General features: G+C 40.2%; 3 protein-coding genes, 1 long non-coding RNA gene and 1 pseudogene across 5 annotated transcripts in view; 1 reads left to right on the plus strand and 4 right to left on the minus strand.

Annotated features, from left to right (window-relative positions):
• Positions 1–4904, plus strand: part of LOC135462994 (uncharacterized) — an 11787-nt gene extending 6883 nt beyond the window's left edge. The window contains exons 6-8 of the mRNA XM_064740317.1: positions 1–7; positions 261–448; positions 4348–4904. The exon at positions 1–7 is cut by the window's left edge and continues 16 nt beyond it. Coding sequence (XP_064596387.1) covers positions 1–7; positions 261–448; positions 4348–4904 — 752 coding nt within the window. The remainder of the gene's footprint in view (positions 8–260; positions 449–4347) is intronic.
• Positions 4905–18413: 13509 nt separating this feature from the next.
• On the minus strand, positions 18414–50737 carry LOC135462995 (inter-alpha-trypsin inhibitor heavy chain H4-like; annotated as a pseudogene).
• Positions 40334–94756, minus strand: LOC135462997 (gamma-aminobutyric acid type B receptor subunit 1-like). The gene is made up of 17 exons (XM_064740319.1): positions 94621–94756; positions 83595–84258; positions 76424–76561; positions 70648–70818; positions 68307–68408; positions 62134–62199; positions 60222–60407; positions 59101–59337; positions 58511–58574; positions 56720–56815; positions 55330–55474; positions 50648–50794; positions 49749–49856; positions 48728–48850; positions 47611–47939; positions 42096–42230; positions 40334–40699 (listed from the first exon to the last, which is right to left on the minus strand). Exons 2-12 carry the CDS (start codon positions 83868–83870, stop codon positions 50767–50769), a joined length of 1509 nt encoding a protein of 502 aa, XP_064596389.1. The 5' UTR covers positions 83871–84258; positions 94621–94756; the 3' UTR covers positions 40334–40699; positions 42096–42230; positions 47611–47939; positions 48728–48850; positions 49749–49856; positions 50648–50766.
• A 15555-nt stretch (positions 94757–110311) lies between these two features.
• LOC135462865 (uncharacterized) lies at positions 110312–122988 on the minus strand. 2 transcript variants are annotated; one of them, XM_064740154.1, is made up of 4 exons: positions 122812–122988; positions 120709–120868; positions 118496–118824; positions 110312–113350 (listed from the first exon to the last, which is right to left on the minus strand). In XM_064740154.1, exons 3-4 carry the CDS (start codon positions 118817–118819, stop codon positions 112832–112834), a joined length of 843 nt encoding a protein of 280 aa, XP_064596224.1. In that variant the 5' UTR covers positions 118820–118824; positions 120709–120868; positions 122812–122988; the 3' UTR covers positions 110312–112831. The 2 variants fall into 2 exon arrangements, with proteins under 2 accessions (XP_064596224.1, XP_064596225.1); XM_064740155.1 differs by lacking the exon at positions 120709–120868.
• Positions 122989–132589: 9601 nt separating this feature from the next.
• Positions 132590–139161, minus strand: LOC135462430 (uncharacterized). The gene is made up of 3 exons (XR_010443454.1): positions 139016–139161; positions 134488–134572; positions 132590–132766 (listed from the first exon to the last, which is right to left on the minus strand). It is a non-coding gene; the product is annotated as an uncharacterized LOC135462430 (long non-coding RNA).
• Positions 139162–144179: the final 5018 nt, after the last annotated feature.

Raw genomic sequence — 144179 nt, forward strand, 5'->3', positions numbered from 1 at the left:
CCAAAACGTATGTATAAATGTGTTATGCCTCTCTATGCACATGACTATTGTCAGCAAAGGTGCTTCTGTAACACTAAGTACCAGCCCTGTAGTTGTCCAAAACATGACCCAAGTGGAAAATATATGTACTGTACATCTGTTTGTCCAGACAAATCAGATCTAACCTGCTAAGAATAGTACATCATGGCATTCTCATAACTGTGTGGTACGCAAGATTACTACACGACTGTGTCTCTTTGTTTTCTCTCCTCTTCTCACAGAATTGATGACCAACTGAATGAGATAAGAGCAGATCTGGAGAAACATGAGGTCAGCAAACAGAAGCTTCTAGATTTTATACAACGTGACCTTGTTGTCCCCAGACACCTGACAGTCAAAGAGACAGCGCAAGAAAGTCAGGACTTAGAAGCAACAGTCAGTGGACACATGTCACGCCCAGGTGTTACAAGTAGGTTCCTGTATGTATAAATGATATACAACCGGGTGTGTTCATAAACGACTGTAGGGTTTCATTAGTATGTTCATCAAAAACACAAACATAAAATGGAGCAGGCGCATTGACATGTGTGTGCAAAACACACGATAGACTGTGTTAAGGAAACAAACCGAAATCTCCTGGGTGCACCAAGAAAATGAACAGTATTCCAAGAGAAAAGAAAGTGAAAAGAGTTTACAAAAAGCACAAATAGTATGAGGTGTACGCTAGAGTGTAAACAAAACACAAACTGATGCCAGGTTGACAGTAGGTGTGGCCAAAAGACACAAAGTAATGCAAGGTGTACACAAAGATACAAACTAATTTTGAGGCATGCACTAAGGTGAGCAAAACAGATACAAGCCAATGTAAGGCATGCAATAGGGTGCTAAAAGAAGATACAAACTGATGTGAGGCATACAGTAGGGTGGGCAAAATGGTACAGCCTAATGTGAGGTATACAGTAGGGTGGGCACAGAAGGCACAGACTAATTTGATGTATACAGTAAGGAGTGCACAAAAGACACAAACTAAATTCATGCATACAGCAGGGTGTGCCCAGTGGACACAGTAGGATGTGCACAGAAGAGACAAAATAATGTGAGGTATACAGCAGTGTGTGCACAAAAGACACAGACTGAAGTGAGGTATACCGTAGGGTGTTCCCAGCAGAGGCAGACTACTGTGAGGTATACAGTAGAGAGTGCCCAGAAGACACAAACTAATGTGAGGTGTACACTAGTGTGTGCACAAAAGACACAGGCTAATGTGAGGTATGCAATTGTGTGTGTACAGAGGAGAAAAAACTAATGTCAGGTACACAGTAAGGTGTGCCCTAAAGACACAGACTATAGTTGGGTGTGATCAGAGGATACAATCTAATGTGTAACGTAAAACAGTGTATGGTTCTTGTAAAGGGTACATTGGGCTCTGAAGTCAAGAAGCATTCATTAAGCCATCCTAGTAAATTTAATACCAATGTAAGCTGTATACTGCATTGTTTCCTAAAAAATAAATAAAAATGTCGTGTATACAGGAGTATGGTTTTAAACTAAAAATAGCAAAGGGAAGTTCATTGCAGAGTTATATATCAGCAGTTGTACAGTTGAAGCACGGCAAATGGTAATGTCTACCTGGTATTTACAGTATGTGTACAAATCAGCAGGTGTAATGTTAGATCAAGACTGGTGTGTATGTATTCTTTAGTGTCTCGGTGATCTTTTTTGATGTATAGGACTGATAGTAGTGTACCTCTCGGTGTCCCTCGATGTTTACCGTATGTGTACAAATCAGCAGGTGTAATGCTAGATCACGACTGGTGTGTATGTAGGTGTAGTGTTAGAACAGAACAGATAGCATATTTTACCCTGGGTGTCTGAATGATATTTGCCTGATGTGTACAAAGCAGCAGGTGTACTGTTAGGACAGACAGATAACATGTTTTACCCTTGTGTGTCAGAGAGATAGTTACCTGATGTGTAAAAATCAGCAGGTGTACTGTTGGGACAAAACATATGACATATTTTACCCCTGGGTGCCAGAGTGATATTTACCTGATGTGTACAAATCAGCAGGTGTACTGTTAGGACAGAACAGATAACATATTTTACCCCTGAGTGTCAGTGAAATTTACCTGATGTGTACAAATCAGCAGGTGTACTGTTAGGACAGAACAGATAACATATTTTACCCCTGAGTGTTAGTGAAATTTACCTGATGTGTACAAATCAGCAGGTGTACTGTTAGGACAGAACAGATAACATATTTTACCCCTGAGTGTTAGTGAAATTTACCTGATGTGTACAAATCAGCAGGTGTACTGTTATGACAGAACAGATAACATATTTTACCCCTGAGTGTTAGTGAAATTTACCTGATGTGTACAAAGCAGCAGTTGTACTGTTATGACAGAACAGATAACATATTTTACCCCTGAGTGTTAGGGAAATTTACCTGATGTGTACAAAGCAGCATGTGTACTGTGAGAACAGAACAGATAACATACTTTACCCCTGAGTGTTAGTGAAATTTACCTGATGTGTACAAATCAGCAGTTGTACAGTTAGGACAGAACAGATAACATATTTTACCCCTGAGTGTTAGTGAAATTTACCTGATGTGTACAAATCAGCAGTTGTACAGTAAGGACAGAACAGATAACATATTTTACCCCTGAGTGTTAGTGAAATTTACCTGATGTGTACAAATCAGCAGTTGTACAGTTAGGACAGAACAGATAACATATTTTACCCCTGACTGTCAGTGAAATTTACCTGATGTGTACAAAGCAGCAGAGGTACTGTTAGGACAGAACATATTTTACTTTTGAATGTCTGAGTGATATTTATCGCAGCAGGTGTACTGTTAGGACAGAACAGAGAAAGTATTTTACCCCTGAGTGCCTGAGTGAGAGAGTGATATTTACCTGATGTGTACAAGTCAGCAGGTTGTACTGTGAGGACAGAACAGATAATATGTTCCACCCTGAGTGATATTTACCTCATGTACAAATCAGCAGGTGTACTGTGAGGACAGAACAGATAATATGTTCCACCCTGAGTGATATTTACCTGATGTGTACAAGTCAGCAGGTTTACTGTGAGGACAGAGCAGATAATATGTTCCACCCTGAGTGATATTTACCTGATGTGTACAAGTCAGCAGGTGTACTGTGAGGACAGAACAGATAATATGTTCCACCCTGAGTGATATTTACCTCATGTACAAGTCAGCAGGTGTACTGTGAGGACAGAACAGATAATATGTTCCACCCTGAGTGATATTTACCTCATGTACAAATCAGCAGGTGTACTGTGAGGACAGAACAGATAATATGTTCCACCCTGAGTGATATTTACCTCATGTACAAGTCAGCAAGTGTACTGTGAGGACAGAACAGATAATGTGTTCCACCCTGAGTGATAATTACCCCATGTGTACAAATCAGCAGGTATACTGTGAGGACAGAACAGATAACACATTGTGGCTTATTCCTCAGTGTTTGACCTGTGATGTTTAATCTATAACTGATAACAAAATATAGCCTATGTCAACTCTCATAATTAATAATGAAACAGGTATCTAAGTAAAATCTCGCCATAATTTGCTAGATTTAAATGTATTTAAACACATATTTCAAATGGAAAATAAAATAACTCTGATGTCTGTTTTATTATTAATATTAAAGGGTAGAGATTCGCGGTATTGTCGCCTATGTATTAGTAATTGTTTATCTACATGTATTTCCTCACTTTATAGAAGTTTGTTTTTAATATTTAAACATTTAACTCTCTTTTTAAAAAATCTACTGACGAAATTTGAATCTAGGACTTCTTTACTACTAATAATTCTGATGGATTTCTGGACTTTGGGGTATTGTGGCAAACAAAGTCACTTGGCAAGATATGTGCGGCGAGTTATCTCCCTTACTGGGCAAACAGCTCCGGTAGCATGATACTCCACGAATGACAACAGGCCCACTGCAGCTTCGCAGTGAATTGTGTCTTCAAATGTGCCATAACTGTCAACTAAAATCAAGTGTCGGATAGAGGAAGGTATTGTTCTTGTTGTAGGTGATACGTTTCAAATAAATTAGAGTGCTAAAAGTCTGTATTTTAACCCAGTACTTTGTCTTTGTTGTACCCGTCATTTAGTGATGGATCCAAGTCGAAGCTCAACTTTTTTACACTGGCTAAAAAGGACAAAGATCTGTGTATAAATTACATTCGTGTCAGAAATATATGTCATTTTATTTCAAGAGATTGTGTTGAGCAAGTAAAACCACGGTATGTGTACAGGTATTTACACCTCAGTCTTACAGCGTGTGTTTATGGTTTGCTGTTGTTTATGCTGCTTCTGTTGTGTTTTTGCAGAGCCGACGCTGAGATTCACAGAGACAGACGACAGTGAGCTGAGAATCACTGACTGCGGCTGTGTGGTAAAGGGTGAGGGCTTGTCCTGGGGGATGTGGAGGAGAGCTGTGACAGACGGGCGTTACCAGACGGGCAGGTACTACTGGGAGATACACATCACCTGTTCACATGGCTGTAACTGTCGTGTAGGAGTGATACAGGAGAGCTGTGGCGTGAGTGAGGAGACAGACCCTGGCCGTAACTCCTGGTACATTGGGATGGTGTACAGTGGTGATAAGGTCGAGTATTATAGTCCCAGTGGTGGTGAGATCAAACCAGACTATCTACAGTACAGACGTTACACACGACCTCATCACCTGGGTGTGTACCTGGACTGTGATAAACACACACTGACAGTCCTGGACTGTGACAACAACCAGGTAATGTACACTGACAGTGGTGTTGTCGTCACAGAGCCTCTCGTGCCATCGGTTGGGTTTTATGTCAGGTTTGGATCTGTGTCTGCTCGTCTGGTAACTTTGCCTCCAGTTCTCTGTGATATGATAAGCACTTCCTGACCATCGGGTAATTATTCATTACATCTTTTCCATCATATTGTAATTTGTTGAAATTGACTTTAATTAGGTTATTTTTTTTAAACAAACTGACCAGTTTGTGTATTGATGTTTTAGTTAATGTGAGCAGTGTGGCTAATTTAGTATGTATAGCTTGTTCTGCAAAGTGGTCAGTGATCTGTCACAAGCTTACATCTTGGTGTAGTTATACACAGTCTGTTTCACTTGTCCTGAACATCAGTGTCAGTTTTCTTCCAGACAAAATACATGTAGATAATGGCTGGGTAGTTTTATTTTTAGTAATGGAGACTTGTAAATCAGCATAATCAGGAGTGTCACTGAGCAAAACGGGCCACAGTTTATACATGACAATACATATTGTCAACATGATAGGTGTAGTAATTCTTGTTGTGTTATGTAACTTTAGTTCCGAAGAAAAAACTAAATGAGAGAAATATCCCTTACCCTTTTAGGTTAGGCGAGAGCATTGGTTTTCCTTAATAATTATGTGGTAAATCTTCAACGTGAAAAATATCTATACCCTAACTTTCACCTGGTAGCATTCTGTACTTCCACATCCAGCTTGCACTTTTTTCTACAACATTCTCAAATTTTTTTTATCTGCAGTGGTGAAAATGAGGTCATAACATTTTCTTACCTTGGTAACATCTAGAGAGGTGGGTAATAACACCGGGAGAAAAATTTTCAGTTCTATCCAAAACAAATAAAATTCAGATGTATTTTATTTAGACATGTCAGATTCAAAGTAGCACGGCAGAAATTTGTAGTGTATGCACAATTTAAGTGCCTCTGTGTCAGTTTTATCCTATCAGTCCTCCAACTTCAGTTCGGAGGCAAATCTTGGACCCAATTTCCCGAATTGCACATGTGTAACCTATAACTAGGTCGAAGATTTCAAATGTTTTGTTAGTAATATCTTTATATGAATTTGGCACTAAAATCAAAATTTTACATGGCTAATGACAAAATTCAAATTTCAGGGCTGTCTATAGTAGCCCAACTGGGTTTAAACTCTACATGTGAGTGTCTGAGATAGAATGTTTTGTGGAGAGTGGGGTTTAAATTTCTTTTCTGTCAAAAAATGATAGAAATGAACATTTACCCTGTATTTGCTAAAAATGCAACACTCGTTGTCCTTAGATGCTAAAATTTGACCACCTCTTCCCAGCTGCGGAAGTTGTGTACACCAGAAGTTGTGTAAGAATTGCTAACCCTATCCCCACTTGTACATGTAGAAATGAATTAAAAACACAGAACAAATTTTTATTTTTATTGCTGCACAGACAGCACATTTAATCAAATTTCATCAAAGATAAGAAGCAGATCAACTTTCAGTAGAGGGAGCTGGGGTTTTAATGGTTGGGGATAACCCATGGTAATTACACAAAAAGTAGTCCAGTTAAGTTAAGACACTCACAACTTGACCAAATCACAATAAAGTTGATCAGGGTAAAATTGTTTGTTTTGTTTTTTTTTTAATTTTTCCTTACTATTTATGTAATAAATTTGTCAAATTCAACTTCAGAAATATATGTCCCCTACTAGACTTTCATGTCTTACCATAACATATCTGTATGCTTACCTGCAGTTTTCACTTTTCTCTACAACATATCGAAAATCAACCTAGCAATACCGCCATTTGCTTGAGCTGTGGTTATTGGAAGTGAAGTGAACATTTTCTTACCTTGTTAACTTTCATGGGGTGGGTAATAATACTGGGCAGAAAGATTTTAGTTTTATCTGAAACAAAAAAAAATTCCGATATAATTTAACTAAATGCAAAACAGCAGTACAGACATTTATAGTGTGTCTTTGTGTCAATTTTATCCAGTTTTATCAGCGCTTGTTCACACTTCAGTTCGGAGGCATATACCTTGGACCCAGTTGCCCGAATGGCACATGTGTAACCTATAAGGTGTTCTAGAGGTATACTTGAGGCACATCTGAGGTGTACCCTTGAAGTGTAACATATCCGATGGTGTGTCTGAGATATACATGTACTTGGGGGTGTATGCCAGGTGTATTGAGGGTGTATCTGAGGTACTGCCAATTATGCAAATGAATACCTCAAGTACACCTTCATGTATAACACACCTCAGGTATACTGTAGAAAGATTACAGAAAAATGTGATGCCTGACGTGTATCTGAAGTATAGCTGGAGGTATAGCTCAGGTATATGCTATTGGCAGGGTGGATGTACCTGAGTGTAACCTGAGTGTACCATTTAGCACACTGTTTTCACTTTTATTTTGACAGAAAACAATCCCAAAACACTTAGCTAATAATTGTATAAATTATAGATCAATTTAAGTTGTAAGTTTGTAAGTAATTGCAGTTCTTTGTTTAATCTGTGAATTGCAGATGATTTACAACAACAACAGTGATATATATTTATATGGGGCTTTCTAGCTTTTTGATCAAAATTTATTGCTCTGTATCCGTGCTCTGGGATTGGTCAGTATTTGCACACTGGATGTGGATAGTATGAGACAAAGCTTATAAATATTTAGTAAAGATTATTTTTGGACAAAAAACATTTGTAATTTTGTAGTCACCATCTTGTTTAAAGTAAAATGTCTGAATCTGATCTATTATTTTTAAACTTTCAAAAAGTGGCTGAGGTTTACCTCATGTAGGTGATCACTTAATTATATAACAAAACTTTCAAATTTCTAAGGTGTTCCTGAAGGACATCATTCATTTTTTTTTAAGCTTTCAAAGTTTCAAAGGTGTACCTTAGGCACATCTTGTAACGTGTCTAAGTGTTGATTTGTTTCAAAGTTGCTAAGGTGTATTTGAGATATATTGTCTCATATTTAAATGCTGCTCTGTGTTCTTTAGGTATATCTGAGGTATAGGAATATGGTTGATTTGTACCTGAGGTGCAGTCCACCTCAAATAATATAGATGGGGTGCACACCTCATCCATACCTCGACCTTCCCGATAGCACAGTTGGTAGAGCGTTTGTATCAAGAGGGGTACATCCAGGGTCAATCCTGGGTCGGGTCACACCTAAGAACTTGTTGTGACTTCCTCGCCTGGCGTCCAGTATTATGGGGAAGTGCAGCGACTGGTTGACCCGTATCAGTATAATGGCTCGGGTGGGCGGCTTACTTACCTTTGGTTAGTCGTCTCAGTGAGGCAGCATTAAATAAAAGAGCAGTGGAAATCCGTCCAGCAACAAAAAGGCACATTACATGCATTCTAAGGACTTTATTTTCAGTGAAAATTGTTAAGTACGACGTTAAACCCCAATCACTCATTCACTCATCCATACCTCGGACTAAGGTGTAGAAGAGGGATACACCCCAAACACCTCATTTATACTTAAGGGATATAACCTGTGCGCTTTCATTAAAGTTACCTTTTTTTAGCCTAACCCAACAGACCCTCCGATAAAGAGCCGTGCTTCAATTTTTTATTTTTTTTTCTATTTGAATAGATGTTTGTTTGAGAGAATCCAAAAAAAAAATCTCCATCGACCAATCATATTTTGTTCTGATAAGGTAGGGTTAATTCCATGTCCCAACAAAGCATTTTTGGTTAGCGTGCCAGCATGGCGCAATGATCCAGGAATCTCTCACCAATGCTGTCGCTGTGAGTTCAAGACCAGCTCATGCTGGCTTCCTCTCCGGCAGTACGTTGTCATGTGCTTCTCTCAGGCTCTACCCGGTTTCCTCCAACCATAATGCTTGCAGCTCTCGTATATGTGAGTACGGCGTAAAACAAATAACTCAAATCTCGATATCATTGTTTCCTGTATGTTTGGTTTTTGTTTTTACTTTGTTTGTTAAAACCTTGCCTTTATTAACGTATTGTCATTACATAGTTTGAGTAAATACATGAATATTGTTATGCATCAATGTATAAACATGCCATTTTAACATGTTTAACAGCTTTCTACACTCAATATAAACACGTTTACTTTACCATGTGTTGTCCCTAATATATCCATACCATGACTGCGTAAATATCTGATATGCTTAATATAATGACACCTCTTTCATAGTAGACATATTTACTTCGCGATAAAAAAGAACAAAACGAGTTTTAAATGTATAACAGAAATGTGTTTAAAAACGAAACACTTATCTTAGTTTATAAGCAGTGTGAAGAAGGATGTTAAACATGTATATTATAAATATAGACTTTTTTCTTAAATGAGATTTCCATGGAAGTGCTGTGATGTTAGATAATATGCATTACTGCACATTGTACTCACTGCCCAGGTAGATCCCTATCCTGTAAGTATTACATCGTGTCTGGTGATTATATATGATGACATTGTGATAACTTCGCCCTGTGCAAATGAGATGTTTTAACTGTTATGTGCTTGTCTAAACACATGTACATTGATTACATGCATGCTGTATATCAGTTGTGTAAGGATTTTGTTCAGAATGTAGTTTGTGTTTGGCTTGGGTGTGCTTAATCCGGTGAACTGATATATGTATAGTTGTTAAACCGTTTGGGTTTCCGTTTTCAAATTATGATGTAAACAATCCTGAGAAAAATTTTTCTTTCATCAATTTTTGTTGTGCATGTATTGAGCATTAATTAATGTATGTATTGCTGTTAAGCCGTGTATATTTGGGTTTTGTTTTTCAAATTATGATATAAACCATGCTGGGCACAATTTTTCTTCTAACATCCTGATCAGTTTTGTTGTATAATTACCGAGCGTTGATTCTCTTTTATTGCATTCGTGTGTGAATAACTACACCATGGGCTTTCTCCTTCTTATGTTTTATTAACCTCATCCACATCTGTAGACCTACACGTCCTTAAAGTAAGTTGACATGTATAACATACACCCTGATATTATTTGCCTGTAAAACAGTCACAGCCAGCTTGCAATGGCACGTATCACTATGTGTGCTCTACAGAATGGGTAGACCGTTCCATTTTAAGGTTAACCTCAAAGACGACCGGGGGCCTCCGTGGCTCGGTCGGTTAGCGCGCTAGCGTAATGACCCAGGAGTCTCTCACCAGTACGGTCGCTGTGAGTTCAAGTCCAGCTCATGCTGGCTTCCTCTCCGGCCGTACGTGGGAAGGTTTGTCAGCAACCTGCGGATGGTCTTGGTTTTCCCCCGGGCTCTGCCCGGTTTCTTCCCACCGTAATACTGACCGCCGTCGTATAAGTGAAATATTCTTGAGCACGGCGGAAAACACCAATCAAATAAATAAATAAACAAATCAAAGACGACCATTCGTCTCCTAGTTGATGTGTAGCTCATGTATCTGTGCGCTTAATATGATGTCGTGTGTGATTTTGCCAGGGTGTTTTTGGTTCAAAGTCCCCATACATTTATGTTAAAACACACAATAATGTGTCCATCTAAAACTAGCTGGAAAATCATTTTTTGATAACTTCGCAAATGTGAAAGTCTGACTTTGAGTAAATCTAGACCAGTGAGTATAATAAAATGCAATTAACGTCACTGCATTTTTTTTTTACACCTATTTCAGCTTTAGCCATAATGCAAGGGGGCGTGTAAATTGCTAGAAACAATTTAGAGTAAAACCCTGACTGAGGTAAACTGACAAGAGGTCGTATTTCGCCGGTTACGTGTGACCATTTGCCAGCTGTCGAACTGTTGTCACTGCTCTGGTTTTACTCTCTATGCTGTCCGTCTTTAATTATATTGTACCTGATTTACTTTACGGAGCGGCGTCATCACAAGCACTGTAGATTTGACGGGTTGTAGTCAAGATTATGAGGTCATCTATTAGCGTATTACGCCATTTCATCTGCTTGCAGTTATTTTGATGTCAGTTGTATTTGTGTTCATCAACAGGTATGATTCAGTGAAATCTTGCCATTGTCTGTCCTTTGTGTTCCAACATACGATAAATAAAACTGAATGGTTGTGAATTTTGTACTTGTTGTTTTAACGGTTGAGTTAGTGTCAGTGAAATGTAGTAAAAAACTTAAAATCATGAACCGTATTTGGTATTGTTACACACTGTTTTACGTATATACCATTTTCATATTTAACATATTCAAGTCACCTGATGGGTATCTTATCAGTAGTGCAGGGTTTCCGTCTCTTTCTAATACCGAGTCCTAACATTACCTCGTGTGTATCTTCTCTGGGGAGCTGGTTTTCCCCTGTCTAATATCGTGTCCTCACATTATCGGATGGGTGTCTTCTCAGGTGTCATGAGTTTCGTCTCTCTCTGATACCTTGTCCGTATATTACCTGATGTGTATCTTCTCGGAAGGGCTGTTTACCCCTCCCTCTCTCTCTCTCTCTCTCTCTTTCTCTTTCTCTTTCTCTCTCTCTCTCTGTAATACCGGGTCTACACATTACCTGATGTGTAACTTCTCAGGAGGGCTGGTTTTCCTCTCTCTGTTAAATACCGGGTCCACACATTACCTAATGTGTATCTTCACATTACCTGATGTATGTCTTCTCGGGTGTCGTGGACTTCGTCTCTGTCTGATAACTTTTCCATATATTACATGATGTGTGACTTCTCAGGAGGGCTGGTTTTCCTCTTTCTCTAGTAGCGGGTTCACACATTATCTGATGTGTATCTTCTCAGGAGAGGTGGTTTTCCCCTCTCTCTAATGCCGGATCGACACATTACCTGATGTGTAACTTCTCGGGAGAGCTGGATTTTCTCTCTTTCTACATGTAATACCGCGTCCTTACATGTCTATAGTTCAACACGTACTGGGTTTCTTCCCTGGCTGACACCTTATTCACACATTACATGGTAAATGTACCCATCTTCTCTGCTGTGGTGCGTTTCCTCTCTCTCTGACGCCTGATCCAGACGTGAGACTGCCTAACTTGTATTTCTTGCTGTGCGAACAGTTCTGTTTTTTCTGATTCCGGACCCACATGTTACATGAGTTGTATGTTCGCAGGTGTTCACGACATATGCATATATGTTCACGATATATGTTCACGGCAAGAACATATCAAGAGACGGTGGCGTCCAGTTTAGACCTCACCAAAGATCGATATAAAGTTAGTAAAACAAATCAGATCCCTTAATATCGAAAGCCTCTAATACTGTCATTGCGTATTTAACGTGATGACCATGTTCCAGACCTTTTAACGTCATGTCTGAAACAACGTTCTGTCAGTAAGAGATTTTACCTTTAATAATACGGACATGTTTTAAACTGTCATTAGTAGGACAACGATTAAAACTGTATATATATATATATATATATATATATATATATATATATATATATATATATATATATACGACACGAGCGTCTCCGTTTCGACTGCTAACAGAAAACTTTCCTCAGTGTTTTGGTCACATCACTTAACCCACATTTACTTTCTTGCCTTAAGAATCTGTGTGTATCTTTGTCCTCTGGCGGAGACGAACAGCGACTGTTCCTGAATCAGACTATCGATATCCTTTACACTCCAGACAGAAAAATGCCACGTGACTTGTCGTCTTGTAGCGCTCGTGCCCGGTGAGAATTATCCGAAAGATGTAGTCACGTGACAAGTGCATTGCTTACTTCAATTTGAGTTCATTTACAAACTGGCTACTACGAGCTCTTTTGTGAAAATAACATGGGTTGTTGAACTTGCACTATTGTTTGTCCTGTCGTTACAGAAGAGCCATTGGGGACAGTATTGATCGGTTGTTACTCAGGGTGATCAGCTGCCATTTTAAAATTACACCATTTGAACGATGAACACAAATTATGAACCGGCATTCTATTCGGACTACTTCACTTATTGATTTCACCTTTCCCAAGACTTTGGATCTGTCTGGCTGTTTAGGATTGTTTACTCTCTCTTTTTCCAAACCGAAACTTTCAACAATACAACTTTCGCTTGAAAGCCGTTATAGGTTACAAGTGTGTAGGCTAATTCATGACACCCGGTTCAAGATTTGCCTGTGAATTGAACAGTGTTTGGACACTGATTGGATATTACTCTCAATCGTACACTACAAGTTGTTGATAGGGCCTACACTATATATTCCTGCAGTGTTATTTTAGGCAGAACTTAAATCTCGGCGGTCAGGAGATTAAGACCCCGGTCAAGTGACTTTGAGGATGCCAGGCGTCAAGGGATATAGACAGCCAGTCCATTGCTTCCACTCGAACACTTTGTTTTAGTCTGCTAGTAATGACAGCAGCGGTCTTGGGATTTTCAGTAAGTCAGTACGATCGAGAGGGGAGGAGAAGACCGTTGTCTAATTATTGCTCATGGGGAGCGACAGTAAAGTCTGGCAACCCATGAAACACCTTTACACCAAATAAGACTGGCAGTCTTGTTCCCAGGACTTTTTATGTGTACAGTTGCAAACTGTAAGTAGTTCTGTTTCTTCAGAGCTACAAATTGCCCTATGTTTACAACAACAACGCTCTATAATGCATCTTAGATTATATTATTTACTCCTGTCTGTAGAGAAAGCTGTAAGTGTGCCTAAACAATAACACTATATAAATGTGTCCCGTTTTTGTAATAACATAGCTGTTCATGTTAAACTATATCATTTATTTCTGTGTGAAGTGACGTCTGTACCTATATACATACCATGCACAGCTGTAAATTTGCATTATTTTTTTTATATAATTCTGCTAATTTTGTTCATTTATTTATCTGATTGATACTTTACGCACAGCAATTGCTCCAACCTCTCAGTTCGAACCGGGTTTGTTATGACCCAACCTAAGAATGCTCCCAAGTCTCGCGAAACAGATGCTCTATAGTCATTTTTACGCTGTGTATGTTTGTTTTGCATTCGTACACAAACTATCTTCTCTAAACACGGCGAGAATGACAACTAAATCATCGGGGATGGGAGAGGGGGCGTGGTCGGGGTGTTTCGAGGTGGTCGATCACGTGACAGCGGGGCACATTGACCCAGAAGCGTTCACCAATGCGGTCGTTGTGAGTTCAAGTGACAAAAAGTGAATGAATTTTCTATTCATAGCCATTTTGTGACGGTATATCCGCCCAAGACTGACTGCTTTTGAAACTGCTAACGGGCGAGGGAGGAATCCTTCAAACGCTAAAATAGATTATTATTGTATAAGAAAAACAACATCGCGCAATAGCCCGTATGTCCTAGCTCTGAAGTTACGAAATGAGACTCGGTTTGTTATGCACATAGAAATTGGATAACCACGAGGTAACCCGAAGGTGTAGCACTTAACAGTTAGCCTCAAGTAAGATAGTAGGCCTATTTAATAGCACATATTTGGACCTAAAATAAAGATCTCACAGATCAAAATTCCTTGTGACACTGAAGTCAGCCTTTCGAGGATGTTTTGGGGGATGCAGGGTACATAAAATCATTATAATGAAATGAGGATGCATTGATATGGAAAGGGGAAAGGCAGGCAGTTTACAGTGAGAATTCCATTTACAGAGCTATCAACCCAACAAGAGACGGAACAGGCGAGAGATGACAACGATTGGTTACTTCCCCTGTTTAATGTACAAGTAGACTGGCACTGACAAGCTGATGTCAAACGTCATGATTTTGTACTGACGGTGAACGAGGCTAAAGTACGATTTGACAAACTCTAAATGTATGCAACGTCTTTAGGTGAAACTGTGACTTCAGGAATTTAAACAGACATTTGTCAAAAAATGGATGTTGAAGGTCGATTACTGCAAGATCAATTCCCAAAACAGCGTTTAACAGAAACCTAGAAAGAAGTAACATCAAGAATGACGTTGAGACTGTTGCCAATAAATAGAAGTGAACAGTTTTCAGTGATGTTGGAACGGTTCTAGTGGAATGAATGAAATCAGTGTCCAAATCATGAACACTTTCAACGAGCTGGTAAACAAGGTTGCATGTCATAAGTATATAGTGCTATATACAAAATAAAGCGCAGGTGATTTTATTGTCAGGCAAAAACTCGTTCACAGACAACAACCGTCAAGCTCTTTGGTGATATCTGGAACAGTTCGTGGGTCTGGCACGCTTTTCAGTGGGTTATCTTTTCGCTGGAGCAGCTGCATAATTCGCCATCGCGCTTGCGCATAAATCTTGCTAATCAATGCCAGGTTTCAGCAACAGCCGTATAATTTCGCGACTGACTGAATTTCTTGGTGTAAAGTGGTTTTTTAATGTTAAAGGAAGATAAAACATCAAAATGGTCTCACAATCAGATGAAAGACCATCAAAACTTACCTACATACATCATCTTTAATATATTTAGGGTTTTTTGGGACGGGTGAAAATGGTACTTGAAAATGCTTCTTGATGGTGAGTATTTGGGGCCACCTTTTGGTATTTATCATGAAACATTTATCATGATTAGATCTGCCAACAATCGATGGATTGTCGTGAGTTTCTTCCGGGCTTTGGCAACATACCTTCCACTTTTACACTAACCGTCGTATAGCTGAAATATTTTTGACTACGACGTAAACCAAACCGTCGCATGGCTGAAATATTCTTGACTACGGCGTAAAACAAACGGTCGAACGTATGACTGAAATATTCTTGACTACGGCGTAAAACAAACCGTCTTATAGCTGAAATGCTCTTGACTTCGACGTATAACAAACCGTCCTATGGCTGAAATATTCTTGACTACGGGGGAATACACAAAGGAAATTATGAAATATGTACATAGTACCTTTGTCATTCAGCAAGGATGACAATTTCTTAACCATTGGACATAGACTCATAGGAAAGCGCATGTTCAACACAATAAACTGGATTGACCTAATAACCATTATAGATTGACACTTCTTGACAAGGATCAAACGCGTTAAACGCAATAAACTTATAAACATATTTTCACTCGTCATGATCCACTCTTTCCAGTATCATCAAGGCCTTCATGTATCTAACTGACAATCTATCCAATTGGCTATCCAAGATCGTCTTATGGAGCAGTTGCCAGGGTCATATTTATTTCTCTTTTCACAGTCAATTGCTGGAGGCTAGGAAAAACAAACAGGATTTCTTGAAGCGTGGAGGTCGGATGTCATTGGGAATTAGTGCTGATGGTAGCCACGGCTTGAGAATTAGTGCTGATGGTAACCACGACATGCAATGTAACCAAAGACGTATCACAGAGAATGTAACCCGAGCAGCGACGACAGCGTGTGCGAACGATCACACGCGTAACGCCTCTTGTCAAATTACCTCCTTTAAGGTTTTATTCTAACCGTTCATGTACAGTTGTAAATGCCTAGATAGTAGCAAAGTACACACCACTAACACCATGCCTTAAGCAAAATTAGGCTATAAAAGTGATGTTAATTTCAGTTTATTAGGAGTCACAGGTCGAGAAAAACATGCAGTCGCTCGAACCAATCCGCCATTACTGGCCGAGTGAAGCAGAGAGCGTCTTAGTTCTTTGAAAACTGATCTCGATTATTCGGTTGCAGCCCAGTGTTAGGCATCTAATGAAACTGTAGTGATTTCTCCCTGGTTTGTGAGAACTACATTCACAAATCTACTAGACTTCATTCCGAATCTTAAATTGTATACACATACAGCGAAAAACGTCATTTTCAATACAAATATTCTCCAAACAAAGGTTTTCTTTTGTTCGCAGATGGGATAGGAAATAAGTTACTAAAAATACCAACTTTGTCTGTAACTAGGATCTTTTATTTCATTCAGAATGCAAAAGTAACAGATATTGTTAGATGAATCAATCGACACGGTTGGTACGGTGAAACATCTTAGCTGAATCAGAGGATGTAAAACATATGGTTTGTTTTTCTGTAAGGGGGGAATATATGGGTGACTGGGAGGCAGGCAATCAATTTGTTAAGTCAAGCATAGCGAGGCATAACTAAATACAGCATTAGAGGCTGGTAAGTTCAAAATTATCTCAGACAAAAACAAAATATCGATCACAGATCAGACAAGATTCTAAGTGAACTGGTGTTTAACGTGCAGATAATATCGCATGAGACCGCGTAAGCTGTATGGAAAGAGTTCACGCGCGATAAATAGCACGAGTTAATGAACTCAGAACCGTGGTAGTAGAATTAACGTGCTTATGTTCTGTGGTCAGCTACAGAAGCGTATCCGTAGTAACCAGTGACGTGGAATGTGTGTTGTTAACAAGCGTTACGATCTTAGTGGGTTAATGAAGTGCTTCACTGTTCGTTATATCTTTCGTTCATTACCGGTATGGCTTTAACTTATTCTCCAAGTAACTTTATTTATTTTATTTCTTCGTTCTATTCGAGTTGAATGTCGTACTCATGAATCGTTCACCTATACACCCTGAAGAGTAAGTATGACGCCCCACCCAATCAATACACACATATACTGGTGTAAACAGTATATACCTGACTGAACCCCTTGTAGTGGACGTCATGACAAAGACACCTGCCATGACTCCTCTGTCCAGTCACAGTATACTGAGGACGGGGCGTCCGGTACTAAACCTGTCCCATTATACTGAGTGCTAAGTTGACGATACTGTAGACGGCACCGCCTGATCACCAGAGATAACTTAATCGGAGACAGCTAGCCTACATGTATACTTGACCTCTGGCAAATCAAACACCTGGCATGAGCTCACACCCTGTTACCGTATACTGACAACGGGAAGAGCCATACTTGACCTCTGACACACCAGACACCAGGCATGAGCTCACCCTGTCTCCGTATACTGACAACAATCAGGGTGATACTTGGCCCTTTTAGTGTAAAACATTTCCCGGCACAATGGCAACTTCGGTCCAAGTGGATTGTCCATTTCGTAAAAAGCGAATACAACGTGGTCAGCCGATTTGCTAGATGTTCTTAGACCACAGGAGCATATACATCGCAATATGCTCTCAAAAAGACTCGCTCTGGCTCGTTAGCCGCAACTCGCTTCGCGTGAGACCCACATCACATTTGGAAGTTGTTTACATGACGTTTCATTTGTCTAGCTATTTGCGAAAAAGGGCTCTTACAGCGGGTCTCTCACGCAAGAGAGTTTCGGCTATCGAGCCAGGGCGATACCCAAAACGTTCTGGTCATAGCCAGAACATTTGCCACCGCTGGAGAGTGGAAACGACCGACTGCGACCAACTCCGAGCTCCGTTCTTACACCGTATCAGTATATACGTCGCAATATGCTCGCAAAAGATTCGCTCTGGCTCGCTAGACGAAACTTATTTCACCCGCGACCATGTTCAGTCGCTAGGTCTGACCGTCGGTCAGTTGATCCGTGGAAAAGCTTGCCAAACAGGGGCCATTTCTCATTTGGCAAAGGTTCTATAGGTGCACAACGACATGCATTTTTTGCGGCGTGCAACAGTTCTTGTATAAGCCAGATAGCTGTTTCAAGTGGTGCATCAGTACGCATGCGCGTAACGTGTCATAGGCGGGATTGACAAGAGCACATGATCATGCGGATGGTTCAACATTAGTCTTCGGTGGCAGCCTGGAATTCAATTCCAATCCAATTTCTTAAGAAAATGTTTTTGTCTAGATTTTCGACTTGAAACTGCGCTCGAATCCATGTAAAGTTCCTTACGTTACAACGAGTGAAATAAAAATGCATGGATGCATGGCCCAATGACATAATGCTATAACAGTGTCACGTGAAGTTGTTTGTCCTGTACACTGAAAGCTTCTGTCTGTCTTATTGCTCTTTTGCTTAGTGTGTTTTTGTTTTTTGGATGGTCGCTGTGTGTTTGCCAAACGGGATATCATGACGCAAACTCCAAACACGACTTCCAAAACTTGATTCCGATTCCTGACTGCAATGCACTATGTCCTGAATATAGCTTCTGAGGCAGACTGCTTTTTCTCCTATGGCTTCTCTAATATTCCCCAATATTTTGAGATAAGCAACTGTTCAACCTTACTAAAGCTTGCAAAATTATTTTATTGCATAAATCACCGTAAATGTGCAGTGTAGTAAGAAGTGAGAATATGAAGTAATGTAATGTAAGACTGCGTTAAGCTGTTATAAGGCTTGTTCTTAAGGGGTGTTATTAGGCTTGTTCTTAAGGGGTGTTATAAAGTGTTGTAAGGCTCGTTCTTAAAGGGTGTTATAAGGTGTTGTAAGGCTTGTTCTTAAGGGGTGTTATAAGGCTTGTTCTTAAGGGGGTGAAGATGTACATTCAGCAAATGGCAATAATTTTGATCTAATGCTATGAATCGAATGAACTAAGATGGTGTTATATACTAAAAATAAAAACACACGATTTTATATTGACTTATCTGCAGTATTAAATAACGTGTTAGCTCAACAGTTAAGGTAAGCATTCATTTACAACCGTGGCTTCAATTTCAATCACATTTTTACATTTTAGGTAAATAAACCGGATGAGTATGCCAGGGTGAAAACAGAGTGGTCGGTAATCACAGTTCACAGCACTTAGTACCGAGTTTGTCCACTGTTAGCATCACGAAGAACATGAACTGTGAACACCGACCACTCTGTTTTCACGCTGTCAGAGCCTCTGGATTACTGCCCGAAAACGTGAAAATCTGATGGAAATTGAAATGACAGTTGATAATGAATACTTAACCTAATTGTCCAGTAAACACTTTATTTAATCCTGGGAGGGTAAAAATATGAAAAATTGCTTCGTGCGTTTGTATTTTTGTTGAGTGCACTTGGAAAGTTCATCGGAAGTTTCGTCAAATCGTGCCGTGTGAAAGAATATTTAAACGCTATATATGTGCTAAAAGCGCATTGTCTCCAGAGTTACCGCCCTTGAACCGGGACATTCTCTTGCGCTGTAATGACGTTCTCCAGGGACCTGAAAAATACTTATGTATGTAAAGGTTTTGTCAGCCATATTTAATGGAATTTACCTCGACATCGAACAGCATGGAGGTTAATTTAAGACAAGATTTGACTATAAGCTTAGCAGAAAGAGATATTAGTTTGTTTTAAAGTAAGAGAAAATGTCTTAGTTTAAAAGCTATAAATTATAGATATTGCAGTGGGTAGCAAAAGTTGTAACAAAACATAAATAGAGGGTGTGTATTATCAGAAATGCAGTATGTTTCTGAGGTGCATCACTGTACTTCCGTCAGTGGCCCAGTCAGCACTCCGAGTTCCTGGGGATCCGTTATACGGTTACAGTCTGTTCCGTCCGTAAAAACGCCCGGGATTGTTCTGAACGTCGCGTACTGCTGACTATCTCTATTCAGTAAGGAACCTGTAAAAACAAGAGAGTGAGTTGAGATTGTAAGTAGAATAGAACCAAGACCTCTTGTGCAGAAGTGAAAACAAGAGAGTGATTTGAGATTGTAATTAAAACAGGACCAAGTCCTCTTGTGCAGAAGTGAAAACAAGAGAGTGCCTTGAGATTGCAATTAGAACAGGACCAACTCCTCTTGTGCAGAAGTGAAAACAAGAGAGTGCCTTGAGATTGTAATTAGAACAGGACCAAGTCCTCTTGTGCAGAAGTGAAAACAAGAGAGTGACTTAAGATTGTAATTAGAACAGGACCAAGTCCTCTTGTGCACAAGTGAAAACAAGAGAGTGACTTAAGATTGTAATTAGAACAGGACCAAGTCCTCATGTGCAGAAATGAAAACAAGAGAGTGACTTGAGATTGTAATTAGAACAGGACCAAGTCCTCTTGTGCACAAGTGCTTGTCAGCGTACAAGTACCTAAATGTGTAAAGAATTTACGTACACGTTCAACGTTATTTAAACGCGGTCAGACTTGGTGTATTTTTTATACATTTACCATGGAACCTGGTTTCCGGGCCAAGCAATTTCTTCCTAGCATAAAGCTGGCCGTGGTCATATAGCGTTTGAAATAGAGATGATTTTACAGGAAACTTCACATGAAATTTTGTCTTAATGTGCTGAATATTTAGCACAAGGCAGTTTACTTACCAATCAACCCTGTTGAATCAGGGGACAGATTAGCAGCGTTCTTTACGGCCACTGAGATAAAGGGGCTGGATAGCGATCGCCTCGTTTCAATTCCATACTTTTGTAACGCCAGACTCACATTCCCTGGGGTTGTCAATTCAATGGTGTCACCACCATACACCGTAAAGCCTTCAGAGCTTAAAGAACTCAGTTGCCACCAACGATAAGTTCTATCACGTGTACGGATCGATGTCAAGTCCACAGCCAGTAGGTCATTTCCGTTCATGCGCACGGACACTGACTGCAGCTTCCTGTGGCGGTCATATGCGTCAGGCTGGAGATGTCCTGTTACTGACAGGTCTGTGTTAACATGAGGGAAGTTTACATATGAACTGCATGTAACACGACAACAAATCACCTAGACTGGATACAGCCGGTATTTGTCAAAGACTATTTAAAAACGACCGCCGTTGAATAAGTGAAATCGTTTTGAATGTGACGTTAAAAAGGCAAAGTCAATAAGCAACATTAAAACAACAAGATGACACAAAAGACTTTAATCATGTACAGAAAAGCAGAAAACATGACTAAAATGTGTTATCTTTGACTGCATCAAGATAACAAAACTGAAGTGTTAAATTGGTGAGATAACACAGTCTGTCCTATTGAATGGGTGTCAAAAGTGGACCGGAATGTAAACCAACACAGCCTTTCCTATTGATTGGGTGTCAAAAGTGGACCAGAATGTAAACTAACACAACGGCGTTACACTGACATATCTATTAGACATTTATACCCAGATTAAACATCCCATTAAATTTTCGTAGTTTCCATAACTTGTGCTGAGAACCTTCCTATGTTTTACCTTAAACGTCAACAACAAGTAACGAGTTATTTAATTTAATTATTTTATTTAATATCTCCTTCGTAGCAGACTCAATCATTCAATATTTGCAAAAAATATTTTGAAATATACATTGGTTTCAGGTTTTGAGACTGAATGGTGTGAAACTTACGGTTTGTAGTATCATTGAGAAGTACAACTGCTGACGGTTCCAAGGGACCGGATGTCACGAGATCCAAGCAGACAGACGTGTTTGGAGATTCACTGTTTTTTTGGACAAAAACCCCGGCTGGGAAAACTGAAACATTACATGTAAACAGTTACATGTACATCTCATCTTTTTGCAAACTAAATCCTCTAGAAACAGGGCGATGCCAATCTGGACAAATTTACAGTACTGCCCCGGTTTAGGGCCAGGACTTCCAACCCCCCAGAAAAACATTCCAGACCAAACCTCCGGTATATAACCTCCCAACAAAACCTTCCCACCAAACCTCCCAGACCAAACCTCTCAGAAAAAAACCTCTCGACCAAACCTTCCAGACCAAACATCTCAGATAAAACCTCCCTACCAAACCTTCCAGACCAAACCTCCAGACCAATCTTCTCAGAAAAAAACCTCTCTACCAGACCTCCCGACCAAACCTCTCAGAAAAAAAAACTCTCGACAAATACCCTGAAGCAGACGGACAAAATATATGAAATTCCGAAATGTTTCTACTGCACTTCCCAAGACCCAGCCTTTGACATAACACTGGACAATTCTCCTGCTTCCATGCACTGTTCCTGTGTGATGATCATTTGTTTAAAACCACTTGTCTTCCACCAATAGCATATAGAGTATATGTATCTACACCAGAACAACAACGACACAGTATTGGTGGGCAAAAGGTCTCATGTAAGAGGTGAATCACATGAATACATGTATATATATATATATATATATATATATATATATATATATATATATATATATATATATATATATATATTTGACCAGTGTTTTGTCGTCGTGCTCAAGAGTATTTCACTTATGGTAGGAGGAAACCTTGACACCCACAACCATCAGCAGTTTGCTAAAAGACCTTCCCACGTACGTCCAGGGGGATATCACAGGGAGCATAGATACCCACTGACACGTAATCTGCAGGTAACCCAACATAAATTACTCACCATACGTCTCTGGTGTAGTCGTCTGGGCCAACGTCGTCGTCGTCGTTGTCGTCGGTGGACGAGGGGTCGTTGTTCGGGCTATTGTTGGAGACGTGGTCCCTCTGCTCCCAAGAAAAGTAGGATGAGGTGGTGTTGTTGTCGCCCTTGATGTTCCGTATATAACAGTGGTGAACGGAATCGTTGTTCGGTATAGTGATGTCCCCCAAGTTAATAATGTGGTAAATCCTCTGTACACCCTGGTTGTGGTTGTGGTGACCACAGCGTGGTACGATGCAGACGTTGTCAGGGTTCCTGTAGACGGGAAGCAGATTGAAATTGAGATGGCGTTTGTGTAAAACAAATGTGTGTGATGGGACGGTGTGTGTGTGTGTGTGTGTGTGTGTGGGAGGGGGTGGGGGTGGGGTAGTGGCTGTTTCCTGTAACTTTTCACCCCTCAGCTGTAAAACCATGTGCATTTTAATTCACTTCTGGGGCAGTCTCAAACTTACAGTTCGCATTATCATGGCTAGAATTGTACAACATATAGAGTACAGCGCATGTGTTGCTCTCTACCTTTCGCTTTACATCATCTTATGCACGAAACAATTTCGTAGAGCAAGATTTAAAACGTCTTGAATACACCAAAGATTCTCGGCAGTTCATAGCCAGATGTCAGGGAGTTTTGATTGGTTATATTCGAGAACTTGTCTACATACTGCAAAATGTGATGTGCATCGGCAACCGGCCTGAGCCAACCATCGCCCCATTCATTCAAGTAGTATCGCCTGTATGCGATTTACGAGGCTATATTCATACAGGGTATAGAATAAGTGGGCCATTATATTAACTGTATTAAACGAGGGGTTTAATTTTAATTTTTAAACAGATACAAATGGCATCACGAGTATTATAAATTTGATATAATGGGTCACGAATTGTACATCCTATTTATCTCATAATTTGTTTTGAATGGATTTAGGTGGTTGATAGAGAAGACAACGACTGTTTGTTTTGACAAGTATGTAAATGAGATGCCTACTGATATCGATATATGTGAAACGGATGGAGCCAAACTACACATTTAGCTACATATAGTTGTAGACAACATTTAGGAAATCTGTGATTTCCGTGAACAGAAAACATAACACAGTGCATTAGTGTGCTATAAGACGACGAGTTTTGCTTTTTTTTGAAAATATAACCGTCATAGCTGTTCATTTATCAATATATTTGGTGTGGACGTTCATACAAAAGTGTGACCTAAAACTAGGTCATGTCTTTGACGTCACCCGATGACCTGCAGGGTGCGACAAGCGGTGATTTCGAGAACCATACTGAACAAAATATTCAAATGTAAGCTTTCAAAACGTATGTGCTTGTCTTACTAATATCGTATTCGATGTGGCAAATAGAATGTACTAGACCTTACAGAAATGATGAGGTACATCAGTTGCAGACCAGTTCATACACACGAGACAACTTTTTGGTGCTCTACAAAGTAGTAAGTAAACTTTTTAGGTTGTTAACTTCGTGGCAATTTTATACTGAGGCATGATGCTGTCGTTGATGACGGAGCTTGAGTTCACCGTCTGTGAGCACTGGTACCTTGGTGAGGCTTACAGTGCCAAACGCTTCATTCCCTTTCTCCAACCTTTGCTATTTTTTCATATTTCATGATAATAAATGTTATGCCTATCCTCTGTCCAAAAACCCGTCTGGCTCCAAGGAACTGTTGTCCGATATAGTGGCTCCAAGGAACTGTTGTCCGATACAGTGGCCCCAAGGAACTGTTGTCCGATACAGTGGCTCCAAGGAACTGTTGTCCGATACAGTGGCTCCAAGGAACTGTTGTCCGATAGGCCTACAGCGGCTCCAAGGAACTGTTGTCCGATACAGTGGCTCCAAGGAACTGTTGTCCGATACAGTGGCTCCAAGGAACTGTTGTCCGATACAGTGGCTCCAAGGAACTGTTGTCCGATACAGTGAGTGATCGCTATCCTGACTTTTTTCCCACGGCCATAAACAATAGGAGTAGTTTGGTATGCAGTTGTACTTTTTCATTGCATACGCTTGTCAATGAAAGTTCAGGTGACCAATCAAGATTTTGCTTTATTTACATAACTCATGGAGTGCTGAAAATTTACATCACTAATGTTATATCACTGACACGTTCAAATTATGGGATAGCTTTAATTATTCCACAGCTGTTATCTTCCCTTGTCTGCTCTATGCATTCCAGTATACTAAAGCATACGACACTCATCGATGTCAGAAATTGTCAACCGTGGAGTCGTTGAGAGTCACCTGGCTGGCCTGACAATTATCCTTTCCCACTTACAACATGCAACATATGTATAGTGATCACTCAGATATGACTGCAGTATTGTGGGAGTGGTGCTAATCTATCACGCACCTTACAGCGCATGTGCCACTCTTGCTCATTTTAGATCATTGCCACCACTAGACAAGCTTGACATTTGGAGCCCGAGCGACGCACACTTTCGCTCACACCACTGATGTCCTCGAGTGCAACTGTTTTATCAGTTTTCAGCAAGAAATTGTTTCAGATCTTGGCCAGACTCATCTTGAGAATGAAGATAATGTATGTTATCTAAGAATCTAAGTTTGGGACGATGCTTCCTGGTATTATCTCCTGCCTCATTAATTTGACCACACTTATCTCCGCGTTTTTCAAGATTTCTGGACAAAACTTTGTTTGTGGTGGCAGTGATGGAAAACGAGAATGCAGGAGTATGAGCTGAACAGATTCCTTGACCTTGGATGATACACAAATTAGGACCGTGTTACGGGTAACCCATGTCTTCGAGCGGGTCTCATACAGTGCTAACGCTGCTAAACAAACATACAGAGTCTCCTTAAAAGACAAACCGGCTGAATCTCTTTCATGTTATTGACCCGACATACCATAAATGTCCTAATATCCTCTCCTTTAAAAAATTGCAATTTCTGAACTATCTCGATTGTTTATATAAAAAGCTGTTTTGGAATTTGTGTGAAAAGTAGGACGATGCAAAGGAAATGTAAATTTCAAAAAGAAAATTACTATTTTATTATATACATTTGACTTGAAAAATACACTTTTTGGAGATGAAATGGAAGGTAATTTACTGTGACTCACCTAAAATGGCTGGCTGAATGGTTGTATGAGCCCCTTCTCTGGTCTGTGGCTTTGTCACAATCATTGATGTGTAAGGGGTAACAAACTGGTACTGTCAAGTGAAGACAAATAGAAGAACAATTACAATACATTTAACTGATGTAAGAAAGCATATTTCAGACAGTTAAACCACCCACGCACTGAAGTTTATAGGTAATTCGGGCGGATAATCCCTAATAAAATTTAAGTAGAAGCTGTAAATAAATTAAACAAATTTTGAAGAATAAAAAACTTCCATTTAAAATTCAGTAGTATACGATACTTTATTCTGCTAGTCAAATATGGAGTGAGGCACGGAACACAACAATACCTTTATCTCCACATTTGAACAAAGAACTTTACTGATCCAGCAAGAGGCCATGTACTATTAGAAGTTTGTGTATGATTTAGAAAGACTTTCAAATAAAAAACATTTTCATGAGCGCGTTGCATTTTTAAGAAAAAAACAACAGATTAATTAGTTTCCATTGACTTTTTTCGTATCACTTATTATTCTTTTTGAAACACGAATATGTTAAGTTTCCAATGACCACAAAATTAAAATTTCAGTATAAGTATAAATGTCTGTAACATTTGTTGTCCTCTTACTGTGTACGTCCTTTGTACCCACAGGCGATGCTTATAGCTACCGTATCGGAGAAACAGTCATATTTGATTCGGGATTAATTTTAAATAAAGCCTTTTGTTTAAGTCAATCCACGTTAAAACTTACTGCTGCAAAAACTAGTGTATCCAGGTTATTCCATCAAACGCCTTCGCAAAGTTTTACATTTTTTTTAAAATGCGTACAATTTTCTAGTAGGTCAGTTTGAAGAGAGCGTCTACAATTTCTGGCATTCTTCTTCGCGATTGTGTCTAAATTCGCGTAATGTGGGACTAATGGCGTTCATCGTGTTGAATTATATCACCATGTTGGTTATAAAAACGGTTGCAATTAATTGTGCAAACTGAGATAGATATTTTATAGTAGACAACATGTATAATATAATGGTACTCGATTTGAATAACGATTTTACTTATACGCCTACAACATGTTTTGCACATTTCCAACTTCATTAAAAAGCCGGCTGATGTTTGTATGAGTCGGTCCTAATTTCGTGCTTTATATACCTTTTTAGTTCTTCGGAGGTTTGTATTTTTTGAGTTGGCCTAGCCATTATTGACCTGGAACGACCATTTTGGTTGACGGATAGTATACGATTGTCTATTTCGATGTATAGATTTTTTTTTCATGATAGTTGCCTATAAAAACGTAGGTTTTGGAAATGTTGTTTTCAAGAAATAAAGAAATACATGTCGCCTTGAACGAAGGTAAAACAGCGCATACAGACCTACAAGCATCGTGAACCCTCGTGTGTATTCGAAGCAAAGCCTCGTGAGCACTGATATTAGCGAACTACGCAAAATCAACCGACATATGGATCATTCGATCTCATGTAACAGAGCTTGTCTGTCTGTTTGTTCAACAAGTTCCTGTGCATGCTAAACATTGCCAATAAAACAGAGTATGTGTGTACCTTCAGAGACAGCCTGAGTGCTTCCGCTTTTGCTTGTTGGAATTCTGTCGAGGATGGATCGTCAATTTCCCAGTGTTTTCTCGATCAGCTGTTTCACGGTTAGATAAACCCACAGGCGTTCTAGGGAGGTGGGCTCCTGGTTTGTAGAGGGGACTGCTGTGGTCGACACGGTGGGTGTAGGTTTTGGGTACTGAGGCAGAGTCACGGTTATTCTTTGAAATGTCGCCGTGGATGACTGACCGCTGTCTATGACAATGGTAAGCATACGAGAAGCCGTGTCTGGAGACACATCGTACCGTCCGGCTACCATGATTTCGGAACCACTGAACACGGTTGGGAAATCCGATTTCGTCAAAGTTGATTGTCGACTAAATCACTGATATACTTAAACTTCACCTCAGATAACAACGGCGAAGAGATCTCGTTGTAAAACCCGGCAAGCTGCAGAGCAGCGTCAGCATCTTCGACAATCTTGCGCGCGAAACCTTTGTTCCTGATTGACAATTTCCGGAGGAGTTCGAAGTCCGCAAACGCCCCGAATGCTAACGAGTAGATGGACTGGCGACTGTGACGCGCTTGACGAACGTTCTCTAAAATTGTGTTGGAATTTGTCACCCCCGAAGTGGCCTGTCCGTCAGTCAGGAACAACAGCATGGGCGGTTTTGTGTCGTGGTAGGATAGAGTATGTAATCCTCTCAATAGAGCGTCGTTGATGTTCGTACCTGCAGCAAAATGATAAATAATGAAGTGGAAATTAGGACCGAATAAATCAATAAACAGACAAACATTTTAAGAATTGCAGTTAAAAGCTGGGAAAAGATAAAGCAAATAACAACAACAACAAATAAAATAAAAGTAAGAACAAAAAAAAATGTATCATGATTGCGACTTAGTGGAAAACAAGTGTTTTTTATAAAGTATTTGGCTACAACGTGTACATATGAGCCAAAATGCAAACGTCACCGATAACTAACTTCTATTTCGAACGAGTGTGGACACCTTGTGGCAATCGTGAAAACATATGCACAGGGAATGTATCACTTGATATTCAAGATATTTTGCTTATGATTTGCTTGAGTCAGCACATTTAAACTCACCTCCTGACGCCCCGATGGTGTTAGCGAACTGTTTAGCTCTAGCGATGTTTTCAACAGTAGCTGGTATCAATCCCTCCAAATTCCATGCTGTGACCACATTACTGAAGAGCAGGATGGCGAATTCGTCGACAGGCCGCAGTTCTCCGAGGATGAAAAGAAGAGCTTCGCGGAGCTGACGGTTTTTCCGGCCAGCCATAGAACCACTGGTATCCAACACAAATACTATACGTTTCCCAATCGGTGAAAGATTCTCCGGCGCGAAGAAATGTACGAAATAACCATCAGATACCTGGAAACAAAAAACAATTTCTTCTCAGATGTAGCGTTGGGTCGGAAAACCTTATGTGCGCGCGAAGTAACGATGCCAATTACTGATGCCACAATTACACTCCGATCGCTACGTGTATGCCGGATGAATCGTAAGTCTTTGACACATCGGCGATTGAGTTCAACTGTCAATGGCTAGATGAGATGAGTTGAGCCGCGTCTTCACATCTCGTGTTACGCCAAGCTTAATGGAATAGAATGGTTAAAACAGCCAAAGGCTGTGATGGTGAAGCGCTAAGGAGACGAGGGATTTAGTTGAAATCCAGCTCGCGTTGCTTCAGCTGCGTAATTATGTAGTGGGTTTTCAGGAGAAAGATGGTGCTTTATTTTTCCTCTCCGAAAGAAGATCAGTAAAAGTGCGCCGTCACATAAGTAGATATGTAATAAATAATAATAAAAATCAGTGCAAAAAAGAGCCTGCGTTCAGTTGGTCCCTGTACGTACCAGTATTTCTCCCTCCAGATTCACGGTATGATCCACGTCATAGTTGACGATAAACTGCCCGGCTACCCCCTCGTGATGAGTAGTCCACCTGCTGCTCGGGGGTTGGGGAGAACGTCACTTCTGCCGAGTTTGCTGTCAGGCTCCTTATTCGGGCAAAGCGGTTAGTCGCTAGATGAAAAAGCAACATCGAGGAAACCACAAGAAAAAATGGAGTTTTGCAAGAGCAAACTGAATAGTGTTTTGGTGAGAAAGATACATCAAGGAAATGACAGAAAAAATACCAAATTGTGCTCAAGAACAAACCGAGTAGTGACTAAGTCAGAAAGAAGTATCGATGAAATAACTATTAACACAATGAGTTGTGCAAGAGCATACTGGATAGTGCCTAGGTGAGAACACAAAAAACATCAAGGAAATGATAGGAAGCACACTGAGTTTTGCAAGAGCAAACCGAATGGAGCCTACATGTGTGTGAGACATAAATATAAAGGAAACGACAGGAAACACATTGTGTTGTGCATAAGCAAACTGAATAGTGTCTACATGTGGGTGAGACAGAAACATCGAAGAAACGACTGGAAACTCAGTGAGTTGTGGAAGTGCATATTGGATAGTGTCTAGGTGAGAACACAAAAAAACATCTAGGAAATGGCAGAAAGCACGCTGAGTTTTGCAAGAGCAAACTGAATAGAGCCTACATATGTGTGAGATATAAACATCAAGAAAACGACAGGAAACACATTGGGTTGTGAAAGAGCAAACGGGACAGTGCCAATGGGAGACGGGAACATCGAGGGAGTGACAGGAATGGCACTGAATTGTGGAAGAACAAACCGAATAGTAAGACAGAAGCATCAAGGAAATGATGAGACATGCGAAACACAAACAACTACGCCATCAGGTGAAATAAGATATAATGTTGCCAACGCAAAAATAAGTTAACATTTATCACAGCATCACTTTCGACGCCTTAACGCAACATTTTTGATTCATAAACATCCAATAGTGTTACCCAAGTGGGACCTTTAACTGCTCTTTTAACTGTGCAAATAACAGCTACATTACGTTTTGTGCCCATATCACTTGTTAGACATGTTAAAGTTCTTGATGTCTTAGCAATAAAAATAAAATCTCTTGGAGCTTTGTATGGTTTTAACGGATTGTCTGGATTGGAATGGGAAGGAAAGAAACCAGAAACAGGGTTTCATTTGACAAAATGGTTTCTAGCATGACCATACAAATCCATTCCAACGTAATATCCTAAATATAAGCGTCAAATCGACCGCTAAACACGAGCTCTACATTTACTAGTTAACCGTTCTTCTAAGTATGAACACCCAGCTGCAAATTCCATCCTGTCAAAATTAGGCTTTGTTTTAGGCCTTGTGTCAAAATGACTTTGTGAACAAGTCCATTCTGACGTCTTACGTCGCCACCATTAGAGTCATTCGCAAGGACACATATACGTACCTGTGATTACATTAGCTGTGAGCCTGTCCCCAGTCAATTCCGGCACGGTCAGTTCAGTTATCTCCCTTGTCTCGTTAATAAACACGTGGACTTGGAGATCCGGCACGACTTGTCCGGGATTGATGTGGATCACGTGCTCGTACAGGCCCAGTCGACGCTGGAGCAGCTCCTGGTACGTCAAATTAAACATGACGTCACTGCGCGCGGCCACGTTGACGCTCACCACAAAGTCGTTGGTTTCTCTTGCGCTGTGACAAGTGAGGGAGAAATGGCTCAGAAACAATCAGGAAACTCATAAAGTACAAGATATTCTGTAACCCTTCCCCCCTCCCCGTTCTCTTTCCAACGTATTTATGCGAACTCAGGTTGTGGATAGGAGAAAAGAGTGTTAATATGGTGAATGAGTTTAATATGAAATGATAGGTAAAAAAGGTGAAGTAAGGCTCATCGGACTGAAAACTAGGTGAAAAGAAGTAATTTAATGAGAAATAATCCGACAAAAACCACTTTACACAGCATGATTCTGTATTGCAAGCTTCTGGAGAGTACTATAGAAACTTACAGTTTACAAAAATCAAGTGTAACTTATATGAATGTGTCGCTAATTTGTTTTTATGACTTTCTTACAATTATTTTCGTGAAACGGAGCCAAAGGAAAACTTAGTGTGGTTTATTTGTAACGATTACATCTAACGTTGTACGTATACCTAAAAATCTTGATGAAAATGAAGAAATAATTTCACAACTGACAGTATTTGCCATATTAAAACAACTGTATATAAATAATGTATGTGTCGAAGCAAATTAATACTTTAATAAATAACAATAATGACCCAAGGTTAAATTATAATATACCACTTTACAAAAGCTATGTTTTTTTTTCTTGAAAGGGCCGAAAGCTTATCGAGCCCTAAAAAAACAATAAGGTATATAGTATGCCTCCACTTTCGCAGATTTTGTCTAACGAAATCTATACCTTGACGTGGCAACTTTGCCCGCAGACTGCCCGGATTGCACCGCGGACTCGAACTTTTGGTCCGCAGCTTCTTTTTCTTCCACGTGACCCGGATATACAGCGCCATCTATCAGCCTGAAAGTTACACACGAAAGTGCATGGTGTATTTATGTGTATACAGCTCAGGGTTTTTTATATTTATAAAGAAAACCTTGATGAGTCTGATATCTCATGAAGTTGGAGGCACACGTCTTGATATCAGTTCTGAGGCCTAATGTACGGCTCTAAGTACTTCGAAAAATTAATAAAAACATCCAAAGATTTATATGTGGTACATTTATTTTTTTTATTTTTTTGAAGACGTGCGACACGTCTTCAAGTAATGCGCACACTTATGTGTGTTCATATATTTGACCAGTGCTGTTATAGTCTACTTCTTTTAGAGAGTCGCTTATTTTAAGCTGTCTGTAAAATCAGTCATCACTCGCCACCAAAATTGTCTTTATTCAGTGCAACGTAACAAAACAAGCTCTACACACTAATATGTTTGAAGTTTACCATATTGCAATTAACATGAAGTTAAAGCACTTTTTCTTATTCATAATGCTAAAGTCCGTAAGCTCGGTTTCGACGGCAAAAATACGTTGCCTTGGGATACGTAATAATTATTAAAAAAACCAGTGGCATGCTGGCTGGATATTGGGCAGAGTTCAGTATATTTTGACGGAAGTAAACACTAGTCACCTAAACTGCTATCGATTTTACTGTACCCCTGTTTCTGACACTGCCAAATGTGAAATTGTTTACACGTTTTAATATAGTGTTAATAAATGAGTTTCATTTTATATTTTGAAGTATATGACCTTTAAAGCTGGTTGATAGGAAATTTTCTTGTGAGAGAGAAGTGTAGTTTATTGGCCGAGGGTGTAGTGTAGACTGTGTTACTACGTGGAGTTTGCTCTAACCGCACGTTGGCGCACCAATATTGTAAAACAAATTACTCTTCACGCCCAATATCCAGCATGCCACTGGCTTTAGAATAATTATGACGCCACCCAAGGCAATAAATTCTTGGCGTCAAAACTAAGCTTATGCGGTTTAACATTATGAAGTAGAAAAAGTGTTCCAATTTGATATTCGTTGAAAGAATATGGACATGCAACATACCCATGTGTAGAGCTTGTGTTGTTAGGTGTCATTGGCTAAAGGCAATTTTGGTAGCGAGATTTTACAGACAACAAAATTCAGGCGACTCGCTAAAATAAATGCACTGTAGTGAAGAAAGGTATAGGTAGAGCTATTAATAAGCATGTAACTATGATTACTTTGATCTTGTACATTCTTTGCCTTAAATGAAAGGATTCCATTATATGTATCAGTCTGGAGGACACTTACATTGAGAAGGCGGAAATGAAGGCTTCATTCGGCAACCGGACGTCAAGGGTGACCTCCTGCGCAATATCCGCTGTGTTTGATATCCGGCTGCTCACGCGCGTCTCTGAAAACCGATGTCTGACATCAGACCGAATATGAAGACTGTCAACTGTAATCCCGCCATTGATCTGAAAAAGAATTCACTGAATAATAATTTGAAACTTATTCGCTTTTTATCATTTTTATTTGCAGAAGAGGGTGGGGTCTTGATGGAGTGGGTACCGACCCATTGGGAATATGTCAATAATTCTTTTTATGTCTAGTATTAAAACGAGTAATATAACTTATATCCAACGTGCCATTTGTTAAATAATCAGAGGTTTTCATTGGTCATGTAAACTATTAACAAAAACCTTATTTAATGAACAATTACAAATGCTTGTAGGATTGCTTTTACCATTAGAGTATTTTGCCCTGAAAAAAAAAAAATCCGAGATCATTTACCGCTGCGTGACGGTGTTTCTTGACAAACGTGACGTTTTTGACTACAGGATCGGCATAAACTAAATTCAGAGTATATTAGCAAATATGGTTCGACAAAAAACGAAGCGATTGGCACCACATCACAAGCTAATAGCGTTTGTAAGTACATGTAATCTCACAAAGGCAGGAAAGTTCCTCCGTATTCTGCCTACTGTCGGAAGTTTACACCGCAGCATCGGTACTGCAAGCGTCAGTTGTTTACCCTGGGCACTCCAAAATCCTCCACCCTTAAAACTGACGACTATCGTATGAGTGAACAATTCTTAAGTGCCCAAACGTTAAAAAAATGAATAAAGATATATTTATTTATTTATGTTATTGGTGTTTTATGCCATACTCAAGAATATTTCACTTATTCAACGGCGGGCAGCATTATGGTGGGTGGAAACCGGGCAGGGCCCGGGAGAAACCCAGGACCATCTACAGGTTACTGGAAGACCTTCCCACGTGCGGCCGGAGAGGAAGCCAGCATAAGCTGGACTTAAACTCAAAGCGACCGCATTGGTGAGAGACTCCTGGGTCATTTCGCTGCGCTGCGGCGCTAACTGACTGAGCCACAGAGGCCCCTCTAAAGATATAAAGAAAGAACAAAATGTATAGGTCTACTTACAGGATTGTTGTCCACCAAGCCAACAGACAGCAAGCTTAACAACAGAACGTACATCATGGCTGACACAAGTAGAATGGTCGGTCAAACAGCAGACAGTTGACGGATTTGTTTATATCAGTGTAATCTAAATAGAAATAAAACAAACACATTTTATGAAAAGAGGGTTTTTGTCAAACAAAATATCTTAAAAGCACAATAAATTACATATTACAAAAAGAAGCTAACATTTTTTTACGATTGTTTTTAATGGATCCGGTTTCATCATTCAGTTCTGTACTACTGAGGCGGTTTGAGCGCAAGCCTTCAGGCAAAAATGAATGAATGTTGTCAAGCATCCGGGAGAGCAATCAGAGGAACAATTATAAAGGGCCTGGGCAACTGGATAAACCTGTAGTTTAATTACTGACCTTGTTGTCAGATTACATCTAGTTCTACGCAGTAGATCTCTGCCGTAAGCTGCAGCAGTAGAATTTATTTATTTATTTATTTGTTGATGCATTTAACTATTTAATGGTATATTTATATGATTATTGCGCTATACTCTATACGCTAGAATTCTTCACTTTCATCACCGGAATGCTCAGCACAAACAATCGACACTTGACACGTTAATGACGAGCTTTGCGACATGTCACGTGCATATATAAACATCATACTGGTGGAAGATAAGCGCTGTTTATCTAACGCTAAATTGCGCTCGCGCCCACACGAGCGTCGTCGATCGCTTATTGTCACTCACGCCTTACAAAAAGTGAGAGTGCAGTGCACATGCGATTTCTACCCAGCAAATCTCTGCTGTGAGCTGCATTAGAACTCTGAACACAATTGGCATTTATACGATGTATACTATTATGTGGCATGTAATGCACAGAAGAAAAAAAAAAAGAAAAAAAGTTTTTTTATGGACGAAAGCATAGATAGGAATAAAATGAGTTTATTTTATAAGTTATTTTCCATTTCTTTCTTTCTCACCACATAAACATTTAGTTTGCAACTGTTAATAATATTAATGCAGAATATATAAACATTATTTCGATTTAGAAGTAAACTTTGTACTGCCTAAAATTTTATACAATTTTAATGGAATAATGCGGACGTTATCGAGTGCTCTTTACATGTAGGAATAACTCCCAAAAACTGATAATCTTAGCAAAACTTGTCTAAAGTAATACAAATCTCAGTAAATACAAGACCATAGTAAAAGAATCCAATCTCACGAACATGCATACATCAGTGAATCGGAATATTTGATTTTATTTTATAGGTATCTTACAGAAATACGCTCTCGTATATACTGAGATTTTTATGTCAGGTGTAGACCGTCATGATGTAACAGGTTAAAGGAGAATTTTGTGCTGAGCCAGTTTGATAGGCCTCGAAGTTACGTGGGTGCTGGGTAAGAAATCCTAGAACCTCAGCCATCTTGAGTCAACTTTATACATCTTCTTATTTCATAACAGGATATTACATAGACCTAAAATGGTTCAATGTTTAAACAAAAAGTCCTGCGGACAACGCAGCCTGTATTGTATTTGAAGCATTAGATATTACCCACGTATGTCTCTCCTACATCACTGAAACTTGTTGGCTGCTTCTACTACCAAGTTAATTTTTATCTGTTAAAATTTGTATATTTTACGATGTGGTAATGCTAGTTTTCATTAACGATACCGGTCTTTAAGAATTTGTCGTCCGGTTTTGTTTTACTGGTTAACAGTCTGAGCCCAGGCTTGGAGAGTCCGCTTACTGTCATTCATTACGTGTCTGTCCCACGGAGTTTAGAATACAGTTATTTATTTATTTTTATTTATTTATTTGATTGGTGTTTTACACCGTACTCAAGACTATTTATACGACGGAGGTAACATTATGGTGGGAGGAAACCGGGTCGAACCCGGGAAAAACCACGACATCCTCAGGTTGCTGGCAGACAGAATACAGGTAGGATCAAACAGTTTCACAGTTAGTTAGCATTATTCAACAGGCTAAGAATTGAATATCACGCCATATGTTGAAGAATATACAGATTTCCCGTACCTCAATAAAAGTTGGAAGAACCAAAATGTTTATAATGAGACGGTATGGTCAACAGATGTAGACGGGCGCAGCCATAGTTATGGATATTGGATGAGTACAGCTTGACGCTACGTCGGCAATATTTCAGCCACGTGGTGACGATACATAATGCATCATTTGAATGTTATATTATATTTACACTGTTACCGGATTATTTCCATAAATTGGGAGAAATGATGTAAGGACATAGGCTTACATGTGTTGCACTCAGTCGATAGTCAGGGCTAACATGGCTTGTGGGCAAATCATGCAGTAAAAAAAAAACCCTATCTCAATTCTCTGCCTAAACCACTTCTCTACACAAGACGTAAATAGAGAAAGAATGGTCCGTACATTGTACGTAAAAATCTTACGTACACCACTGTATGAATCACTTTTGTATTACTGCAGTTTACAGTTCATCTGAGTGTGGACTAAGTTACTGTAGTTACTAAGTTACTAAGTAATAAGTTACATCACTTCGTACACTGCAAAGTAGCGTATGTCTATCGTTTATTCTACATTTAGCGTGAACTTTAAACTAGACGTATTGTAGATGTGTAGATCCCTTAAAACTTAGAACGCGCAGTTTCACATTTTAACCCTGTATTCAGCGAAATAGGGAAAAATTAAAAGGCATTACTTACCATTGCCCTGCACCATGGCGGCGTAGTAACCGAAACTTTTCACGTTTTTGTTTTCAAGATGTTCAGTTGCAACTCATTGCTGTTAAACTCATCAGCAGATGCATCGCAGCAGCAGATGCATCGTGTGCATTTAGTGTTTATAGAGGGCGTTCTTTATCCTGGCGATGTGACTGGCGTGTGGTCAGTCAATCAGTGGTTCAGTTGACAAAGTGAGGCGGAGCCTGTCGTAGTGAGGGAAGATCGTCTGCTGGAGGACTTAAGATGTCAGTGTGAAGAGCATGGCGACCTCTGATATTTGCGTGTTTCTCGGAGGTTGGTGCTGCATTGAAATGTAGGACGTATACATCTCGCGTGGAACATGTGTACTGTCACAGTAAATGTTTTAAAAAACATCCTCATACAAATTACAACGTGTTGTTGTGAGCTTAAATAGAAGGCTATATGTCACAGAAAAAGCTGACAATTTGGAATGAAAACTTAGATTATGTACTTGTATCAAAATGAGTAAAATATATTTCATTTTTCAGGATAATAAATTTAATTGAATGGTAGTGTGCTAAAGTAATAGTAATGGCGTGTGGTGTCTGGCGATAGACTCCTTCTGTTCAGACAGCTAGTTAGCGAATGGCGAGGTCGCGATAGACTCCTTCTGTTCAGACAGCTAGTTAGCGAATGGCGAGGTCGCGTGAATCCAGTCATCATGAATTTTTTCTCGCTATCAGTAGTTTCATGTGAGTTCCATTGCTATTTCTTTCTTAAACTGGTAAACCTGACCGACGTCATTACTGGTTTTTCCAGTTTTAGTAAAACCACAATCAAATTAGTCAAGCAATATCTGTAAACAAACGAAAAAATATAGTGGATGAACTGAAGGCACTGATGAAAATTTTGACTACAAAGTCCTACATACATAATGGTTTAAGACGTGACTCAAGTAAACTAAGCCAACCGTACGGATTGGGTCACAGGTGCCGATGATAAGGGTACTGTTTTATGACAGAAATGCATACGGGTAAAGTGCTCATTTGAGTCGCTCGCACACACACACACACACGTCTATGACCCGATGCCACGATCGGTTTCAGCTAAGTTAATACCTTAGCAGTGTTATATACCGAATGTGGCACAAAGTAGTATGTTATAGATCTAACACGAAACAAGGGTTGACGGTCTTTGAACATTATATGTGAATGAATAATTTCACAATATTATAAACAAGACAAATGCTTTTGTAATGTCAAGATCATGGACTTCCGCCGGAGATTTCCTCTATTAAACTTCACATTGGTGCAATGTTAATTACGGTTTTCAAATGAGACGCAACGAAAGGAATCTTTTAAGCGAAATTATCATAATTGGAGGCAAAAATACATGAAACATTGCATTTTGTTTTTTACATCAAGATTGTATTACAAATGATGAGAGTACCAGTGCGCATTACTCATTGCTCCTTTTTCGGCAACGCTGCTTTATTGGGTTTATCTATGCGGATGTACGCCGTTTATTGAAGACTTAAAGACATGCGCACCTCCTGAAGAAATGTCAATAGCATACTTGTACAAAGCACATCCTTTTAGTATCCCTGCACGTGTTTTACACCCCTTACGTAATGTTTTCCACGAAAGTTCACTCAGCTTCGTCAAAGTTTGTTGACACGTGTCTCTAACTTGGCGACAAACAATAAGTAGAAGCATCGCAAATTGTACCTAGTGAGTAGCAGTTTATCGCGACATTGGTTTCACGCCAGAGGCGACCGGCCCCGTTAGCACAGGTGGTAGAGCACCCGCCTCATGAGGCGGAAGATCCAGAGTCAACCCTGGGTTGAGTCACGCCTAACACCTTAAAAGAGGAACTTTACGCTTGGCGTTCAGCATGAAGGTGATAGTGCAACGACTGGTTTAACAGTATCGGTATAATGGCTCGGGCGGGGCGTCTTACTTGTCTTCGGTGAGCCATCTCAGTGAAGCAGCACTAGATAAAATTGCGGTGGAAATCCGTCCTGCAACAAGGAGGCACATTACATGCACACTGAGAACTCCTTCGTCGTTATATGAGTGAAAAAATGTTAAGTACGCTGTTAAAGGTCAAGCACTCACTCACTAACTCAAGAGAAAATTTCTCATGTGAGCATTGATGGGCATTGACAAGCTTGTCAATATATATATATATATATATATATATATATATATATATATATATATATATATATATATATATATATATATATGTATATATACATATATATATATATATATATATATATATATATATATATATATATATATATATATATATATATATAGATATATATAGATATGTATATATATATACTGTCAGTCAATCGCCTTGCAAGTTATACATATTTCACTGCGCATACATGCTCTTTGATACATGTACTATCGCATATCCCGCGATCACTGGGCGGATTGTCGATTCTATCCGTTGAATTGGACCAGTCGCAAGAAAATAAGACATCCACTGTTTCATGAGATTGTAGCATGTCAAATTTGTCAAATTTGAAACCATGATGGCCTAATCCGGCTTCCATAAAGAATACAAATCGCATCACGTTCATTCGCTTTTAAGATACATCTTTCATTCTTTCGCCTGGTTCGTTTTAGCATTGTTCTCACTGCAATAGATCCGCAAACTAAACCTTCACATTATACCCTTACAGATGTCTCAAGTGTTGCTCTCGAGTGGTGTGTACAAATTTCCAACAGCGATTACAGGGCTGTTTACTTAGTGTTACATGATTTATTAATTTATTTCATTAGTGTTTGTACGCCGTACTCATAAATATTTCACTTATACGACGGCGGCTAGTATCATGGTGGTAGGAAATGGGGCAGAGCCCAGTGTAAACCCACGACCATCTGCAGGTTGCTGACAGACCTTCCCACGTACTGGTGTTACATGAAGGTTACTTATATCCTTTCTTTCCTGTTGTGCAATCAATGATCTCGCTCTGCGCTGAGAAGCCGCACGTCTAGTATTTCACTGAGTTCGTCAGTTACTTGACAATGGTCAGTGGTTTAGTATGGGCAATCCGGTTAGAAACAAGCCCCTGGTGTGCAAATTGAAAATGCATTGAGACAACATGCATTGATCAGTCTATTCATTCAGTGATTCACTCATACAGCCAGCGTACGATCTTTGTCTTCAGCGAAAATTTGATATCAGTTTCATACATTAAAATGTATTTCACGAGTTTGCCAAAAAAAGGAAATTTAAGACATACAAAGAACGTAATTTACTTGTGTTACTTGTGTCTTCGACATAAACTTCAGTTGTGGCAGCACATTAGCAGCATGGACTCGCCTTGTCATAGGAAGACACAAATAAAGTCTTATCTTCGTCATATGACTGAAAAATGTGTTGAGTACAGAGTGAAACCCCAAGCATAAATACTTTTATTGCACATAATATTCTGGCCTATACATTACGAGTAACAAAAGTTTACACTAACGTGCAAAAGATATGTCAATAACAAAACACACACAATTAAAAACAAAACCACAAAGAAAAAATAAAAACAAAAGCGATGAAATATGCAAAGTACGCTTTTTCATCACGTGGTGCTGTCAGGTTTTTCTGATTGGCTACTCGAGCCTTGCCCGTTTACTTCCGCAGGCGACATAACTGTGTTTTCATCTACTGCTGACTCAATCGCAAGTTGTGTCCCTTTGTTGTTGCTGTATTTAACCAATGAACATCCGTTGTCGTTTTTAAATCGACGCTCAGTGTTTGCCTTCGGACTGTATATTTTTCCACTTTGTTTTAACCTGATATTTTCCGTCTCGAGCTGAAAGGTGAAAATACACACCATAAGAATAAGACAGGTGTAGGGGTCAAAATGCTTTTCTTCACTTTGAAAATAAAAGCTATATCTTATGATGCAGAAACTTGATCATTTGTACTAAATATTTTACGTATATACACATTTTCGGAGCGAACAAGTCTTAATAAATTTAGTCCGGCTTTTACTCATCGCTCTGCCTTGAAAATGAGCATTTGTTTCAAATTGATGATGAATAAAATTGGGTCAAAGAATGAATTAATCAGTCGATGTTTTAATTATTGAAATACCCAAACGGAAGTCTCTCTTCCTATGATATATACGTATCTGCTTATCACTGCAACTTTATTCACATTACAAATTACACGTATATGACGGTGATCAAGTAATGTAATAAGGAAATGATAGATTCCATGGTAAACAATCACTATTTGCCGCGGGACTGGATTTGAACACACAACCGCATGTTTTCAATGGTCTGATAGTTGCATGGGACAGCTCCTTAACTACCTGAGCCCACCTGACCTTTACAAAAGCTTTGTGTTATTTACAAAGTAGAAATCGTCATGGAATGCCCGGAATACTGACAAAGGCGTTAAAAAAACCATCGTTATTCAAAACGGTGCACAGTGGTCGAGTATTCTAGTCATGGGCATGTGCGATGGACCTTGGCTGCAGGGTACTGAGGAGTTGTAGTGTTGACAATGAATGAACAGTTATGGCTTAACGCCACATTGCCAGTACTTTAGCACTATTGTAGCGGGAATATATTAAGACCAAAAAGCTGTTATGGCTTTCGACGAGGTGGACAACGTCGAAAATTGGAACAAAAAGAAAACGAAACGCAAAAAAAAAAAAATTTCAAGTCGGGTAAAAGTTGAAAACCATACTAAATATAGTTTAAATATAGGATTGTAATATGTTTAAAACATCTTTTCAGTATTCAATTACAGCTATCAAATAACTAAAATATATAGTTCGTGGCTGTGAAGAATCTTAGTCGGATATCGGCTTAAACAGTCGACTAGAATATGTTTTATATCGTACTTATAACAACATGTTGTACACCGGGAAACTGTGCCCCTGTTCAGGACAAAATAACTAGAAGGGCGAGCACTGCACAGCTTTCAGTTTGTAGCCCTCAAAACACCACTTGTCCTTGAGAGAAGTTAAAACTGCTTCATGTATTTAGAGCCACCTAATTATTCATTCCCATCAGCAGCCGTACATCTATATTTAGTAATCATTTACCTATGATTATTGGTGCCTAACGCCGCCATATTCATTTACACAGCGACAGTTAAACTTACGGATGGACAAAACTGGAATTCAATACTTTGACGTTGCAGCCGATCTCGCGTGGTCTGATTCGACGCAATACAAGTATATTTTGTTAACCCACCTCTTTTATCTTTTGCTTTAGCTCTGATATCAGCCTGTCTTCTGTATTCATCTCCCCCTGTCGCTGTGACATCGTCATCATGTTAGCCACGATGATATTTTCTGTTGATACTGAGTTCGTGAAAATAATGTGAACCTGGCAAGAAACGGAATCGTGAAAATGTAAATAATGTAAAGGTCGCAAAAATGGGAAGCCATAAGAGTGTAAATGATGTGAAAGTGGCAAAAACAGTAACCCATTAGAGTGTAAAAAATGTGAAAGTCGCAAAAATAGGAAGCCATAAAAGTGTAAACAATGTGAAAGTATCAAAAATAGTAACCCATTAGAGTGTAAAATTTGTAAAAGTCGCAAAAATAGGAAGCCATAAAAATGCAAACAATGTGAAAGTCGCAAAAATAGTAACCCATTAGAGTGCAAAAAATGCAAAAGTCGCAAAAATAGGAAGCCATAAGAGTGTAAATGATGTGAAAGTCGCAAAATAGTAACCATTAGAGTGTAAATGATGTGAAAGTGGCAAAAACAGTAACCCATTAGAGTGTAAAAAATGTGAAAGTCGCAAAAATAGGAAGCCATAATAGTGTAAACAATGTGAAAGTCGCAAAAATAGTAACCCATTAGAGTGTAAAATATGTGAAAGTCGCAAAAATAGGAAGCCATAAAAATGCAAACAATGTGAAAGTCGCAAAAATAGTAACCCATTAGAGTGCAAAAAATGCAAAAGTCGCAAAAATAGGAAGCCATAAGAGTGTAAATGATGTGAAAGTCGCAAAATAGTAACCCATTAGAGTGTAAATAATGTGAAAGTCGTAAAAATAGGAAGCCATAAGTGTAAATGATGTGAAAGTCGCAAAAACAGGAACCCATTAGAGTGTAAAAAATGTGAAAGTCGCAAAAATAGGAAGCCATAAGAGTGTAAACAATGTGAAAGTCACAAAAATGGTAACCCATTAGAGTGTAAAATATGTGAAAGTCGCAAAAATAGGAAGCCATAATAGTGTAAACAATGTGAAACTCGCAAAAATAGTAACCCTTTAGAGTGTAAAATATGTGAAAGTTGCAAAAATAGGAAGCCATAATAGTGTAAACAATGTAAAAGTCGCAAAAATAGTAACCCATTAGAGTGTAAAATATGTGAAAGTCGCAAAAATAGGAAGCCATAATAGTGTAAACAATGTGAAAGTCGCAAAAATAGTAACCCATTAGAGTGTAAAATATGTGAAAGTCGCAAAAATAGGAAGCCATAATAGTGTAAACAATGTGAAAGTCGCAAAAATAGTAACCCATTGGAGTGTAAATGTGGAAGCCATATGAGTGTAAACAATGTGATACTCGCAGAAATGGGAAACCACCAGAGTGTTAATAATGAGAACTAGCAAAAATATGAAAACATAAACGTACCTAAGAGAAGAAATTATTCATGGAGTTAAAACAAAGTGAACTTAAAACAAATATAAAGCTCATTAAGTGAAACCATTGTAAAACTGACGAAAAGGAAACCATTGAGGTGAACTTATCACGGACCTAGCAAGTAGAGGAAACAATTAGCGAGAGAGTAAGGTGAAACTGTGGAAGATAGTCAAGCATTTGTGTGAAAATAATGTGAAACTAGCAAACAAATAAATTTTTACAGGTCAAAATGACATGAACCTAGTGTCTGGTGACATACATATAAACCTGGCAGTACAGGAATCCATGCAGCTCGCTAATGATTAACTGCTGCACACCTCACTCAGCTCATTGACAACTGACTGCTGCACACCTCATGCAGCTCACTGACGATTGGCTGCTGCACACCTCATGCAGCTCACTGACGATTTACTACTGAACACCACATGCAGCTCGCTGACCATTGACTGCTGCACACCTCATGCAGCTCGCTGATGATTAACCGCTACCCACCTCATGCAGCTGCCTGACGATTAACTGCTGCAAACCTCATGCAGCTCGCTGACCACTGACTGCTGTCAACCTCATGCTGCTGGCTGAACAATGACTGCTGCCCACCTCATGCTGCTGGCTGACCACTGACTGCTTCACACCTCATGCAGCTCGATGACCATTGACTGCTGCACACCTCATGCAGCTCGCTAACTATTGACTGCTGCCCACCTCATGAAGCTCGCTGACCATTGACTGCTGCACACCTCATGCAGCTCCCTAATGATATACTGCTGCACACCTCATTCAGCTCGCTAACGATTGAGTGCTGCACCGCTCATTGAGCTCACTGACCATTGACTGCTGCCCACCCCCTTCCGCTCGCTGACAATTAACTGCTGCCCAACTCATGCAGCTCGCTGACCATTGCCTGCTGCCCACCTCATGCAGCTCGCTGACCATTGCCTGCTGCCCACCTCATGCAGCTGTCTGACCATTGACTGCTGCCCAACTCATGCAGCTGGCTGACGATTGACTGCTGCCCACCTCATGCCGCTGGCTAACAATTAACTGTTGCCCACCTCTTGCAGCTCGCTGATCATTGACCGCTGCCCACCTCATGCAGCTGTCTGACCATTGACTGCTGCCCAACTCATGCAGCTGGCTGACGATTGACTGCTGCCCACCTCATGCCGCTGGCTAACAATTAACTGTTGCCCACCTCTTGCAGCTCGCTGATCATTGACTGCTGCACACCTCATGCAGCTCGCTGACCATTGACTGCTGCACACCTCATGCTGCTGGCTGACTTTTAACAGCTGCACACCTCATTCAGCTGGCTGACTATTGACAGCTGTACACCTCGTGCAGCTCGCCGACAATTCACTGCTGCACACCTCATTCAGCTGACTGACTTTTAACAGCTGCACACCTCATTCAGCTGGCTGACTATTGACAGCTGTACACCTCGTGCAGCTCGCCGACAATTCACTGCTGCACACCTTGTTCAGCTGGCTGACTATTGGCAGCTGCAAACCTCATGCAGCTCACTGACGATTGAATGCTGCCCACCTCAAGCAACTTCCTGACCTTTGGCTGCTGCCCTCCTCATGTAGCTCGTTAAAGTTTGACTGCAGCCCATCTCATGGAGCTCACTGCCCATTGCCTGCTGCCCACCTCATGCAGCTCGCTAAAGATAGACTCCTGCACACCTCATGCAGCTTATTGACCCTTGACTGCTGCCCACCTCTTGCAGCTCGCTGACGATTGACGGCTGCCCACCTCATGCAGCTCGCTGACCATTGACTGCTGCCCACCTCATGCATATCGCTGACCATTGCCTACTGCCCACCTCATGTAGCTTGTTAACGATTGACTGCTGCCCACCTCATGCCGCTCGCTGATCATTGCCTGCTGCCCACCTCATGCAGCTCGCTGACGATTTACTGTTGCCAACCGCATGCATTTGGCTGACGGTTGACTGCTGCCCACCTCATGCAACTTGCTGACCTTTGGCTGCTGCCCACCTCATGCAGCTCACTGACAATTGATCGCTGCACACCTCATGCAACTGGCTGACCATTGACTGCTGCACACCTTATGCTGCTGGCTAATCATTAACTGTTGCCCACCTCTTGCAGCTTGCTGACGATTGCCTGCTGCCCACCTCATGCTGCTGACTGACGATTGACTGCTGCACACCGTATGCAGCTCTCTGACGATTGACTGCTGCCTACCTCATGCTGCTGGCTGACGATTGACTGCTGCCCACCTGATGCAGCTCATTGACGATTGACTGCTGCACACCGTATGCAGCTCGCTGACGATTGACTGCTGCCTACCTAATGCTGCTGGCTGACCACTGATTGCTGCCAACCTCATGCATCTGGCTGACCATTGACTGCTGCACACCTCCTGCAGCTTGCTGACCAGTGACTGCTGCACACCTCATGCAGCTCGCTGACCCTTGAATGCTGCCCAGCTCATGCAGCTCACTAACCATTGGCTGCTGCCCACCTCATGCAGCTCGTTGACGATTGACTGCTGCGCACCTTATGCAACTTGCTGACCATTAACCGTTGCCCACCTGATGCAACTTGCTGACTATTGACTGCTGCCCACCTCATGCAGCTCATTAATGATTGACTGCTGCACACCTCTTGCAACTCGCTGACCATTGACTGCTGCCCACCTCATGCAGCTCGCTGACCACTGACTGCTGCCCACCTCATGCAGTTCGCTAACTATTGACTGCTGCCAACCTCATGCAGCTGGCTGACAGTTGACTGCTGCCAACCTCATGCAGCTGGCTGACCATTGACTGCTGCCAACCTCATGCAACTGGCTGACGATTGACTGCTGCCCACCTTATGCAACTTGCTGCCGATTGACTGCTGCGCACCTTATGCACCTTGCTGACCATTAACCGTTGCCCACCTGATGCAACTTGCTGACTATTGACTGCTGCCCACCTCATGCAGCTCATTAATGATTGACTGCTGCACACCTCTTGCAACTCGCTGACCATTAACTGCTGCCCACCTCATGCAGCTCGCTGACCATTGACTGCTGCACACCTCATGCAGTTCGCTAACTATTGACTGCTGCCAACCTCATGCAGCTGGCTGACAGTTGACTGCTGCACACCTCATGCAGCTGGCTGACCATTGACTGCTGCCAACCTCATGCAACTGCCTGACGATTGACTGCTGCGCACCTCATTCAGCTCGCTGACGATTGACTGCTGCCAACCTCATGCATTAGGCTGACGGTTGACTGCTGCACACCTCATGCAGCTGGTTGATCATTGACTGTTGCCAACCCCATTCATCTGGCTGACCATTGACTGCTGCCCACCTCATGCAGCTGGCTGACGATTGACTGCTGCCCACCTTATGAAGCTCACTGACCACTGACAACTTCCCAAATGCAGCTCGCCCAGATTCAGTGGGGGCTTTAAGTCAGGACGTTTTTCAGATTCCTGCTTAAGGGATGTTGTTTTCTTTAAAAAATAGGAATTCCCCCAAACATAAACCTCGTAGCAGTCACATAACATCTCTTGCAACTAGATGGGAAATCGTCCCTCTGTGGCTCAGGTCAATTGTCAAACTGCCCACAGATCTGCAAAATTACGCAAGGACTTCCTCGGTATGCGGTGGAAATTGTTATGTAATAGGGGTAGCCTATGAAATAGGCGAAGCTAAAATATTTGTTTCTAACCATTAGACTACTGTAGGTCGTTAAATGCAGAGGACAATATTCTTTCTGTCCAGTGGTAGTACTTAAAACAAATTTTGTCTGACGAGATGTACCGTGAATATATGCCACTGTTTTTAGCAGACATTTATTTCGAAGCTAAACTGATACACAGTTGCCCCCTTTTTTGGGGTAATTGTACGATATGCTGTTCGCTGAAGTAAATAGCGCTGAGCTTTCATTGGTAGAATGCTGTATAACATCTGTATAGATTTGCATTAATACCGTTAAACTTATCCAATAAATATATTTTTTAAAAAAGCTATATGTAAAATAATGTATCTATATGCACAATATAAAAAAGAATTTCTTGTGTAGTTCAAATTCACCGTGTACAACACAAATCGACTGGCAGAAGTAAAATATAATCACCGGGATTTACCTTTGGTATAAAACACAATGCTAACATCACAGTGGTAGCAAAGTTAATACTGCCGGCCAAACTGGCGTAAGCAAAGTCTAACTCCTCGTTGAACACGACGGCGACTGGAGCCACAACACAGCATAGTACTACAGTGCTGTAGATGGTGATGCCAATATTTCGGGCATCGCTTAGCACGTCTATCTTTACCACACGATTCTCCCACGCCAAGAAAGCTCCGTACAGCAGTAGTAAACCCTTGTAGCCGAAAACACCCCGATCCAGATGTTTTCTTGCCGACAATAACAGTGTTCTATGTGGGGAAGGATGACGACGTCACGGTCTTTGGACTACGAAGAGAAATTATATTCCTCAGTAAAGCATACCACCTTTATAAATGTTATTTTAGCTGCGAAAAATATCACTGGTTTATGAGTAAAACTTTTGGCATCCTAAATTTTTACAAGGGCTTTTCGTTTAATTTATTTGATTGTTGTTTTACGCCTTACTCAAGGATATTTCACGGCCAGCATAATACTGGGAGGAGACCGGGGGAAACCAGCAAAAGGTTGCTTGTACCTTCCCACTTACAGTCGGAAAGGAAGCCAACATGAGCTTGACTTGAACTCACGGCCACAGCATTGGTGAGAGGCTTCTAGATAATTACGCAGCACTAGCACGCTAACCAACTGAGCCATTTTCGTTTTATATTGACCGCAGTGGAAGAGAACATGGAGTTTGAGGGAATGCAACAATTGTTGCGAATGTGAGGTTGTTGGGCTATGGCGAGGCGGTCGCATTCAAGTCGTTGCTTCGTGTAATTGTCAGATTTGTTACAGGCTAAAAAGGAAAGTTTTGAGATCGAAACTCTTTTGTCTATGGAGGTGAAAATAGTCCTTCTGTATTGCAAAGAAGTTTCCTGTATTAGGTGCCCTAACAAGCAACATGTCATATACATACTTATTTGAGGTTTTGCATAGATGTATTTTAAATTAGACCTGTAACTGTCTTCTGTGGTTGGGCCTGTTCACATAAGACGCACGTGTGCTGATAACTTAGCCAACAAAATAAAGACATTAGTCTTCTTGCAAAAAAGCATAGAAACATTGTACCCTGCTTTCTGATTGCTTAAGCTCACCTCCTGTGGTAGACTGATGTTGGAGCCAATTGGCCTGTCTATTACGTCCCACGTGACCAATAAAATGGCGTCGATAAAGAGTAGCACCATGACTATAATCATAAGCTGGGAGTCTCGGATTGTCTGTGATAAAAAAGATAAATGATGATTTTAAAAAATAAGAATGTTGGCGAGCGAACATTACATTTTGATCATTCTCAATACTCATCCTATCAGAAGTTTGTTTGTTTGTGTGAGGTTTAACGACGCTTTCTGCATTATTTCGTCGATACCACCAAGGTGCCTGCTTGCAGCAAACCGGAATTCATGTTGACATATTTACTGTAATGCCTCACTGGAACGCGTTCCAAGACACCAGACACGTCGCCGCACTAAGTCACATTACATTGATCATTTCGCCTTACATGAGGGGCGATAATCTTACCATGTTTGATTTCTTTCTTTTCACAGTATGATAAAACAACATTACTTTTTAAACAAAACTGTACCACTGACAAAGAACAGAAACATACATTTGTAAGTTTTGGGGGGTTTTGATCAGTTTCCTTACTAATAACGATTCCAGTTTCACAAACTTTGAAAGGCGTAAGTCGTTTTTTTTTTCTGCTGTGCTCCTGGAAAAAGACATGCAACGGTAGGCCTATCAATTAAAAAAGAATATGCAAATATACACGTTGTTATGAGGCGCACCTTAATGCGTACACTTGAACTTTTACATGCAGTGCTCGCTACAAGCAAACACTGAGGTACTTTTGTAGGTGTAACGAGAGTGACCTTCCTTTTCGAATGTCCTAAAAAAAAATCACTATTCGCCACAATTATGTATACGTTTACTTATAAATGATTTTTTTATCAATAGAAATACATTGTTACTTTATACACACTTTAATTTTTTTTTACATTTCTTTTGCCTTAAATGTATGCATTCTCTCAAACTCTCACAACGTTCAAACGAGCGTTCTTTATTCAGACTTAATCACCCAAAATCATTTCACTTTGAAAGACTTAAACATGTACTTACTCGTTTCTTCATCTTTGAATTGGAAAATATTCTGTGTATTCTCCAGGCTTTGGCAAATGTAGCCCCAAAGGTGAGGGAAAATGATATGGGTAGCAGCCACTGTTTTACCTGTACAGAAAAAAAACACCTGGATACAATACCTAGATATTCTCTTAGGTTAACCAGATACAGTTTGTATAACTCAGCTTTAAACGTTAGTCTTTTTCTGCCATTTTACACTGGTGTGAGTTTATTTAAAGCGGCTACGAAAGCTCAAATACCCGTCGTGCTGCCTCACTGCATCATAATGATGGAGGACAAACGAAAATACACCCAAACCCTTAAAAACATTTTAGTGTTTTAATATTAAACGCTAAACTAATCGTCTAGATTACTAAATTAAGCGTTTCAGAGTCGCTAAGGTGTAAAGTTAAACATGCTTTCTTTCATTTTTTCCCTAGGGACGTGGGTGGTGTGTGTTTTAATGTCCAGGAAACCTATTCGGCACAATGACGTTGTTTAATGTCCTTTTGAAGCATGTGAATACACGGGTTAAACTGTTATGTCTTTAATTTCCTCACTACGTCACTGTTCGTGTATGGTTGTGCGCGTAAAGCAAAGATGTACTTCCAAGCACCCTACTTTCACAGTTGAAAATGATGTGTTTGTTTTAAAGCGTGAAAATGGCTTTGTTAAACAGCAAGGAAAATGCGATCGAGCCCATTGCTTTCTGTTTGCTATCGCCACAGAATGTCGGTCCCTGACCAGTTAGGTCGCAGATTCAAACCCAGCTCTCATCATTTCGACTACTTATTTCAACAAAGAGTGTATCAGGCCAAAGGTGCTGTTCCGCTCTCTCCATTCCAGTTGATCTTCCCCTTCCTGGTCCTTAACCCCCAAATATACCTTTCCAAACTCACCAAACAGGTCACAGAAAAGAACGCTGATGGCTTCTCATCCAGTTTGAGCAGCGTGGAATCCAGACCCAGGAAAATGACGTAGTCGTACATGAAGAAACAGCCGACGCATATAAGGTAGTTCAGGTTTGGGCTGATAACTTCATGATACTGAAAGTAAACAGATTGCAGTCTTTGTCAAATCTTAGACTTCATAGCTACGTCATACATTGTAATCAACACACAGTTTGGGATATTTTATCAACCCATGGCCTTACTGATACGGAAGTACTAGCACTTATGTTTTTGCTAACCACAGATATTAGTGATACTGAAGGTACAGACTTGCATATTTTATCACATACTTTTCATCTTAGACCCAATAAATCATTATTTTGAAAGTACAGACATTCATTTTTATTCAAGCGTGGGTATGAATATAAAAAAAAATGAGTGAAAATATTTCTCATTACGGCGTAAAACACCAATCAAATAAATTGAATTTTTAATGACTATCGCCATCCAGGGTTTATTGATAACAATGCCACTGTGTTACTGGCCTTAGGATGTAACGTCATGCTCTATTCACAAAGGTAAAGCGGTCCACTTCGGAGAAAAGGCCCGATTTAGTAAAGTACTGGCTTGATTCTGGCTTTGATTTTCATCCTCGATGCTTCAACTAACACGATGAAAATAATTGTTTTTAAATCTGAGTACATGTATGACATTATTTGAACACGGAAAACACACAGAGAAGTATCAAAACACAAATTCTTACCACGTAGTCGAAGGGCTCATCATTTCGTTTTAGAGAATAACATCAGGTGTACAATGCAGCTCAAGTAGTTTTATTGGGGATTTGTATCAAGAGCATTTGGTGTTCATTATCAATCTGTAACTTAATTATGGCATTTGGACTTCAAGCACATTGGTATTGAAAATCAAAATAAATCTGCAATACCGCCAAAAAAACAAACAAACTTTCGGTACTTGGAATGACATAACAGTCGGTACGTTGCATGCTCCATGAACAGTGAATGTTGTAATCGTTGTTAATTGTGACCTACTTTTATTCATATTTATTAGTCATTTTAATGGCACAAAAAGTCTACAGAAGTAAATTATAACATGTATATGTTGAACTTTTTTTTCATTTTCACTCATATGGCGATATTTTTCAGTAACAAATGTCGCATATACCTGATGTAGTCTAGCACGTGGGAATACCGACAAACGGAAAATGTGACCCATAGAGGTGAATCGGCACCAGTTTTAACAGAGGAGACAACAAATAATATAACCCTAGAAGAAGGATGTAGACTGGCTAAAAAGGCCAAGGACATTTGATTCTGACAAGCTTTGGAACGCCATAAATGAACGTATGATCTGGAATTCTTAAGCGGTCACGATATACATCGGTTATAGGACAAGACAGCACCTGGCTAAAACACATTTCAGTCGAAAGAAGGATTCTCAAGCTTTCTAAAAAGTATTATACTTTATTATTTTCATGAGGTTTCGCCGAACAAAACCCAACAAAATGTCAATACTGCACAAATGGCTAGTGCGGATCGAGGCAGACATATTGAAGATTTTATCCAATCAAACACCTTGCGATCAGATTGCGCGTCCTAAGCTGTGACGTAGCCTTTACCCATTCATGCCATGAAGTGACATATGATAACACAGAACTCTTGCATAAGACATCATTTTGAGATCGTTAACAACGACTTACTTACAAATAGCCGAGGGGCCATTTCACACAGTGATGTGGGACAGGTCTGTATCATTTACGAACCACCACAGATGTAAAATCAGTTGATTTACAAGCCGTGTAATATTCAACGACGGTTTCACAAATTATGTCACATACCAGAATACTGTATCGGCCCAAACCGCATTCATCTCTCCAGTAGAGCTGGCTTAGACATGTCGTTCAAATTATACATATACAATTTTGGCGTTCATTTTACCGTTTTGTCATCAATTTCCAAATACCAAATACCTGTCAGTTAAAACTTCATTCAGAGATAACGAAGGTTGATGGGAATCAAAAGATGGCATCTCGGCGGACAATGCTTAAAATTAATTAAATCCTACGATATAATTTTTTTTTCTCAAAGTTTATCGGAGTTGAGGAATTTAAATTTTGCTCGTTTGTCCTTCTTGCATACAAGGGATGATTTTTTTCCGGTTTATTTTACAATATACAGCAAAATTATTGAAACGTCGTGTTTAAGCCAAAGTGCTTTCGGCAGCGATAACCAGGTCAGCACAGCTCTCGTCTTACTACCTCAAAACGGAAGCATAAAATTCAGCCAAAGTCGAATGTCTACATCAGCCGCAGTGGTGCTTTAGCTTTATTGCCACTTGGATCAGTGTTGAGCATGAATCTAGTTGTACAACAATCCTATTGTAATTCTGTAAATATTTAATAGGTCAAAATCACCAGCATTAACCCTCCCCTTTCCCCCCTCCCCCGGAAGCTACGACTTGATCCAGGAATATACCGGCCGTGCGCCTGCGGGCTAAGTAAACCGTAAATGATATGAGACGGTTACTGTATCAACAGTTCAATTAATGAAAGAAATATCCTTCCAGTTTGTCCAATTTCCGAGAAAGCTGTTTATCACTTGGACCTTCATCGCCGAAGTGCACAATTTTTATTTGCCTTCGGCTACTTCTTTGACATAATATGAAAAGTAACTTCGGTGTTAGAGAGCTAGAGTAAAGGTGATGTCACCTTGCTGTTGATAATGGAGAGGCCCCAAAACTGTTTCAAGACGAAGTTGCACTAAACTTTTACTGGGTTGAAAACAATATTAAAAAAAAAATATTTAACGCCTGTTTTCAGATACACTGAATGGTAGTCTTTCAGTGGGCATAAACATTAGTCAGGTGCTGTCATTCACTTTAAAGTAACCTAAAACACTCTGTCTCGTCACTCGTCTCTTGTGAACATCGTTAAGATGCATGGCTGCACGTCTGGGTTTATCAGTGCGCGCTTTTTATCTTAAGTTGATCAGTGATCTCTACTGTGCAACATCACAAGACTAAACTGTGCGCTTTTTGACCTTTATATGGGATAGTCGTTTGCCCTTTCCTTTTAAGCAAAAGATCAACCCAACCAGAGTATACTTTACAGTTATAAGGGGGAGATAACTCTGTTCCTTTTTTCTTGTTGTTTTACCTTGTACAGTTATATTCCTTAGACCGTGTGTTCCCTGTGAACCTCGTTCGTTGCGGAGATAATTAGTTTTAATCAAAGTTTGTTAAAGTTCGGTAACAGCATAAAATGTTGTTTTACATTTGGATTGTGTTTCCTAAACCAGTAGCAATGTAAATTTAACATATGATAGGGATAGAAACTGTATGTCCGGAGAATGACGAGTCGTTGTGATAAGAAATTGCTTCAATCCGATCTCCAGACTCTTCTAGACCATAAGGTACCCGTGCTTTTCACACTGTCATATTTTGTAGGAATTCAAACATGTTTAAATGTAAATGTTGCTACATGTAAAACCAATTGAATTTGTAATCACATACGTTAAATGTCGTTATAGAGAATGTGTAATGTGGTGTGCTAAGTTATGTTGTAAGTGTGATAAAATAACTTATTAGTTTATAGCTGGGAACTGGGTAACTTGAAGTACATTGTTTGTGTGGATTCTCGTCAATTCATAACTTGCACAGTGTATGAAGATGTCAGTAATAATACAGTCTGCTGGATTTCCTTAGTTTTTTTATCAATAGAGAGAACACCAGTAATTTGTATGTAAAGTACATGTACTCTATTCAAGTTTTTACATTAGTTTACTTCTGTAATTGAAATAATCTGTCCGTGATTGCATACTTTCATGGACTTTTATACTAAAACGGGTTTACTAGTATTTGTTCCCTCACAGCTAGGTTGCAGTCCACTTGGTTGTTTCAATTTGTGCTCAAAACTATCGAGTAATAAATGAAATACATTCTACGGACACTGTTGCCTCTCCACTCTGGCTACACAGTTTTACATAGAGGTAATGTGTGAGTCTGAGTACAAGTCTTAAAAACAAAATATACATTCGCATGCGCTTTTCCCATTTAATCCAAAATACAATTTTCGGCAACTGGTATAGAAAAGAGACTCGGTAAACTTACTATCGCTAACTTTGCATTTTATAATCATGGCACTACGTTCTGATCCAAACTTTGTCTATTTGATTTTAAACTAGATGGCACACAAAGAGCCAAGCTTCCCCCAAATGTAAATGTACAAACAAAGGCACAATATTCCTGTAGGTATTATTACAACGTAAGAGAAATTCATGAATTTTATGTCCGATCTAGAAATGGCAAAGGATTTTTATATAAAACCCTGATCCAGAACACCGTAAAAAGGTGTTGGATCGGCCCAAGGTCAGCATACTGAATTATCATTCTAAATATCTTTATAATTTCTTTTTTCGTAAAACAGCTGATAGACAGACGTAAAAGCAAAGCTCCCTGGGGAAGGTAATAAATAAAGAATTATGTAAATACATAAAGAAATCAACAAACGTACCGGTCTGGCAGCAATCTGAGGATGGTCCTGGTTTTCCCCCGAGATTTGTCCGGTTTCCTCCCACCATAATGCTGGCTGCCGTCGTATAAGTGAAATATTCTTGAATACGGCGTAAAACACAAAGCAAACAAAAAAATAAATAAACAAACTATAAACGTACCGTCTGTCTCTGTACATGATGTTTATTACGAGCAGGAAGATGACGAATAGTACCCCAGCCACAGCTAACACCGTCATGGTGATCACGAGCGGAAGTGAGACGGTCCGCCATTCCTCTACCATCAGAGGGCCATCTGGCGGCGGTTCTAGTAACGGAAAAACCGAGAACAATATGGAGATTAACTCCATACTGAGTAATTTATGAGGATTTGTCGATTGTGCGATTAGATAAACGAAGAGCACTACGAAATTTAGCACATTAATGATTGTTTGTTGTTTTTGCCAGTAGTTTAACGTACCTTATTATTTCTGCCATATCTATGACAATACCGATATACCGGTAATTATTTTGATCTGCCTCACTAGAACCCTATGCTGAAGACACCAGACACGATGCCCCACTTATTCACATCACACTGACACCACAACGACCTGCTCTGAATTCACTTCTCGCATGCTGAGCACCAAACCCTGATCATCCATGATAAAGTCAAAAGCTCTGTATGCACGAGAGCTTAAGACGTGATATCTCAACACTCATAAGGAATCGCCCCCGTTGCTGATAGTCAAACAAATCTGGACTGAGCCGGCACAAACGACTAGAGTATAACGGCAGTCTAGTCCCGTCGTAGTTTCGAATACACATAGGACATAGGAGTGCATAGGGCGGGGCCATCGGACAGGTTCAGCGTAGAAGAGGTAAGTTCTCCTGTATACCGAGGTTTGAATCTCACACACACACGAACGCGATGGACCAGGTGCACTTTTCCACAAATCGTCAAGTGACGATGAACAATTACTTCTTAAAACATAAAAATCATGCCAAAATCAGATGAAAGAAAGTGAAATCGCATTTGTAAAAATGTTTTTAATATTTTTTTTAGATTTTTTTCTTTCAAAGGCAAAGTTTATTTGTAAAACATTTTGTATGGTGATATATTGGAAACCACAATTTGGCATATATTCGCTTTGCTTAATAATGCTTCAAGTAAGCATATAATGCGTGTCTAATCAATGTACTTGAATGTGAATTGGTTGTTCTGAACTATGATAATATTTGTGAATACATTAAGATATAAAAATGATCAAAATTCAGGCCGAACACTGTGGCATTTGTTCGCTGAAAAGAGCAAATTCTTGAGCAAATAAATTTATTAAACATGTTTTACATCCTCATTGATAAGATTATTACACAAAAACAATATGTACCAAGAGGGGGTCACAGTACACACTATACAAATATTTTTTTTCATATATCTTTTTCTCTTTAAAGAAAAATCAAAAAAGAAATATAGAAAACCACATCGACAACTAGCATTTCGCAATCTTTCATCTGAGCTTCGAGTAATTTTTAAGATTTCTCCATCTGACGAAGATTCCTCATATTTTACCTCCATTCTCAGTCGACCAGATAAAAGCGGACTCGTTCAGCTTCACAAAACTCAGAAGAGAATCGTCGAACGTAGCTATGGGGACTTCCACGCCATCTGCAATGTGAGAAAAGCAAGACATTTATGCGTTCATTCATTCAGAGTTGTACCGAAATACATGTACTCCAGTATATTTGTTCACTCTGACAACCAAATAAACGGTTGAGTGATTGAAATTCGAAAAATCCCAAGTCATCTTAACGTGTAACTAAACCACCTCAGGCGTAAAGTTAAATAAGGCTATAGTCTTTCTACTTTAAGGAGTCGTCTATATTTAGCTGTGCAAAATCAGCCATAGCCGGTGCAACACGCAGTGACAGACACGTAACAACCCAAGTTCTACACATCGATATGTTGAAAGTCCATATCCTTGCAAACAAAATGAAGTTAGAACACCTTTTTCTAGTTCATAATGGTAAACTGGATAAGCACAGTTTCGACGGCAAGAGCCCACTGTCTCGGGTGACGTCATATTTATTCCAAAACAAATGGCATGCTGATCTAGACATACATGTACCATTCAGCCTTTGCCATTACCACTGATGGTAACATTAAAAGAATGCGCTTCCACAAGAGAAAGCCTAATTAACGAGGGCGTATAAACCTGTGAACCGGCATACAAAGCTCAGTGCAATTAGTTCATAATTTCCAAAAACCTCTGTTTAAAGAACTGTAGCATACAAAGTAAACCATAAGCAGTGGCGACAATGTGACAGTTGGCAAATGGTCATACGTAGCCGGTGAAGTACAGCCTCCTGTCAGTTTACCTAAGAGTTTTATTGTGACCCCCCATTTACAGGTAAATGCTTCAAATGCGCCAATTCCACGCTGTTTTCTCGGCGCGGTTTTACATAAAATTAACAACATGCTTTGTACCTGCACTACTACTGGGCAATGTGTAGAGTGAATTGTCATTAGATTCATCACACACCCATATTCAAAACGCAGTGAAACTTAAAAGTGAATATTTTAATTTTAAAATGTTAATAGTTTTTAATGTAAATCAAGAAAAAGTTGCATAGGTTTTATGTAACGCTTTTCAGACCAGGCAACTTCATTAATACACAATGGTCGCATCAAGAATTTTGGAACGTGAACATACGCCTACGGCTCTCAAAATAAGTAGCAGACAATGTTGTCAAGCTTAGTGTTGACGGTCGTATTATGTCAAGAGTGGCCCCAATTCAAGCACCGAAGTGAAGAGATTTGTCAAATACGGAGTTGACACGAAACACCAATACATAACAGAATCTTTGTGCTCTACTTCATGATCGTGTCTGATTCCGATTAGCCCGTGTTTAAGGGCTGTACATTCATCGTATACGTATTGAATTAGATCTTTACGTTGGACATGTGAACAATTGCAATCAAAGTGCAACTGAGATACATTTTTTGTTACCGACGACTGATACTCTGGCATGGTATACGATTTGAATACTAATTTCACTCAGTCACCTAGAACACACCTTGCGTCTTTCCAACATCGTTGAAAACTGTTCACTGCTTCTATTTACATTATTTCGTCCTATTTTTGTACTTTATATAATTTCCTTATTCCTTGGTGCTTTGTGTTATGCGTCGTTCTTGGAATTGACCTTTCGATTATTGTCCTTATTGGTTGACGGCTGGTATACGAATGTCTGTTTTGACCCACATGTTCTACTCTGGAGCTAGAAATAAAATATCGAAAATTGATCCACTATTTCTGACGGGTCTTTAAAAGCAATAGCTTTGGTTAATCTACGCACATACCTTGCAGCTGCTCGATTTTGGTGTATCCGAGTCTTTTTCCGTTGATGTCAAACCGAATTGGTCCCTGAAACAGGTACAAACAATTGCAAAAATCCAGCTACCTTATAGTTTCGGTTAATCATCGAGTATTATTGTCTAGGTATAACGTGCTACCAAGATTACATTCCTATATATTTAGACACCAATTCTATTTTCCAGGCAGCAATGGAATTATCCAAGCACCACCGGATCTACCCAGACACGAAATTTAAATTTATTTGATTTGTGTTTTACGCTGTACTCAAGAATATTTCACTTATATGGCGCCCACCACCATTGTGGTGGGAGACAGAGCCTGGGCGAAATCCACGACCATCTGCAGGTTGTGCCGGTCGAGAAACCCCCGACCTTACTGCAAAGATCTCACAGGTTTGAAATCTGTTAGATTGGTAAAAGGCAAGTGGTCTCCGGCCAGTTTTTATACATACGACACTACCGCCGACTTGTTGGCACCAGTGCCCCGAGAGGTGTAATCTGTCAAATTTAACCATTTGCAAATGCCATTGGTTAACGCGCTCTCTATCAGTGTCCAGGAAAAAAGGCATCATTACCGTAATTCCTGCGAAGTTGGAGTTGTTGACAGCGGTGAAGAAGACGTGAGCAATATCGGACCTGGTGTATTCAAAATCCTCCAGTCGTGCCCCGATCTGTCCTAAAGGGTTTATAGAGGCGTTGAGAGCCAGGGCGATCGTGTACACGGAGTCGTAGGCAAACGGAGCCAAGTCGTGTGCAGTGTAGCTCGTGCTAGCCACCGCCGTTTGGTAGTCGGCAAGAAACCCAGCGGGCGTCTGCGGTAAAAGAACGAGTCAAACCTGCTGATATGAAATAGGACGTAGCAAGAAAATTCAATTTTATGAAAAATGCAAATGATTCTGGTCAAGACGGTGCCGCCAAAAGTCCGTAAAAAGCTGTGAAACTGTAAATTATGACCGCTGAGAATCATTACGGGAATAGAATTTTAAAATTCTGCGCAATGTAAATTATGTTATTAATCAAGAAAAATGGTAAAATATACAAAAATCTGTCATAAATTAGGACTGCTCAAATTTAAATTCCCAAACATACAGCAGCCATCTTTGTTTAGGTTTTTTTTTTGAAAATGTGGAATGAAGCTACATAATTTCATTCTGTTACATTTCGGTTTCTGTGACTCGGTACGATTTGATTTAGACCCTAATACCATTTAATTTGTCAAGCATTATCCAGAGTCACATACGCAACAATGTTCCTCCTATCTGATGGTGGACAGTTTTATGGGTGGAAGAAAACCAAACGGAATTGATGATTATATTGTTGTTTATTTTAAAGTTTACGTTACCACCACAGTTAGGCCAAATTAACAAAGGTATACCTACGGTTCTGTTCATTTTTGAAAAAAAACAAAAAAAAAACAACAAAAAAACAAACGTTTTGAATCAAAGAAACAAAACTAAAAAAAATGATTCAAAGCTACAAGATAGTCTCTAAAGTTGTTTTCAGAATTGAAGTACTCTCCTTTCCGACTAAGACGAGTGGGAATAATTTCAGTGTACTTTAATTTCATGCCCGTCTTATCTGTAATTTTGGAGAAGGGCTTATTTATTTAAGAGGACATTTTGCGAATGATGTAATGCGACTTTTATTGGTTATTTATTTACAGTGTGACAAAGGGAACAATTTGATCAAAGCATACCCGTCCGCTGTTTGTAACTTTAGCACTTGCGTCTACAGCTTGCGTCTCCATGGAGATATAACCGGAGACAGCTTCGGTCATTTCCGTCGGAGAGCACGTGGTATCGTCCTCGAGATACCATTCGTCGCTGAACCATCCAGGAATTATCCAGATATACCCAGGGCCTGTCATACCTAAACCCCGTGCCTACGTCAAAAAAAAAGAGAGAAAAAAATGAAATACAGAAAATAGATAATTTTCAAATTACAAACAAAATAATACAGTATTTACTACACATACAACATGATGGAACATTATTTACCACTGATTTCAGATCTCTAACCCGTAATAGCTTGTCCGTATTAGCTTAGCGGTGTTAGCTTACAGGGTTTTAGCTACCCGTATTAGCCTGAATTTAATCGTTTGGTTGTTGATTAACGCCAAACTAAAGAATACTTCACTTTTACAATTACGAGTTTTATCGCCCTGGGCCTTTCCCAGTTCTGACATAGGACATCTTGTTGGAAGGCGATGTGGCGTTAAGCCATAATGTGTTCGTATAAGCCAAGTGGTATCCTTCGAGCATCGTAACTTAATGGCTTAGAATTGCCTGGCTCAGATAGTTAGCGCGGTGGCGCAACGTAATGACTCAGGAGCATTTCACCAATGCGGTCGCTGGGAGTTCAAGCCAAACTCATTCTGGCTTCCTCTCCAGCCGCAGGTGGGAAAGTCGTGGGTTTCCCCAGGGCTCTGCCCGGTTTTCTTCCTCTGTAATGATGGCCGCCGTCGTATAAGTGAAATATTCTTGAGTACTGCATAAAATACCAATCAAACAAATTAATCGAAAAGCCCTTGTAAAAATTTAGGATGCCAAAAGCTTTACTAAATCACAAATAAATGAAACAGAATTGCATGCTTAACAGTCTGAGTGTGGCACTAGCTTATTTAGTCGGGGATGTTGGGCGATCACGTCCACGGAAAGCAGGCATTCTTAACCATGTGCCCTGAACAGCTTCCAATCGCAGCCTAAAAGACTAGTGTTTTTTATTGTGCTTATATACACATGTATAATGTTATGACAACACAGCATTTTTAACAATTCCAGACCAGTGACTTCTATTATATTGTAATTAAGATCATTTCGCATAATTTACCTAATTACTCTTAAGTTATGGTGGTTGGGGTGTTGTTACTACTGATACAACTCAGTGGTGTAGCAGCACAGAGGGAAACAATAGAGCACCGACGACAATGTGACAGCTGGCAAATGGTCAAGCGTAACAGAGCAGCGACGACAATGTGACAGCTGGCAAATGGTCACACGTAACAGAGCAGCGACGACAGTGTGACAGCTGGCAAATGGTCACACGTAACAGGGCAAATGCCGCCACTTGTCAGTTTCCCTTAGTTTGGGTTTTAGCAAAATGCATGCCCTCAAGCAACATGGCTTAAGCAGAATTAGGTAAAGCAGGCATTTACATGAACAGCTAGAATAAAACTCTAACTGTTCATGTGAATGCAGGAAATAACTGTGACCATTTGCAATTCATTTGAAGACATTGTCTTCAGTACCCTGGCTTTACTCCGTGTCCGGTGCTTTTGAATATGTTCGTTTTATGATACATGTTTGATTAACAAACTTGCACACATAAGACTGACAATCAGAATATGTTAAATGGATGTGGATCAATACTACCCTATTAGTGGATAACAAACGTAAAACATTTCAGTAAATACATGCCTTGTGTACACGCATTTAACAAAAACTTCTTTCCGTGCACTAAATAAAAGGGTCACGGCGCAAGGCTTGTTTCTGCAACAATGAGGCTCATTTCGATATGCAAACACACACATATAGAACAGGTGTCTGGAAATAACCGACAGACTAATGAAAGTTTCTTCCTCATTACTGTTTCTTCTGAGACAGACGTACCTTACAGAAAACCCCACGTGCTGTAGACTCGAACATATTGGCGATGATGATCCTGGCCTCTTTTACCTTCAAATAGAGATATAAATAAAGATTAAAGAGTAAGAATGCAAGACTGAATAATACTTTTGCGCGTAAACATGTAAAGGTACAGCGTAATGAACGCAAATTCATGGTTTATCACCTCACTGTCTCTAGGTTATCCATATCGTTGCAAAACAGCGCAATGATTTCGGTTGTTGGTTTTCAAGTTACACTGTTATATGTTTTCCCACATAGCAATCTTACCACCATTTAGCAAGCTACAGTTTTGTCCTGTAGAACATGTAGTACATTTACCAAGACTATACGTCTGAAAAATTGTTTTCCGCCATATATTTTGTCTCTTATTTATATCAACGGTCAGTATGACGTCAAGGACCATTTACATCTACAGTGTTCATGACTTATATATGATACTTATACGACGGCGGCCAGCAATATGGTAGAAGGAAACCGGACAGTGCTCGGGCGAAACCCACGACAGTCCACAGGCTGCTGCTGACCTTCGCACGTACGGTGGGAGAGGACGCAGTCAGCATGAGCTCACAGCGACGGCTTCTAGGTCATTGCGTCGTGCTGGCGTTCTAAACGCCTGAGCATAGAGGCTCTTCGTCTTTTCGGCTTTTATTTCTTTCAGTTTTTTCCCAGTACAATATCGTACTGGAATCAGGTCATGTACATGACAGAACAACTAGAATTTCTTTATTAAAAGGCCTAATTCCTACAGCGTGTCATGGTTAAGGAACAAGGGTGGAAAGAGGATATCTCGGCTTAACGTACATATTATATGAGTGTGATAATGCGTCAAGCTCCTTTGGAATTCCACGTTTATTTATACATGTCTGATGTATGTACCAAATATATCCGTGATTATTTATCTGTAAGAAGCTTTGGCAAACTCATCGGAAATGCCAGAAAGTCACAAATGGCGTTTGGATTAGTATTGTAAAAAAGGCATTCCCTTCCCCAAGGCGTTGCTAGGCTGTTTTAGAAATAGCCGCAAAATACTATACAGATCTTTTATAACATCATAAAGCTCAACGACGTCCAAGAAACGTGCCATAGTCAAAGTTCAGGGGCTTGTGGATACCGTTGTTACAATCAGAGATCGAAGAAAATGGTTTATCAGTAAGAAGTGGCGAATAGATGCGGTGAAGTTTTCTCGTAGTATCAGCAGAGATTTCCGGTTCTGTCGCTCGCCCGAGAAAAGCGTTATCCGGAAAGACCTTGTGGGCCGGGTGGCACATACATAACATTTTCAGCGAACGAAGTGGCTTCCTTAGTAACAAATGTAGAGACAACGCCATCGTTTGCTTCCTTGAGCTGCCTTACCCCACTGTGCGTTGCTAAACAAAAACTAGCACGACTTGGAAGGCATTATAGCATTTTCTCGGATTCTTGTATCTATTTTATCCCCATAACCTAAAGAAAACATCAACACACACACACACACACACACACACACACACACACACACACACACACACACACACACACACACACACACACACACACACACACACGCGCGCGCACACACACACACAGGCACACACAGGCACACAGGCACACACACACACACACACACACACAGAGGCGCACACACACACACACACAGGCACACACACACACACAGGCACACATACACACACACACACACACATACGCACACACACAGGCGCACACACACACACAGGCGCACACACACGCACACAGGCACACACACGCACACAGGCACACACACACACACACACACACACACACACACACACACACACACATACGCACACACACATGCACACACAAAATAACACTTTGCTTAAGTCTACTTCACTTACACGAAACCGTTAAACTTAATGAGTTTACACTGAAAAAAATCCACCCATGACCTGCCACATTTCATAATCCCGACAGTAAATCGACGCCCGGGTTAGTAAGGCAGTTTTGCTTCAGTCTCACTTATATTGTCCTAATTTTGTCTTTTTTTAAATGTCTGTACCATTCAATATATATTTGCATCATGCGGCCAGTTGAAAGGAGTGTACGACAGGCGAGAACGGTCATCAGCTCTCATTAATTATATCAATGTATGTATTCATTTATCATTATGGGCATTTGCACCGTACACGGAAATGTTACATGGTCAAAAGAAGGAAGATAAACCCAGGAAAAGATGCAAGAAAACTACCGGTCGTCGCTAAGTACAGATAAGTGTATATTTACCCAGCGAACCTCTTGAAGTAAACCCTTACCCAAACCTACTGCAACTGGTTGTTGGTGTACGTTCATGCATGTACTTCTCTGCCTAAGCCCTGGTAACAAGGAGTAGAGGGGTTGTTACGCATTAGATATTTACGTGAAGAGCTAGAGTAAACCCTTAGAGCCATAACAGAGGTCAATTGACAAAAGGCCGTGTTTCACCCGATATGTGTCACCATTTTCTATCTATCACACTGTCGTCGCTGCTCTAGATTTACTGTAACAGGAGACAAATTATTTACACCTTAAGGACTCCTTTGTCTTCGCGTGACAAAAAAATTGTAAATACGGCGTTAGACCCCAAGCACTCAAGCACGCTCTCCAGTTTTACTCTCCAGAAAAATCCGTAGTCTTTTGTATTTTACATCTTGTATTTTTCTCTTCGACTGTATTAAGTACATGTATCCATAATTCACCCAGCATATCCAGCATGTTTTAATTGATACGATTTATTCTATTGCTGTTTAAGTGATGGATGTTTCACAACTCCTGTGTTTAATGGGTGACAAAAACTGGGTTATACCCCGAGTAAACCACCGACCGTTGGCGAGATAATGGCTTCCTCTCCCACATGGAACATATACATACGTCGTATTGGTGGAAGCCAAGTTCATGCAATACCACACAATCGAACTCTTACAACCGAGAACAATTGAAACAGAGAATTATAAGCTACACATGCGCAATTCGGACAATTGTGTCCCTGATTTGCCCTCGAATTGAAGAGGGAAGGAACACTAGCATGTAAATTTTATTTCCGGGATAGGAACAACACACGTATAATGTCACACATGTATAAGATTTGTGCTGTTAGACTGGGAAAAACAGTCTAACACAAGTTGCAACACAGCAGTTGTGTACCTTACTTGTAGACCGCTTTAGTTTTTAGATAAGCCTGGAATGTAGGTCGAGCGTTCTTTATACTGCTGAGAGACATATATCTCTTTCCGTTGTCTTAAAAAAAGTTAGAATACACGGGGATTGAACGAGTAAAAAGGGGTTTTGTGGATTGCAAACATGTATTGAAATCGGAAACGTCACTTCAAGTCTTTCAAGTTTTCTCAAACAAGCAAACAGCTTATGTAACTTATCATGTACACTTAATACTAATCGAGGGTACCCCGGGGGTTTTGTCCGGCGGAAGTTTTGTCCGGCGGGCTTTTGCATGCGGGGTTTTTGTCCGTCAGGGCTTTTGTCCGTACCCCGTACAGAAAAGTGCAGGCTTTTGCATTTGATGATATGGCGTGATAACGTGTGAAAGTTAGGGGACATATATTCTTGAGGATGTAGTTGACAAATACACTGCATAAATAGTAAGGAAAATCAATGCGCTCGTGTAACCTCTATATTTCCCTGTCCGAGAGAGGGTCTGCACCCACGCTTCGTTTGACCCGTTTAGCCATCGTAGAGAGATCACCTCACAAGCCCGGCTGCTTCCCGCGGCCTATTTTTTTCATCAAAGACATAATACGGTGATAAAACGAGTGTCATCATAGGGCTTCCATACGAATGATATGCTGACGCATTTGAGGAGGTTTTTCTCGCCCACAACTCAAACAACACTGGGAAGCGTCTGTCTTGTCGGTAGCAGCCATATCGATCAGCTATTGTCGCTATCAGTTACTGGTATTTGCCCCCGAGACTGAAGATGGCTGATCTCTTCTACATCAGAATGAAGAACCATACTTTCCACAAGACAAACGTGCCATAAGCTGCCCGAATACATTCTGGTGGGAATATTAATCATCTCATTCAAATCTCAATGTTTGCATACGTGTAAGATATGAAGAGCTGAGCCCAATATTGCTTCTAACAACACCAGAGATTTTATTTGTTGTGGAGAAATGATATTTGATCTATCTGTCTGCTGGTGGCGGCTTCATTCATTTTGCTTCCCCTAACGTAAAGACTCTAACCTCTTCATTGCCCATTTGTTACGATTGTCGATTCTACATTCCCAGCGCTCTATCAGAACAAATGCATGTACGATTGATCCCGCCCACAGTGCATTCTCTACTACACCAGTGATAACAGTTTGCCCAGGTAAAATTATACCCCTAATCATTTCGTTATGGAAACATGTACCTGCCATATGCAAACACGTGATTTCACTGGCATCAGTAATCAAGAGACCATGAAGATCAGTTATGCGTTCTGCAAACAAAAAATCTGCCCTTTGGTAATGGTCAGGTGTTAGTGAGGGGAGAAATGTTGGCAAAGCTCTCTCTTGCTCTGCATACAGTGGGTATGTTGCTTTCTGTTTTTCCATTTTTTCTTTTCTTTCAAATTTTAAAAACATTTTCTCCGCTTTCACAGTAAATCTCAAATAGCCGAATACAGATACTCTAATTCAGCCGGAATATTTAGAGGAGAACGCTAACTGTTTACTTCATGTTTTCGCACAAAAGAAAGGCGACATATGTTTATTTCGTGGAATTGGTGTGATTCATCAAAATGAGCAGTATTTCAGTTATACAGTAACCTGATTAGGTGTGATTAAACGCACTGATCTCACTGATATTAGCTCACAATCTTTATTTTTTTACTGTTTCATGTCAACCAATTCATGTTTGTAAACAAAGGCAAGACGGTTATTGCATGCAATGTGGACATCTCGATTGAAACAGTAGCTTGAAGCAAATATTTAATAATTACCGAACGTCATACTCAAAAATGTTATCAGTTACACATGGAAGCCAATAGAGGGCCATGCGTGTTTTCCTCCTTTCTACGGATTATTTAGATCAGAAATTAATGCGAGAGTACGAAACAACGAAACGACGAGGCAAAATTACAAAGTGCGAAGCAAACCAACGAGGTTTTGCCACCTCGCACCTTTGTACTTTCATCTTTGCCCTTACGTGCTTTGCTTTCGTCCTTCAGTTCTGTCCGGTTTTCATTCATAGAAAACATATTAAATAATAAAAAATACGAAAGAGCGAAACAACGAAACAACGTCTTTTTTAAGACTAAATAATTAGTAGAAAGGACGAAAGTACGCATAACCGCTATCGGCTTTCGTGCTTACACGATGACAATCAGTTTTATGAACGACGGAAATCGGAGATACCAGAATAAACCATCGCTCTTTGGCGAGTCACCGTCAATCTTTACCACACGTGACGTACAGGTTCGGCTCGAGATAGTAGCTACAGTCGATTGTAAACCATACGATTGACTTTACGACTGATTGTACAAATAAGTGGACTCTAAGTTGATAATAACTTTATGGAGGTCTAACCTGTCTCGTAGATTTAGGTGGTCTATAGAAGTTGGCAATGTACCAGTGAATAACTTTTTCTTGCTTTCCTTTTCAAAAGAGTTCTACATCGGAATAATTCAGCAGATCACAACACTAGAATGCGGAAAAAACCCTCGCAGCATGTCTTTCAAATAACTAAATTGTTCATTTTTGTAAACCGAGTCGTATATTATTAATTACCAAAATATCCAAGTATTTGTACTTAACGTCATTGTTCGGGGGATTGTAGATATTTACAGCAGGGTCGAGCCGATTGTAGTTTCTGTTTGTAAGTTGCGACTCTCGTAAATGTACCTTACAGTCCCTTCCTTCAAGAGGAGTTCGACTCTGATTTAAAGGGTGCAATCGTAGTTTTTAGAGATTTATAGTCAACTTAAAAATGCGCTCCATTTGCGCAAGCGGGCCCTGATATGCACACCGCAGGGTGGTAAAAAGCCACAGGAACTCGTTGTCACCTACACCCCACAAACAGTGTATACAGGGAACACGAATATTACACGATACCGGTATTTGTAATTGTGATATTGCAATCCAGTTGTTTGATATCGAGGTTCTCAAACGGGTCTAATATGAATAAAGTGTCATCAATTGCTCTCCCGCACATTTCAAGCCGTACCTTAATGTTCTCAAGCGCTGAGGTCGGGTCGCCGGTGAAACTCTCCGACAACATTGGTACCATGGAATTCTGTATGAGAAGGTCTCGCATGTGCTGAATTACCTGTGAAAATAAAACACACATATTCAAGAGGATTTTGAGTGAATAATTTTCTTTTCATCATATCACGCCTATCATTTCGTACCTTTCCGTTGTGTGTGTTGTTTTTTTTAATTTAATAACACTTCCCTTTGAAATTCTTTAATCAAGGATGTTATTATGCGATATGAAACAAACACAAATGACCTCTACCTACTGGTCTAAAGAGAAACTCTTATAATTTGTGCTACTGTAAGCACTTGAAATGTACTCCCGATATTACGCGTTGTAACGTGGTATAAATCCACTTGTGGAAATCGTGCAGAAAAAAAAAAAGAATTCAGAACTAACTAAAACTGAACAAACGCCGTTCTGATCACGACACTGGTCACGGGACCGGCTCATTAACCCCGGGTTAATGGACTGGGTGACATTTAACACCAAGGCAAGTGATAGCATTTTCTCTGTTTTTTCATTACAGTACTGTTTTAAGAACTGTTTTATACATTTTCTTTTGAAAGAGGATCACATTGATACGGATAGAAATAATGAGAATGGTTTTTATGAGTTATTACCAATTTTCTGGGTATTCGTATTGTTTTTTGTACGTTTTAAGGGAATAAATAAATTCTTGTCATATTTAATTTGCTTAATGTTGCAAAGAGCAGATCCGGTTGCGTTTCAAAGGGTAAGTCTAGTTGCCAGGTGCTGAAGCATATCTATACATACGCTATCATCTAATTGAACGTCATGCCAAAAAAATGGCCAAGTATTTTACATCATATCTGTCTCATTAAACCTCACATCACATCAGTCAACCAACTGGCAGGCTAAGGCGGATAAGTCTTTTATTATTGATGACGCTTTAATTCCATCGATTGTATGATCTTAAAAGTAAGCTATATCCTCGTTCATACTCGCATAAATCTGCTCTATTTCAGACCATGTTATGAGTTCAGTATGGTTCCTCTGGGGAGTGGAGAAGCTTCCCATGCCATCTTCCTAACATGAGCTTCGTTACACTTTTCACACTTCCGCGCGTGAAAGCAACGTGTCTTCTTGAACAGCAGAGGTAAATCAATGAAACACGCCTGTTTAAAAGAATGGCTTCATGTTATATTGGCAGGTTTCACTTTTGGCGTCACGTTTGTCCCAATTGAATGTCAAGCTTCACGACTCAGTTCCACAAGCTAATGATATAGCTGGAAACCGGTTCATGACATGATAATGATAGGCTTGTATTGAACGACCGCGTGCAATTTCTCGACTACATCCACATTCACTCAGGCCTTTGTATACGCCAGTTATAACGTACTATTTTGTTCGTAAGCGCAAATAAATAATAAATACAGGATTCAGCAAACCATGAACTGTTCTTAGCAGCGTTCATTCGCTCTGCTCCATCAGTTGGTTTATAGTTTTTCTTTCAAAAATCCCTTTGAAAAATGAATTTTGTTTTCATCACGCCTGCCTTAGCTCCCGTCCTAAGCAGGTCAGGTGTGGATATTTGTCAATGTCGAACTCCTAAAACCCCTTCCCGCTTGTACCAAGATGGCCCAGTGATGTGAACTCATCAGTTCTTCCCTTTATTACGTCACAATCACCGGTGTATGTGTAATCGTAAAACATATATGAAGTACAACGTCACAGAAGAAAACTGTGCGTTCTACTGTCATTTGGACTTTCTGTGTAGCTTGTCATGGGGTCTCCTATTACATGGGGAGGCGTGCAGCTTTACTATAGGAACTCTGGTGGCCTCTGGACATAAACTGACCGCTGTATTAACAGTACAGAACCCTCAAAACACGGCGTCAAACACGACCCAAATAAACAGATAATTACAGGATACTTGGCTTTCATTTCGTAATGTTGAGTTCACTGTGTGGAATAACATGTAAACGTGCAACAGGATCTGAGTTTTCGATTCGGACGTGAAAATGCCTATAAACTAGACTTTTGGTCAGGCCCTTGAGGTCAGGCCGTAAACTAAGTACTGCTGTAAAGGAGATTCTAACAAATTTGAGACATCCCGGCATTTTCAATGATGACGTCATTTGCGAATGTTCATAACCATTGAATAAATAGTTATATTTAAAAATAAATTGTTTGAAACATAATGGAAATAAATTGTTTCCTTTATCAAATTTTCTTGGGGGAGGTCAAGAGCATAAGCTTCTTAAATTTCCTTAAACGACCGTCTCCGTTTCATAGTATCTTTTCATGTTGTCTTTGAATTAAACCTATGTCCAAGAAGCAAACTCACCATAGAGAACCCTCCCTCGGAGGAGTGCAGCAAAGCGGCCTTCTTCCACCCGAACTGTTTCATCAGAGCCAGCCTCGGGTAGTTCATCGACTCCTCGGAAGGGTACAGGCGGAAGAGCAGGGGGTATTTACCCCGGTTGTTGAGACTAGGTGAGGATGAGGAATGGGAGACCTGTTCAGAAACCATGCATAAAACGTAACTGTAATTAGAAAGTTATCGATCTGGTTCGTTTTTAGTTTCATCGTCTTTCATGTATTCATGCATTCAGGCTCATTGATCCGGAGTCGATGAAAAACAGTCGCCATTGGACGTTGCCTAACGAAGTTTTACACATAAGTTCGCTGTTAGAGCTGGAACAGAACATTAGATACTATGGTGCCCCGTGTTTGTCGATATCAGCCAAGCCGTTCTCACCTGAGCGGGTGGTAGAGCTAGAATGACGTCAGAGTCACATGCTGAGCACTTGGGAAATCCTGTACGTATGGCAAACCTTGCCACATTACGGCGCTGTGAACAGGCGGTTCAATTGCAGAAAAAGGGATATTTGGTTAACTGGAAACTTGGATACCGTATCCTCTATTGTCAGCTTTTCACCATTTGTTATCTACCTCCACCACAAAGGAGTTCCCTGACAATGGTAATGTCACTGTAACGTTTTAAAACCATATGGCCTGAGTAAGCACGTTTCCACGGGAGTGGGAATCATGCTATAGACACTCACTGCTAGAACATAAGAGGTAGTTTTGTTTAAAACCCAGAGACAACTATCCACCTGTTTACCAATGCCTTACAGGACAAAGAACCCTATTGCACAAACGTCTTTCTTACACCGGCGTGCTTAATGGTGTGCCTTCAATCAATCATATGTTCTTTTCACATATGGAGTACATCTCACTTACTCTGACACATTACTGGCAAGTCTTGTTTTTGTTTTGTTTTGTTTTTTGGTCTACTGAATATGTTCGTGATTCAAAGATGTCTCCTGTTGTGTGTTGAGATTAAATATTCAGAAATGTCACATAAATATCAAATGTAATGGACTCACTTCCGAGCACACATCAACAACGCTGCCAGAAAACCGGGCAATGCAGTTATATCTTCCATCTCGGACATGACAAAGGAACTGATGTTTAATGGAAAAGGCAGAACTTAATGCTTGTAATATACTAGATATGGAATGCTAAATTGTTGGAGGCACTGGCATGCAGAAAACCACAGCAAATCCTCCGAGGTACAATGTCTACCATATGTTTAGTGTCCACCGTAGATATCCTCCTCGTCCGCAATAACGGGCTAAGTCGATGTATTGAAGGAAACATTGTTCTTTGGTTACCGTTTAGTCTCGAGACGACGTAGCTGAATTATTGTCCGTGTGACTATTCTGTCCGTGTGATCTAATTTTGCTTAACCCACGGAGCAATCAATTTGCTAAGTATTTAGAATAGAACCCTAGCCTTCGTAAATGACAAGAGGACGTATTCACCGGCGACCATTTGCCAGCTATTACAGCTAATATCGTCGATGCTCTGGTTTTACTCTCCAGGGTGTATTTTTTTTATAACAAGCCATAATTATCCATTAAATTTGCCCATGTTAAATTCATATAAAGCGAACGAGTTGCCTTATCACGGAAATATAGCTCTGTGACATCGTGATAAGTGTACGTACTGTTGAAGTCCTACATAATCAGCATATACACATATACGCCTATGGTGTGGTGTATGTACTGCTATAGTCCTACACTATCAGTACACACACACACACACATATAGGCCGATATGGTTAGTGTATACACTGAAGTAGTCTTAAACCATCAGTATAAAAACATACAGGCCGATGTGGTGAATGTATACAATGATGTAATCGTACACCATCGCTACACACACATATAGGCCGATGTGGTGAGTGTATGTACTGCTGTAGTCTTACACCATCGGTACACACACATACAGGTCGATGTGGTGAGTGTATGTACTGTTGTAGTCCTACACCATCGGCATACACACATATAGGCCGATTTGGTGTGTTTATTTACTGCTGTGGTCCTACCCCATCGGTACACATGATGCTGTGGTGTATGTACTGTAGTCTTACTCCACCAGTACACACATATACAGGCCAATGTGAGTGCATACAAACATATAAACACACTTATCTTTTTATTTATTTGATTGCTTACCTGACCATTGAATGTGTAACAGCGCTCTAAAGTCCAGTGTATGTGTAAAAACGCTTACCTGACTACATGCATGTGTAAAAACTCTTACCTGATCAGAGTATGTGTAAAAACGCTTATCTGAACAGTGTATGTGTAAAAACTCTTACCTGACCAGAGTATGTGTTAAAGGGCTTACCTGATTAGAGCATGTGTAAGAACGCATACCTGACCAGTGTATGTGTAAAAACTCTTACCTGACCAGAAAACGCTTACATGACCAGAGCATGTGTAAAAACGCTTACCTGACCAGTGTATGTGTGAAAACTTTTACCTGACCAGAGTATGTGCAAACGGGCTTACGTGACCAGGGTATGTATAAAATGGGTCTGCACCATGAGTGGACATACAAACGGGTCTGCACCATAAGTGGGTGTACAAATGGGTCTACACCATGAGTGGATGCAGAAATAGACCTTCCTCGTGAATGGATATACAATCGGGTCTGTACCATGAGTGAATATACAAATAGGTCTTCCTCGTGAATGGGCGTACAAACGGGTCTGCACCATGAGTGGATGTAAAAATGGGTCTGCACCATGAGTGGATGTAAAAATGGGTCTGCACCATGAGTGGATGCACAAATAGGCCTTCAGCGTGAGTGGATGCACAAATAGGCCTTCCCCGTGAGTGGATGTACAAACAGGCCTTCCTCGTGAGTGGATGTACAAACCGGCCTTCCTCATGAGTGGATATGCAAATAAGTTTGATGACACCCACATCAGTATCTCACAAAACGTGCACGATAGATGAATTCTAGCTTCTATGTGAAGAGATTATTTTGTCGTTTTGTCCACTCGAATATCGGACAGCTTGTGATGAATTGCTTGAGAGAGTATTTTTCTGTTATGTTTGGCAAACGATTGTTTGATCTAACTTTTTCCTGTGTTTTCTAAAGCCTTTAGATATATTCAGATATATGGCGTTTTATACGCTAGAATGTGGGAGAGAAGTTGATCAAAGTGCATGAGAGATGACCCGTCCAATACGAATGACAAACTATAGCCTCATTTAAGTTGCTAATTTTTTCTCTCTCACATTTTGTCTTAGTCTTTCTGTCGTAACATCAAAGATTACAGCAATCATTACTAATTCAGATACACGACTATAGATCACTGCTCGACAGACAATGTCGTACGCAAGTTTTACCTCTGTTGCTGATACAGAAAACAATACCTATAAAGAAATGCATTTTCCCGAATACGAAAAAGGGAGTGTTTAACACATCCCTTTATCTGATAACCCTGACGAACACAGATGGATATATCTGCCTAATCAAGTGGGTATCATGTTACGCTGTGTATACAAGCCTGCTTCATAGACAAATGAAGGAGGCGGCCTTCGTTGGCCCGGGAGGTTAAAAAGACTGCCCAGATGAAATAGTGGGAAAGTCTTAGCTGTAAAGTGGCGTCTTCAATACGATTTTTAGATTATTCTTTAAACAGAAAAATAAAGGAAAATAATGTTTGTATGGTGGGTATTCGCGGTCACCTCTTGGTATATATTGTATTTGTGTAACGATGTTATAAATGAGGATAGAAGGCATGTTTAATAAATATATTTGCACTAGAATTTGGTCTTTTCCGCTAACAAATGTGTTCAACCAGGCTTTTGAACATATTTATATTTTTAATATATTCATTTATTATATCATAATTCATATTAAATGCATGTGTATGGATATACATAATTTATTTACATTCAAATCAATTTATGACATACATTACATCCTTATTCAGGACTTGCTATGCAAAGACGATATATACTAAGAGGTGGCCCCAAACAACCATCATGCAAAATATTTTCAAATACTCTTTCCTCGTGAAAGAAAAAAATGGGAAAAAAACATTAACGACCATCTTTGTAAACATGTGTTCACTCTCGTTCTTCTAATTTTGGCATTGCTTATATGTTTTCTTCTTTTTTAAAGTTCTAGCTCGTTGTGACTTTCAGCTTTTTTTAAAGGGTCGCAAGTTCGAACCCAGCTATTTAAGCTACATCTTTCTGGGAAAAAAGCGTGACATCAAGTTCATGGTGTCATCATTTAGGGAAAAAAACACCCGAAACACAGACTGAATTTACACTGATGAATCTATAAGCAGAATTGTCATGTAAACCAACATATAACTATGCTAAATATCATCAAAATATAATAATATAATGCAAATAACAAGGGAGTCCAGGTTGAAAAAAGCGTCAGCGCCAAATGAGCAGCAAGTATACGCATCTCGTCACCAAAGCGTTTGTTTCCATGGTCGAATTCTGTTCCGGGTGACTCGCCATGGTTTCAGCTTTTTTACCTGGCGAAAATTTGTTGGACACGACTACACCATTCATCTTTAGTTTCACTGATCAAAAAGGCCGACTAGTGTCTAATGTCTATATGCAGCTAAACTGTTAACGTGCAAATGAGATACACATTTTGATTGTTGACGTCTTATAAACTAGCGTCTTCTGATAGACACCGGCCTGTTGCTACTGCATCTGTTGTTTCGAAAATTATCGAGCTCTTCATTATGCGTCATTATGCAATAATATTTCCCTGTGGCTTCTGATATAGCTGGAGCGATAGCATTATGTTTAAGAAAAAAAGAAAAAAAAAAAGGAAGTGTCCATTGGTTTTCGACCAGGTTATCTCTGTTCTAACACATCACCCGTTCTTATGTGTTTTACACTAATTTTCAGTTTCTGTTCCCTTCGAACTGTTTCGAACTGATACCTAATCTGCCTTTTATTTTGATTACACGTTTCTTGCGCCGATCGCTCCGTGGAAGAGTCCACTTTAAAGAGCCACAGGGTCCACACATCGAGAACTAATGAAAATGCCGCATTTCGCACGTGGTATGTCCACGCTGATTGTTGGATGAGTTTCAGACATTCCTTAGAGTGTGTCTGCGTATATCTCAGATTTCCGTCGGAAGTGTTGCGATGTGGAAATAAAACTAAGAAGAGATCGGCAAACTTCAATCATGAGCGGGAACGGTACTTGCCCCGCTATCAGATATTCGCGCGCCATTGTCCTACACAAACATTGGAGAAGTAGGGTTTCTATGTTGGGGCGCTGAAAAGATGGGTAGGGTTTCTATGTGGGGGCGCTGGAAAGAAGTTTTTATATGCCAGATAAAGTAATGAACACTGCACGATTTAGACTGGACATGGTCGTGAAAATTTTGATGGAAATTTGGAAGTCAGTAAATTAACATGTGTACATAGAATTGCTGTTGCTTTTCGTTGATTACATCTCGTAGTTGCTAAATGTACATAGATATGTCAGCGAGTAAATAATCCGCCCTCATGCCAAACATGTTGACCCACATATAGATTGCACGGCTTCATGTTGAAGACGTCATGTGGTTTGTTTTCAGACGTTTAAACTGTGTGTACCTTAGCAATATATCCGCTGCAATATACGGTCCGTTATGTATTATCGACGGCTCCATTCTCTGCGTGGTACGCATTTGGCAGATATGTGAGAATTGCGATTAGTGGCTGTTAAAGGACACTTTGTAACTGACATTTCAATTTCTCAACATTTAATACATGATTGCAAGCGTCACTGACCTGTACGAGATTCCAGTACTGTGCCGTCTCCGCCATGGGGCCCGTTACCAGAGTGCAGCCCGCGCCCAGCAACATCACCTTCCTCGTACTGGCTGTAATTTGATCGAAGAGGCTGGCCATGCCTACTCCAGCGTCACACTGAAAATGTGACAGACCAGACGTCCACAGTTTAGTACATGGGGCCTTAATATATACTTAATTGTTTATTAATTTGACATTTAGCCCCATTGTTCATTTGTATAACGAGAGTTCTGCTATAGAGACGCAAGTAATGCGATGAAGACGCAAGTAATGCTAAGTAATGCTATGAAGACGCGGTAAGGCTATGAAGGTGCAAGGAATGCAATTAAGGCGCGAGTAATGCCATAAAGGCGCGAGTAATAGCATTAAAGCTTCAAGTAATGCAATAAATGCGCCAAAAATGCTATGTAGGCACGAGTAATACTATGAATGCGCCAGTAATGCTACGGAGGCGTGACTAATGAACGCATGAGTAATGCTATAAATACGCGAATAATAGTATGAAAGGGCTATGAACGTGCAAGTAATGCTATACAGACGCAAGTAATGTTATGAAAGCGCGTCTAGTGCTCTGAAGGCGAGAGTATTTCTTTAAAGGCGCGAGTAATGCTATGAAGGTGTAAGTAAAATATCTAATCGTCTGATGATCGCTTTCTTAAATACGGTTCACATGCAATGTAAAACTTAATAATGTAATTAAGAGGTACAGCACAGACAGAGAAAGCAGAGCAGTGACGACAATGAGAGTATTAGCAAACGGCCACATGTAACTGGTGAAATACGGCATTTTGTCATGCATAAGTCTAACTGTTTACGTAAGTGCCAAAACAGTAACAAATTACACGCCCCCTGACATCATGGCTTAAGCAGAATTAAATTTTAAGAAATGCAGTGACGCCAAGTGCAATTTGTTGGGCGTCACTGGCATAAAATTGCTAAAAGTGTTGTAATGTCATCAAATTCACTGTTAAGTCTGAATGCTACCAGGACATAAAACTCCCCAAAACACTCAGTCCTTATATGGATGATTGCTGCTATTACCAGGACATAAAATTCGCTAAAACACTCAGTCTTTATATGAATGATTGCTGCTGTTACCAGGACATAAAATTCGCTAAAACACTCAGTCTTTATATGAATGATTGCTGCTGTTACCAGGACATAAAAACACCTTGGAACACTCTCCGTTTACTGGAATGATTGCAACGGTTACAATCACATAAAACCCCTTAACACACTCACTGTTTACTGGAAGGATTGCACCAAATAGCAGCACATAAAACCCCTTAACACACTCACTGTTTACTGGAATGATTGCGCCTGTTACCATGACATCAAATCCCTTAACACACTCACTGTTTACTAGAATGATTGCGCCGGTTATCATGACATCAAATCCCTTAACACAATCACTGTTTACTGGAATGATTGCGCCTGTTACCATCACATAAAACCGTATAACACACGCACTATTTACTTGAATAATTGCGCCGGTTACCATCACATATAACCCGTTTAAACACTCACTGTTCACTGGAATGATTGCGCCTGTTATCATGACATCAAACCCCTTAACACACTCATCGTGGACTGGAATGATTGCGCCTGTTACCGTAATATAAAAACCTGTAACACATACGCTTTCTGTATGCTTTGGTTGTGCCTGCTAGCTTGATCTAAAACCTCATAACTATGCTATTTTTTTCTACTGCACCCATTGCACCTGTTACCATTATTACAAAAAACCAATTTATTAACTGATTAATTGCATTCTATGTGGCCACCACCTTGCAAGTATGTTCACTTTCCATTATTTTGATTCTACCGATTGTCACTCGCGGCTCGGTGTGTTTTCTATACAGATTTATATTAATAATGTAAAACTAATTTCTTTGTATATGATATACTGTTAACATGGGTTGCTTTGGTTGCAAGTAATGAATGTAGTAATCTGATGTAGCTGTCTTCCGGGCGTGAATGAATAATACATGTGCACTAAATACAGGCACAGACCTAAGGCATAACTGCTCCACCTGACTTTTGTGCTAGCCAACGCCCACCGTCACAAATACTGTTTTTTTTAGGAATAAAATGTCTAGTTCATTTATTTGTCATTTTAATTAGGATTTTGGGTTTCAAGAGATTTCCCTTAAGACCATTGCAAACGGAGGACATTAGTTTCTGATGAGAAAGAGGTTCAGACCCCGGATGATCCGGAATATCCGCTAACTATCGCGGACAACATAACGTGTCCCTTTTCAAAAATTTCACTGTCGAAACAGTCACGTAATTCGGTCAAGGTCGTATAGCGGCACCAAAGAGCGCAAAGTAGACAACAACAAAACTACACGATCTAGATCTTTTACACGGCTTACATACTTCTGGCTAATGTGTTGCCGAAAATTAAACAAGCTAAATCTTTAGATTCAATTTTCCAGGGTAAACTGTTCTTCTCAACCGTACACAAAAAAATTTCGATGGATTTTGGCTACCGAGATCAGGAAATCCTACTTTCAACCACAACTGCTATGCATTTGTCCTTTTGCACTGTGTTCATGCATAGGTTTAGTTTATGTGATTACATCGCACTATTTTCAATTCTAGACGACTGACATCCACTTCATAGCATTGGGCATCATGGCGTGGTATTAATATAAGCGAGAGTAAATTGCTACTTTCGGAGTGAGTGAGTGAGTGCTTGGGGTTTAACGTCGTACTTTACGCTACTTTCGGAGTGAGTGAGTGAGTGCTTGGGGTTTAACGTCTTTCTTTTACGCTACTTTCGGAGTGAGTGCTTGGGGTTTAACGTCGTACTTTACGCTACTTTCGGAGTGAGTGAGTGAGTGAGTGCTTGGGGTTTAACGTCGTACTTTACGCTACTTTCTGAGTGAGTGCTTGGGGTTTAACGTCGTACTTTACGCTACTTTCTGAGTGAGTGCTTGGGGTTTAACGTCGTACTTTACGCTACCTTCTGAGCATTCCATGGTTATCATGTTATCATGCTGGCTTCCTCTCCCGTCGTACGTGGGAAACGCCTCCAGCAACCTGCGGATACTTCTGGGTTTCCCCGTTTTATGCCCACAATAATGCTGGCCGCTTTTGTATTTCGTATTTATTATTGTGACTCCAAATTTATCAGACATCACTTGTTTAGAATTACTCAAAATGCTGTCTTGTCGTCACATTTAATATACAATCGCATTAAGACAATGCAGATGGATCAGAATTGCAACAAGACTAAATAAAAGCGTGTTAAAGAATCAGCCCTGTTTGGTTTCTTGTAGCCCATTTATACGACTCCTTGGAAAACCCTACGGTAACTGATCAAACTATCGCATGAGCCTGACACTTCGTAGCCCATGAATAATCAATTCCAGATGACAAAGCCGTTAGCTCCTGTAGCAGTATATATCAGGTAAATTATTCAAATCACTTCACATCTCATAATGTCTCAGAAAGAATCGATCTTTGTCTAATGTTCCGTGTTGTTATATCCCTCTATATGCAAAGCTTGCAAAGTATCCCCCAGTCGTCTAAAGGCACTTATTTTTTCATACGATTTTACGCCACTCGATATGTACTAAAGCGGACTTTCAGAGTAAGGACTGATTTTGTGGCAAGAGCCGTTCACAGCATACATTTAGGAGAAAATAACTGGGGAAGTGCAATCCAGTGATTTTATAACGAGAGAATGTGTCGCAAGAACTGTTTACCGCACACATTTGCGACGGAATAACCACGGAGATGCATTTCCGTGACTTTAATACGACATGATCGATGGTAAGGAATGGAAACCACACACATTTGCAACAAAGAAACCGGGAAAGGGCATTTATGTGGGTTTTTTATGAGCATTGACAAGAGATGTAAACATTAGCGACATAGGAACAGGGGATGTACAATCCAGTGATTTTAATACGATATATTTTGTCGTAAAAATGTTGAGCGTAAATGTTTACTACAAGCCAACAGGCAACGTGCTATAAAGCGAATTAAATACGACATAGTCTGTCACAAGAATAGTTAAGGGATATATTTTTGACAAAACAAAACGCACACGTACAATAAAATGTTACGTGCTGGGATCAAATGCCATTTGTTTCAGCAGCTACATGTAGTCAAATGGTCAACAGTCAACTTTAGATATTCTATTTACTGCTACAGCTACGCGTATTCTGAAAGCAAAGTATTATTATCACTGCTATTAGAACGAAAGAAAATGGATAATAGTGGATATCAGTGTGACGTGTTCTTTACATTTGAAGGACTCGTTCGTTACATCCTAACTTAGGAACACTTATGTTATGCATGTGTACATCATTCAGATTTTTGGCCATGAAAGGAATGATTGGATTTTCTAAACTAACTCTCGTTGTTTCCTCTTCGGTTTAGGTGGACACGAAAGACACACGGAAGTACTTGTACGAAAAGGCCACAGAAATAGTTACCAGAGAAGAAAAGGTAAGCAGGCCAACGGGTGAAAAAAAATAGGTAACTCCCTACCAACACCCACTCACACCCAGTCCACGAAAACAAAACGACGGTAATCATATGACACGGGAACCTGTTACATTCCACTTGCTTCTCAAGTGAAAAAAATGGGTAATTTTAATGAGTTCATTAATGGCTAGTTACATAATTAATGACTCGTCACATAATCAATGGCTGGTCACATAATCAATGAGTGTCAATTAATTAAGTCAACACAAGTGAGATTTTCGTGTTTATATTTCAGCATATACAGAGGTGTGCCGGAGAAAAGATCCAGTGCACGTGATATGGGTCAGTTTTGATTCTCACAAAGGAAATTTGTCAAACTTAACAGAAAATATGCTGCCTGAGTTGGTGCTAAAAGACATGCTCTTAATGCAATAGAGTGTTCTATTAAACATAGCACAAATATTCTATTATTTGTCAAAAAGATTATATTACGCTAACCAAATATTACGTTGAATATGTCAGAATATTATGTTATGACAGCAGAATACATTCTGACATCACTCAGACAAAATACGTTTAAGGCCTAACAGATTTTTTGAGATTACAGTGCGGTTTGCGCTTCCAAACAAAATGGCGATAGAGAAGTTTTTAATTCAACTTTAACCTGTAGCTGAATTTGCATGTGGCGCGGAAGGATTTGACGCCTAGTTGAATCTTCGAGCTGCTGTAACACATCGCACCGTATCAACGCCGATTTAGCGGACGTTTAATAGTAAGTTGAAAGAGGGGATCTTGTTTGGGCGACAGTGCATGACATTTGCAAAGGTCGCACCAAGTCGATGTAATGCGGATAACAGTGTGTTACAGTGTGGCAATGTGTTTGCTAAGAACAACTCAGAGATGCCATCAACAGCCTTAGATTGCTATTTATAGCATCGTTACACGGAACTGAACCCACATCTTCCAGAATGTACCATCGTGAAATCCATAAACCTGCGTCGCAAAGGTCGTATTAGTTTTCGCGATTAGTATTAATCTATTTATTTGACTGGTGCTTAACGCAATGCTCAATTTTTTTTCACTTATATAATTACTGCCAGTTTTAAAGGTGGAGGGAACCGCCGTGTACGAGTTAAACTATCGACGACTGGCAAGTTACTAACGAGCATTCGCACATATTGTGTACATATATTGCTGGAAGACAAGTGATCGATTTCACACCACTTCTCTCCACAACTGAAATTACCCCTATATAGGTAAATCAGTTACACCGCATACCAGTGTCACCGTATTGTATAAGGTATTATGTGTCCATGTGAGTTCAAGCCCAGCTCATGCTGGCGTCCGTTCTGGCCATCAAACTGCGAATGGTCGTGGGTTTCACCTGGACACTGGCCAGCTTCGTCCCACCATAATGCTGGCAGCCGTCGTATAAGTGAAATATTCTAGAGCTCGAATTAAAACATCAAATAAATAAATAAATAAATATAAGGTATTAATATCATCACGATTATTAACATTGTCCAAAAAGGTATTACCTACACCATGCCCTCTACCATCGCGGCCCGACAACAAAATGTTCTGTACGGTAAGTCTATAGTATTGATTCGAAGAAACACCTGTATACAAAACAAAGATGTACATATAGAACAAGCCACATGGGAATATGTCGCACAGGCTCATTTATCTATTTATTTATTTATTTATTTATTTGATTGATGTTTTATGCCGTATTCAAGAATATATCATTAATACGATGTCGGCCAGCATTATGGTGGGTGGAAACCGGGCAGAGCCAGGCCACGATCCCCAAAGGTTGCTGGTAGATACTTGTGGCCTTGACATTATTTTCTTGTGTTTAATTGGACACACCGACCTATGCACGACTACCAGAGGATTTATCACAAATGTTGCATTTTGAAGCCGAGAAAGTACAGTAAAATTTCACAATTTTTGAACTTTTCAAATCTTGAAGGAAAACAGATAACATTCTCTTCAGTCCGCAGATAGCGTGTACTGATTTGCTATCTACAAAATATATTCGGTTAATTTTGTAAATGCTACACCTAATGTTATACTTAGTGATATACTTAATGCTACCATGTAAAGAAACGAGATGGTGTTTGACAGCTGAAGGCAAACTGCAAACTGCCAATTGGTTCATATAGTAAAAGCGGTTGTTGTTTACCAAATGAGGTCGCCTGTTCAAATCCAGATCTCGCTCTGGCTTTAAGTTCGAAAGTCATATGTGGGATGGTCTACCAGCAACCTGCGGATGGTAGTGGGTTTCCTCCGGGATCTGCTCGGCTTCTTCCCACCTTAATACTGGCCGCCGTCGTATACGTGACTCTTGAGTACGACGTAAAACATCAATAAAATAAATAAAAAAGTTTACATAATTTGCCAGGTGCCTAGAGAATTCCACTACTTTATTCTGGACACTGGTTTCTTCCGGGCACTCGCTCTTTCCTCCGGGTACTCCCGCTTTCTCTCCGGGCACTCATGCTTTCCTCTGGGCACTCACGCTTTCCTTGGACCATAAACATCGCCGCCGTCACATAAGTGAAAAATTCTTGAGGACGGCGTTAAACTCTAATCCAATAAACGGACACAGCCCTCGGATATATTGCTTTAGTGATGGAGATTAATCAATTTTCATCTCTATTAAACAGCAGGAAGCACGGAACTGCGTGTATTATATCTAGCTTACCTTAGTGTTGTTCCATTCCATCTGGAGCTCGTAGTCCGCCAGTAGGTCTGTTCGCTTATTTACATCTGCAATCGCCATTTCCGCCGCCGGAATCAAACCCGCTGCATCCCAATTGACGTTATCTAACGGGAAGAACCCACCGATGTAAAGGTCTTGCTTGGCTTCAGTTCTTGATGATAGCAAGAAAGCGAACACCGACACCCACAACGTTACTGAAGATACCAAACATTCCAAAAGAGATGTGCCTCGCAGAAAACGCTTCGTAATCGAGGCCATTTCGATATATTTTTGAAACCCGGCAACGATGAATCGCTGGCTTTTATCTGATTCACAGCAGTATTGTCTGTGAACTAATTGATAAAAGTGAAATAGTCTTCATCCTGACATACAGTATTGCTGTTTCATATCTTTACGCCACAACAGCGATTGATTCTCCGATATTCTTGCCGATTCCCCAGGAGCCATCTTTATCTTAAAGAGCCAGGCAATACTGGTCGGTTTTCTCGTGGTTGACGTCATGCGTGTTATCTCCGTGTCCCCATTAGTCTTGTCGCCAGTCTCCAGTGTTATCGGTACGACGTCGTTTAGGGATTACAGCCTCTGTCCTGTCTGTGGCCTTACAGAAGTACAGGATCAAACTCAAGCAATCTCTCCAGGGAAGACTCTGCAAAGACAATAAAGAGCAGTAAATATAGGTCACAGTAACGGACTACCATGGTCACGGATTTTTTCTGGCTAATCTGTGATGGCTTAAATCCGCTAGATTAATCTCTCTTTCGTTTGTTGTCTAGGACCTTCGAGTTAAGGAAATTGGTTCAGATCACGTATGTGTAACACCCCATAGCATCTAAGGGAAACGAAGGCTGCGATGACATAAAACATCACCATGCATGGAAAGAATGACCTTCTATGGAATTCCCTGCAATTCGCATTACCAAAAGAAACTCAAGTGAGTCAAACGATTTGTCCGGTACCCGGTTAAATGCAGGTTTTTTTTTTTTACTCTGGGGAGATTTTTGATTTATCCCTTTGTAAAATTATCGGCTGCGGTATACGCATGAAATTGCTCAATTCGGTGTAATAGCACAATCGACTAGAAAGACTCAAGGACATAAAATAAACGTGACCAGGCTGGCTTCGGACATATTATGAGTGAATTATTGCCAATGAATCGTGCCTCGCTAATACTGGAGCACAATGAAAACACTCCCGCCTCCACACTCAATACAGGTACCAACTGATTTGAATTCTTACTGAAAAACTGAATCTGGATATTATAGTGTTGGTTTGTGGAGCAATAACAGCCACAAATCGTTTCAGTGTGGCTTTCATGACGGTGTCACCATGTGGCTGGCCTGCTTCAGGATGAGTGTCGTAGTCAAATGACTGTAAAAGTGTTAAGTACAACGTTAAACCCCGAGCACTCACTCACTCAGGATGAGTGATCTTAGAGCACGCCTGCACTGAAACGTCATACAAAAGACTTCACACAGGATGCCCCATTCTCTAATAGCGTACATCTACAAATCCGTCCTTACCTTATCCTGTTATGCTGAAGAGCAAGACCAGAAAACTTCAAGTATCTCAGTTTTACCCTAACGAAAACCACGCCTCCAGATTATCCTCAGCCTATCATAAAGCGTTTTGATGGGCGATTTGTCAGAACCTGGTGCTGCTCGTCAAACATGTCATAAGACAGCTCTAGAGACCGGAGGATTTCGTGAAGCTAAACACACTAGTGAAGGTGAACCACTAATAATGGTAGGGTCAATGTTCGTTTTACGAACTTTTAGCAAACTGGTGTATTTCGAAAATCAAATATTATAATAAACGCTTTTGTTCCAAGTGCTCGTGCAAGTTAACGTGGTAATCTACAGGCTTCTTGGTGCCATGGTTTAATAATTTTGCTTGGTAAAATGAAGTGACGTGAAGTGACTCCTGATTGCCTGCCCCTAATTTGGTTACTTTGGAGGTCGCCTGTTCAAATGCAGGTAAGATAAGAGAACAGTACAGTACACAGTAACTAATCTGACGTGTGCATTTTGTGGTGAAATCAGTTATAATCAAAGAAAACAGGATATAACTTTGACCAAACAGGTTAGAATTCATGCGGTTAAATCGTCTGCTACACAAAGCCAGAAAGATTGTCAGTTATCTAAAAAGCGGTCTATCTTTCATCAGCCATGTCCACTTTACCTTTTGTATTGGTCATCGCCTTCCCGAGTCTTTCAGTTTCTATCCATTTTAGTGGGGAGCCGAAAGCGAATTTCTAATGCTAAATTATCTTCATAAACGTCAAATATATTATATCGGTGTATGCGATAACATCTACTATATCTCTCCCTGGGGCTGTACATACAGTGTAAAAAAAGCAGGAACAACTGACGGCTTCTAAAAATTTCCATTATTTATGTCAGAAATAATCAGGTAAAGTAGGTAAAATACAGACAACAGTGATAGATCTTAGCTTCCTGTTTAAAATTTGATTATCTTAGTTTTACTACGTGAAACCTAAATCTGCTGTGCGCAGAGCGAGTGCTGGGGGAAGACTTTGAATGCCCGCACAATAAGATCAGTTTTCCCCTGTTCCTCTTACTTCATTATTGCGTCATGTTTGCAAAAGCACACTAAACATAAACAAGTCTCTAACGAGGCAAATGTTTCAAATTACGACAAAATTTTAGCTAATCATGAGGAAGTACGTTCATTATTTATATAAAAGAATAATAAATAAAACAAGACACGCGATCTTATTTTCCGCATGTCTGTAGTTGCCGTTTTTGTGTGCCAGCTTCGAGTATAGGGGTCTTACCAATTTGGATATATACGTGTTGGCTTGTGCAGGTCGTTATCCTATGCTAGAAAACTTGACAACGGTCATATTACTTGGAGAGAAACCGAATCACCTCAAAATGATGTGTTTTTTCGCTTTGAAATTAGCAATTTTTTGCTTCGTAGTGTCATGGCCATTGTCACAGTCAGGACATTCCGTGACTCAGCTATATAAGAATGACGACAGCGCTTTCCTTTCAACAAAAGTCAACTAGCAAAACTCTTATTTAAGGAGGTACACGATGCATACAGAATACAACATAGATTAAAACTATTCCGGGCACGTGGGTGTGATATTTAGTAAATGATCACACGTAACCAATAAAGTCTATGGTATGACGCGACCAGGGTTCGACCCCGGGCCTTTCGATTTCGAGACAGCCGCATAGCCACTTAGACCACCAACACGGTCAAATCTATCGGAAAAATGGCCAAGGAATCAGAATAAATCCGTACTGTTACTTTGTAAGTTAGCTTTTTATTTTTCATGGAGTATTACGAGGTCTTATCAACGAATGAATCAGTAACGCATACGAAACCAAATACATGCGTTATCCCTTCCGGTATGGAACTTTTCCCTTCCGGCATGGCACTTTTATATACCTTTTATAAATTTACGTCAAACATATGTATTATTGATATTTGCAAAACGATCAAGTAATAAAAGATTAATAATGAATGACGTAGCCATAGATTGTTTTTTTTCTAATCTGTAAAATGATATTTTTCCAATGCAATAATAATTTCTGACATTTCATAAGATATCAAACTTTTGTTTGAAGTGTTCCGGCTTCTTCTTTTTACTATGTTCCCTATGGGTATGCTGACAAATGAATCAGTTTTATTTCAATTCTAGCCGTTGAGAAATGATGTGATCAGGGGAAAATATTATGTCTTATACATATAAAATATGAAACTGGACTCATATTTGTAACAGTATATTTTTTTACGCATGCCCAGTAGCGTTGTGTAATCCAACTATTTTCTGATGTGCCCCACGCTGTACAACAAGAAGGCAAAATTGAATCAAGTTTGCATATGTAAGTCTGGAACTTCTTCAAGTTTGCTGAATATTTCCATCTGCTCAAAGTCCTGTCCCTGACGTGGGTTTATTACTTTATGATTGCCTCAATTAATGCAGGATATCTATATACAACGTGGGATTATTTGACTTCAATGCGACAATGAAACTCTTCTATGAATGAATAACGAAAGGGATAGGTGTGTCTTTTGGGGAACTGCATGCCAGCATGTACACAAAAAGCAAATCGATGCTGTTTCATGTTTTTTCTCCTATATAACTAGATGTCGTTGTTTATGAATATAAACAGGTGATTTGGGCTATGGTTGCAAGTCGTCGTTTCCTCCGATAATGTCTTGCTGGGTCGAGTATCAGCCATTTTTCAGAAATACATGAACGATGCTCCGCTGGGATAATCAGCACTAAATTAACGAATCTTTGACAAATGAGATGTACATGAGCTGCTTCATATGGTCGCATGGAAATCCAAGCTGACAATAAACGATCGGCAGCGCTCATTAAGCTCTCCATATATTCTTCCATAATACACTAATTAGTTCAATGAACGAAAAGAAGACAGAGAAAAAAAAACTGGGATTCCCCTTAAATATGCACTATATATATATATATATATATATATATATATATATATATATATATAGTGCATATATTAATGCATATTTTAATGCATTGAACCGCCTGAACACCTGCACATCAGGCGGATAACTAAAGATGATAATGGCCGCAGGCATATTGTGTATACTCAACAAAACTAAAAGCTCAGTTGTATTTTCCCAATTAGGGAAAGACTTCATTATCAATCGTGGCTTTAATTTTTACGATATTTTCACATGTTAGGGCAAGAATCCAGAAAGCATGGCAGAATGGAAACAGAGTGGGTGGTAACCACTGTCCACCGCACTCAGTGCCGAGTGTGTCCACCGTTAGCATCACGAAGAGCGTGAACCTGGGTAAACCACATGCACCTGGTAAGATACTGATGAGCTGTCCTACAGTTGACGTAAACGTTGCAGGCCATAGTGGTGGAAGACACCTGGTGATCATTGAAAGTTACTCTGCAAAAGCATTCCCACGGGAATGGGAACGTAGTTGTCATCAAATCCATGCGTTCAAATCCGACATTCGTACCCCAACAGTGAACCGTCAAGTGGCGTTCCAATTCAATAATCATAATATCCACATCCAAAGCAGTCTAATACACAAGAACCCAAAGCAGCCTAATACACAAGAACCCAAACAGCCTAATACACAAGAACCCAAACAACCTAACACACAAGAACCCAAAGCAGCCTAATACACAAAAACCCAAAGCAGCCTAACACACAAGAACCCAAACAGCCTAATACACAAGAACCCAAACAACCTAACACACAAGAACCGAAAGCAGCCTAATACACAAGAACCCAAAGCAGTCTAACACACAAGAACCCAAACAACCTAACACACAAGAACCCAAAGCAGCCTAACACACAAGAACCCAAAGCAGCCTAACACACAAGAACCCAAACAGCCTAATACGCAAGAACCCAAACAACCTAACACACAAGAACCCAAAGCAGTCTAACACACAAGAACCCAAACAACATAACACACAAGAACCCAAAGCAGCCTAACACACAAGAACCCAAAGCAGCCTAACACACAAGAACCCAAAAAGCCTAATACACAAGAACCCAAAGAATCTAACACACAAGAACCCAAAGCAGTCTAACACACAAGAACCCAAACAACCTAACACACAAGAACCCAAAGCAGTGTAACACACAAGAACCCAAAGTAGCGTCACACACAAGAACCCAAAAGAAGATGTAAAAAGATAATTGCATCAACGGCAAATCAATCTAGTGATAGGTGATGCCGGAAACATGATTTTGTAGTCATCATGTCGAAAATGCTGCCTATTATTAACTTCACTGCCCCTTCAACGCCCACCCTCGAGCCACCATGACGGAGAAAATTAAAAACAACACTATTATTTGATTGGTGTTTTACGCCGTACTGAAGAATATTCACTTAGAAATACTCGGCTGCTAGCAGTATGACGGGAGGAAACCATGACCATCCGCAGATTGCTCGAATAACTTCCCACATACGGCAGAAGTGCAAACCAGCATGAGATGGAAATGAAATCACAGCGACGGCATTAGTGAGAGGTTCCAAGGCCAATGAACCTAGGCCAAGAAGGCTTCCAGACTATTACAAAATTTCTTTATGGCCACATATCTTCCGAAAATAGTTCACAGATTTTCAGTGCTGTGCACAAGGTTAATGCAAACACATGCAGGAACCTAATCATTAGCATGCAATGTCTTTGATTGAATTTATTTTAAGTAGTGGTGCATTTTGGTTTCCATTCCGATCAAAAATTATGTCACGCTATCCGCCTTTTTGTTTTTCATACTTTTCCCGCCAGTCCATGCGTCCAAACTTTCCTGTTCACTTTCCCTGCAGTTGTTTTCTTTTTGCTACACTGATACATTACAAAACTGTCTTCAGTCAGCTTTTGTATAAAATGGCTGTAAGAGAGGGTTATAAAACTTGTCATCTAACCCCTCTGATCAAGTGTCAATAAGATAGGTGTAAAGCCCGAAAAAATTAAATTAATCTAGTAACAGAATGCGACTCTTGGAATTCCCTATCTGGAAGTTTCAACAACATTTCCAAGCCACATGTCACAATAACGTTGCATTTTCATAGTGTAATTGATAGCTGTAAACAGATGGAACAAGAATTTTAATATGCTTTTGCATGAAGTAAAGTGTCTCTTTGATCTCTACAAATGGAAGTAATGTACACGACTGAACTTTCAGACTTAACCTATACTCATGGTAATGGAAGCATCCTGGATGACAACAGCAAACTTATGTCACAAAAGTTTACAAAAATAATTTTTCCCACATTTAGCAGACTGCATGTAATTCCTGGGTTCAATGGCTAGTGGGTAGACTGAGTTGACGAAGGTGTTTGTATGGTCAGCCAGCGTGAGATTTACGGGTGGTGGAATTCGGCATCAGAGTATACGAAGCTATGAACAAAGCAAACCTTCTCAAGCGAAAACCTTGCTTTGGTTCATTATTATATTGAAAACTCCATTTAATTATATTATCTGTTTTTCTGCAATGTTGGTCAATATTCACGAAATCATCTAAAGTAAATTCAGCAAAGCGAGCCTCCGATATGGTCATTTTTTTTAAAGTAGACGGCAGGGAGTCATTAATTTTTCACGTGACAGCTCAGCGATTCATTACATTATGAATGAATGATGTGGGATGGCCGTGAAAAGCGATGGCATCAAACGCGACAAGTTGTACAACATTAAATCCATGAGCGCGGCTCAGTTGATTACGCTACAATCTCTCTGTACCAGAATGATTATACACACGCCCTCGACCTTCTTAGCTCAAGTGACAACATCGCTATGTCGTAAGTCGGATTCTCATGCTGTTGAGTGCAGCTTGTTGGCATTAAAAGTCGATGGTTAGCTCAAGAGATCTAGAGATTAAAGGCGCTTGTCTTCCACGAACTATGGGTTCAATACCCGTCATGGACAGGGAATTCCCCAATTCCCCCTGCACCACTTGTGGAGCCTCGTTGATAATAAGTGATCGACGACTCCTGCGTTTCCCTTATTACAATCTATTGTTTATTTCGCACCAGTTGTCTTCCACAAGTATGCAGTGGAAGTCGGTATGTCAAATATGGGAAACTTCGCCGATACCTTGCCAAAAGCCAGTGATTTACGCCAGGCAATTCGGTACAATCCAACCATAGAACATCACGTGTAAAGAAGTAGATATCAAACTAGCAATAAATGCCCATAGGTAGACTAATACGGTTGCCGTGATTTCTAGTCCTCCACATAAAGGCAGTCCTCTCTTTTGGTGCATGGGAAAGTCTACGGCTCTTCAGATTTCCTTTCCCCACAACAACCTGCTGCTCTCAAATATGTAACATGTCCTTGGGTATGACGTAAAAGACAAACCAAGTAAACCAAACAATATTTACAGGGCTACATTCCGCTTTCTAGAATTAAGAAAAGTATAACTCACCGAAAACATCGATGCCATTGCATCTATTGAAAGAAATGGCCCATAAGGACTGCTTGAAAACGTCGTGTAAAGCGATAGGTCGTTTCACTCTCTCGGCAGTGCTTGCACACATGCACACATGAAAGAAGGTAATAACTAGCCACAAAATCCAGGTCAAGTTCCTGTATCACCCAACTGTCAGCGAATACCTGGATTTTCTCAACAGATAACATTTACACCTGCACAGTTTATCTTGTGTTCCACTTTCATCCTCGCCTTGACTTACATGTACTCTCATGCGCGACTTAAATGCAACAGGGCCCACCGTGGCTCAGTTGTTTGCGCGCTAGCGCAGCGTAATGACCCAGGGGTCTCTCACCAATGCGGTCGCTGTGAGTTCAAGTCCAGCTCATGCTGGCTTCGTCTCCGGCCGTATGTGGGATGGTCTCCAGCAACCTGCGGATGGTCGTGGGTTTCCCCCGGGCTCTTCCCAGTTTCCACCCACCATAATGCTGGCCGCCGTCGTATAAATGAAATATTCTTGAGTACGGCGTAAAACACAAATCAAATAAATAAATAAATAAAACACGCAGTTCAATTGTAAAGGGGTATCAACTCAATGAGCGCCAGCTTAACTCGATAAATGTAGTTTTCTTAGTATTGAAGAGAACTTTATTCCTTTCAGCATTTGCCACGACTGTCTGATATATCTGATGTAAAAGTTTATCACAAAACATTCATAATAATTTTGGGGGGGCCTCCGTGGCCGAGGCGACATGCCTGCCAGCGTGGCACAATAGCCCAGGAGCCTCTCATCAATGCGATGGCTGTGGGATTCATGCTTGCTTCCTCTCCGGCCGTATGTGGGAAGATCTGACGGCAGCCTGTGGACGGTCGTGGGTTTCCCCAGTGCAAAAGTGCAAAAGCCTTCAAGTACTAAGTGAACTATAGGAAAATATGAGGATGAGAAAATACGCATTTATTTAAAAGGGTCACAAACCGTCCCATTGTGTAAATCATGTATGTGGGGAGTGGATGGTTTATACCATTGCATAATTCTCTATCTGCATTTCCTTTGCATTCATCCTTCGGACTCATTTCAGGCTGCCGTGGTGTAACAAAGATCCTCATTTCAGGCTGCCGTGGTATAACAAAGATCCTCATTTCAGGCTGCCGTGGTATGACAAAGATCCTCATTTCAGGCTGCCGTGGTATAACAAAGATCCTCATTTCAGACTGCCGGGGTATAACAAAGATCGGTTGACGCGAAACAACATTCACTCTCCGAGCCATTGTTCAGCGCTCCATACACCGTATTGCCCGTCTGGCTCTCCTAAATTTGCTTCTTTTATCTATTCATACACGAGAACAGAACATATGGTCGGTGTATCATTTTTCAGGAATATTATTACAGCTTAAACCATTATTTAGCTGCAGAACAATAGGCTACAAATCAGGAAAGTGCGAGTACTTTAAAAGGAACAAGAGGTAACGAGTAAAATGCTTTCTTGACATCGGCGTCCATTGTGAAGATCTTCTGCAATAACATAGTTGTTCCAAACCGCTCACCAAATTAAGACAGAGAGCCTATTAATGAACTGTCTTGCACATTTTACGCCGGGTGTCCCCTCGTTCTACATGTGTACAAGTGTCAATAATATTTCTGTCAGAAAATTGATACTAGTTTTGATCTAATTTAAATCATAAACCAGCCCGATAATTCATAGAGAAAATTATTTGCATTGCAATGTCTCAATGTTATGTAGTGAAGAAATCGCCCGCTGCTTTTACTGGTTAGAGAATGGGGTGCCTGTCCAGACGTAGTTTAGAGCTAGGTCGAAGCTGAATTGGCCATTATTCTCGTGTAATACATAGTTATGGTGTTACAAGATTGCCCAGTAAACAGGATCACATATTATTGATTTATCGACTGTACTCAGCAATACATTGGAAAAACTCTTTGAAATAAACGTGGTTAATGTGTAATTGTAACCTGTTTAATACCTAAACATGTTTATCCAATACTTGATAATAAGACCGCTTTGTAATGTTGATCATATACATTGGAGACTTAAAATCGCTCCATTTAAGCAATAAATCCATTCGATTTACTACATAAATTATTGCATTTATACTATAAATGTGAGTATTTATAAAACGGATCAAATTATAGCTTTTTGAAACTTTGGAATCATTTTAACGCTGTAAATAGTGTAGGTTCGAGTCTAATATTTACTGAAAGATATTAATTGTTAACCACGTTTATTACCTGCTGCAGAGATATGCTTAAGTGATAAACATTTGTTTTTTTTTTAGCGTACATGCATGTCATACAGATGTCTTACAATGGCGGGAATCAAAAAATATTAGCTTAGTGAAGAACTGATACTGATGGCGATGGAGGTGAATAATGATTAAGGTGAGAATGAGCAATAGGCCCCACACCTTAGGCCAGAATAACTTTGAGCAGGCACGTGGTTCGCTCTTTTCAAGGCTGTGGGAAGAGAGCCACAAATAACAAAGGCGTTAGGAGGGGTGTTAACCAGTGAGGTTGCGGCTGGGGGCTGGGGGTGGGGGTGGAGAGGGGTGAGGAAATCTGATACAACAGGAAACCATAGGCGAGGTTCAAGGGTCGACCTATGCCTCGGAAGGGGGTTCAGAGACCACCTATACCCATGGAAGATCGACAATCCTCGAAAGGCTCTGATTTGTGTAGACAAACCATTGTTCACGGCAAATCTGAAGAAAAAATATACCCGAAACATAACGTAGGGCTAGGGATAGCGCTTTGTCTCTTTCCCGGGATTTCGCGCTTATCGAGTATTTGTGGATGAAGAGCGCAGTAATAGAAATGGGGTGGGTAAGATGTAGAAAGATGGTAAGGGCCAACGGGCCGTATTTTTTTTGGACCGAAAAGAGCACCCTTCCTCATATTCAGGTGCCCCTTTTCTTGTTGCTCATTCGCCATAATGTATATTTAGTTTTGCCTGTCCGCGATGACAGCTTAAATTGCTTTCACCATCAAGCCATCTGACACACATAGATATAGCTAAATGTTCGCGTAGCTGTACAGGTGAAAGACAAAATGAGCAATAATGATAATAATAGTTGCATATGTACTCACCTTTAATATTTCTCAGTTGACACGCGTAAAGCCAGCCTCTACTCAGCAGTGTATCACATGACTTCAAGCCATTTCTTGGGGACACCATTAAAAATTTTCATCGAAAATTTCTTCCGATAACACCCAAAGCAACAGGTAGTCAGTCCGAGAAGCAATTTCAAGACTAAATACGGAAATTGATCTGCTGTCGACAGCGCCGATGTTAGGATCGAGCGCTGAAACTTGGTCACGTGGTCCTGCTCGTGATTGGTTTTTGGACAGGTGTCTCTCGCTGACACGTTATACTTGTCTTGTTGGGCTTGTGTGATTTAATCAAGTCTGTTCTCAATTCCTGTCTTCGTGGACTTGCTTGGGACCAGAAGAGACTTTGCCGTATATGACAGCCATTTGTTGGAGATCTCCTGAAGTGCGTGCACCGCTGTCGCGAACTTTCTCAGTCAATAAGTTCATGTCAGATAACGGACACAATCCCCAGGGCTCTGCTCAGTGTAGTTGTACGGTGTAGTTGTACACTGTAGTTTTAACACTGTAGGGCGGGATGACTGCTGGGGGGTTGGGGTTTGGAGGACACTTATTCCTTTGGCGGTTAACGCCGTACTTTAAAATCGCTCATTTATAATACGTTGCAAGCTGTCAAGTTAATAAATGACATAGCCCGGGGAAAACAACCGCTCTTAGTCAGGTAATTCATAGATCTCCTGACGTAAAGCAGGAGTCATAAATTCACTGTGAATGATGATCGGAAATAAGTATATAAATAGAAGACGTCCTTGAATCACAATCCAGTGGGGAGACGGCATTAAGACGGCAAGAACAATTGTTTTTCTGTCAAGTATAGATTGTAGCGTAACTTCTACACCGTTACATTGTATCAGTGACGTCGTACGGTCTTTAAGATGACGTCATCATGATGGGATGGGAAAGGAACATTTGACGTCAACAAGATGACGTCAAGGTCCCGCTGCCTAGGCATTAATCAAGCCCAGTAACTACGCCGGTTGTCGAAAAAAAAAAATAAAACCATGTTCTACTTTTCATAAAATAAAAGTTTTTCGTCAAGTGAAAAGAAACAATGACCTACTAGAGCACAATCAACAACAACAACAAAACCAGCAACAACAGCAACATTGTCGTTTTGGCGATCTTAGACTGTGTAAAAGTGTTGTTTCATATGTAATACGATCAAAATTTTGCTTTACAACGTAAACTCTGGGTAAGTTTTTTGTACTACAATTTTCAGCTGTTCATATCACGTGAAATAAGTCTGTATTTTACTAGAGAGTTTTTTTTTTCATTCTCGATGATAAACTACGCCAAAGCTGATAAACTACGCCATATAACGTAATTTAACGTCAACGGCGACAAATTTGTAATCCATTACCATGTAGGTCTAATGAAAAGGACTCCCATTGTCAAAATTCATGTTTTAATATTTATTACTTCAGTAAAATGAGCATATAACAGTTATCATCTACTGGCATACGTTTGAGATTTTCGTAAAATTTTATCCGTGGTGTTAAAATGCCCCCAAAATGCAGTTCTTTTTGACGGCTATGAGATTCACGTATGCACGAACAAGTGAGAGTTACATGTATAATGTATGACTGTAAATACAGCACTGATACGAATGCAGTTGAACAGCAAAGCAAAATCATTTGCAGAAAGGCCATGGAATAAGGAAAGAACATCAATAACCTGGAAAAAATATAATGCTCAGTCAGGAGATACATAAATGAGTTAGTCAATTAATAAAATGAACCACTGAATTGATTCTTTTAAGTATTTATTTACTTGATTGGTGTTTTACTCCGTGTTCAAATGTTTTTCACTTATACCATGACGACTAGCACTAGACTTTTCCCACCTACGGCCAGAGAGAATACCGCCTTGGTGAAAGGCTACTGAGCTATTGTACTGTAGAAAAATAAAAGTTCTATGGAAGACCCACTAAGTAATCAATCACAATAAATAGCGTATTAACAAATTGGTAAAATCTGTCAATAAATAACTAAACGAACCGTCAAATGAATAAGTTGATCAACTGAACATCAGATTCCTCAATTTATCAATGACTATCGCGTTCTAAAGTACACAATCCAGTATAATCGTTCGCTGCCTTCAACGCCGTTGTCTTGCTGAAAGCTGGCAGAGGTTTACGTGTATATTGTACAGTCAACAGGGGCTCTCTGTAAACGATCGCCATATCAGGTTACAGCTTGAGCGGCTTATTTTTTTTCTCACTCACAGATAAGTGTCAACGTTAAGGTCATGTTGTTGTACACTGTATGTCTATTGACAGCCAGCAATATCGATTTTATGCATGGACACGCCCCTCCAGAACAAAACCTGAAGTATCGGACATTTTCGAGTGACTCAGTTCAGTTAAACAGGAAACGCACTTAGTAGACAAATCGACTTGTACTGAGCCTTTCACATTATCATAAATTTGGTCAGGAGATCGATCCCCCGTCTTTCCATTTTTTTTTTAAATTAGGGTCCCCCTTACAGACAGATGTCGTATCAATGGAACATCCCTGAAAATTAAGTAGATACCAACAAATACATCAATAAAGTACTAAAGATGTTAATTTTCTTTTTACAGGCCATGGTTATCTTTCAGAAAACTCAATACTGTTCCTTTGGCAATGAGGGTATTTAAGTAATTTCCCTAATAAGGCGTCATATTATTACGCTATTTGCATGATATTTTTAGACAAGATTTTAGTACCTAGCTCAGACCGTCAATAAACAAGGGCAAGACATAAGGGAACCTAGCAAAGCCTTTTTTCTGGATGAAAATATTTATATCCTTTTTTGTGTTTTACGCCGTACTTAAGAATATTTAACATACTACGGCGGTCAGCCCGGGTGAATCTCACCACCACTCGCAGGTTGTTGGTAGATCTTGCAACGTACGGCTGGAGAGTAAGCCCGCATGAGCTGGACTTCAACTTACCGTGAGCGCATTGACAAGCGGATCCTGGATCACTGCGCCACTCTGGCGTAATAATCCTCACGGTCACGGAGGCCCCTGGGTGAATGTATGAACATATTGTGCTTTTCATTGTGATAGTCTCTATAATTATGATTTATTGACTATCTATTAAGAAAACTACGGGCATACTTATCGCAAATCGTTAAAGGTGATTTCTCTTCCACCATTATGTCTTGCAAACCTGCCCGTTATACGTGGGAAAGTTCGTGCATAACTTGCCAAAGGTCAGTGCTTGACGATAGGGAATCCGGGTCCCTCCTCCCTTAAAATCGGCTGATATCGCACACAAGTGAAAACAATGTTGAGTTTGACTTTAAACAATATTAATGAGTATGCCAGAGGTGGAACATTTATCTTAGATTGAGTGAGTGAGTGATTGGGGTTTAACGTCATACTCAACAATTTTTCAGTCATATGACGACGAAGGAATCCTTAGAGTGTATGTAATGTGCCTCCTTGTTGCAGGACGGATTTCCACCGCTCTTTTATCTAGTGCTGCTTCACTGAGACGACTTACCGAAGGCAAGTAAGACGCCTCACCCGAGCCATTATACTGATTTGGGTCAACCAGACGTTGCTCCTTCATGCTGAACTCGAAGTGAGGAAGCTACAACTTCCTCTTTTAAAGTCTTATGTGTGACTCGACACATTATTGATCCTGGATCTACCGCTCCCGAAGGGGACGCTCTACAAATTGTGCTATCAGGGGTGGCCTCTTACATTGAAGTCAAAATTTCAAATCACTTTAACATTGTTATTTTTTTACACAATAAGGTCAAAATATTGCTTGACAACGTAAATTCTGGGAAAGTTATTGTAAAATAAGTGTCAGCTAAAACAATGGAAAGGAGCATAAGAAGTTTAATGGTTAAATTGTGACCTAAGTCTAAGATCGCTTCGTGATCCTGGTGCCTGGTACTCACCAACAGTCATACTCAATACTCAACGCTCTCGCACCGGTCGTGTGGATCTGGTGGCCGCTCACAATGCCTTATCCTCGCGTTAACGAGGATACGGTCATGCACTGCTTGCAGTGCGTGACTAATGCGTCACAAGCTGTTCTACAGTCAGCGTCAACGTAAAGCAGGCATGAGTAGGTCAAGTACACTCAAAAAATAATCTGCTAATTTAAACAGAAAGTCTTTTGTCTGAGTGATGCTAGAATGTATTCTGTTGTTATAACATACTACTGTGTCTTATTCAGCATGGACCACTTCGGTGTCAAGTTACCTGACAGGGTTTTATTCTGATTGTTTATTTAAATGCATTCCTCTCCGGCCGTAAGTGGGGAGGCCTGCAGCAACCTGCGGATGGTCGTGGCTTTCCCCCGGGTTCTGCCCGCAGTCCTCTCACCATAATGCTGGCCGTTGTTGTGTAAGTGAAATACTCTTGAGTACGGCGTAAACACCAATCAAATAAATATATAAATAAATATGTAAATGCATAAATAATAGCAATTTACACATCCCCAGACACCACAGCCTAAGCACAACACATAGATAATGACTCTTCGTAGTTACACCACATCAAAACCCAAACATACATATATACATACGTCATAGTCTGTATGTCTAACAGAATCCTTATGTTGAATTGGTGGAGTGTTATGTGTTATGTGTTATACTTAACAGAATAATGTGCTGCAATGCCAGCATTAAAAAGACAACAGAATTTTCATTAAACAGTTTTTTGTAGTACGGAGCGCTTAGATCAAAACTACTTTGGGCTGGAAGGGTTCTTTTTTCGGCCAGAATGCATGAATGAGCATGGCCATCAAACCCCGCACACAGAGGTCGGTTCAAAGAAACCAGAGGGTTTGAAACCAAACGTTGCGCACCGACTAATTTAAGCCGCACTGGATAAAATGATAATGTCGCAAATGAACGTCGTCTGTAGAAAATCCCACTTGATATTTCATTACATTAGGCATTGCAGCATTTCGATAAGCTTATCTACACACCGATTTCTAATTTATATTTGAATTACGTTGAAAACAAAATGTCATGAAGGCTTTGAATGACAAGGCTTAATGAAATAGCCTACTTTTTTCCAAATGGACCTAGAGCAGAACATAAAAATGCTGCAAACATATCTGCATTTTAAGGACGAAGAAAAGGATATCATGTGGAAGCATGTAACCAGGCTTTCAAGCTGAAAACTGGAGGCTTGTCCTTCTCACTGGGATTCTTTTTTGCGCAATTTCCTTTGTGTAATTTTTCTACACGTCTGCAAATCACAGCTGGTAGTCTTGATCACGTGGATTACCTACTGAGTGCACATTATAGCGCATGCGCCGCTCTCTGCATTCGCCTTACGTCACTGCCACCAAGTATGCAAAACACGATTCAAACCAACATCTGACACAGTTTTATTGATGAATGCTGAATAAATATTTCTGCTCAAGGACACCAGTGGTGAGGCTGCGCCTGAACTAACCAACGTGGGTCAAACAGGCTCAAAATGTCAATCTTGGTTATAGTGGTGGCAGCGATGTAAAGCAATCGGCGAGATCGGCACCTGCACTGTAAACAGTATGTGCGTATTGGTGTATACAACTTTTATTCTTCCTTATCATATTTAACTAATATGTTGTAAATTCATGGAAAGCCTTTAAGAAGCTTTTCTACAGGACGGCTTATCCGAATTTTATACGCAGGAATATTGATCGATTAATGATCTGGTTTAGAGCTATGTAACTACACGTGATACGTTTGTCGCAAAAATATATCTAAAATTTTGTATTATCACGTCCCGTCACGTTGCTTTTGCTAGTTATAAAACCTAACTATGCTCTGTTTCTACAGCCATATATATTCAACTGTCTGTAAAATCAGTCATACTCGCTACCAAAACTGACTTTAGTTAGTGACACTTAATAACACGTTCATATTCTTGCAAAGAAAATCAAATTAGAACACTTTGTCTAATTCATAATGGTAAACTCCACAAGCTTGGTTTGGACACCAAGAAGTCATTGCCTCGGATGACGTCATAATTATTCAAAAACCTACTGTAAAGAAAAGAAACAGGAAGTGAAGCGCGCACCTGTTACGAGCACATAACACGAAACACAAACAACTCGGAAAGACAAGTGCATGCTAAGCTGAATTTTCGATCGCACGGATCAATGATGTGGATGTTTAATAATTGATTATAAACAACAGCACTGATTGTTAAGCTTTACAGTTTTACTGATTCCTTTATGTCGGTGTAAACACATGAAGATATATCGAAATAGTACGATACAATGTCGTGCAGTGTTTACTGGCAGCTTGTGCATTAATGAAAGATAAAACAAATCGAATACAGATATCTGTATCAATATAGAAAATTGAGACCAGATGAAGACTTCTCACTCGTTTTTTTTTTTTTAGTTAAGACTACTTCTGTAATACGCTAAACTGATCAGTGGAAGTTCTGGGCATGTCGCACAGTAAATGCATTTTCAGCCGTTTGGCATCACCTGGTAATCACTAATGTTATGTCAACAGATTTGCTGACTGGATAAGCCACCGCTACACCATGTTACCATTCAAGCTACAATGAAATTGTGTGAAATATTGAACTTACAAAGGGAATGAGTGAAGTTTCTTTGGTCTTGCTACCCAGCGTGCCAGCGCAACGCAATGACCCAGGACCCTCCCACCAATTCGGTCGCTGTGAGTTCAAGTCCAGGTCATGCTGGCTGCCTCTCCGGCCGTGCATGGGATATCTATCAACAACCTACGCGTGCTCATGGCCTTTCCACTACATTTGTCCGGATTCCTCCTATCGTAATGCTGGTCAACGTCGTATAAATGAAACATGTTTGAGTAAGGCGTAAAACCCTAATCAAATTTTAAAAAAATACAATATAGGAAATGTAATATATCTGAAGATACTTAACACACCGTACATTAGAAGTGTAAGGTAACACAGTTGGACAGGGCTCCGTATATAAAACCCCAGGCATACTACAGCATGTGCCTCTATGTTTGGTAGCGTATCAGTGGAACCAGGGTCACCTTCTTGGCAACTTGTCGCTCTAGGCACTGGCCTAACCACCGCGGAATCTTAATTCAACCTAACCTTGTTTGGTCAAGGGTATTGGAGGAGCACGCTGAAATGATCAACTGTAAGGAAATAAAGATGTACAAAGAACAAATCAGCGTGGTTTGTTCAGAATGTAAACAAACTATTTCCGTGTATAAACCCCGAAAAAGAATCATTACTCTAAGCTCTGGTAAATATTTTAGTGTACTGTTTTTCCCCTACTCTAAGTGTTACACAGTACTCAAGCCCCGTCGTACGCCTCTGCGCTCGTTCCAGCTGTAATAGTACCGCACAACCTCACGGAAGCCGACTGTTATCCTGCAGCCACACGGCAGTCTCGATTTCCTCAGCCTGTTCACCACGACAGACAGTCGTATCGACTATATACCGTAGGGAAACTAAAATAACTACATTTTTGCCGAATTCTGATTAACCTATAGTGCAAAAGTCGTATAGGTTACTTCTTCTTAGGCGTTTACAAGAACAGTTAGAAAAAAACCTCAACTGAGTTAAACTGACAAGGCGCCAGGTTTCACTGGCTGCGAGTGACCATTTGCCAGGTTTCACGTCATCTTCACTTATTTAGTTTTACGTCTTATGCTGTAGTCGTTTGTAACATTTCCCACCAACAACTCAGTCACTCTTTTTTCTCCTGCAAACTACAGACGGTTAAAGTAGTTTCAATTCATCTTAATGTTTCCACATGACAATGGCGCTTTAGCTCTTCTTGTAAACAGCAAACTATGGCTACAGTATAGCCTACTTGAATTGGATGTATTTGTATTTTTGATATGTGGGCAGAAATTAGAAATTGCATGTGACACTAAGGAATTAACAAATAACACAACACGATCTCTTCTTCGACTTCTTGTGATGTTGGCTTTCTGGCTGGCCGTCTATTTCGTCTCTGGGGGTCTGAGAGTAGGGTGCGGCGATGTCAATTATCGTATCTCGTGCTGTGTTCATCCTGCTTCCCTCCCTGCCGGAAAAGCCCCAGGTCGAGTTAGAGGGTGTCGGCTAGAATATCTGCGTGTGCGCATGCGCTGGAGGTGACACTGTGCTAGTCGGCCTGACTGGCTTACAGAGAGGCCATGTCCTGTGTTCGTGGTCATAGGGGTCTACAAACGCCTGGTGGACATGTTTCCCGTATGTCGGCTGTCTTCTTTGTTAGTTGCGGTGGTGATGTCGGTGGCAATATCACGGGCGGCATAACGTTATTGACAACGCTGTGCACTTTTCCCCCATGTCGTGCGCGACGTGAAGACTGGTTTTGACGGCGGAGGAATTTGTCAGGGCGACTATGCGACGACCCGCCCGGATCTCCGCGGTAACCATGCACTATGACGTATTTAAGCAGACAATAAATATTGATCAATGTTTTCGACCAGAATATTGCAGTCTTCTCGATCTAAATATGCATCCTAGACAGTGACGAATTGATCAAAGGGAAAAACGCTTAATGTCCTCGATACGATAGTGTCCTTGATTACTTCCCTTTAGTTTGTATGGACGCGCGCGTGTATGTGTGTACGTATGGCTGTATGCTTGGGTTTTAATGTCATTGTTTACAATGTATCAGTCATGTGACGACGAGGAGTCACCAGGTGTGTGTACATGCGCTATGTTGTCTTATGGTAAGTAGAGACCAGGACGATCACTACAGCCATAACACCCCAACCTTTCACATAATAAGAAAACCGGCCTAACCAGCCCTCTCTCCTTGCTCTAACCTGCGAAATACAACCTCTTGTCAATTTACATCTGTCGAGGGTTTATTCTAACTGTTCAAAGTAAATGCTGAACTAACAGCAAATTACACGCTCGCTGGTACCATGGCTACAGCTGAATAAGAGACACCTGGAATTTTACGCGTTTGACATGCTACACTATTAAAATATATTGGGTTTCCCTTTGTGCCAAGGCAGGTTACACTGTTGCACAAAGATTTAAACAGGCTGCAATTTTACCTACACTTTCTACACACCAACAGTCAGTTTTTTTCCTACACCCATAGTATACACCACCAGGCAGTTTTACATACACCCACTCTATACCCCACCAGGTAGTTTTACCTAAACCCACTCTATACACCACCAGGTAGTTTTACCTACACCCACTCTATACACCACCAGGCAGTTTTACATACACCCACTCTATACACCACCAGGCAGTTTTACATACACCCACTCTATACACCACCAGGCAGTTTTACATACACCCATTCTATACACCACCAGGTAGTTTTACCTACACCCATTCTATACACCACCAAACAGTTTGACATACACAAACTCTATACACCACCAGGCAGTTTTACCTACACCCATTCTGTACACCACCAGGCAGTTTTACCTACACCCATTCTATACACCACCAAGCAGTTTTACATACACCAACTCCATACACCACCGGGCTGTTTAAACATTACCTAAACATGCATGAACTGGTTTGTATGGTTAGTGTGATCTAACTCGGGAAGACAATCGAATGGCCTATAGAAAATCGAAACATATCTTAATGTATCCTAAACATTTATTCATTCTATTCAAGCTATGTATTCGCAGTGAAGCAATATAAAATACTATAAAAACCAGAGTTAAAATAGGACTAAAATACCAAAAAAAAAAAGACAGCGTGAAACTAAAGCTAAACGACCGTAAAAGAGAGTGTAAAACTAGGGCGATGACAACAGAGTGGAGGAAAACCATCAGCCCTAATCCATACATTTGTATTACATGGATAGAAGCTACTAAAACCTAACTAGTCCCGTTACTGGAAAATATATAATATTGTGACTTTTAAGGGAAAAGAAAAAAAAGATCTTTTCGTCCAGAATACACTCAATATAAAATTATTGTCCTAAATCTGGCATTGTATATTATAGCATGGAAGTGTTTAGTTTTAGTAAACTAAACTTTAGGTCGTTGTTGTTGTTAAACAAAATTTTCACGCGCATGTAGTTTTTACTTGCTATTTGTGGTATTGTCCATGTAGTTTGTTCTATAGTGCTTGCTATCTGTGGTATTGCCGATGTAGTTTGTACTATAGTGCATGTTATCTGTGGTATTGGTCATGTAGTTTGTGCTGTAGTGCATGTTATCTGTGGTATTGTCCATGTGGTTTGTTCTATAGTGCATGCTATCTGTGGTATTGCCAATATAGTTTGTGATATAGTGCATACTATCTGTGGTATTGTCCATGTATTTTGTGCTATAGTGCATGTTATCTGTGGAATTGTCCACGTAATTTGTGCTATAGCAATATCTGTGGTATTGTCTATGTAGTTTGTGCTTTAGCAATATCTGTGGTATTGTCCACGTAGTTTGTGCTGTAGCATTGTCTGTGGTATTGTCTATGTAGTTTGTGCTGTTGCAATATCTGTGGTATTGTCTATGTAGTTTGTGCTATAGCAATATCTGTGGAATTGTCCACGTAGTTTGTGCTGTAGCAATATCTGTGGTATTGTCTATGTAGTTTGTGCTATAGCAATATCTGTGGTATTGTCTATGTAGTTTGTGCTATAGCAATATCTGTGGTATTGTCTGTGTAGTTTGTTCTGTAGTCCATTTAGTTTCTGCTGTAGTCCATGTAATTTGCGCTTTGGTGCATTTAGTTTATGATATAGTGCATGCAGTTTGTGATACGGCGCGTGCATTTCGCAATACGGCACATGGAGTTGGGGCTATAATATATGTAGATTGTGCTACAGTCCATTTAATTTCTGCTATATCCCATGTACTTGGTGCTGTGGTGCATGTAATCTGTGCTATAGGTTGGCTATAGTGCCTGTATGAGTGCTATAGTGCCTATAGTTGTGCACACACACACACACACACACACACACACACACACACACACACACACACACACACACACACACACACACACACACACACACACACACGCACAATGATATAGTCCATGTAGTTTGTGCTATGCAGCAAGTAGTTTGTGCGACTACACATGTAATTTGTGCTATAGTGCAGGTAGTTGGTTTTATAATGCATGTATTTATTTACTTATTTATTTATTTATTTATTGATTGGATTGGTGTTTTACGCCGTACTCAAGAATATTTCACTTATACGACGGCGGCCAGAATTATGGTGGGTGGAAACCGGGCACAGCCCGGGGGAAACCCACGACCATCCGCAGGTTGCTGCCAGACCTTCCCACATACGGCCCGGAAGGAAGTATAATGCATGTAGTTTATGGTAAAATGCTCGTTCTTTTTTATACAGTGCATGTAGTTTGTCTGGTAAAACATGTAGTGTGTACTATAATGCATGTAGTTTGTGTGATAGAACATGTAATGTGTGCTATAGTGTAGGTAGTTTGTGTGGTAGAACATGTGATGTGCGTTACATTCTATGTAGTTTGTGTGGTAGAACATGTAATATATGCTATAGTGTATGCGCTATACTCTGTACGCTGGAATTTTTCACTTTCATCGCATTTTCGTGAACAGTTGTAGTGGTGAACAAAAATCGGAATGCTCAGCACAAACAATCGACACTTGACACGTTAATGACGAGCTTTGCGACCTGTCACGTACATATATGAACATCATATTGGTGGAAGATAAGCACTGTTTATCGAACGCTAAATTCCGCACGAGCGTCGTCGATCGCTTATTGTCACTCATGCCTTACAAAAAGTGAGAGTGCAGTGCACATGCGATTTCTACCCAGCAAATCTCTGCTGTGAGCTGCATTAGAACTCTGAACACAATTGGCATTTTTACGATGTATACTATTATGTGGCATGTAATGCACAGAAGAAAAAAAAAAGAAAAACATTTTTTATGGACGAAAGCATAGATAGGAATAAAATGAGTTTATTTTATAAGTTATTTTCCATTTCTTTCTTTTTCACCACATAAACATTTAGTTTGCCAACTGTTAATAATATTAACGCAGAATATATAAACATTATTTCCGTTTAGAAGTAAACTTTGTACTGCTTAAAATTATATACAATTTTAATGGAAAAATTGGTCAGCTTGTTCATGAAATCAGTACATTTCCTCGCTCAAATTCATATGTAAAAATTTAATGCGGACGTTATCGAGAGCTCTTTACATGTAGGAATAACCCCCAAAAACTGAGAATCTTAGCAAAACTTGTCTAAAGTAATAAAAATCTCAGTAAATACAAGATCATAGTAAAAGAATCACATCTCACGAACATGCATACATCGGTGAATCGGAATATTTGAGTTTATTTTATAGGTATCTTACAGAAATACGTTCTCGTATATACTGAGATTTTTATGTCAGGTGTAGACCGTCATGATGTAACAGGTGAAAGGACAATTTTGTGCTGAGCCAGTTTGATAGGCCTCGAAGTTACGTGGGTGCTGGGTAAGAAATCCTAGAGCCTCAGCCATCTTGAGACAACTTTATACATCTTCTTATTTCATAACAGGATATTACATACACATAAAATGGTTCAATGTTTAAACAAAAAGCCCTGCGAACAACGCAGCCTGTATTGTATTTGAAGCATTAGATATTACCCACGTATGTCTCTCCTACATCACTGAAAATTGTTGGCTGCTTCTACTACCAAGTTAATTTTTATCTGTTAAAATTTGTATATTTTACGATATGGTTATGCTAGTTTTCATTAACGATACCGATCTTTGTGAATTTGTCGTCCGGTTTTGTTTTACTGGTTGACAGTCTGAACCCTGGCTTGGAGAGTCCGCTTACTGTCATTCATTACGTGAGTTTAGAATACAGTTATTTATTTATTCATTTATTCATTTATTTATTTATTTACTTACTTCATTGGTGTTTTACGCCGTACTCAAGACTATTTCACTTATACGACGGAGGCCAACATTATGGTGGGTGAAAACCGGGTCGAACCCGGGAAAAACCACGACCATCCTGAGGTTGCTGGCAGACAGAATACGGGTAGGATCCATAGCGATTAAACAGTTTCACAGTTAGTTAGCATTATTCAACAGGCTAAGAATTAAGTATCACGCCATATGTTGAAGAATATACAGATTTCCTGTACCTCAATAAAAGTTGGAAGAACCAAATGTTTATAATGAGAGGGTGTGGTCAACAGATTTAGAAGGGCGCGGCTATAGTTATGGATATTGGATGAGTACGGCTTGACGCTACATCGGCAATATTTCAGCCACGTGGTGACGATACATAATGCATCATTTGAATGTTATATTACATTTACACTGTTACCGGATTATTTCCATAAATTGTGAGAAATGATGTAAGGACATAGGCTTACATGTGTTGCACTCAGTCGATAGTCAGGGCTAACATGGCTTGTGGGCAAATCATGCAGTAAAAAAATATCCTACCTCAATTCTCTGCCTAAACCACTTCTCTACACAAGACGTAAATAGAGAAAGAATGGTCCGTATATTGTACGTAAAAATCTTACGTACACCACTGTATGAATCACTTTTATATTACTGCAGTTTACAGTACATCTGAGTGTAGACTAACCCTAACTAGTTCCCTACACTGATCTATAGTGTAGACATCAAGCCACACAATTTTCGTACGGTGCAATGTGGTGTACACATCAAGCCAAATCACTTCCCTACACTGCAATGTAGTGTAGACACCAACCCACACCACTTCCCTACACTGCAATGTAGTGTAGACACCAACCCACACCACTTCCCTACACTGCAATGTAGTGTAGACACCAACCCACACAACTTTCCTACGGTGCAATGCAGGGTACACATCAAGCCAAACCACTTCCCTACACTGCTATGTAGTGTAGACATCAAGCCACACAACTTCACTACATACCATATACATAGTGGATGTATATTGTGCCATTGTGCCTGTAGTCATGCTATAATGTGTGTAGTTGTGCTATAGTGGATGTTTATTTTGCCTTAGTGCCGGTAGTTATGCTATAATACCTGCAGTTGTGCTATAGTGGATGTATATTGTGTCATAGTACCTGTAGATGTGCTGTAGTGCCTGTAGTTGTGCTATAATGCCCGCAGTTGTGCTATAGTGGATGTATATTGTGTCATAGTACCTGTAAATGTGCTATAGTGCCTGTAGTTGTGCTATAATGCCTGCAGTTATGCTATAGTGGATGTATATTGTGTCATAGTACCTATAGATGTGATATAATGCCTGTAGTTGTGCTATAATGCCTGCAGTTGTGCTTTATTGAATGTATATTGTGTCATAGTACCTATAGATGTGCTATAGTGCCTGTAGTTGTGCTATAATGCCTGCAGTTGTGCTTTATTGGATGTATATTGTGTCATAGTACCTGTAGTTGTGCTATAATGCCTGCAGTTGTGCTATAGTAAGTGTAATTCCGCCATAATATCCGTATTTGTGCTATATTGCCTGTAGTTGTGTCGTAGTGCCTGTAGTTTTGTCGTAGTGCCTGCAGGTTAGCTATAGTGCCTGCATGAGTGTTATAGTGCTTGTAGCTGTGCTTTATTGCATATATGTATAACCTAATAACAACGAAGTAAGACTGTAAGCGGGTGAACACATGCAGAAACATAGGGCCTACCCTCTTTTATAGCAGTTAATAATGAGTGAGTGAGTGCTTGGGGTTTAACGTCGTACTCAACAATTTTTCAGTCATATGACGACGAAGGAATCATTAGGGTGCATGTACGTATAATGTGCCTCCTTGTTGCAGGACGGATTTCCACCGCTCTTTTATTTAGTGCTGCTTCACTGAGACGACTTACCGAAGGCAAGTAAGCCGCCCCGCCCGAGCCATTATACTGATACGGGTCAACCAGTCGTTGCACTATCCCCTTCATGCTGAACGCCAAGCGAGGAAGTTACAACTTCCTCTTTTAAAGTCTTATGTGTGACTCGATCAAGGATTGATCCTGGATCTACCGGTCCCGAAGCGGAAGCAGTTAATAAAGAAATAATTTAACTCTTACTTCAATTCCGCCATTCTCTGTGGTAAATTTGTCAGGGTTAATTGTGCTCCAGTTTACTTCCTTTACCCGGATCTTATCACATCCGCCCAGTCGTTCAAACTGCCGAAACACCCACAGGCGACGATTATCGGCACTCCGGTAATGACCGTCTTGGAAAGACACTCTTATCGGCGGAATGTCTCCGATATCACAGACACCATTACACAAGTCGTCGAGCGTCTCGCCTATAAGTGTCCCCTCGTGTTGAAACGTGAAGGCGTTTTTGATGGAATCCTGTGTATATGGAATGTTCGATGGACGGAGCTCAATCAGTGCCCGAACCATTGTTTCTGAAGCAGACAAAACAACCACAACAATGAGCTCCATCACCAGACACGAAAGTTATGACACGAAAATTCAATTTCTACACAATTCCCGTTGTTAGCAAATGGTTTCGTATCTTTCTCCGCTGCAAAATCACATGAGTGCGATATGCATCAAACGTGGGAAGAAAAAATAAAAACTAACTGTTACTGAAGACTTAATCAGGTCATGAACAAAGTGTTACACTTGTGAGTAGGCTACTAAATCTTGTAGGCAATGTCAACATGAATCACATACAGATCTGTCCAAATTTGCATCGTCAGCGAGAAAAAAGAAAACAGTAATCACTTGTACAATGTTTATTCACCAACAGCCAGAATAAAAATGTATACCATAAAATATAAGTTTATTTATTTATTTTTTTGTTTATTTATTTATTTTTACGATGGTGGCCAGCATTATTGTGGAAGAAAACCGGCCTAGCTAAAATACCATAAAGAAGATATTAGTAAACATTTATGAATGTAAAGACATGATTCATTGACTCTGAGGCAGGTCGAATTGTTTGAGTTAAATTTATATGTAACGTTCCTCATTTGATCATTCACAGGAAGCTTTATTTAATAATTTTTTTTTCTTATGATATTTATGAATACATTTAACACCAAACTCAATAATTTTTTCACTGATGCAATACTGATGAATTTTTAGAGTGCAGGAAACCGAAGCGTCCGTGGAAACCCACGAATATTTGGCAAGTTATCGACAAATTTTCCCACGCGTGGCTAACAGATGAGCATACAGTATTAGTGGAAGTCAAATGGTCTTCAACGAGCGTTACACCGCGCAAACCGCCTAACCAGCGTTGTAAATAATTTTTAGTTACCTATGACCAACAAGTAGTGAAAGCCGGGCAATTCACAAATTGTCCGTGTTAGATTTTGAACTGTCACCTCGCGTGTGTTTCAGTGATTGAAATGCGATATCTCAAGCACTCGGCCAGCTCCTGCTGCTTTCATCATGACAAACTAATGTATAATGAGACAAATGCTTTGTTTGCCTAAGTCAGACACTAAATCAATCGCTCTATACATTCTGCATGGGGTTTTTTCATAAGGTTTTAGGCCGATGTCAAGAATATTTCATCTATAGGTGGCGGCCAGAATTGTGGTGGGAGGAAACCGGACAGCGCCCGGGGGGAACCCACGATCATCCGCAGGTTGCTGGCAGACCTTCCCACGTGCGGCCTGAGAGGAAGCCAGCATGACACATTGCGCGTCACAATAGTCATGTATCAGTGCTTCTCCCGGTGTGGTAAACGTAATGAGCTGGTGTAACACAATATTGAGGGCTTTTTGCCCAACACGAGCCACAACCGCGCCAACCCGCTGTTAAAACCGGCACATGTGAGTGCTAAGGACGCTACTCAACCGCTCGTTTGTAGAACGGAGGCCGTGCGACTTGACGATTCACCCGCGTACACGTAACAACTAAATTGGGCTTTAAACTCTCTTGTAGGCTGAACGCAAGACATCACACAATCTCAGTCTCATTGCAACTAAAAATCTGCCGCCTTATGGTTAGCTGTTCGAAAGTGTATTACGTAATGCTGTTATTAAGTCATATTTTAAATTTCAAATCGTGGCCAAAATTCATCATCCAGTATGCAGTTGTCCAAGTCAATGTAGAATACCAGCAGCTTTAGTCCATAATTAATATCACGTTATACAATTATTTTGGGCTAGGCAATTATTTTAAAAACTAAATCTGGTATTAAGTCTAAAAACAGTTTTGAACAACCGGTCTCTAGTCACAGGCCTGCCAATAATAGGGTGTGAGCCTAGCTTTGCACAAAATTGGTGACAAATACGACAAACCTTGAGTTCTCCCGTGCGACAAAAAAAGACATTTCTCGTCCAAGAGATGATTTGGCCTCATGAAGGAGTCATAGTCCATGGATATGTTGCGGCCGATGCAATGCGTATTATTCAACACGTCCTAGTTAATGGACTATACTGATAGCGGATAAATGTTCTATTCGGTCAATCATAGATTTCAATTGCTTTAAACCTTACTGATTTATATATTTATTTGCAGTTTACTGCCACACCGCATCACGTAGAACCTGATATTGCAGCCAAAACACAGTGATGGCAAGACAACCAAGGCAATGTTGGTATGATTTTAGATGTACTAGTACATATAACGGCAAGAAATTCATCATATCCATGAGTTCAACAGATTTCGGCCAGATTTCAATTGATAGTGCTGCCTTACTGGAACGCCATGCCGAAGACACCAAGCAAACCGGTCCAACTAGTCACCTTATGCTGACACCGGCCGGCTCAGTACTTGACCGATCCCGCTAATGCTGCACGTCAATTAAATGAGATAGTGCCAAGATAACCCATGTTAAAGACTCAAGTATGACTCGATATCTCCATTTAACGCTTCATAGCCGCCTCAACGCCCACTCTCCGCAGCCACACGGCAGTCCCGATTTCTTCAGCCCGTCCACCACGACAGGCAGTCGTAACGACTCCTATCTACCGTAGAGAAACTAAAATAACAATATGTTTGCCGAATTCTGATTAATCGATGGAGCAAAAAGTCGTATAGGTTACTTCTACTTAGGCGTTTACAAGAACAGTTAGAACAAAACTTCAACTGAGTTAAACTTACAAGACGCTAGGTTTCAATAGCTGCGAGTGCTCATTTGCCAACTTTCACGCCATCTTCACTTATTTAGTTTTACTTCTTATGCTGCAGTTTTTCGTAATATTTTCCACCCACAACTCAGTGACCCTTTTTTCTCCTCCAAACTAAATGTTTCTACATAACAATGGCGCTTTAGCTCTTCTTGTAAACAGCAAACTATGGCTACAGTATAGCCTACTTGAATTGGATGTATTTGTATTTTTGATATGTGGGCAGAAATTAGAAATTGCATGTGACACTAAGGAATTAACAAATAACACAACACGATCTCTTCTTCGACTTCTTGTGATGTTGACTTTCTGGCTGGCCATCTATTTCGTCTCTGGGGATCTGAGAGTAGGGTGCGGCGATGTCAATTATCGTATCTCGTGCTGTGTTCATCCTAATTCCCTCCCTGCCGGAAAAGCCCCAGGTCGAGTTAGAGGGTGTCGGCTGGAATATCGGCGTTTGCGCATGCGCTGGAGGTGACACTGTGCTAGTCGGCCTGACTGGCTTACAAAGAGGCGATGTCCTGTGTCCGTAGTCATAGGGGTCTACAAACGCTTGGTGGATAAGTTTCCCGTATGTTGGCTGTCTTCCTGCCGTTGTTGGTTGCGGTGGTGATGTCGGTGGCAATATCACGGGCGGCACAACGTTATTGTCAAAGCTGTGTACCTTAACTCCATGACGTGCACGACGTGAAGACTGGTTTTGACGGCGGAGGAAGTTGTCAGGGCGCCTGTGCCACGACCCGCCCGGGTCTCCGCGGTAACCACGCACTCTGACCTATTTAAGCAGAAAGTATGTCAGAATATGTCAGTCATGTGATGAAGAGGAGTCACCAGGTGTGTGTTCATGCGCTCTGTTTTTTTTTCTTATGGTAAGTAGAGACCGTGCCGATGACTCCAGCCATAACACTCCACCTATTCATATTATAATAATATCAGTATATCCAGTCCTCTAACCTTGCTTTAACCAGTCAGACTGTGTCCCAAGTGAGCCAGCAACAAATACAAACAAAGCACAATTTTTAAAGTGCTTGGTATGACCCGACCCGGTTAAAAGCAGAGCGGCGACGACAGCGTGATAGTGGGCAAATCCCACACGTAACCGTTGGAATTCGACCTCTTGTCAATTTACCCCTGTCAAGGTGTTATTCTAAGGGTTCAAAGTAAATGTGACCGACTGGTACCATAGCTACAGCTGAGTCAGATACTTGTGGAACTGCACGCCTTTGACATGCTACACTATTAAAATATATTAGGTTTCCCTTTGTGTCCAGACAGGTTACACTGTTAAAGAGAGATTAAAACAGGCTGCAATTTTACCTACACTTTCTATACACCTCCACGCAGCTTTACATACACCCATCCTAAACATCACCAGGCAGTTTTACATAGCCCCACTCTATACACCACCAGGCAGTTTTACATACACCCATCCTAAACATCACCAGGCAGTTTTACATACACCCATCCTAAACATCACCAGGCAGTTTTACATACACCCATCCTAAACATCACCAGGCAGTTTTACATAGCCCCACTCTATACACCACCAGGCAGTTTTACATACACCCATCCTAAACATCACCAGGCAGTTTTACATACACCCATCCTATACACCACCAGGCAGTTTTACATACACCCATCCTATACATCACCAGGCAGTTTTACATAGCCCCACTCTATACACCACCAGGCAGTTTTACATACACCCATCCTAAACATCACCAGGCAGTTTTACATACACCCATCCTATACATCACCAGGCAGTTTTACATAGCCCCACTCTATACACCACCAGGCAGTTTTACATACACCCATTCCATACACCACCAGGCGGTTTTATTCAAACGTTACCTAAATATGAATGAACTGGTTTGTATGGTTGGTGTAACAGAAACCTGGATGATAATCTATTGACTTATAGCAAATTGAAGTATAGCCAGAGTTAAAATAGGACTAAAAGACCCCTACCCCCCCCCCCCCCACTCCCCACACAAAATGACGGCGTAAAACTAAAGGTAAAGGACCGTAGAAGAGAGAGTAAAACTAGGACGATGACAACAGAGTGGTGGTAAATGCTCAAAACGTAATCCATACATTTATATTACACAGAGGAAAGCGATAAAGCTAGCTGGTCCCATTACTGGTGAATATCTAAGCAAATTTTGAAGGAAAAGAAATGAAACGATTATTTTCATCCGGAATACACTAAATACGTAATTATTGTCCTAAATGTGGCATTGTCTATTACAACATGAAAGTGTTAAGTTTCAGTTTCTTTTTAGTTATTTCGTTTTTGATGTTCAACAAAAATTTTCTCGCGCATGCAGTTTGTGTTACATTGTATGTAGTTTGTGATTTAGGCCATGTAGTTTGTGCTATAGTGCATTCAATTTGTGTTACAGTGCATATAGTTTCACTTACCTTGCATGTAGTTTGTGCTATAGAGCATCCATTTTGTGCTAAAGTCCATGTAGTTTGTGCTATAGTCCATGTAAATTGTCCTATAATGCATGTAGTTTGTGGTGTAGTCCAGGTAGTGTATGCTATAGCCCATATAGTTTGTGCTTTATTGCTTTAGTGCATGTTATCTGTGGTATTGCCCATTAAGTTTGTGCTATAGTGCATGTAATTTATGCGAAGGCACATGCTGTTTGTGCTGTATACCATGTAATTTGTGCTATAATACATTTAGTTTGTGATATAGTCAGTGTAGTCTTTGCTATAGTTCATATAGATTGTGCTACATTGCATGTTATCTGTGTTTTTACCCTGGTAGTTTTTGTAATAGTGCATGTAGTTTATGTTGTACTGCATGTAGTTAGAGCCACAGTGCACGTAGTGTGTGCTATAGTCCATGTAGTTTGTACCATAGTACAAGCAGTTTGTGTGACAATGCATGTAATTTGTGCTATAGTGCATGCAGTTTGTGCATTAATGCATGTAGTTTGTGTCATGGTGCATGTTATCTGTGGTATTCCACAAGTAGTTAGTACTATAGTGCAAGTAGTTTTTGTTTAAGCCCATGCAGTTTGTGCTGTAGGGCAAGAAGTTCGTTCTATTGTGCATGTAGTTTGCGCTATAGTGCATGTAGTTTGTGTTACAGTGTATGTAGTTGGTGCTATAGTGTATGTTGACTGTGGTATTGTAGTTTGTGCTTGAGTACATGTGGTTTGTGCTATAGTGCATGCAGTTTGTGCAATAGTGCATACAGTTTGTGCCATAGTTCATGTAATTTGTGTTATAGTCCATGTAGTCTGTGCTTTAGTTCACATAGATTGTGCTATATTGCATGGTATCTGTGGCATTACCAATGTAGTTTGTGCTATAGTCCATGTAGTTTGAGCTATGGTGCATAAAGTTTGTGTTACAGTGCATGTAGTTTGTGCTATAGTGCATGTCTTCTGTGGTATTGTAGTTTGTGCTAGAGTGCATGTTATCTGTGATATTGTAATTTGTGCTATAGTTGATGTTATCTGTGGTATTGTTGATTTGTGCTATTCTGCATGTAGTTTGTGCTATACTCCATGCAGTTTGTGTTATAGTGCATGTACTTTGTGCTATAGTGGATGTTATCAGTGGTATTGTTGATTTGTGCTATAGTTGATGTTATCTGTGGTATTGTTGATTTGTGCTATTCTGCATGTAGTTTGTGCTATACTCCATGCAGTTTGTGTTATAGTGCATGTACTTTGTGCTATAGTGGATGTTATCAGTGGAATTGCGGTTTGTCCTCCAGTGCATATAGCTTGTGATACAGTGCATGTGGCTTGTGCTATAGTCCATGTAGTTTGTGCAATAGTGCATGCAGTTCGTTCTATTGTCCATGTAACTTGCGCTATAATGCTTGCAGTTTGTACTATAGTGCATGTTATCTATTGTATTGTAGTTTTTGCTATACTGGATGTAGTTTGTGCTGTAGTGTGTATAGGCTGTTTTACAGTGCACCTAGTCTGTGTTATAATGCATGTAGTTAGTGCTATGGTGGATGTATTTTGAGCTATAGTGTATGTTATCTGTGGTATTGTGGTTTGTGCTATAGTGGATGTATTTTTTGCTATAGTGCATGTGGTTTGTGTCATTGTGCATGTGGTTTGTGCTATAATGCATGTAGTTTGTGCCATAGTCCGTGTAGTTTGTGTTAAAGTGATTGATATATGTGGTATTGTACTTTCTGCTTTAGTGCATGTAGTTTGTGCTACAGTCCATGCAATTCTTGCTATAGGGCATGCAGCTGATATAATAACGCCTGCATTTTGTTCTATAGTCCATATAGTTTGTGCTATTGTCAGTATAATGTGTGCTTTATTGCATGATATCTGTGGTTTTGCCAATCTAGTTTGAGCTATAGTGCATGCAATTTGTGTTACGATGCATAATATCTGTGGTTTTCCTTATGCAGTTTTTGCTATCGTGAATGTTATCCTTTGGTATTGCTGATGTAATTTGTGCCATAGTGCATGTAGATTGTGCTATAATGCATGTAGTTTGTGCAATAGTGCATGTAGTTTGTGCAATAGTGCATGGAGTTTGTGCCGTAGTCCATGTAATTTGTGCTATAATGCATGTAGTTTGTGCTATAGTGCAGGTTATCTGTGGTATTATAGTTTGTACTTTAGTGCATGTAGTTTCTGGTATAGTGCATGTACTTTGTGTTACAGTGCATGTAGTTTGTTTTATAATGCATGTGGTTTGTGACATAGTCAGTATTATCTGTGGTGTTTTAGTTTGTACTCTAGTGCATATAGGTTGTGTTACAGTGCGTGTAGTCTGTATTATAACGCATGTAATTTGTGCTATAGTCCATGTAGTCTATGCTGTAGATCATATAGTGTGTACTATAGTGCACGCAGTTTGTGTTACAGCGCATGTTAGCTGTGGTATTGCCCATGTAGTTTGTCCTTTAGTGCATGTTATCTGTGGCATTGTCCTTGTGGTTTGTGCTATAGTGCATGTAATTTTTGCTATAGTGCATATAGTTTGTGCTATAGTGCATGCAGTTTGTGCTATACTCCATGTAATTTGTCATATAATGCATGTGGTTTATGCTATAGTCCATGTAGTCTGTGCTATAGTCGATATAGTTTGTGTTATATTGCATGTTATCTGTGTTATTTCTCTTGTAGCCTGTGGTATAGGGTATGCAGTTTGTTGTACAGTGCATGTTACCTGTGTTATTGTTCACGTAGTTACTACTATAGTGCATGTAGTTTTTGCTTTATTCCATGTAGTTTGTGCCATAGTGCTTATAATTTGTGCTATAGTGTAGACAGTTGGATTTATTATGCATGTAGTTCTTGCTAAATTAACTGTTGTTTTGATACAGTGCATGTACTCTGTGTGATAGTACGTGTAGTGCGTGCTATAGTGTATGTAGTTTTGATCAAAGCGGGTGTTATCTGTGTTGTATTACATGCAGTTGTAGTACAGTTCCTGTTGTTGTACTATAGTGCCTGGGTCTGTGCTCTAGTACCTATTGTCGTGCTATAATACCTGTAGGTATGCTATATATTCTGCAGTTGTGCTATAGTCGATGTATATTATGTCATAGTGCGTGTAGGTGTGTTATAATGCCCGCAGTGGTGCTATAGTTCCTGTAGTCGTGCTGTAATGGATGCAATTGTGCTTCAGTGTGTGTGTTTGTGCTATAGTGCCTGTAGTTGTGCCGTAGTGCCTGCAGGTGTGCTGTAGTGCCTGTAGGTTAGCTATAGTGCCTGTATGTCTGTTATAGTGCCTGTAGTTTTTCTATATCGCATGTATGTTGTGACACATTTTATAAATCACTACTTACTTTTGTTTGGTAAAAGCTAGTGAGAAAGGGACGGATAGGCCAATATAATGCAGAGAGACTGTAAGCAGGTAAATGTCTGCAGCAACACACTGCCTTTTATCTCAGATAATAAATAAATCATTTAACTCTTACTTCAACTCCGCCATTCTCTGTGGTAAATTTGTCAGGGTTAATTGCGCTCCAGTTTACTTCCTTTACCCGGATCTTATCACATCCGCCCAATCGTTCAAACTGCCGAAACACCCACAGACGTCGATTATCGCCACTCCAGTAACGACCGTCTTGGAAAGACACTCTTATCGGTGGAATGTCGCAGATATCACAGACACCATTACACAAGTCGTCGAGCGTCTCGCCTATAGGTGTCCCCTCGTGTTGAAATGTGAAGGTGTTTTTGATGGAATCCTGTGTATATAGAATGTTCGATGGACGGAGCTCAATCAGTGCCCGAACCATTGTTTCTGAAGCAGATAAAATATAACAATGAGCTCCGTCAACATTCAATTGCTATAAAGTTCCCGTCGTTAGTAAAAGGTTTCGTTTCTTTTTCCACTGCATAATCAAATGAGTCTAAAATCCTTCAAACGTGGGTGAAAAATAAAATGCTGTCATTGAAGACTTAATCAGATCATGAACACAGTGTTACAATTGGAAGTAGTCTACTAAATTTCACTGCTCTAAGTTAAGTAGTTTGTGGGAAATTTTGTAATATGAATCACATACAAATCTGTCCAAATTTGCATCATCACCTCGAAAAAAAGAGAAAACAAGGAAACCGACTTTGCTTGTACAACTTCCATTCACCAACAGTCAGAAAAAAAATATATACCATAAAATACAATAAGTTTATTTATGCATTTATTTATTTACTTACTTACTTATTTACTTATTTACTTATTTATTTGATTGGTGTTTTACGCCGTACTCAAGAATATTTCACTTATACGACGGCGGCCAGCATTATGGTGGAAGAAAATCGGGCAGAGCAAAAATATAATGAATAAGATATTAGTAAACGTTCATGAATATAAAGACATGGTTCATTGACTGGCGGGAATAAAGTCCAAGTTTTATTACACCTGTTTAAGCAAAATTTATGTGTGTAGATAATTGAAGTCAAATGGCTAGATACGCATGGACCTATACACGACCTATACATATACATATCTACGGAAGCGACAAGATACAGGTTCATGATGGTAATGGCATCCACATTATTGGGTGCCTAGAAATCGCCCTAAGCTGTTTCGCAAAGGTGAGTCCATCGCTCTTGTATCACCCAAGAAATATTTATTAATTATTTATACTTCAAATAATGCATAAAATATGCAGTTCTTCATTTTATCATTCACATAAAGTTTTATTCATAAGTATTATTTTATTTATTAACTGCATTTTTACATTTCACCCCACCCTCGATAACTCTTTCTCACTGTCACGATATCGGTGAATTTTGTAAGAGTAGGAAAGCGAAGCATCCGTGGAAACCCACGAATATTTGGCATGTTATCTACAAACTTTTCCACGCGTAGCTTACGAATAAGCATGAAGTACTAGTGGAAGACAAATGGTCTTCATTGAGCCTTACACCACACAAAGGACAGAGTCACCGTTGTAAATAATTTATTCTTATCTATGACCCACACATAGTGAAAGCTGGGCAAATCACAAATTCCATGTCCGTGGTACAATTGGAACCATCACCTCGTGTGCTCTAGTGAATAAACTGCCAGCATCTTAAGCACTCGACCAGCTACCACTGCTTTCATTATGAGACCGAAGACAGACTAATATATAATGAGACAAACGCTTTGTTAAGTCAGACAGCATACCTTTTTTTATTCACTTTCTCACAAACGATAGTTTCCTCTATATTAAAACTCTTTGCAACAAAGCCTGTCACTCATCTTTCGCTAGAATGGAGCTTAGAAATTTAATAAATCAATCGCTCTATACATTATGCATGGATTTTTTTTATTAGTGTTTTATGCCGAAGTCAAGAATATTTCACCTATATAGCGGCAGCCAGCATTGTGGTGGGAGGAACCCGGGCAGGACCCGGGGTAACCCACGTTCATCCGCAGGCTGCTGTCAAACCTTCCCACGTGCGACCTAAGAGGAAGTCAGCATGACCCATTAGGTGTCACAAGCGCCAATGTATCAGTGCTTCTCCCTGTGTGATAAACTTAATGAGCTGGTGTAATACAAGGCTGATCGCGTCTTGCACAACGCGAGCGATACCGCGCCCATTCGCTGTTAAAGCCGGCACATATGAGAGCTTACGACTCTACTGAACCGCCCGTGTGTGGGGCATACACATGTATTTTGTTACACAACGTACTTACTGTGTAAGCTGGTCCCTTAGATCCACAGCCCCTGGTTCATGTGTCTGGACAGTGAGCGTTTCTACAAGCACACAAGTATTTCTTTTGGGGACGTCCGCCCGGATGGAGAGGTCAGTCCAGGTACGATATCACGGCCCGTGATCTGTTTTTAGATCTGTTTCTGCGCAAGAAAAACATTCGGCGAGAAAGTAGTTTACGGGAAATCAAACCGAAAGTGAAACTAACTGGGCATTTTGTTCATACATTGCCCTGGCATATTTCATGCTCGTATGAAGCCCGGCACTGGGGTTGAACGTGTGACATGACATAGTAAAGTATAGAGTCGTCGGTATGACACATTTCTTCACAAATACCTTTAAATAACATGTCTAGGTTTATCAAAGCCATAAACGCAGTGATGGCAAGACAACCAAGGCAATGTTGGTATGATTTTAGATGTACTAGTACATATAACGGCAAGAAATTCATCATATCCATGAGTTCAACAGATTTCGGCCAGATTTCAATTGATAGTTCTGCCTTACTGGAACGCCATGCCGAAGACACCAAGCAAACCGGTCCAGCTAGTCACATTATGCTGACACCGGCCGGCTCAGTACTTGACCGATCCCGCTAATGCTGCACGTCAATTAAGTGAGACAGTGCCAAGATAACCCATATTAAAGACTCAAGTATGACTCGATACGGGGGTGGGGCTCAGATCCATTACTATGAGGTGGACACTTCGACTTAGAAATGTTTTCCAGGAAGTGAATATTACGAATTGATGTTATATCAATAGGTGATGATATCTGTACAATGATCCATGTGTACAGGTTTAAACAGATCCTTTATTTATTCATTTGACTGGTGTTTTACGCCGTACTCAAATAATTGTTCACTTTTACAATGACGACCAGCATTATGGTGGGAGAAAACGGTGTAGAGCCCGGGGGAAACCCACGGCTATTCATAGGTCTTCTCTGATATCTCTCCGGTTTCCTCGGGGCTTTCCTTGGTTCCCGTCGATTTCCTCTGATATCTCCATGGTTTCCTTCATTATGTTTCCTCTGACATATTTCCGGTTTCTGCTTCATGACCTCCTCACCCCCACTCTTCTGTAGACTCTTCCCCTACACTCCATGCTCCTCATTTTCCTCCGGCATATTTCCGGTTTCCACTTCATGGCCACTTCACCCCCCCCACTCTTCTGTAGTCTCTTCCCCTACACTCCATACTCCTCATTTTCCTCCGGCATATTTCCGGTTTCCGCTTCATGGCCACTTCACCCCCCACTCTTCTGTAGACTCTTCCCCTACACTCAATACACCTCATTTTCCACAAGGATCTTTCTGCTTCTCTTCGTGTTCTCTTCGGCCTCCTTCTCTCAGGCTCTTTTCAGTTTCCTTCAGGTTTTCTCGCTATTCCCGATGACTCCCTCTCATTTCCTCTGTGCACAAACCTGACTGCGGCCATATGTGTGAAGCATCCGCAGTGGAACTGCAGAATTTGTACTAATTTGATACAAATAAATGCGAACTTTATTAAACGAGTTGTGGCTCAATTGGTTAGCGTGCTGGCGCAGCGTAATGACCCAGAAGTCTCTCGCCAATGCCGTCGCTGTGAATTCAAGGTCTGCTCATGGTGGCTTCCTCTCCGGCCGTACGTGGGAAGGTCTGTAGCCGTGCCTGCCTTCCGCCCGCGCAGGCGTCAGCGATCAGCCTCAACGGCCGTGCTCGCCTCAGTATGAGCTTATACTGTAACAGCGAGTGACGCAGATCATTTTTCTATTTTAGCGTTACAAAGCTGGTTGGATTTTGTCATTAAAGGTTTATTCAAAGTAATCTTGTAATATATTAGTGTAATTGTGAACGTACATTCATAAAGACATCTATAAAATGGGATTATCGAACTGAACATTCACAGAAAATGCCACACCAGCGAAAAGTATCGTAGTTTTGGAGATGATGATACGCGAATTCGTGTACATAACCCCCGCTTTTCTGAATAAAAGTATGTGTTTCTAAGTCACCAAACTTTGAGGAAACGCAGAGAAACCACTTATTTATCGTGGGTTTGATGAAGTGTTGAATAGAGCCGTACTATAGTCAGTCGTTTTCTCACCTCAGCTACGCAAAAATACCAATACATCTTGTCGCCGAAGGCATTCGTCGTTCATTGGTCAGTAGTTGCCCTGATGCACTAATATCTGAGTCAGTGTCACATCCCCTGTCAGCAGATGGTCTATCATCGGTTGTGAACCCTAAACAATCCTCTTCTTCGCTGGACTCGGCCAACAAAGACATGTTGACACTCAAGAGAGTGCGGCTCGAAAAACAGGTTCTAATTTTGTTGCAGTTAATCATTCAAGCCACTAAAAACCTCCAAAACACTAGTAAATACAAGCCCAAGACATCAAGACAGATGTGTTTTGATTGATTTATACTTCAACAAGACATTTGAAAGCAAAATATACACCCAATGAGAAGCCTCTCCTCGGGAAATGAGGTCCTATCGACCGGGCGGATATATCCCCACTTCGGGTTGAGACAGAGCGCTCTGCATGCGGTCTGAGCCGCTCACTTTTACAGCGAGATTCTGCCTTTCACCTTTGTGAACTTTTTAATTGTGCCCCGACCTACATATACGTTTCAAAAAGAGTGAGGGGTGGAGTGTATATAAAGTTTCTTTCAAAGTTTCAGTACAGACTTTGATACTATACTTTGGTATATATATATATATATATATATATATATATATATATATATATATATATATATATATATATATATATACCAAAGAACTAGGTGAATAAACAAAATTCAGCGTCTATTTTGGCCAAAAGAAAAAACAAACAACCAAAATATAAAGCTGGAGTAAGTGGAAAGGTCTGACAGCAACCTACGGATGGTCGTGGGTTTCCCCCGGGTTCTGCCCTGGTTTCTTTCTACTATAATGCAGGCCGCCGTCATATAAGTGAAATATTCGTGAGTATGACGTAAAACATCAATCAAATAAATAAATAAATAAATAAAGCTGGATAGCCAACAATGCAACGGTACTCTCCCCTAGTCGGGCATCAGACGCATTTACCACACGGTACTCTCCCAGAGTCGGTCGTCAGACGCATTTACCACACGGTACTCTTCCAGAGTCGGTCTTCAGACGCATTTAGCCCAGAGCAAGCCTACCTTGAAGCCCGTAACAAGAACCCAGACAAAATTTAAATTGGCATTTCTATGTGTTACAAATAACTATTTCTATTTAATGTAATTCTAGCTTTGTGTATACTTTTTTTAAAACATAAAAGATTGGCTCGATTGTTACTTTCAACGGTGCTGGGTGACAGACTCTCCTGATGACTATGAGTCATAATGCTAACACCAGTTGGACCGCATGCGTGGATCATTGTGTCTCAGCCAACTCGTTTGAAATAGAAATATGGAGTTGGCGAAAGTGGAATTGGGGGTGAGGGTAAGTCATATTACAGTAGAAAGATTATCCGGATTAAATGAGATAAACACAGAGGGTTTCTATGCAGGAGGTTTATTTCAATCACTAATATTTATTTCAGCGACAAGATATTACAGTTCTCCAAGACGTTGGAGAGATCAACATATTGGTCATATTTTAAATGGATCTAGTTAACATAATGTTTTATTTTTAATGCAGTTTACAGACAAGTATACATAAGTAGTGCGTCTAGTGTGAAAATAAAGTGGCTGGGGATTTGTTTTAAAGACCTCGTGATATTGAATACAAGGTAATGTACGACGGGGCCTCCGTGGCGGAGGTAGTTAGCCGTGCCTGGTGTGTTCCGCACAGAGATTCAGTGAGCCATTACTATGAAAGGCCTGGTAAGGTAAGGCGGAGAATTGGCCTCAGAGAGGCACCATAGAAAGTGCAAATTTCAAAATCCCAGCACAGTTCTGTAAAATTCAAAATCATAAGTATAAAACTTGGTCGAATCAACCGGAAAAGCTATATGGCTATAAAAGAATCTGTTGCTTAGGAATTAAAAACGGCAATTTTTCGTTCAAACGAGGCAATTAGTCTGTAAGTTATGAAGATCAACGTTGACCAGGAGAACATTTCTACTGAAACTTTCAAGTGCGTATATCTACGTGCAGTACAAATTTCACCCTGGTTAAAGTTGGCCTTTGTATGTAAAAAATAAACGTTGTAATGTGATCAATTTTGTCATGTTTTGGAAGAGTTCGAATCTTTGTGGTTCATATTTTTTTTCTTTGGCAACATACTTTTTGTGTGAGCAAAGATATAGGCTGTATTAATAAATGTTATCATGTATGAGAATGGATAATTGTTATTACGTAATGTGTGGCAACTATAGCGAAATCTTATGTGAATCCTGGTTGGGAGCACATGAGGTCCTCTAAATGTCATTAGCATTAGCATGTTATGCATAGCGGAAAAGTATAAAGCTGAACATAAGCTATATGTTATATATGTATTTAATTGAATGGTGCATAATTCTCAGAAAGTTGCATTTGTGGTGGTGATTTCCCCCACTCTACAGTACCTGATGCAAAAAAAGATATATTTTAGTGGGACTAGAGCAGTCGAATTTATGTCGGTTTTTCGATATTATGATATGTTTGGAGTTTTAGAAGTCGCATTCTTGCCATACAACATGAAGCGAAGAGTAAAACAGAACTGAAAGCGAAATATTCTTGAGTATGGCGTAAAACACCTATCAAATAAATAAATAAATAGAAACCATAGTGTAAAAAACAGCATATACACATACATTACCAAATATATAAATGCAAAAAAAAACATAAATACACAAAAATATACAAATTACATTTTAAAATAAAACAAGGTCAAACAAGTAGGATCAAGGTTCATGCAAAATTACGAAACACATCACTTTCCCTTACTTCACCAGAGGTGCATAACTTTTGCGGCGCATTCCACGAAACCATTTCTGGCTTTAGTCAAAATTTGAAATGCGATCTTAGAGCTTAGTTGTTGACATTAGAAATGGAAATTTTTTTCGACTCATCAGTGTTAAAATGGAATGGCAATAATTTGAGAAAATAAAAAAAAATGATTTAATTAGCGAATACGGAAGTTTTGCCAATCGTTCGCGGTATAGTCTCATTAACAAAATTGCTTAATGGGTTCTTTCGAAACCAAATACACAGCGGTCACATGAGTGAAAAATTGTTGAGTACGACGTTAAATCCCAGGCACTGACCCACTCACTCAGATCTCACTCTCAATCTATCTACGTGGACGGTATGACGATAAGCCTGTATCGTGAAGAAAGGGTAGTCTCACCAGATTGGCGCTGTATCAGTCGTCCTGAAATAAAGTATTGGTGAGTCTCTAAAGCTAGCTGTTGTGTTGGAACAAATAATAAACGATACTAACGAAGCTAGCTATTATTTTTGCAGTTTCATATAATGCAATACCTTGTTGCAAGCTGAGAATGGGCTTCTCCACTGCCAGCTCATCTGTTTTATACATCTACTTGTCCACAGTAAGGATAGTTACAGCAGTTTTTCCTAGCCGCTTGACGCTCAAAGGAAGTGCTCTCGCCTCATTCGCCCGGGTCTCAGTACTTCCATTGATTTATGTATTTATTTATTTGATTGTTGTTTTACGTCGTACTCAAGAATATTTCACTTTATTGTGGGAGGAAACTGGGCAGAGCCCGGGGGAAACCCACGGCCATCCGCAGGCTGCTGGCAAACCTTCCCACGTACGGCCGGAGAGAAAGCCAACATGAGCTGGACTTGAACTCACAGCGACAGTACTGGTGAGAGGCTCCTGGGTAATTACGCTGTGCTAGCGCGCTAACCAACTGAGCCTTCTACTGATCTGAGTGTTACTGACAATTTGACAATGGCCACAAGGTACAACGCTCAAAACACCTCCTATCTCGTTATGTTCATACGGTGAAAAGTGTACTTTGCTCAGTACCTAAGTTACTTCTTTTTTCCAGGATCTATCTCCCTTGACGTTAGGGTTTTTAACATTTTTTTTTTTATTTCAGCATTAAAACATATGGAACTAAGGAAACTATTGCCGTTATCTTTGTCAGTCTTGCATTGCACAGAAGCAAATATTAATGATTCAAAAGTAGTAAACCTTTCAAGAAATTTCACAGGTGGATTAGTCAGTGTTTGGTTGATGTGATTGCTTCAAGCCCGTCCCACCAGTGCTTTCAAATGCTGACACATTTGGCAATCCGAATAATATCTGCAGTTAAAGGGGGATAACCCATGAAAACGGAAGAAATCTAAGTATCACGAAACTATGGAATACGTCTTTCAGCCGGTCACACATGCTAGCGGTCAAAATATTTCTCCGTCAATCACCCCTACCACACTCTGTCAGTAAGTCACATTTAGCACTGGTCAAAACGTTTGACAGTAAGTCAGATCCAATACTGATGAACATGTTTCTCAGTCAGTCACACTTACTACTGGAGAAAACATTTGTCAGGAAATTACACCTAGTTCTGGTGAAAACATTTGACAGCCAGTCACAACTAGTGAAATGAAAACATTTCGTGGGAAGTCACATCTAGTGCTGATTAACACACTTCTCAGTCAGTCACATCTAGTACTGGTAAAAACATTTCTCAGTCAGTCACACCTAATACCTATAAAAACAATTATCAACAACAACACCTACTTTTGGTGAAAACATTTATCAGCAAGTTTCCCCTTGCACTGGTGAAAACATTTGGCAGTAAGTCGCACCCAGTGCTGATGAAAAAATGTGTCAGTAAGTCACACCTAGGACAGGTGAAAACATTTAACAGCCATTCACACCTAGTACTGGTGAATACATCTGTCAGTAAGTCACAACTAGTATTGCTAAAAACATTCGTCAGTAAGTTACAAGTACTACTGGTAAAAACAATTTGTCAGTGAGTCACTACTGAAATTGGTAAAACATTTGACAGCCCCAGTCACACCCTTTACTGGTGAATAAGCTTCACAATAAGTCACACCTAATACTAGTAAAATGTGTGACAGTAAGTCACACTTACTACTGCCAAAAATAGTTATTAGAAAGTCACAACTAATACTGGTGAATACATTTGTCAGTAAATCACTCCTTGCACTGGTGAAAGCATTTGTCAGTACGTCAGTAGCAGTTCTGGTGAAAACACGTGTCAGTTACTCACACCTAGAACTGATGAATATAATTGTCTGGTGAAAACATTTGTCAGGAAGTCACACCTAGTACGCGTGAAAACATTTGCCAGGAAGTCACACCAAGTACTGGTGAAAACATTTATCAGTAAGTCACACTTAGTACTGGTGAATACATTTGTCAGGAAGTCACACCTAGTACTGGTGAAAACATTTGTCAGGAAGTCACACCTTTTACTGGTGAATACATTTGTCAGTAAGTCACACCTAGTACTGGTGAATACATTTGTCAGTAAGACACAGATAGTACTGGTGAAAACATTTGTCAGGAAGTCACAGCTAGCACTGGTGAATACATTTGTCAGTAAGTCACACTTAGTACTGGTGAATACAATTGTCAGTAAGTCACAGCTAGTACTGGTGAATACATTTGTCAGGAAGTCACACCTAGTACTGGTGAATACATTTGTCAGTAAGTCACACCTAGTACTGGTGAAAACATTTGTCAGGAAGTCACACATAGTACTCGTGAAAACATTTGCCAGGAAGTCACACCTAGTAGTCGTGAAAACATTTGTCAGGAAGTCACACCTAGTACTGGTGAATACATTTGTCAGGAAGTCACACTTAGCACTGGTGAAAACATTTGTCAGGAAGTCACACCTAGTACTGGTGAAAACATTTGTCAGGAAGTCACACCTACTACTGGTGAAAACATTTGTCAGAAAGTCACACCTAATACTCATGAAAGCATTTGTCAGGAAGTCACACCTAGTACTGGTGAAAACATTTGTCAGGAAGTCACACCTAGTACTGGTGAAAACATTTGTCAGGAAGTCACGCCTAGTACTGGTGAATACATTTGTCAGGAAGTCACACCTAGTACTGGTGAATACATTTGTCAGTAAATCACTCCTTGCACTGGTGAAAGCATTTGTCAGCACGTCACAAGCAGTTCTGGTGAAAACACGTGTCAGTTACTCACACCATGAACTGATGAATATAATTGTCAATAAGTCACATCTTGCAAATTTGAATACATTTGTTAAAAAGACACACCTAGTGCTGGTGAATGCATTTGTCAGTAAGTCACATCTAGTACGGGTGAATAAATTTGTCAGTAAGTCACACCTAGTACTGGTGAATGCATTTGTCAGTAAGACACACCTAGTACGGGTGAATACATTTGTCAGTAAGTCACACATAGTACTTGTGAATACATTTGTCAGGAAGTCACACTTAGTACTGGTAAATACATTTGTCAGGAAGTCACAGCTAGTACGGGTGAAAACATTTGTCAGGAAGTCACACCTGGTACTGGTGAATACATTTGTCAGGAAGTCACACCTAGTACTGGTGAAAACATTTGTCAAGAAGTCACACCTAGTACTGGTGAAAACATTTGTCAGGAAGTCACACCTAGTACTGGTGAAAACATTTGCCAGGAAGGCACACCTAGTACTGGTGAAAACATTTGTCAGGAAGTCACACCTAGCACTGGTGAAAACATTTGTCAGGAAGTCACACCTAGTACTGGTGAAAACATTTTTCAGGAAGTCACACCTAGTACTGGTGAATGCATTTGTCAGTAAGTTACACTTAGTACTGGTGAATACATTTGTCAGGAACTGACACCTAGTACTGGTGAATACATTTGTCAGTAAGTCACACCTAGTACTGGTGAAAACATTTGTCAGTAAGTCACACCTAGTACTGATGAAAGCATTTGTCAGGAAGTCACACCTAGTACTGGTGAAAACATTTGTCAGGAAGTCACACCTAGTACTGGTGAAAACATTTGTCAGGAAGTCACGCCTAGTACTGGTGAATACATTTGTCAGGAAGTCACACCTAGTACTGGTGAATACATTTGTCAGTAAATCACTCCTTGCACTGGTGAAAGCATTTGTCAGTACGTCACAAGCAGTTCTGGTGAAAACACGTGTCAGTTAGGCACACCATGAACTGATGAATATAATTGTCAATAAGTCACATCTTGCAAATTTGAATATATTTGTTAAAAAGACACACCTAGTGCTGGTGAATGCATTTGTCAGTAAGTCACATCTAGTACTGGTGAATAAATTTGTCAGTAAGTCACACCTAGTACTGGTGAATGCATTTGTCAGTAAGACACACCTAGTACTGGTGAATACATTTGTCAGTAAGTCACACATAGTACTGGTAAATACATTTGTCAGGAAGTCACACCTAGTACGCGTGAAAACATTTGTCAGGAAGTCACACCTGGTACTGGTGAATACATTTGTCAGGAAGTCACACCTAGTACTGGTGAAAACATTTGTCAGGAAGTCACACCTAGTACTGGTGAAAACATTTGTCAGGAAGTCACACCTAGTACTGGTGAAAACATTTGCCAGGAAGGCACACCTAGTACTGGTGAAAACATTTGTCAGGAAGTCACACCTAGCACTGGTGAATACATTTGTCAGGAAGTCACACCTAGTACTGGTGAAAACATTTGTCAGGAAGTCACACCTAGTACTGGTGAATGCATTTGTCAGTAAGTTACACTTAGTACTGGTGAATACATTTGTCAGGAACTGACACCTAGTACTGGTGAATACATTTGTCAGTAAGTCACACCTAGTACTGGTGAAAACATTTGTCAGTAAGTCACACCTAGTACTGATGAAAGCATTTGTCAGGAAGTCACACCTGGTACTGGTGAAAACATTTGTCAGGAAGTCACACCTAGTACTGGTGAAAACATTTGTCAGGAAGTCACGCCTAGTACTGGTGAATACATTTGTCAGGAAGTCACACCTAGTACTGGTGAATACATTGTCAGTAAATCACTCCTTGCACTGGTGAAAGCATTTGTCAGTACGTCACAAGCAGTTCTGGTGAAAACACGTGTCAGTTAGTCACACCATGAACTGATGAATATAATTGTCAATAAGTCACATCTTGCAAATTTGAATATATTTGTTAAAAAGGACACACCTAGTGCTGGTGAATGCATTTGTCAGTAAGTCACATCTAGTACTGGTGAATAAATTTGTCAGTAAGTCACACTTAGTACTGGTGAATGCATTTGTCAGTAAGACACACCTAGTACTGGTGAATACATTTGTCAGGAAGTCACACATAGTACTTGTGAATACATTTGTCAGGAAGTCACACTTAGTACTGGTAAATACATTTGTCAGGAAGTCACACCTAGTACGCGTGAAAACATTTGTCAGGAAGTCACACCTGGTACTGGTGAATACATTTGTCAGGAAGTCACACCTAGTACTGGTGAAAACATTTGTCAGGAAGTCACACCTGGTACTGGTGAAAACATTTGTCAGGAAGTCACACCTAGTACTGGTGAAAACATTTGCCAGGAAGGCACACCTAGTACTGGTGAAAACATTTGTCAGGAAGTCACACCTAGCACTGGTGAATACATTTGTCAGGAAAGTCACACCTAGTACTGGTGAAAACATTTGTCAGGAAGTCACACCAAGTACTGGTGAATACATTTGTCAGTAAGTCACACCTAGTACTGGTGAAAACATTTGCCAGAAAGTCACACTTAGTACCGGTGAAAACATTTGCCAGGAAGTCACAGCTAGTACTGGTGAAAACATTTGTCAGGAAGTCACACCTAGTACTCGTGAAAACATTTGCCAGGAAGTCACCCCTCGTACTGGTGAAAACATTTGTCAGGACGTCACATCTAATACTGATGAAAGCATTTGTCAGTTAGTCACACACAGTACTGGTTAATATATATGTGAGTTATGGAGACATAATAACATTGATTAATCTATTACCAGAGTATTAGCAGGTCATAATCCAATAGTGGATCTGTTAAAAAGATCTATACAACAACAACAATAACAATTTCCACAATAGATTCTTATCGAATACCGTGCGCACTAATCTTCTACAACGCCACTTTTCTCGACATTAAACTCCTTACATATGGAAGGTGGGTAAGGTTACAGCGCATGTTGATTATTTATTTACATATTTATGTATTTATTTATTCATTTATTTGGCTTTTTATGCCGTGCTTAAAACAGGAACGCACGAGACTCCCGCCTGCATTATGCTGGAAAGCGGGTAGAACCCACTACCATCCGAAGGTTGCTGACATACATTACCACGTATGACTGGAGAGGAATCCTGTATGATTCAGATCTGAGCTCTTAGCGTCCGAATTAGTAAAAGACTTGGTGCCGATCTGGCACGCTAACCACTCGACCACTCGACCACTCGTCCATCCCAGTGCAAATGAATTTGCGGGGAGCCAATACGAATTTAAATGCGTACTAGTGTGTATTGTTTTGCTGTTTTATTTGAAACAATCTGTTGCCTGCCACTTTAAACCTTGGCTGAAAGAGACTACGGTATTGATGATAACGTATTAGCCTAATGTGAAGCACGCTTGGTTTGCGTCAAAGGTGTATATATAGATTGTGTAGAACGTGTCAGGGTTGTTAGCGGAGCTGTAGATCCAGCTTTCATTATTGTCCACATTTGGCTGCGTGCCAATAATAAAATCATCATAATTGGTACCGCTGGCGCGTCCAGTTACGTCAGCGCTGCTTCCTGTGATTTCCATATCGGATATTGGAACTTCCGCTTCCGGTACAGATATGGCGACTGACGTACTCCTGGCACTGTCGAGTTTTGTTAACGATTCATGCCTTACATTCTGATAACAGGACTGAACACGTGGCTCTGAACGCAAATCGATGCCTTTGCAGTTTTTGGAACTGTAGACTACCTCAGGCACGTCAACACTGGGCCTCATGCTTGGACTGATCCCCAAGGTATCCTCTTCCAGAACATGTGTTAGTCCTGACGGGTTGCTTGATCTCCCGTCGTCCTGTAAATGTGCATGCGTGACAATCACTCCATCACGAGAGTGATGGAAACTGGCATTCGTGTTTTGCAGAGCAGCTTCGTTTTGTAAACGTCGACGTCTCCTACAATCAACAATTTATTAAAAGATTACAATACTTGTAGGATTATAAGGTTTTGCTGCACGGGTAAACAGATAGATGCAGAGCTCTGGTGGGCGGAATGCACAGACCCAGTGACGTAGAAGTCATCTCTATGTGATCAAAAAATTCCGATTTTTTTGAGTTGGTTCAGCAAAATACAAAACTGTGTTGCATTAAACTGTACCGCTAACTAAACGCCCTAGATTTTTCGAAAATTGTCAATTAAGAGAATAACAGGGGGAAGTTCTGGCGTAAACTGTCCGCCCAATAACATAACATGCAAATAAAACAGAGATTTTCCGCAATCCCCGCAACTTTTGGTCGTGCTCTAGCGAAACAGTAGGACATACTGAAACACGATCTACCATAGTTAGAGAAAGTTGCGTGGTCAGACGAATAACTACAACAGAGCTCCATTTGTGTCATTTGAAGTTCACTGAACGCTTCCCGTCTACACTACAGCTCCCTCTGCAAGTGGGAGGGGGGGGGGGGGGTGTAAATCAGTAAAAAAAACAGTTCATCGTCGACCGTGTTTCTAAATATAGCGACTTGAGCGAGCCGGGAGTCGAATCTCCGATACTAAAACTAAATCTAAACGTTCGATTGACCCGATCAAATATTTGTCGCTTATCATCTATAGGACACGTCCCTCTAAGTTGTTCTAAATACAACAACACGCTGGGTTCCTCTACAGTACACACATTCCAAAATGCACCTATTGGCTTCAGTGACCAAACATCTCCAGTTTTGCTGAGGAATATAATTGTGTATTGTTGCTGTAATAGGCACTTCTGTCCTATTCTGTTACAAGTGCAATATAATAAAAGGATAACAGCATTGACAGTGAAACCAGAGCAGCGACGATAATGTGACAATTGGCAAATAACCTCACGTAACCGTTGAAACATTGCCTGAGTTTACCCTCAGTTAAAGTTTTGTTCTAGGTGTTCATGTAAATTTGTAGATAACAGCAAATAAAACATGTCTCATAGACAGAGCTGAACCTAAAAATTTTAGTGATGTTAATCGCTCTTTATTACAAGTCACCAGTCTAGAAACATTCAAAATGCTATGTTATCATATCATTTACCATATAATAACATTAAAACAATACAAAGTCACCAGGTTGTCCTCTCTGTCACATGTACATGTACGAGTTACTGCGAGTCTGAAACAGAACAGGTTACCAGTCAGTCGACCTGAAAGAGGCGTCCAGTGAGGTACGCTAGACGACTATTCGGAGCCTGTGATAACGGATAATGTTAGTTATTTATTTATCTGATTAGTATTTTATGCCGCAATCAAGAGTATCACTTATACAACGGCGGCCAGCATGTGGGAGGAATCGGGCAGACCATCGGCAGGTTGCTGGAGGGCCTAATGTTAAAGTGAGTACCACTAAGCTATTAAGCCAATGTAAGACTCATACACAAGTTTGTTTCTTGACGCACTTTGCTCATTATTGTCACTGACTACAGTGTTGGACATGTGCGCGGAAATTGCAGCAAAATGTTTTACGACTCTATAATAAACCTCTGGCGTTTCTCATCATTACACGTACACTCACACTATGTACATCAAATAATAAAAAAATAAACAAATCAGAGACTGAAAAGGTTTCATATATTTAGGATCGACTTCGAATAACTCGTAGTACCTAATTTACCAGTAGAAACCTGTATGTAGTAAGGTTTTGCACTTACCATGTAAAAACGAGGACTCCCATGTTCATCAGGAGAAGAAATACGACCAATGGTATCGGGACCTCATAGATTAGTGCCAGCGGAACTGAGCGTAAAACACAAGAAATTTGTAAAAGAACGGATCAGTTGGTGCCCATACTATTTACGTATAACATTTCTCGCCTTAAGAAGCCACGGTAGTAGTCTCTCCATGGTAATGGGTATCATATATTTATTTATTTATTCATTTATTTATTTATTATTATTACTGTTTATTAAGTAAGATTGACTGTCGTTTAACTTCATGTTTTTCACTCATACAATGGCGGCCAATTGGAGGCAACCGGATTGGTAGTCGTCCTTAGAAAAATGGTGTGAAAAGAATGATTTACACCACGACTGTATGTAAGGGCTATCAAATCTCGAGTAATAAGTTTAAAATCACAGTGTGACATAATTTGTAATAGCCATGAATACCTATCTTATCTTTCAGACAAGATTCCTCTGGTCTGTTCCATTTCGAGAATCGCCTATATTTAGCTGTCTGTAAAATCAGTCATACTCAGTATCAAAATCACCTCGTCAGTAACGGGTAACAACCCAAGCTCTACACATTCACGTGTCGAACGACCATATTATTACAAAGAAAATGCAGTTAGAATACATTTTCTACTTCATCACGTTGCATTTATGTATATTTTTATTTGATTGGTGTTTTACGCCGTACTCAAGAATATTTCACTTATACGACGGCGGGTAGTCTTTTCTTTTCTTTTTCCGTGCAATAATATAGACTTCCAACATATCCGTGTGTAGAACTTGTGTCGTTGCGTGTCATGAGATAATAACGTGTAGGTCTCTAGACTAGAAGCTATGGAAACCGGATGAGGACATCTCTCTGTGCGCCAAGTCACGAGGACAGAGCAAATCACGGGCGAGCGGTGGCCGCCTTCGTCACCTCGTCCCGGGTCAAAGTCCACAAGCAGATTGGCTCGTACGAATGAATCACAATTAAAACACCTTTCTGATTAATATCCTGCAGCCGAATTTATGATAAATTTGATACAAGTTCGAACCGAAATTGGTCACAATTTTGTCGGCAGCTACTCCTCTTGTCTAAAAGTGATGATTTCGCCTGGCCTGTACGACGTTGGTGCCCACGCGCTATTTAGAATAATTTTATTTCAATTTTACTTAGTGTAGGTTTGCAAATTGTCCATATGACGCGTTTGTTCTTTATTCAACTACTTATTAACCACATTAAACGTCTTGGGCAGGGGGGGGGGGGGGGTTTGATTTGCACTGGCGCTTTTCCGGCCCAAAGGGCCGATGCGCGCCAAAACTTGGCGTCATTGAAAATGCTTTTAAGGTGGATAGTATATATTTATTTATTTATTTATTTGATTGCTGTTTTACGCCGTACTCAAGAATATTTCACTTATACGACGGCGGCCAGCATTATGGTGGGTGGAAACCGGGCACAGCCCGGGGGAAACCCACGACCTTCCGCAGGTTGGATAGTATATAAAGGAAGAGTATATTATATATACGTCTTGGGCAGGGTTATAGAATAGAATTAAGTATCCTTCCATGGATGTCTAGTGGTTGTTTTACAGTCAGTAAGGTGGATGGGATTATAAAGGTAACAAGGTAACGATGCGAGGCAGCGAGATACCAGTGCGAGACTGCGAGACATCGAGGTAGCGATGCGAGACAGCGACATACCAGTGCGAGACTGCGAGACATCGAGGTAGCGATGCGAGGCAGCGAGATACCAGTGCGAGACAGCGAGACATCGATGTAGCGATGCGAGGCAGCGAGATACCAGTGCGAGACAGCGAGACATCGAGGTAGCGATGCGAGACAGCGACATACCAGTGCCTCATTTATTGCATCTTCACCACACGCATTAAAACTTTCCGGGCTTAAACCCATGTCAACAGAGTGGTCCCCATAATCAACTAACGAAAAACAACCCACGACAACCGCACAATAATACAGAGTTCCATTTCCCAACGAATACAACGCTGGGTACTGTAAAGTCACACACGTGGCTTAAAAATTTGCCACCTATTGGGAAAATGTGGACCAGATCCCCTTGAAACGCCTTTTGATTGCAGGGAACTTGATCGTATGAGACTTGCTAATTCATCCATGCCATCCATAAGCCACAGGACGGTCCTAATAAAATCCCCCCCCCCTCCCCCGCCCACAACACACACACAAACACAAAAAGAAAAACCAAAGACGTCCGGATTTGCATTCCCTGAATGCAGTTTTTTAGCCAGTTGCTTGTCTGAAACAGCAGGCTGTGACACGATTTGTAGGGAGCCGCTGGCCTTTGCCCCAGAATAGGAGACTATACAGGGCGGCCCACCAGCTCAGTTCACTCCTCACCTACAGGCTGCTATGCACGCTAGGTAACCCACGGTATTTCTATGTGTCACCAGTCTCTGTTTACTTTCAATATGATTCAAGCCTTATCTATTTCGCCAGTGACACTTTCTTAAAAGGTTAGTTGAATTGTTATTTTCGCCGGCCTTGAATAACAGATTGTTATTCCCAATGCATAAATCCTCGTAAATAGCCGGTATCGTTTGACTTTGCTAAAAAAATTTATAGCCTGTAGGCATGAAATCCGTATTTGAGCCAAGAAAAGATCATCGTAATTGCACAGTCACTATGATGTACACGCATTTCCATCGTCTAACGCAACTATGGTAGCCTATGGCGGCCCCTTCTCAGCACTGATTCCACCTTAGTATAGTGTTTTTGCTGCATATTTCTACATACTCCCATATCTATGTAATATCTATCCATGGATGTTTGTGTGTCTAAGTCATGTCGTTCCATCCAAACCTACAGTATATGTTATTAATGAGACAAATCCAATATAATTCTATTTATAAACAAATGACAAGGAATTTTTTGCTATTGTGTCGCGGGGATTCTAAAAGCAATAAGTTCCATAACAAACCTACAGAAAGGGTCCTAAACTCTTCCATACGCTAAAACTAACCCAGGTGAAATGACAACAGGTCGGATTCCACCGGTTACCGGCAACCTTTTACGTTGGCTGATAGCGGCCATCTAGACAGCACCCTTTTATGGTGGATGATAGCGGCCATCTAGACGGCAAAGTTTTGCGGTGGCTAATAGCGTCCATCTAGACGGCAACCTTTTATTGTGGCTGATAGCGGCCATCTAGACGGTAACCTTTTATTGTGGCTGATAGCGGACATCTAGACGTCAAAGTTTTGCGGTGCCCAAAAGAGGCCATCTAGACGGTAACCTTTTATGGTGGCCGAAAGCGGCCATCCAGACAGCAACCTTTTATGGTGGATAATAGTGGCTATATAGACTGGAGCTTTAACGACCGTGCGACCTCTATGCCGCAGCAAAACACCGGGGTCGCGGGGAGCGCGGTTTTAAATAAAGGAGTGGTTACGCAACCTCTGCGTCTTCTGCGCACTCCATGCTTTCCGCATGAGCACGAATGAGTGGTTTTGTTAAAACCGTGCACTTACGTTATGGTAAACGCAAGGAATTACGCATAGAGATGACTTGAAAATCTGATGTAATACCCATAATTTTGCAATTTAACAAAAAAGGGGACTGACGTAGTCTTCTTGTTATTCTGAGTCACCCTCAGCACAGTTATTCTCTCCCGCGCGACTCTGATTGTACCCATCGGGACAGTCACACGTGAAACCACGCAGTGTGTTTACACACACTGGATTGGTCCCGCATATATCGGGATTCTCTGTACATTCGTCAATTTTTTAAATAAAAACAAAATAATTTCTTTATTTAATATTATTACGGAACCCATGGAAATAACCGCATTATAATTTGTCCCAACCCCAAAAGTGTAAACGTATATAACGAAGATATATTTTTTCTTGACTATATTATTACTGTTTCTTATATTCTTCGAATTAAGGAGGAGACTCTGCGGCCGAGGTTATTAGCGTGCCCGTGTGACGCAATGACCCAGGAGCTTCTCACCAATGCGGTCGCTGTGAGTTCAAGCCCAGTTCATGATGGATTTCTCTATGGCTGTACGTTGGAAAGTCTGCTAGCAGTCTACCACTGGGCTTGGGTTTTCCCTGGATTCTGTCCTCTCACAATGATACTGGCCACCGTGTTACAATTCAAACACTCTTAGGGACGGCCTACTCTGTATTCTCACACAAGCACCTACTCTGTATTCTCACACACCTGTCTACTCTCTATTCTCACACACGCGCGCCTTCTCTGTGTTCTCACACACGACCTGCTCTGCATTCTCTTAGAATACTGATTTCACTCATCCGCATACCTTGCTTCTTTCAATATCATTTAAACCTCTTGACAGCTTCTCTTTACATGATTTCATCCCAATTTCGTACTTTATATACTTTCAAACTTCTTTAGTAATTTGTGTTAAACGTCATTTTGGGATACTGGCATTGAGATCTTTTATTGTAAATAGAATATTCTTGAGTATGGTGTACTGTTTAGTGGTCTCATTTATCAAAAAAAAATGTTGAATTTAACACAGACTCACCTATAACGGATGTGGTCAGAAGGACTAAAGTTGTAGCCACCATCTGTGTATAAAATAGAGGAACATTTTGACATCCCATCCTCTTCTGTAACGTTTCCTACCTCTGGCTTGGGAGAAAAGTTTCCGAATGTATGAGATCGGAGACATCTGCTAGATGACTGCTATGACCACATACAAGCTCAGCCTCTGTAAGTTTACTGTGAACTATATAGCGGAGCGCTAGGTTCAACAGGAAGTGGTGTTCTTACTCATCGACAGTTTCACTAAACGACAATGTAATTGAACGATCGAAGGGGTTGTTGTCAGTGGCAAATTGTGTAATTGGACGATTAAATGTAACTTGCGCAGACAACTCTGAAAGATTGGTTGGTCACGAATATAACAAAATCGTAAACATTTGCTCTGGAAAAACAAATCACCCGCCTTTGCAAAGTGGCTGAAACATTTCCACACAACATACGTAAATATATGTTCCTTTTATTGGCGGCAGACAAATTGTCTTAAACGAAGGTTAGACATTTACACATGGGGAGAACGTACATATATGAACATTGTATTGCTGGAAGAAAAGAGGTCGTAAACGAATGTTGCAGGTAACAAAAGGTCACACCAGTGTCGTTTATTTATTTGATTGATGTTTTAAGCCGTACGTAAGAATGTTTCACTTACATATATACGACGGCGGCAAGCATTATGGTGGAAGGAAACCTAGCAGAGCCAAGGGGGAAACCCACGGCAATTTGCAGGTTGCTGGCAGACATTCCCACGTACGATTGGAGAGGAAACCAGCATGAACTGGACTTAAACTCGTATCGATCGCATTGGTGTGAGGCTCCACGTCATTCCGCCTTGCTGGTATGCGAGCCCCTAGGTCACGGAGGCCCGTTCCTAGCGAGGCGTTACTGTTTTCAAGACCACAAGTGCAATGAGTACAAGGAATACCGGCGGTGCCGTCAGCTCAGAAAAATATCCAACTGTGTAGTTCCTTTGTCGGTTTACCTCTGCTTGATTTCAGTGTACAAACGCCCGATATTCTGGCATTGTAGCTCGGCGTTGATTTGGGTATTAATGTTTGAAGCGAGGGTCACCATTTTCAGAAAACAAAATTCATACACAAATTATCACAAAATTTACCAGTCCGCAGAAATGAAACACATAATTATTTATATGTGTATTCACGAGTCTCACGTGCAATAGCAAGTCAATTATCAATACGGAATTCGGACAAATGGGTTAAATGCCTTTTTATATTTCCTGGATCTAATGTCAAGTAACACTAATTATTACACACAACTGTTTAGAAACGCCTGTCAGGGCGATCAGCTCACCTTATATCAAGGGTGTAATTCTCTGGCATTTTTCGCTGCCAAAGTATTGATCAGTGTTGTCCATAAACATTGGATGAAAACATACGACTGCATTAAATTTGGTAAGAAGGAAGTCTAAAAACAATAGGTACTTTCGGACACAGTTCCCACTGGTCTTTCATCTGAAGCTCACTTCAGTTTTAGTGTCTCTTGCCTTTAGATGTCTAGCCATCTTCCAGAGTTAAAGCGAGAAGCTGTAGGCCTATAACTACGACTCACAATTCCACATAATTATGATCGGCTTGTTTGTGCTTGTCATAGTTGGGGCCTTCGTGGCCGAGTGGTTAGCGTGCTAGTGCAGCACAATGACCTAGGAGCTTGTCATCAATGCGAAGGCTTTGCGTTCAAGTCCAGCGCATACTATCTTCCTCTTCGGTCTTATGTGGGAATGCCTGCCTGCGACGTTCGAATGGTCTTCGCTTTCTCTGGGCTCTGTCCAGCTTCCTACCACCAAAATACTTACAAGTGAAATATTTTTAGTACTGCCTAAGTTGCTAAAGACATCTTGACACAACACAATTTATAACACCAGTACACTTTTTACCTCATGAAGATTTTCGTATGTTTGCCAGGCTAATAAATGAAGAGTTAAACAAGGTATATCCGTGGTCTCTAACAATAATCTTTCACTGATTAAAAAAACGCCATTTATATATATATATATATAGGCCCAAATAGAAAGAAAAGATTAATTTATGCCTTTTCTTATATTTGCTGGGTCCGAAAAATCCACTACTAAAGGCATTAAACTCCTTGGCGTCCTCTGTAATGATAAAACCTAACTGGACTACAGGTACATGTGGAATTCCGCAGAAAATCCCACTTTTTGACTGATTACCTAATTAGTCACTCAGCTCACAAATGCCGGTATTCTCCATTGCTTCGTCCCATATTCAACATAACACAGTTTAGAAGGCAGTCTGAGATCCATTTATATCTATCTAGATCAACTCAAATAGGTGGGAAGGTCTGCCAGTAACCTACAAATGTCCTTGGGTTTCTCCCAGGCTCTGCCCGGTTTCCTTCCACCATAATGCTGGCGGTGGTTGTATTAGTGAAATATTCTTGAGTATGGCGTAAAACTCCAATCAAATAAATAAATAGACCAGCTCACCTGCTTGTATAACCTCTCGATCATTTTACATATTTAATTTATCATTATACACTTGTGAAATCAAGAGTGCTCTCCAAGTGAATAAACTGACCTCCACAAGGTCATTCCAGGTTAAACAATGTACGTCTTCCTCTCCTGTAGGCCTGTTTGGCCATATTCTTTTACAGAGAATTATCCCTGCATGTAAACAGTATAACACTTTGCTAAAATAACGTTTTCGATGAGAATTGTTATAATATCAGGCGATATAATATACATTAATGTACCCCTATCTGTGTACGCTCATATACGTTCTTTGAGATCACCCCCACCCCACCCCACCCCACACGACCTCCGCCCAAACAGCTAGAGCCATTTGTTCTTTCTTCTTTTTTTTAATTATTTTAAACTTATTTTTTTATTGATTTAATCCCCATGAGAAGGTGGAAGCGGCCAGTGGACTTGTGGTTAGGGATGTTACGACCCAAACTGGGTAGGATAGGATATAACAAACCAGAGGCTATAAACACACCAAAAAAAAAAGGGCCTACTAACGTAACACACAGCGAAAGCATCCAAAACTCTCAATAATTCTCCTTTCTTTGACCTGCTTTCATAGGTCTTATATAGACTGGTGGAATTGTCTAGAATAAGAAAATTCTTGAACTCTTGTTGTAAACAAACAGACCCCGAACTGAGGGTATTCTGGAACATTCTAAGTCAGACGCAGACACCAGGCCCTGAACTTAGCATATGTAAACAGTGGCAAGCTAAATTTAGAAGCTGACGGCAGTTGCGCACATGACAGGGACGAATGACCGTCAATAGTTAGGGCATACATAGTGCTGCTCCAAACTTGGCCTTGAACAAGGAATTTGTAGACTAAGTCGCTTTCTCTGACAACTCTCACTTGGCCGTTTGCGCGATATTAACATTCGTTAAAGACAACTGGTCTTCCACCAATATGATGTGTGTTGCTGGTGTGCTAACTTAGACAGGCACATGATTACACCACGATATAATTACGACTTTGCACGAGTACTCAAAATTTTCAACATGCTCCAAGAAAAAAAAAGCGACTCACCAGGACTGGATCAGATCAGCACGACGTTGCCAGGACAAAGTCACGACAACTCCCCAACATTTCACAAATTTAACAAGTGACGTACTCGACACTAAAAACCGGCCGATTTCTGCTCCGTGTGAGAGCCTCTTTACAGAGATGTATTCTCAGATAAGTGGATTATTTCCAGCCATTGTACACATGTGCATGTGGGAATATCTCAATCAGAATGGTAATTTTTCGAATATTCCTTGCAAGTAGTCTTTGATCTTACCCGGTATAGAGAAGTGGATCACCTCACCGAGCAGGTAATGTAATGTATCCGTGATATCAGGCTTAATTATCCTCACATGGACAGTCTGCATACGGCGTGTACATATCTCACCTTGTAGCATTTGTTACATCCTGCGTGTTGTGTGACGATTTCAATCAAAGTCACAAGTCATTAGGCTACTGCAAAAGCTAGTGTAATCAAGGTCCCTCCATCAAACACGTTCACTCCAAGTTTCTTAAACCTCGCAATGAGTATAATTCCTTTGTAAGTAATTATGGACAATGCGTCCAGAATCTCTGCCGCTCTGCTTCATGATTGTGTCTAATTCCCTTTTGGGGAGTATATTCATCATGTTAAATTAGATGGCCACGTTGGATATATGAACAATTGCAATCAAAGTGCAACTGAGATACATTTTTTATTGACCACTGATATTCTAGCTTGGTACCCGAATTAAACACCGATTTCACTCCGTCGCCCATAACATACCTAGCATCTTTCAGTAATTGCAGGAATATACCCGACACGTAGTTTATCTGTGATTTCAGTCGTTGTGGAAATATCTCAAACAAGTCGTTTATCTGTGGTTTTCGTGGTTGAACATGTAGGAACACCTCAAACACGTAATTTATCTGTGATATCAGTCGTTGTAAGGATATCTCAAACACGTAGTTCGTCTGTGATTTCTTTCATTGTGAAAATATTCTGAACACGTAGTTTATCTGTGATTTCAGTCATTGTGGAATATGTCAAACACGTACTTTATCTGTGATTTCAGTCGTTGTCCATGTAGGAATATCTCTGGAAAAATTCCGAACACATGGTTTATCTGTGATTTCAGTCATGGTATGTATATGTCAAACACGAAGTTTATTTGTGATTTATCTCATTGTGGGAATATCTCAAACACATAGTTTATCTCTGATATCATTCAATATGTGATATCAGTCGTTGTACGGATATCTCAAACACGTACTTCGTCTGTATATATATATATATATATATATATATATATATATATATATATATATATATATATATATATGGTGTTAAATGATATTTACGGTGATAGTTCTTCACTCAGAAGTTGTACGGGCTGAATGAATAGGTCCGAGGACAAGATCTTGTTATACATATATTTATGCGACCAGTTAAAACAACAACAACACATGTTCATTCTAATCTTGGAAACTGTTCTGTTTAAGAGCCAATAGCAGACAGCGACATTACAGAAAGGCTGATCGCCTTCAAACAAGAAGAAAAATTACAACTGTGATACAAAGTTGTAGAATTTACAATGGTGCAAACGTTGAACAGTCTTCTTCACATAATGGCCTCGGGTTTAAGGCTAATGTATTTACTGGTCG

This window comes from Liolophura sinensis, chromosome 2, assembly GCF_032854445.1.
Source record: "Liolophura sinensis isolate JHLJ2023 chromosome 2, CUHK_Ljap_v2, whole genome shotgun sequence".
In the NCBI taxonomy this organism is placed as follows: Eukaryota; Metazoa; Mollusca; class Polyplacophora; order Chitonida; family Chitonidae; genus Liolophura; species Liolophura sinensis.

What these genes read in the sequence shown, in the direction of transcription:
- LOC135462997 (XM_064740319.1), bottom strand. Translation starts at nt 83,870, where the DNA reads ATGGCCTCGATTACGAAGCGTTTTCTGCGAGGCACATCTCTTTTGGAA. An exon ending in AGTACTGGAATCTCGTACAG is followed by an intron (nt 70,819 to 76,423) that starts GTCAGTGACGCT and finishes GTTTCTGAACAG; the next exon opens with GTCTCCCATTCCTCATCCTC. An exon ending in CAAAATCGAGCAGCTGCAAG is followed by an intron (nt 56,816 to 58,510) that starts GTATGTGCGTAG and finishes CTCACATTGCAG; the next exon opens with ATGGCGTGGAAGTCCCCATA.
- LOC135462865 (XM_064740155.1), bottom strand. Translation starts at nt 118,819, where the DNA reads ATGGTTCGGGCACTGATTGAGCTCCGTCCATCGAACATTCTATATACA. An exon ending in CAGAGAATGGCGGAGTTGAA is followed by an intron (nt 113,351 to 118,495) that starts GTAAGAGTTAAA and finishes CTGCTTAAATAG; the next exon opens with GTCAGAGTGCGTGGTTACCG.